Here is a 144,179-nt window from a genome sequence, read left to right on the forward strand (position 1 = left end):
TACAAATAGAATGGCAATGATGTTTGATTTTACTCATTTTTTTCGGTGTGTTAAATAACTTCAAAATTTAATTATCAGCATAATAAAATACATCCACATTGGTACTAAGCGTTTTAGGATATCATATGTTCTCTTGTTATTTATACATGTATTATTAATCTAACTTTAAAAATCTGACTGTTAAATTATCATATTGATCATGTTGTGGTAATATAGATGTAAAATAAGGAACTGAGCAATGAAGGAAAGCATTACCTTTCAACCATGACTTGGATTACATTTTATGAATAATACTTTCTCTTCGATCAAAAGAGAGATTTTGAAAATTGAAGAAACAATTCGGAGAAAACAATTTTGAAAATTGTAAATTCATGTTTCTTTACAAAGTTATTTTCAATGTTGGAATTTTAAGGAAAATATCATGCAATTTGCATGTCAGTACTTATTTTTAATTTTAATTACTATAGGAGTAACAAATTACGACTATTTTTTAGGCCCATTTTATAATATTTGCAATTATGATAAATTTAAACTGTAAAATTTATTTCAAAAATAGTAATTTTGGTGCTGCATAAATTTTCTCAATATTGTTTTACTTACAATACATTCGCATTACAATACATTTACTTACAATACATTCCCTAAATTAATTTAATTTTTATTTTTACAATGTATAATCAGTTTCTTACAAAACTGAGAACATTGAATTTCTATTGATATATCTTTATTTTAGAATTTCCAGTATGCAGGTTGATTATCAACCATTGAATATTAGTTTAGTATTTCGTTTAAGACTTGTGATTTTTGCATTCAGATAGAATTAGCTGGAATTGTATCATGAATAAATAAATTTTGTTTCTATAACATATTTATAGAGTCAGATTCCTTTAACTGTTATTCCTGTGTATTAATATTATTTCTTGTATTTATTAATATTATTATTTCCTGTATTAATATTATTTCCTGTGTATTAACTATTTATTCAGTTAAGTTCAATCACATAAAGTTAATGAAATATAATGCAGACAGAATAAAGAACAGCAAATAATTTATTCAATCAATTATGTAGGTATTAATATAGCGCATGAAAATACATAGCCGAAGAGAAGTTGAAAACATTTTAAAGTTCATAAAGAATTATTGAATTTAAAGAAATTAAAAATATTAAAGAAAATATAAAATTCATAAGTTTAGTGAATTATTGTGAACTGTTTTATTTGTGGAATTTTGTTATAACAGGTACAGACCTTTCAGTCCTGCTGCACATATGATCATCTATATCCTCGCCAATTATTCCAAAATCTTTTATTACAATATTCGCTCCTTCATGTTGCGAAACAAACATGAGACTAGAAAAAAATGCAAAAATAGTATATTTTATTATTAAAAAAAATGCTTACATTCTTCGTTTAAATTTTTTAAGAATAAATTAATGCTACATTTGTATACAGACACAAAAGAAAAAGTTGATTACATACATATTTATGGCTGCTGCAAAAATATAATTAAACGACATCATCATCATTATTATAAGCATTATGTCTAAAGCTGTAAATAATGCTTACTTAATGAAATAAATATAACAATTTCACGAAATATATTTTAAAGACAAAATCACAGAACAGGAATTTTGTAACCAACGAAAATTTAATGACCAGCAAGCTACCATAAGGTAATATTAAGATCCTACTTATGCAATTTAACTTATACAACTTAACTTTGGCAATTAATTCCGGTGATCTGAGTTCGCATTACAATGAATGTAATAATGGACTCTAATTATGACTCATGGAAATACGTAAGTTCAAAATAAAGTTGCATAGATGTTGCTTGATTTGCCTATGAACGTAGTATTACAATTAAAAAGTAACACTAGAATATACATTTAAAAATATAAATGATAGAATGCAGCAGTAGAGAATGACCTTAGCATTTCATTTTTTGTTAAAATTATCCATGCATAAACTAGTAATAGTTCTACAACTATGTATCTCATGTAAGTGTTTCAAAAGTTAACCGGAAAAAACATGCAAGTATGAATATTTCTTTTATTTATAATATAACAACAAAATGAATCATGCAAAGTGATTAAGAAAAGCGGAAACTTGATTGCAAAAACATGCTTTGTAAACGTGCCAATTTGAAACAATAAAATTCACACCTCTTTTTTCTTTGCTTCTTAATTTTTTTATTGCGGATGCATTTTCATTCGATGAAGCCCAGGACGGCTAACTTTGTTATAATGGCTTTGCCAATGATATATGAATGCAAACTTGTTCATTAGAAATGAATATTACAACATTATTAGAAATGAATCTGAAATATGTTAGATTCAATACCATGTCTATGAAGTATTAAATATATGCATAGTTAAATATTCAAATTTATTTTAAATATTAAATTATTTTATGAAGAATGGTAATACTTATAGATTTAGATATGTAAGAAGAAACAAAACATGTTTTAAAATTTAACTTAAAATTATATAATCTTGTGAAATGCATGAATTATTTATTTGTTCGGAATTATAAAAATAAAAAAAAATCATTAAAACGAAGAATTTACTAATTATATACGTTCGATTTTTTATAAATGAGAGTTTTAATAATGTTATATTAAATGGAAAAATCATAGTTTTTATAGAGCTAAAAACATCAAAATGCTCAAAACAAAATTAAATATGAAAACGGGTGCATCAAACAATTTTGGTATTTAAAATAACATCAAATAACAAGCATAACGAGCATAAAATAGGGAAATTCGGAAAATAGTTTGATTAAAATTTAAATACTGGATTACATCCTTTAACGAGATGAAGGATATATAATAATACATAATATAATTTTCTGATTATATTATGTATTATTGAAAATGAAATATCTTTAAACAAAATTTTCAGTTTGGATAATTAAATTGATAAAAGGTAAATGTTTACAAAATCTACATTTAAATAAAAGATGAAGCAGCAGCTTCAGACATTCCGTAATTAAATTTTATAAACATGGATTTCTAAACAGTGTTTACATTTGCATTAATCTTTCAAAGATATGATTGATAATTATTTATCTAAATATAAATTTTTGGAAACATTGGGTTCTTTATGTACCAAATTATATTAAGAACATTTTACACCCAAAATGAACAGAAATCTTTACGTAAACAACTTTCAAAATATTGCAATTACAATATCAGATTTTAATTATTCTTCACAAAAATCTGAAGCATATTTTTCTGAGACACAACTGAGAAAAAGCATTTATATATTTAATCTAATGATGTGAATTTGAAATAAATACAACATATGAAATCTGAGATTGTTAATTTGCCAAGATGCAAAAAAAAAAAAAAAAAAAAAAAAAAAAAAATCCAGACTCTAAGAATAAAGAAATTTTGAAAAATAAAACTTACATAAATATATTTGCTAAGCATATTCTTTTCAACATCGCTGGATAACTCAAATTATTTCATCTATTTTTTATGAAAAAATTATGTTATTTCCCTGTGATTACATGAAAACCTAACCAGTAAAGATAGAATTTTTGTATTTCATCGCATATATATTACGCAAGTTCACAATCACAGAAGATAGATAAATGCTTTATTCTCCTATTTCTTAGAAAAAGCATATGTTTTGCACGTTTTTATTGAACATCATTGTCATTGGTTTTTAAAAGAATTAAACGATGCATTTTTATTAAATCCAACCCTTTTCAATGACAAGTATTATAAGTTTTAATTTGTAATAGCAAACTTATTTAATGGAATGTGCCAATAGAAGACAATTGTTTCTGTTATACCACGAAAAACAAGCAATGCTTTGATTTATGAGATAAAAAGAATGCGAATAGTATTCGCTCGTTTCAGACACAAACCAGACGTTAACTTTTTTGTAAAAGCAGCCGTGATTAATTGCAGCGATAAGCATGAAAAATTGCTCCTATTATTATGAGCGAGACCACCACTGAGACAGTCAATAAAGATTTGCTTTAGTACTATCTATCCATTTATATAGATATAGATATATAAAGATAAACATTATCTGATACTGTAAAGATAGCTATAACAATTTAATTCTATATAATAGCCGCATTTACTGCACTTCATGGAAATTTATTTTAGTAAATTTTATTTATTTTTAACATAATAATGTAAACAGGCTAGCATACTATGTGCAAAATGCATCATGGGTGATATGGTATACAAAATGATGAAAATTGTTCAAAATGCTCAAAACTCCAGGGTGTTAGAGCTACTATGTTAATTAGTTTTTGGGTAGTAGGTTTTCCTTAAAAAATTTAAAAGACGTCATTATATTTTAGGATATGATATATTTTTAATTAAAATTTAAATAAAATTTTTCTTTTTTTTTTCAAAGGCATATTACAGTAAAAAAAAATATTCTTAATCCACTTTGCAATTTAGAAAATAAGCTTTTTAAATTGCTGTTTTCGAACAATTTTTTAAAATATTTTGAATAAAATTCTCATGTTTTATTATCAATATATTTTACAACTATAATTTTCTTTGTTTTAATTACTACACTTACACTCATGCGAGTTGCGAGGATAGTGGATAATGTTTTTGCATGCTCATTACCATTATTACACGCTTTCATTTCATTATATTTACGTTCCGCTTCAAAGAAACATTCAGGAATAAATTTTGTAATTTCTGTCTACTGTCAAATGTTAGCAACAACACCCGAGCAACCATCTCCCTTTACAGCTATTACACTACACTAAGGTGAGGACATTTCGTTCATGATGTCAACTCTACATGGATTATTTCTTTCCTTTCATTTTTATAGATGAATATCTGACCTGGACACAAGACTAACTTTTTTGTAGTTATCACATTAAGGCCTTACTGCTATGTAATTAACACCGCATTAAAAAAAATAAAAATAGAAGAATAGATTAAAAAATATTATCCTACTAACATATTTCGAATCAATTTTAATTTTTTTTAATTATTTGCCTGGGAAAATTTCAGAATTTTTTTTTTAACCTTTAATCGAGGTTAAAGAATGTAGTATGTTTTGGGGGATTTTGCTTATTTTCCATAATAATTTGTGGAATAAGCAACATGAAATAGTATTAGCATTACTCTATTATTGTTTTAATGACCGAAAGTGTATTCTTTATAAAATTATTTCTATGATAAATTATTTATATGCAAATCTTTTTAAGCGGCTTGTGAGTGACACAAACTACTTAGGGCAGTGGTTTTGATTCTGTCTAATGATAAACTCATATTATTTTTTGTCTTGTTTGAGTACCCTTTCAATGGATGTAATTCTATCCTTTTACAGCGAAAAAACTATAATAGAAATGGTTATATAATTCTTTAGAAAAATTCCATTACTTTTCAGACTGTCTCTGGTGACCACATGTTTCAGCAAACATATGTTGCTTTCTTTCTCATTAAATATTCTCTACATGGCATAAAGCTCATGATTTTCTCAAAAACGCAGTTTTAAGTATTAAATTGCAATATAAATGAAGCCATGTTTTTTTGATAGCCTTACACCTGTTTTGTTTTTGTGCACATGAATATTTTTTATGTAGTGGTATTCCATAAAATCGTGAAAGCATTAAAGAATTCATTAAAGAAGTAGAATAGCATTAAAGAAGTAGAATATTTCTTGGATATTGAAAATGGAAGAAAATCAAAGTAATAAATATTTTATGAAACAACGAAATGTTTTCGAGTTTCATTGTAAAAATGAATTCTATTGTAAATAATTACGCAAAAAGAAAGCAATTATTAAAATTCAAAGAAAATATTACATTTCAATTAAATCGGTAGAATTAAAATAACGATTTTTAAAAATTTAGATTGTGTAAAAATTAGTTTTGTACAAAATTATTTTCGGGAATTATATAGTAAAAAAGTAAAAATAATAATTAATTAAAAGGTTTATTAAAGCTTTCAAAAATTGCTGTGAAATGCGCATTCTCATCCTGTAACATAAATGTCATGCTAAATTTGGTAGCTGTAGGTGAATTGTCTATATTGGAAAGCTCAAATAAATAAGCATAAAGGCCTTCATTGTTATTTGTAGAGATTAATACGTGTAAAGTCTTCTTCTGAACACTTATCGATTATTTTTTTTTTATTTTTTTTTATTTATTAATTATTACTCATTTAAAAATTTTATTAAAAAATTTTTAAAATTTTTTTTCTTAGTTGTATAATCATATCCTGCAATATTTCCATGCATTAAATTTGACATTTATAGCTCAAATAGTCTATATTGTACATATTAAATCAACCCAGATGAAAATGTTCTTCTGTAGTATTAGTAATTCGTCGAATAACATTTCTTCATGAATATTTAAAATTTATTCAATTTTCTAAAGTGTAATATATATTTATTAGTCTATAAAATCCACATTTTTGTAATTCTCAAACGATTATTGCTTTTATTTTTTTTACAAAGGATTTAAAATATTATGAATTTCTGGAGAAATTTGCAAACTTAGGTATTTATTTTATCTCTTAAATTTTATATTTCCTTTCTTCCCCCTTTTTTCGTTTTATGTGGACCATTTTTTCAGCTAGCAATTTTAGCGTAAGTTATTTTTTTTCTCTTAATCTTTTCCTTTGTTTTGTATTTGTTTTAAAAGTATTTTTTTTTTGTCTTTTTATTTTATTTTATTTATTTATTTATTGCTATTTTGGATATTTTGGCTTGATTTTTTGATACATGAAAAAATATCCATAGTTTGCTCTTTCCTCTATAAATGTCTTTTTAAATGTATTGTGTAAATTATGTAAATTATTTTGTCTTACTAAATGTATTATGTAACTTATTTTGCTATTAAAACAATAAATGCGTTTCTATTTACTTGTGTTTGATTAACATCTTTAAAATACGCCATCCAAAGTCTATACAACAATTGAAAAACGAAAATACTATTAATATATTTCATAAACCAGTGTAAATTAAAATTAAAATTTAATTTACCATTAACGAAAATAATGATTTCTTTTTGATAACTTAATAGTAGTTCAAAACACTAATACTCCAAAACTTCACAACCTAATCCTGCTGGTACCCACTGGTAGTTTTGGAGCACCCAACAAGTAATAATGTATCACTATTTACTTTGATTTTTTTTCTGTATTTGAAAGACACTTTCAGTAAAAATAAGCATAAGATGATGCTCAAAGCATCTTTAAAAATAATTAATAATAAACAGAATTAAACTATGCTTGAAATACGAAACTAATTATTTTCAGTTACCGTTCTTTTAGAGCTGTAGCTCTTAAGTGAATTCACACTTTCCTCTTAATCGTCTTGTTTACTGTTACTTAATCATCTTATTACGTAAATACTGTTTTATTTGAAAGAAAAAAAAATGAAAAAAAACTCCGAAAATAATATAAATGGTTATTTATCAAAATATCATAGTCTTTCCCATTGCTTCGGGACCTTTTGAATAAAAAAAACAAAATTTAGATCTATATATTATGTAGGTAATCTTTTATGAATATTTTTTTATCTTAACATGTTTTTTTTTCACAAATTAATTTGAAGTATATGTGGATTCATGCATTCACAGTTATTTCAATAGTGCATTTTAGTTTATAAAAGCACATTGCTTTCACTGCATTTTCCTAGAGTTTTTCACTATGTTTTGAAGCCATTAAAATAACATTAAATAAAGGCATGTGATTCCATTGTAAATCGGTAGACATTAAAGTACATGTCATATGAAATATAAATGAATAACTTTCAAATCTTTATGATAATGTAATATTACAACCAGAAGTGCAAATACATAACCGAACAATGCAAATACAAATAAATAATTTTGTTAAAGATAAAAATACATAACGAAACTGATGTTCTATATATAATGTTAGTCTTGTGAGTTTTAACTAGTTATTTATTATGCAGATAAACATTTTCTTATTATTTCAACATCGTACATTGCATTATATCAAATAAAGTTTAATAACCAAAAATATTTTTAATTACCTATCCAAAGAATTTTAAGGGATGCAATTTAAACAAATAAATTACCAGTTTGGATATGCATTTCCTGCCTAGAGGAACAACACAATAAAGAAGCAAAAGCTAATCGGCAATATGTCAAATGAAAGTTTTACCTTCATCGGATTTTTTTAATGCTCCCTATGTAGCATTAAACTAACTTACGGTTTCAGCTGCGCTGTTAGTTTGGAACACTTCCGCTTAAATAAATACTTTCCGTTCGAAACCGAAACTATCCAAAGGAAGGAAAGGAATCGACAAATTACTTTGTGTCGCTACCTTGCGTTGGTTGCTTTGGGGGAAAAAAAGAAGGCTCATTGACTAGATCAGTTCCGAAAAGGAAATGCTGTTTCTGGGTATTACATTTTACCAACGGTTTTAAGCTAGCAGTCAGTAATGAAACAAAAATTGATTTCCATTTGGTTTGAATAGGAATTAAATTACGTCACGAAATTGAAAGATGTTTTGCCAAAAAGTCATGGATGGTTGGATCATCCGTCAAAATGCGTAAATTACTTTCTCTGACCCAGTTTCTAGAACAATCACTAGACGCGATATGACAACAATTAGTTCATTGTGTCTTCTTAACGAATGTTCTATTTACGCTGTGGTAATCGTGAAATGTGTCCTTGTTTTCTCTCAATTTAAGGACGTGTATATGCAATCAACCGCCATTTTATGCATCTCTGTTTCGTTATGACAAACCGCTCTTAGTTGTGAGTAATCTGTGAAACAGTATTAAACAAATATAATCACTTATCCAGCATATCACATAAAATACAATTATTAAGTGAATACAATTATTTAAGCATTAGTTGTTTCCCGCCAAAAATATCAAAAAATTGCTAATATTACATGCTTCCGAAATCAGTTATTGAATAGTAATGATTATCATGTGTAATAGATCAAAATTAATTCAATCATGCGATTCAATTCTATTAAAATGCAGTTGTATAGAATTCGTGTGTGTTTAAAAAGAAGTCAATATAATGGAATATGATGAGTAAGTTAGACATGCAAATTACCAAAAATATATGAAATTAGAGATAATGCTTTAATAAAAACTTGCCACAATTATGTAATATGTTGCATTTCTGTTATTACATCTACGTTATTAAGTTACGAAATCATGCTAAATCATAAGTTACGTTACTAAATCATAACTTCAATTCAATCTTTTCCTTCTGGTATAATTTCTATTTTTTGCTTTCTCCTAACTGATAACCTTGCAAAAAAAGATAGAGTTGCAAAAAAAAAAAAAAAAAATCGCATTTTGAAATGTATAATTTTTATTTTCTTGAAGAATTATCATTTGCCATTATTGACTATTTTCATTTAATTGCTTGATCAAGCTACAATTGTAGGATTAAGTAAACGAAGCGTGGAAATAATTTTGTTAATTTAAAATTAAATTCTTGTTTTGTTCATTTAATATTTAATATAATGTACATTTAATATTTAATATTTATAATAATGAGATACAAATCCATAACAACACTGCAACACATCAACGTGAATGGGAAAATCCAAACCATATACGTTTTTGAACAATAAGGTTAAAAACGTATATGGATTTAATCTTATACGTTTACTGTAAAGATAAGCTATTGATATTGCAAGTCATAATTCCTGAATTGAGTTTGAATTTGTATAACTAATTAAACCTGTTTTTACTGTTTATATAATGTTTTAATTTCTTTTATTTATTTCTTTGGCAAAAATCTGGCCGTGTACATGTATCAGTCTCCTTTGCATATTCACCTTCATGTTATAAAGTAAAAATAACTTATTCCTATATACATGATCAGCTCTTTGATTTCGCCTCAGAAATTTTGTAACACTCTATGTATATAATATTTTTCCGTTGGGTTACATGCGAGTCTGGAAATGAGAAGTGCTGTATGAACAGGCAGTTTCTTATTTTCTTTATAATAATGGCAAATGGTGGAATTACTTCCACTCCAATGATGGATTTTATCGCTTATGAAAATGATCTGATTCAGGCCGTAGATATCTCTGAGGATTCCACTCTTACTTTCCAAATGCTGTTATGATGACGATTGATCAACCCTGAATTCCAAGCCAGGGTGGTAGAAACTCATTTCTGATCAACTTTAATTTTTTTTCAATCCTTTACTATAAGTAAGATGAATATTAAAATTCATTGCGTGAAAAAAATAGGAAGTCGGAAGCCATTTTAAAACAAATTTTTAATATTCTTCACCACATTTTTGGATGTAACAAGAGTAATATGAAAGTTCACGTAGTCATGTACGTGATTTATCATGATGTTTACAATAACTTCAAAGCTTGGTGGTAACAATTACTTTTTCGTTTATCGATGTACAAACGTCACTATTTCTATAGTTTCTCCATACAAAGGACTCGTAAATTTTATCAGTTTCATCCTGTACTGTGGAAATTTCTATTCTGGGAATGTTTGGAAATTTTTCATTGATGTTTCCTAGAATGCACAGAAATATCATTAAAAAAATGTCTTAATTTCAAAAACTGGAAAGAAATTGTATAAAATATGTTGCTTATGTCCAGTATCTTTACAAATAAGAGGGAAATTGATTTTGAGATTAAAGTTCTTTGAAGAAATTATTTACAATTAAGTCTACGTTAAATAAATAATATTATTTTACCCATCGTAGTTTCCTTCAGCAGTACTTGGAACCTTAAAGTATTGATAAAATAAACAATGTTTTTAAAATACTGATATAATCACCATTAAAATATACTGTTTATAAAATAAATTAAAAGATTTATAAACAATATTAATGTATAAACAATTACACATTATACTGCTTATAAAGCATTTATCCCATTAGAGATGTAAATATTGTTTTTCAGTAGCAAAGTTTGAAACCGTGATCCAATCGTAAATTAATATTTTATTCCAATCTGTCAGCATGAATTCATATCATTCTTCAAATAAATGTTATATATGTTATGGTAAATGTGAATAATCTGATGACTATGTATTGTTACCGGTGATTGCTCATAATCACCACTACAATTATTGGCGATTCTGAATAATTACCGGTGATTGCTCATAATCACCATTACACTTATTGGCGATTCTGAAAAATCATTGGTAATTATAAGTAATCATTGTTTTTTATTACATTAACCGTAACATATATATATGTCATATTTTTATAATAATTTAAGTAGAGGAATTTGTTTCTTTGAACTTGTCAGAAAGTAGTGCTTAGATCTTTTCGTCAGTACTTAAACTCATATAGGTATACAACTATAAATTTACAATACATTTCCTGATTGTTTTCAGACGATTTTTTTTCTCAATGTATTCATATGTCTGCTGTATTTGTTTCAAAAATCAAGTTTCATTCATTACATTATATTTGAAGTTTTCTAGCACGTTTCATATCGCTTTTGTCATATCGTATAAAACATAAAAATAAAATGGCATTTCAAATTAAAAATTGAAATTTAGGAAAAAAAGTTTTAAAAAAATAAACGGGTTAAAGAAGATATGTTCATAATAGTTACAGTTTTAGTTTTTACAAGAGATAAATACTGGACACTAATTTGCTATCAAATTGTTAAGTATCGAAAATGATTATGTGAAACTAAAAATCTGCACAATTATTATTCAAACAATATTTATTTCAGTACTGATAAAAAGATTTTTGTGTATATTACAGACAATGAAAAAGTTATCCAAACGTAATAAAATAATTGTTTTGGGTTTTAAAATTATTAATATTCATTTGATGCTTTCAAATAAACTGATAGCTCAAATATATTAAGCTTTGAAATTGGAATAATTACTTGTGAATATGAATTCTTTATGGAATCTTCTTTATATAGATTATTTAATTCTTTATGAAAGAAAAATTATCAAAGTAAATGTTGATTAGTCAATGTTATAATTTCTGTCTAAAATAAAAAAAAAATTACCCATGTCACAATTGTAAAGGTGAATTCCAAAAGCAGAATTTACCGTTATTCAAAAATAACACTTTTCATTGTAATGCAAATAATAGTACAAATTTTGAATAGTTTGAGAACATGATTAAATGTTATTTAATTTTTTTTCTTGCTTTTAAAAATGTCCTGGTGAATATTATCTTTGAAGAAGACTCTTTTATGTAGTAAAACATTGATGTTTTAGTTTGAAACAGTACTCATCAGCAAGCAATTCATAATATCTTTCGTGATTAAATAAAAATAACAAAGTCTTTTGGTCTCTGTGCTCTTATTTGCTTTGGGAGTTTGCTCGTAATATTTCTTACATTTATTTCTTTTAAATTTCAAGAATGTAAACACAATAATTTTCATTCACATATTTAAATTTAGTGATCGTACCTTTGTTTAAGGGAATTGATCAATTTATTAGTGAGTTTTTAATTGTAAATTAAGAAAATTTTCAATCAGTTATACTACAATGCGTATCTTCTTTATTTCTAGGAAAAGAATTTGGAAATTGATTTTTACACACTCTCTTGTGTAATACTAGATTGAAGTTTTGCATATTTATAATATTTACAATAGAATATTTTATCAATTTAAGAATTTCTAATTATCAATTAATAAATTAATATATATAAAAGATAATTTTCACACAATTGGCAGCATTAAGAAATTAATTTGAGAAGCTTTACTTTTTAGATTTAATTTGCAAATATCAAATATATTAAGGCTTAAAAATAATATATATTAAAAATCAAAAATGGTTTTATTGTTCTTTTTATAATGTCGCAAAATATAGAAAATATTGTATTGTCAGAAGTAATACAATACTATAAAGAAATTAATGCGCAATTTAACATAAAATAAATAATTGAACATTCATTAAAGCACATTATAAATGTGAATACAATTTAATTGTTGTAATTTTATTTGGTGATATTTGATATTCTTTAAGTATTTCAACTTGAAGTTGTCGGTTTTATGATTATGTGTAGACATCATATTGTATGTAATATATTTAACTGAAGGATGAAATTAGGAATGTTATAAAAATATAAGAATGCACTCTTAGAATGGAAATATAACTGACGCGAATTATAATAATTATTTTAGCAGAATACTATGTATATATATTATGAATAAATCAAAATATATTTTAAAACGTCCAGAATTTTAATAGATCATTTTATTCATGATAAAATTCTATATAATTATTTAGAGCACGGATGTAAGTTTTTAAAGAAACAGACAGTTTCGATACGATGACTTACGTATTGCACCATTGTAGAATCTGCTTTGCCACACTCAATTCCAGGAGATGATATAAGTTTTTTAGGCCTCTTTTAACACACAATGTATATCATTTCAAGTAAAAACTTTAAACAAAAGTCTTTTTGTCAATTCTTTCAAAAGGAAAAATATTGTTTTTCTCAATTCTTTAAAAAGGAAAATTATTGTTTTTGTCATAAAATCTGAGGGTTGGGAAATAATTGTGAAACATGAGATGAAGTAATATAAAAGAAGGATATAAAGCTACAATAAAATATTCCAAAAAGCAAAAATAAATTATGGGTGTTTATTATATAAAAATTTAATGCATAATGCGAGTGATTACAATTAAATTTACTTAGGGAATTTCTATCAGCCAGTCATGCTTTTCAGACTTTTGTTTTCGCCTCCACACTTTGTGATGAAAAAAATTAAGATTTTTATTTTTTGATGCAATAATAAAAGTATTTTTTTAAATTTTATGTTTATTATTTAATTTGGAATTTTTCCATATCTGTCATGTTCGCTTTTCTGACCTTACTTTTGAAATTCCTAGCTTTTGAATTTTAAATCCAATAGCTTTAGTCGTTTTCCTTCGATAAATTCTTATTTGCTTGCAGTTTCAAGAGGAAAATGTATATAGAGAACCATATTTGAAATGGGAAATGAGATTGAAATCCTCTTAATTACAAATAATTTTTGATTATTGTTTTAAATTAATCCAATGCTATGAATTTAAACTTACTTCCAAATAAGGCTAAGTTTTGTGCACCTTCTGCGGTATTTATCTGCTTTTCATTAATGGAGGATCCTCTTCGAATATATTTTGTACATTGTAATTTGAATCCTGTAATATTGAGGTAAATATTGATTACAAGCATCAATTTGAAAAATCTATGAATTTTTGTACTTTTATTTATCTGGTATCCTCAAGAAAACAAATTAAGTCTTCAGATTTGCCTTTATGCAAGATAAAATGCGAAATGTTTTTATTTCCACTAATATGATTATGCCAGTATTGATAAAGAATTCTAAATTAGAAATATACCTTAATGACCGATAAAAGGCTATTATTACATTTTTAATAAATTATATTATAAATTTGAATTGAAGATATAAAATTGCTGAAGAGATGGGGATTTTAAATGATTTATAGTAAGGACTCATGGTTTCATTATTTTTTTATATCCTTTTATCCTTTAGTCGATTGCACCAAATTTTATTAAATAAAAGTATAGTGCATTTCCATTGACCAGTACTATAGTTAAAAAAATACTTTATGTCACGATGTTTTTTACTTATAAGTTTCATTCTTACAAAACCAAATAAAATGATATTTTTACAGTCTGTTTCTTATATTACTTTTACTTTTAATTTAATTTAACAAATTACTTTTTTTCTTTAAATACCCGATATCGTGTTTCAAATGTAGATTTAAATAAACTTTTTTGTTGCAAATTTTATCTTAAATCTAGATTAAAATAAAAGGAGAAAATTATTATTAAAATGTTAGCTTTAATTGAATTTTAAGTTATAACTTGAAATTATACTTATTCCTTAAAAATAATATTTTATATTCCGAGAAAAGTTTTGCATTTATTATTATTAATTCTTCTTATAGTCAAATATGTATGAAATTCATGAATGATTCAATTATATGCAAAAATTTCCCAACTTATTAAATTATATACATTAAATTTCTTATTAAATTATATATTTTAATATTTTTATTAAATCTTATATTTTTAATTTGGTAGTAAATTACATACAAGGATTTCAAATTTAAGCTTATTTTGATAAATTGTCGAAGCAATCAAAATCCTAACAAAGAATTAAGTGAAATCTTGTTGGCAGTTGCAAAAGTTACATGTTTGAATGTTTTTTAGATAATTTCAACAAAAATTAGAAATTGAATTTTGGAAACTAACATCTTTTTTTCTTTATAAAATTATATAATTTATTAATTAAATATTTGAACTAGATTGTTTCACTAAAAATTTAAAGGATTGAAAATAAATGTTTCAAAATTCATATATTTTTATTGTACGATGCTTCGAAATTTTCTTTATAAATATTTGCAATTCATTAGGGAGCATGGAAAATTTTCTCTTCTACCAAATTATTTTCCATCTTTCTTAACTTTCCCATCTTTTTCCACCTTTCTCATAATATTCTCAACTGTTTTTTTGTAAATGATTATCTTTTATATAAAGTATTTTAATATTACAGATGCGTTCCCTGCAGCAAAATATAAATAAATTATGCAAAATTCAATTTAGTAATGCATAAATTGAATGCTTTGTTTAAAGGGTTAAAAATAAATTATGAGGAACAGAAATAATTTATCTTTTGAGATTTTTGTATGGTGTCATAAATGATATGTAAAAATATGCATCGATTTACATTTTTAATAATATTTTTTTTCATTTACTACAAATTAAACCGTTTTAATTTATAGAATAATGACAACATTTCATCCGACTTGATTTGCATAATTTTAATTATTTATTGTGAAAAATCGTGACATAAGATACCAAATATGAGATCATATTTGATAACTAAAAAGCAGTCGAAGTGATAGATCATTTTTTAATCTAGAAAATAGAATAATTTCCTTCAATAAGTTTTTACAAATAACTATCATCTACTTACCAATGAAACTAATTTTAAATAAATAATTACTAGAGTCTTTACAAATAAATGTTAATAAACAAGAAAATATTCATAAAAAATTAATCAGAAATAATATGAAAGTTTACTACAAAAATACTTAGCACATATATTCAATTTTTTGCATAAATAAAATGTTAGTCTTACGTTCAACGTATAATTATTTTTAAAAAAATGTAGAATATTGAATTTATTGAAATTATTTCAAACTGAAATGGTAAAACTTATCAAATGGAAGAGCATTTCCTTTTCAAATGAATATCCTTTCGGCATTTAAACATATGGCTGACAATATAAAGAACATCTGTGTGTTTTTTAATTTATGGAAAAATAACTTTATTTATATAGAAAAGGCGATGAATTGTACATTAAAATATATGAGAATATTGAAATATAATTCAATAAAAATATAAATTTTGAAATTTTGCAAAAATTGAGCAAAATTATAAAAATTAATAAATATACTCTTATATTCTGTTATTTTATGTACATTTTTATCAGTAAAATAGTATACTAAGTTCATCTATGTAATTAATGCTGTATAAATGTTTAAATTCTTTTATTAATATATAAAACGATCTGTATATCCGTGATTAAATTTGGGTATGTATTTGGCTAATTAGAATGTTCTCTCTAAATGAAAAATTTTCTGCAAACAATTCTCTGCTAATCTTGGAAATAATACTGTCATAGTCACATAACAGGGAACTATTTTTGGATAATGCCATACGATGGAACTGTTCTTTAAATAATGTTCTGAAATGACTCCATGGATTTTTTTTCCTTATATAAATAGTATAATATATTTAAAAATAAAAAGGGCACGACCTGCTGAATGTATTCTGTATGATTATGAATGCATCTTATCATTTTAAAAAGCACTCTGTTTTCACTATGCAGTGGCTAAAAGTTAAGAGAAATACAAGGAAAAAATATAAATAATACAAACCAAAAGATTTTTTTAAGCTGTCATTAGCACAATAAAGTAGATTTTCTAATCAAACTTCTAAAGATCTGGGGAAACATTCTAAAAGTGTAAGACTCTAATATAAATACTTTCAGAAAATGAAATTTTAATTGCATTCATAATACATTTTATTTTCTAAAGAATATTGAGCTATTTTATCTCTCATAATATTTCTCATATTTGAATTTTCTTATCTAATAATTTTTCAAGAATCTCATATTTTTTACGATTTTATATCGGTTTCCAATTAAATACAGCAACTTTATACATTTAAAATACTAATGAAAGTGTATTTTTAAATATCATTTTGATTAATATTTCATATTTCTTAACTCTAAACTTTATAAAAATTTGATATAATTCTTTTTCGTATTCATTTCTACATAAAATTTCTCATATGAATTTAAAATTAATCTGAAACTATAAATAATACATAAATATATAATAATATGTTAATAAATAAATTCAAAAATAATAAAATATTTTTCTCATTCGACGACCATTGGGTTCGCCGGCTATATTGGTTATATTTAATTTCAGGTTAGAATGCTTAGATTAGAAAGCTTAGACAGATTTTTATGTTCATAACTACGTCAAAACACTGGTAGACATCTAAGTCATATTCTTTTAATTTCGTTACATATGATATGTTTAAAGTGTGGAAAACTTTTGTGAATTAAATAAAGTGAATTAAAAACGAATGGAGTGAATTAAAAGCGCTAATATCCGGTTTATCTATTTTCTAAATTTCAATCTAATGTAACTTCACTTTTTCATTCTTCCTCCATACTACATACTTATTAAACATAATCTTTCTTTAACTTTTAATAAAGGGACAAAATCATAACAATTTCATAATGAACTCATAAATAGTATGTAAAAATTTTAGTTAATGGGTAGAGAAATTAATAAGAAGAATTAGCCGGCTTTAATAATTAGCTGATTCAGCAAGAGTTTTGGCTATGCTTTCTTTTAATTAAGTCCATTATGCGCTTATTAATGTTAGAATACAAATTCTACCTGGAATGTCTATTTGTTTAATACAAAATTGTGATCTATATCATTTTAAAAATCTCGCGCATGTTTTACCTTACATGAACTATCTTCCTCGAATGAGATCACATAACTTAAAGCTATTAAATATTTAACTGTTCGATTTATCGGCCTTCAGATTTTCATGTAGTCGATTTCATGAACTTCGATTGTTTTATCTTAATATAAACTACGCAAAATTAAATAAAATCCTTTTTTTAACTTTCAAATAGTGTAGAACATCATGCGATTAAATATTCCAAGAAACAATTAAAACGATTTGGTTTCATTTATAACAATAAAAATACGTCGTGATATATACTTAAAAATCAGTAAAATTAATTAAACCTGGACTAAAAATTTTTACAGCGACTAAACTAGCATAGATGAAAAGGTAAATATTTGGATTTTAAAACGTTATAAATATTATTTTTATGCAGGAATACTTCTGGAAGTATTATGAAAGAACATCAAAATTTAGTTTAATTACTATTAATAAAAATTCGTGTCATAATTTCAAAATTTCAACAACAAAAAATCCATTCTACTTTTTTTCCCCCTCCAAAGCCGAATTTGTAGCTCTGCTTCAAACAGACTATACAGAAACAAGAACACACACAAGAACACGCACTTAAGCACATCTTTATTAGTAGTAAATATAACAATAGACATTGACGATTTTTTGGCTATCTGTAGTTATATTACTCTTAATAAAAGATTGTAATAGATATATTTTTTAAATTCAATTTTAATTAAATTTAATTTTTTTAAAAATGTAGCAATTGCTTACTTAGTTTATTTTATCATTTACTTATTTATCCGATGAACCTACCCAAAAATTCAATCCTTATTTCTTAACTAATAAAGAAATTATTCAGATTTAAATAACAAAGGGGAATTCTTACTGTGATTAACATGCATTATGGATTGCAGCACTCATACAAGCAACAAAGCAAGAGCCACTGCTTTCATATATTTCATATTAACACGTAAAGTCAGCCCTATATATCTCACATTATTCTCACTATATCTTCAAGACATTCATATCGATACACATAAAGAGAGAGAGAGAGAGAGATTTTCATTATTGTAAATACCTCATGACGACTGGAATACAAGCTACATTACTGGCAAAAAACTTATTTGTAAAAATTTTGGACAAAAACACAAAGCAATATGAAAATAAATTGATTAATTAAAACTGCATAAAAGCATGCTTCCCGGAGAGAATCTTCTAACGATTTTTTTTCAGAAACTTTAATTCTATGGAAACTTCTTCATTAAAAAAACCTATTTACTTATTTACTATTACCTATTGTAAATGAAAGAAAAAGTTTGAAATATCATAGATAATTTTCGATTAAAAATATATTTTAAAGTATTAGAAAGACATTTTTCATTTCATATAATCTCATTTTTTTTTTAATATGGTTAAGTTTGCGAAATACGTTAAAAAAATATCAAATAAGAATCAGTACAGAAGCATGAATATTCTAGATGTTAGAGATATACAAAATGATTATAGTTTAAAGTTCCACTTTGAAATGGTCATAAAAAGAAAACTACTGGACCAAATATTATCAAAATTGATAATAATTTAAAGAATGCTATGGGAATTTCTTTGCCCCCAAAAGAAAGCTCAAAAACTCACCACAAGGGAAGGAATAGCGCTGTATGCAATACTGTTAAGCAAAATAGGACATGAAAATGTATTTAATCGTTTCTGAAACGTGTTACAAATCATGTTCAATGTGAGTCCACTATTATCTGAAAGCAAGGTAAATCGCATTACTGTATTCTCAACATAAGCTCTTAACATGTCAGGAGGAATGTTACTCACATGTCGCTGTGTCGAATCATTCAGTTCCGCCAAATTGTTTAGATTATCATCACAACAGTGCTTTTGAGATAACACACATTTAACATGATTTCTAATACGTTTCAGAAACGATTAAACACATTTTAAACCGATGTCTTCATGTCCTGTTTTGCTTAACAATATTACATATAACGACATTTTCCCCGGGTAGTGAGTTTTTGAACTTTTTTTTGGAGAAAAAGAAATTCACATGACCTCCTTTGAATTATTACCAAGCTTGATAACATTTGATCCAGTAGTTTTCTTTTTTATGGCCAAAGTGGAACTTTAATTATAACCACCCTGTATATTTATCATTCAGTTTTGAATATATGAATCAAATCCATACCTTTTCTATTCGCTCCAGGCAATTGATTCAACGATGAAGCAGATGACCTGATCAAAAATTTCTTCATTTAGTTAATATGAAAATACAAATTATGAGGAAACTTACTTTCCAATATTAAATAAAACTTAATAATTAAAAATAACTCATAAACAAATATTTTTTTATAAATCTATTATTTTCGTATATGTTTGTCAATAGCTATAATGTTTTATTTTTTTGTTGAATTTATATATTTATTTTAGAAATTCAATGTAGAAAAGAAAATTAGCTTTCAGAATCATTCAAGAAAATTTTATTCCCACGGGAGTTCTCTGTTATCCTGAATTTTAATTACACACGAATAACAAATTCCTCAAAGAATAAATTTATATTATTCTCATTAAAAAATTGCAATACATAGATAGAAATAAAATCTAGAGTTTTAAATATATATCAGGAAACTGTTACAATAGCTCTTAAGTATTAATCGATTGAAAGTCCTAGATTTTACCATTTGTGTTATAATACAAAAACATAAACATAACACATTTTGTAACAAAAACTATCTAGTACTTATGTTTCAGAAATCTCTTATTTAAAGCTTTATTCTTTATTTTATACACAACTTGTGTATCGAAAAAATATTTGAATTCCAGTTCTTGATTATTTTCAGCAAGTACATTTATGAACAAAATGCCATTAATAAAAATAGGTCTCAAATCTGCAAAAAAAATTCCCTCTTTTTAAAAAAATACTTTTTTTTTCAAATTTCATGAAGGTGGTATTTTTATTTCTTGCTCTTGTATGAAAATAACATAAATTAATTAATAATTAAAAAAAGATTTATAATGAAAAACCATGTCCATTTTTTAAAATGAAAAGAAACTTGTAAATGAATCTCATACAAAAAAATATTAGAATTTCCCTACATATTTTTCATAATCTAATACAATCGTATGATTCTTCTTTCATTCACACATTCATAATTTGTGTTTTGCTTTAAAGCGTGTTAAAAATTAAATCTATTATCAAAAAGAATTCATTTATTTTTTTAGTATTCAATAAAAAACGAAATAAAAAAGACTTTAGATAAAAACAGTGCGATAAATGACTATAATATGTTTTTTTTATACTTTCAGTACGAAGTAGTAATTCCTCAATATGATTTTTCTATCCGGAAATGAAAAATAAATCAAAGTAATGTCGGATCAATGATGTCAGTCGCATGGAGAAAAATGAAAGATAAAATGCAAAAAAAAAATCGTGGTTAGAGTTTTATTATATATATATACGTGATTAATACAATACAAAACAAATCAAGATAAAGGAATGAACATTAATTTTCTTTCTCTATCACCGGTGTTTTTTCTTCTACGTTATATATTGATCAATTAATATATCTCTCTTTTCTATGTGACATTTTTTGTTATGTCTGGCATGATTGTGTATTCTTACTTGCATATAATGCAACTAATTGCTATTAATTAATTTTTAATATGTATTAATTAGTTGTATTTTTATAGACTCCTTTGCTTAATGCATGTGTAAGACAAGGATCAGAGAAAAAAATAAAGAACCTAGAGACAATTGAAAAAGAAATGTACCGAATAAAAAAAGTAAGGCTATATAAAGAAAACTATGGTAAATTGCAACAAAGATAAAGGCACATTATGCAATGCATTCAGTGCATAATTCGCAATATATATTTTTTATAAATCAAACATATCAACATTTAACTTTTTAAACAAAAAGGGTAATGTAACAGAAATAAATATTCGAAATAAAGAAACAAAAAATATTAAAAGGCAGTGAAAAAATAACTAAGACGAAGTAAAAAGAATCAGAAGTAACAGCTTGTTAATATGTAATATAATGAATACCTAGTCGAAATTATTCCATTCTTAGTTTATGCATAAAAGTAAGAAAGTTATACTTTTGATTTACTTACGCTGCTTTCGTCTTTTCATTTGAGTTTATTTTCTTTCTGCGTTGTAGAACAAATGGCAATGTCAAAGACAAGACGGCAATTAAACTTGTTGTGATGGCAATGATGAAGAGAAAACTTGGAAGCAATCGTTTAGCTTGAAATATTAATTCATGTTTTGTTGCTAGCAGTAAAAATAATTAGTTACTGATCAAAGAAGAAATTGCAGTATTGCATATGCAAAAATATCACAAAACAATTTTAAACAGCTTAAAATTAAAAGCTAACTATAGCTGCTTCTTAAAAGGATTTTTTAAGATTCCTTGTAAATTTGCCCTTCCGAGTTTATTACAGTCAGCTCATGTACTTTTTTTTTAGGCTTAGAAATGAAAACTAGTATGCACCGATATAAACTATTTACTACCAGACGACACAGATGTAATCTTTATAGTCATTTATATAAATTTCTTTGTCAAATGAGTAAAATTGAAAATAGCAAAAAAACTTGAAAAGTAAAAATGTATATAGTTACTGGATTATGTGACTATAGAAAAATATGATTTTAAATATATCCGTAACACTATAATAATAATATAATGCCATTTTTAACAAAAAAAGCTATTTTATTTTCGTTTGCTGTGAAAGTTGTATCGCTTAATTTAAAATTTTACTGCTTTACTATACTTTGAAGCCATAATATTAGAATAAATAACATAACAATTATGAAAGGAATTATTGTTATGTAAAGAACATAATCTCTTTCACAAAACCTTGTTGATATGTTTCGTTAATTTAAGACAAGTTCATGAAATGGATTCCATTCATAATGAAATGATGCTTGCCATGTACACCACTTAAGTTTTATCTTTCACCCCACATGACAACTTTCAAATGAATAAAGAAAGTAATTCAAATATTTAAACCGGAACATTGAAACATAATGATATTTTAAGCTTGGTTTATTTGTCTTGTCTTTACCAGATTTTACTAAATAGAGTTGGAATTAGTGTGTTATGATTTCTACACAATTCGATTTGTAAAAAGAATGCCAGCCTAAAATCATTTTCAAGATAAAATAGACATAATTTAATTTACCATCTGTCTCTGTATTATATTATTATTATATTATCTTGTTCTCGTTTATAAAAAAGTTTCCAGATTCATAAAATTATATCAAAATGATACAAAATACGAAATATTTCCACTAAATGTGAGAAAGACGTTTGCAAATACAGCTTTTTTTTAAAAAAAATGTATGTGTATTTATTGTCTGAAATATTTATTACGTGATTATAAGGACTATTGAGCATTTCAGTATTAAATAAAGGGCAAAAATCTATTAAATAAGCAATAGTGTAGTAATCTTTGAAAAAATTAAATAAAGAAAAAAAATGCCCGAAATAAAAAAACTATTAATTAAAATCTCTTTTTATGAATCATAATACAAAGTAAATGCATGTTTCATGGCATAATAAATTCAACAGTTATCGGCTGAAACTTTAATTAATATGCATTTAATTGAAAACATTTATGAAAGTCTGAAAACACGTTCTTAGAACACTTACTATCCTAACAAAAACTATCAGTCATTATTTAGGATTCTAGATCCTGTGGTTTGCCTTTTAAAGTTATTATTATTATTTTTTTAATTTTTGCATTATGCACCATTCAATTTACAGATAGTATGGCAGACTAAATTCATTATGTTAAAAGATTAAAATTATTATGTTATGACACTGTAAAGCTTAGGACCCCTTCCAATTAAATGACAAATATCTCCAGTTAATATTGACACCTTTATTGAAGTCATTAACAAAGAAAATTTCTCTTACTTATTATGGTATTTTCCATATTTTATTTCTTTACTAGTCAGACGTCAATTTTTTTTAACTTAATCAAGCACTAGTTACCTATATAAAAAGACCGATAAAAAGAGCAATAATATCAATATAATGTATCCATAATTGTGATATCAGTTTGGAAAAGAGAATGAAGCCCAAAACTATTTTCTTGGGAAATTGAAAGAAAGAAAGAAAAAAAACCTTTCAATTATTTTTATTTATAGTTGTTTCACCACTCTATTACAAAAGTCTATACATATGTTCTATACATTAAAAAATTCATAGCCAGTTTTATTCTTTATTTTAAACTTAATATTTATGTTCATATAATAACATACGTTTTTTGACCATTGCGTGCTTCAAGCTGTTTCAGAAAATTAGAAAATACATAAAATACCCCTTCATGTGAAAATCTCCCCAAAAAGTTGAAATTTGATTGAGAATCTTAGCAAAATATATAGATTTACTTACATTCGTTTCTAAAATTACATGGACATTCTTCAAAAGTCATATTATTGGATGAGGCAGCACATGAACAATTCAAATTATTGCAGATTTCTTTATTCTGAAACATTGAAAAGGAAGATAAATTTTTTCTATAAATTTTAAAAGTAAACGAGAAGATATTATCACAAACTTTTTAATAGCACAAACTTTTATTTATAGCACAAACTTTTTAAACTTTTGCAGACGAATATTTAATTGTATTTTTATCATTGAAAATAATACTAAAATACAATTAAATTTAAAAGTAGAAATAAATTAATCTGTGAATTATCTTCACTTCATGTTTGCAAATGAGGATAGTGAATAAACAGCAGCGGCTCGGTATAGTGTAAATGAGATATTGTATATAACAATTAATCAAATTGTTTAGAATGAATTCAATTTATTAATTGTTATTCTAATACATAACTGATAAAATTGCTGGCATCTTTTATCTTGTGTAGATATTTGTGCCCTCATTGTGCAATGCATATTTGTTGTCATTTATAAAGATTGCATTTGGTTTGGAGTTAAATCGGGTCTTAGTGAATCTAAAAATGGTCTATCTGAATTGTACGATTTGAATTTCAAAGTTTTATTTTTCAAGCAATTTATGTGCATTATTTAACCCTAGAAATTATATTTAAGTGATAAAATCAGAAATTATAAAAATGCATAATACTCATATTTTTTTCACTAATTTCAAATATTAATCTTGATCAATGGTTATTTTAAGAAAAAAAAATAGTTATATATTTACAAGAATTTTTAATCGCTGCATACAATACGAATAATTTCCACAAATATTTAATTTTTATTTTGTAATATGATAATTTTGGCTGGAAACGAAATGGAACTACTTTCTAATTTCTTATACAAATTTTACTATGTCGATTAAAGAGTAAAGAGATATTTATAAAATAATTTTCTTTCAATTTAATGATTTATAATCCGTCAATTATTAGAAATTTTCAAAAATTGTTTATAGACGTCCATTTTATTTTTTGATTTATCCCATGTATTCTTATTTAACAAACATCATTACCTATCTCAAATTTTACAAATAGTGGAAAAGAATTTGTATGTCATAATTTTTTTTCCGATCTAAGCTGATATACTGTCGCAAAGACATAGCTAAATGTGGAAAAAAAAATCCGTTAAATCCGTTATAGTTGAGATTTTTTTTTTCTTTTCTCTTGCGAAAGTTTGAAATATGAGAAAGTTGCTGTTGCTTACTAAGAGATGATGTATCTATGCATTTTTTTACTGTTAACAAATTTTTTCAATTAAGAAATTTAATGTTAATAGTATTATATTCTAACTATTTATATTTTGTCCAACACGGTGAGTTTCATTTGGTTATGTTTAATTCATATATAATTAATATTACAGTTCAGGTTAATAATCACGCTGATTTGATTGCCACCTACACAGTCTCTCAATGGTAATAGAGTTTCAAATATGATTAGTAATAAGAGAGTGAAGTGCCTTCGGCGAAGACGAGTAGCTTGAATTCTACACAACCTGAATGTTAAGACATTTAGAGCACCGCTGATTTGGTGAGTAACATCCCACGTCTATATCATAGATTGATGAAGTGAATCTGAACTATAGTCAATGGCATCCCCAACTAAAATTTTAAAGTAATTACTAAAGTACCTTAAATTTAACTCACCACTTTCAATAATCTCTAAGTGTATAAAATGAAATTTCTGATCAATAAAATAATACGCAGAATTTTGAATATTTCTTTAGTCAATCCTTATTTAACATTTAAGGATAATTGAGGAAAATTAACATTTTTTTGTAGAATGTTTCCAATACGGCATGCAGTCTCAGTAAATCTTTAAGTAAGGAAGATATAAGTATGCTAAATTAAGTTCTATTGCATTGAAATTTAATCAATGTCATTAAAAACAGCATTTATATAAATGTACATTTTCATCAACAAACATCAATTTTGGTTATATATATATATTATATAATATATATATATATATATATATATATATATATATATATATATTATACACACACGCGCACACACACACAAACACACACACACACACACACACAAACACACACACACACACACACACACACATATATATATATATATATATATATATATATACACAGAAAGAGAGTGATAAAGAGAGATTCAGAAATATTTAATGTTTCTTTTTTATTTCATTATATTTCTTAATGAATTCTTTTATTAAATTCTGTATATATTTGCACGAACTCCTTTATCAGTATTTATTTATTTATGAAAACTTCGAAACTGTATTTTTGAATGCATTTTCGTTTTAAATTATATCAAATATATGCTCACAAAATCATCACTGCAATTTAACTTTTCTTTCTTTAAGTCACAGCCACATTTTCCATCAACAGGATGACATGAACATGCGGAATCACAGTGGCATTTATTCATACAGCTTTTACCAAAGAATCCAGGAAGGCATTCCAATTCACAATGTTTACCAGTGAATCCTGGTGAACAGTATTAAAAAAAAAAGAAAAGACATTCATGTTCAGTAGTTTAAAATGAAATATACAGATTGATGGTTAAAAAATCAGAATTTCTTCTTGAATTAGAAGCTGAAAAGTTGAGCTATTCATTTTTTTACTTCAGAAAATTGATGTTTTATTCAGTGAATGAAAGTTATGTAAAATTTATTGCAATGACTAATGTAAAAATTTTACTCTCAATTCTTAGAATCAAAGAATATTATTGCCACAAGATTCGAAAAAGTTCCGAAAATTGATTTAAAGAGTTTTTTTTATCTTCAATATTATTGTTCTGAAAATTAAAATTTCATAAAAATTGAATTTCTAAAATGTTTAGACATCCACAGCATAAAATTGTATCTATCTGAGCTGGTTGTTCTCATTTTCTTCGAAAAAAATTTTCTGCAATTCAATTTTGGAAGTAAACAAGGTAAGTAAACAAAAATTATTTTAATAAATCCTTATTTATAATAATTTTATATAATCAATTTTAATATATTGATTAATATTTAATATTAATTAATGTCAGCCATTAATATTTAATAGGAGACTAAAAAAAACAAATTAAACAGCTATTACTTAAGGAGATAACTTTATAATTCATTTTTTAAAATTTTAAATGGAAAGAAGCAGAATAAAAGGCTTGCGAAACTTTTACGTCCCAAATGTTTTCTACTGAATTGTGATTCTCAATTTTAAAAGGTTTGATGTAAACGATTGGATTGTTTTCAGAAAACTGACAATGTATAAATTTCTTAGTTTCCTATATTAGAATAAAAATTAACGTTTGTAAGCTCTGAAGATCAAATATTTCATATTTCATATGAAAGCGCGTACTAAAGATATAAAAGTAGCATTAAATATAAATAATTTAGTATTTATGTAATTTTTCACACATTTGTATTGAACCATAACAATAATGGCATGATATGTCATATCTATGTATATTTATATTCGTGATTATCCTCGCAATTGCTTAAATAAAATTAGACTTTTTAATTTTTATAACATCTTGCTACAAATTTAAAATACTATGCTAATGCTTTTTAATGGAGGTTCCATAAAAAAAATCGTTTTATATGTAATTATTTATTTTATTATACAAAAAAAAATCAATATTGTTTTCATAAATGAAAAAAAATTACACCCTTAAGAATACAAATTACAGAATAAATAAATTATAAAATTGTCATTGATGGTACCGCATATTTAAGCATTTATTCAAATTTTAAACCAAAAACGAAATGAGAAATAATAGTCAAAAGTATCTTCCTTACTACTTTCGGATAATATATACTTTGTAATAATCGAATAGTATATACCTTATATTATGTACATCTTCCGAGTAATGTACGTAATATTCAATATAGAACATCGAATAATACAATTATCTTTATATTATTACATACAGATACTACAATTACATATAGATAAAAAAATACATAATTGCATTATCTCTTAATACAATTTTGCTAATTATGACTTTCTTCCGAACTGTCTGTCTAAGATATATATTTAGTTTATTGTCAAAAACTAAGCGTACACATATGGGAATCATTCTATTTTTATATCCAACATTTTTTTTTATCTCCTAATAGATACATATCTTTTCTTTATCATTAGTCATTTTTTTCACTTTTTCTCACTTTTTTAGCCATATACTTTTTGAAAAATTACATTTTTTTTTAATTCTGGAAAGAAATTATATTTTTACCAGGATCGCAGATACAAACTCCGCTGAAGGGAGAGCAATACCCACTGTCCCCACATTCGCACTTATTTTCACAATCTTTCCCCCATAATCCATGGGGACACTCTTCTTCGCATCTGGAACAATAAATCATAAATTATATATTACTACAAACAGAAAATCAATCATTTAAATTGATATAGCGAAAACATTACTGCTTTGATGAGGATTGAAACAGTAATAAATATTGAAATATTTGATAATCAAATAAAAACAAGTGTATATTTAAAACAGAAAATGAAAATTTTTAATGGATACTTATGTTTTTGTACTGTATTAAATTTCAGAGCAAGTTAATGCAAGACATATTAGCTAAGAAAAATCTAATGCAACAAAAATCTTGATAATTTTCTTAGTTGACAAGGCTTAAATTCCTAACTAAAGAACTAAATGGTTTAAGGTATATGATTTTGATATTTTATTTGCTCACTAATTAGAATTAATCGCAAAGTGTTTTATTTATTGATTTTGCTTAAAACGTATACCATAAATATTATTATTCAATGAACTTCCTCTACTCTTTTCTATGAATTAAATCGCAATTCATTCGATTAACGATCTTTTTATTTTGAAACGGTATCATTAAAAACTCTCTTCGATAATTCAGATACCTGTTTATAGAATTTTTTTTTTCGAAAGTAAGAAACTTTCCATACAATTAAATGATACGCATATTTATAACATCTTTAAACTTTTGTAGTCTCATTGGATCTTGAAAATAGCTAAGAATGAAAAATTTAGAGCATCACTTAGATATGGCAAAAAAATTATGATCAATAATTCTGCGAAATAATGACAAACATTTTTTTGCTGAATCATTTATTAAACTTTTTTGGGGGATTAAAAATAATTGCAATATATTGTTTAATAAACATAATGGTAATATTGTCATTCAAATATTTGATTTAAGGAATACATTTACTCAAATGAGCAAAATGTCCATGAAAGTTAGCAAAATAAACGAATTTATATTAAACAGTTAAATCCTTTTTTTTCCCGCGCATTTAAAAATTATAAAAATATTCAATCTCTATTCAACGTTTGTTTTTTTACTTTCGAGCATTTAATAATGTTTTTTTTTTAAATTATTCGCTTAAAAAGTTTTCGATTAATGACTTTGAAAAATCCAACATGAAATTTAGTTTTGATAGCAATAAGTAATAACTTTGTAAAATAGCGAATATCGGAATATTTTAAGAAACTGATAAAATCTTTTATTCAGGTTTTTGGAATAAGATACGAGTGTTGTATTTTATTACATTAGACACGCAAGAAGCTATCTCTAATTTTTTTTTCTTCAGTATACATTTATTATTGATTGGTAGTGAAAAAATGTGCCAAAACCTAAAAATAGGTTATATTATAATAAAAAAATAGAAGGTTTTTGAACATTATTTATGACAAAAACGTCTTTAGATAATAGCCTTCATATAAATTTCATAGTTTCCAGGGGAACTATATTATCCATTTTCTATATTTAGGAATAATTGTGAGTGACTTGAATTCAAAATGAAAAGATTTTTCTAAAATAAATATTAGTTTTGGAAGTGATAACATGAAACTCCGTACTCTCCGTTTAAAAGTTGTTGTTTTTAAAGTTGTTAATCGTTCTGAACTGAATTTCCTCATAAAAATACATTTTAATGAGAATTAAGTCATGCTTATACACAGAAATAATATGTAAAATTTTTCAAAAATGCAATGTAACAGATTAATCATTATTATCTGTTGTTTAAATTTGTCTCTCATATGAGCTAATTTATCATAATTATGGTATATATTAATTAGCTATAGCTTGGATGCTTCTGATTTAAAAAAGAGTTAGCATTTGTTTTTAATTTCCAATTAGGAAACACGATTAAAATAATTAGGCGTTGTATTTTTGTACAATGTAAAATAACTTCAAAAACATAATTGATCGAATTGATTAGTGTTCTAAAAGGAATTTTGATTGATTAGCACTAAAAGAAATTTTGAAAATAAACTAATTTGGATTAAATAAGGTTAGGCCAGTGTTTCTCAAACTTTCAGTATTCGCAGCCCAGTTTTTAATCGTAATTTTCATCGCCCCCCCCCGCTTACAATAAAATGTATACAACAATAATGTATATTGAGTATTTTGGATTCTGTTTTTAAATTATTTTTAACTAACTGCCATAACAAGAATAAACGCGAAACGCCAGCCAAAGTTGGCGAGAAACCACATCTGTAATTTTGCCAAGCGGGCGGTGAACAGACGAAGCGAATGAAAGCGGGGAAAATTTAAATATTACATTTGAAATGAAAGCCAAACAGGGAGATAACGTTAAAAGAATATGAAAGTTGAAAAATTCGTTAATGAAAGTTAACTTAGACGGGGTTAGATAAATTTAGAAACGGAATACATTTTTTCGAATAATAAAAGAAATAAAACAGAAGCATGACTAAACAAAAGAGAAAAAAATAAGTAATGTTTGTGGAAGGGAATTCACACGACCGATGCCGTCTCGAGCATGCGCGGAGTAAATGTTTTCTCATAGGAAGAAGGAAAGCGTTCGATAACGCAAGTTTCAAATCCAGCCAGTCCCATTCGAGTCGATCCTTTTATCGCTATCGAATCTATCATGAATGTGTATGTTATATAAGTTTTCGCGTTAATTGCAATTCACCATATTAAATATTCACGGCAGCAGATTTATACAGACTCATGGATAAATTTTAAGCGGAAATAAGCAATCATTAGATGCTAATCAAGCATCAACAAGTACACAGACGAGCGTGGTTCAGAAAATAAAACCAAGAAAATATTCAAGAAAGTAAATGAAGAAAAAAGGCCCCTGTGTGTCATTTGCTCAAAAATGTTGGCCGCAGACAGCATGAAACCTAATAAACATAAACGACATTTGGAAAAGCTTCATAGTTAGTACGTCAACAAACTCAGAGAATTCTTCGAATTAAAATTAAAATCAGATAAAAAGCAAAAATCATTTTTTAAAAAAACTTTGTCTGTGAATAAAAAATCTTTAATTGCATCTTACAAATTTCATATAAAATAGCCAGATGTAAAAATCCTCACACCATTGGTGAAGAGCTTATTTTACCAGCAGCAATTGAGATTATAGAAACTATGTTTGGAGACAATTTTTCAAAAAAATTGTAATCCATACCTCTTTTAAATGATACTGTTGCTCGTTGAATTGGCGATATAGCTGAAGATGTACAGTGTAAGCTTTTCTTGAAGTTGCTTAACAAATTGTGTTCAATATAGCTTGACGAAACAACAGATAATAAAGATGCCCATTTAATTGCATATGTTCGAATTTGTGATAATATGTCAGTAGTAGAAAAACTACTTTTCTGCAAACCAATAGAACTCAAAACAACAGCGCTCGCATTATTTGCTATTTTAAATGATTTTATGAATGAGGCAAACATAGAATGGAAAAATTGCGTCGGAATATGTACCGATGGTGCTCGTTCAATGTCCGGAAGATTCCAAGGTATACAAGCACTTATAAAACAAAAATCACCTCAGTGCATGATCCACAGAGAAGCTTTGCTTCGAAAGAAATGAGTCCTGGTCTGAATATTGTGTTAAGTACGGTTGTAACCGTAGTAAATTATATAAAAATGAGTCTCTTGAAATCGAGAATCTTTTCCGCACTTTGTAAAGACATGGGTTCAATACATTCAGCGTTACTATTTTATTGTGAGGCAAGATGGTCATCATGTGGGAAATTTTTGCAACGTACAAATTGCAATGAATTAAGAGAAAAAATCGCCATTTTCCTAGAAGAAGGAAACAGACCGGAGGCCAAGAATTTTCGCGATGGTTTATTTGTGATGAAATTGAGGTACTTTCTCGATATATTCGAGAAATTAAATAACTTGAATCATCAATTCCAAGGTGCAAATACATATATGTTGAATACGAGTGATAAAGTTAATGTTTTTTGTAGAAAATTGGAATTGTGGAGCAGAAATTTAAAGCAAAAAATCTAACAATATTTGCAAATGTGAATGATTGTACTAAAACTTACAAGGCTGAAGAAGAACATGTAAAAGTTGTTTTTGTAACCACTGAAAATCATTTAGCCATGCTGGCAAAGAATTTTAAAAAGTATTTTCTTGCTGACGATAAACTGATATCAAGTTACAAGTGGATTAGGGATCCATTTCATAAGACTCCCGAAGGACTCTCAATTGATGAGGAAGAAAAATTCATAGACTTCACGACAAGTGGCGAAACTAAAAGACAATTTAGTAATAAATCACTATTTGAATTTTGAGCAGGAGTAAGGATGATTTTTCTGCACTAAAAACCAGGGCATTTCACATTCTGTTACTATTCAACATCCTACCTTTGTAAAACTGGATTTTCTGCTGTGCCTCCTTTGAAGACAAAATGTAGAAACAGAACTGAGAGTAACTATTTCTAATATCAAGCCTTCCTTCGAAAAAATTTGCTCTGCAAGACAGCCCCAAGGAAGTGATTAATAATTATTAAATTTGTTTTTAATTTAGTATGTTTTGATTTAGTTAGTTGTTTTACTTTAATAAGTTATTAAATATGTTGAAATGTGTTTTGTTTTCTATGTGTATGTGTGCTTTCCTTTCAGTCAGTTAATCAATTTTTAAAATAATGTTTTCTCTTGGATATTCTCGCGCCCCCCTTCTTGTGTGCTCTCGCCCCCCTAGGGGGGCGCGCCCCACAGGTTGAGAATCGCTGGGTTAGGCCATTACATGACATTAATAAATCAGATGACAAGGAGGAAACAAGCACTGATAATATTGTTTCTAGCTTCATTTCACATCAATAGCACGCTTGACCGAATTTAATTTAACATATTGAATATCTGGACTTCAATATCCAACCTTCGTATACCAATTTTTTACTGTATCCTCTTGAATTGATATTCCGTCATTCTATGATGATGGTTTATCTTAAAAAGCTTTAGATATAAAATCAGATAAATATATTTTTAAAATTTTAATTTCATATCCATTTATCAATTTTACTGAATAATGGCTTTATAAATTGTATAGAATTATTTCAAAAACTTATCTATCCAATTTTTATTTTAACATGCTTCAGTTTTAGTTTCTAAAAGACCAAATATTTCGATTGAACAAATTTAATATATTAGAGATGGGCTTCTTTAATAAACAAGTAATATTTTTCGATATTAAATAGTGGGTTTAATGTCTAATGAATATTACAATTATTTAATTCTGAGAAAATATATGTATAAATAATAATGATCTGCTTTTTATTTCATCCGGGAAATATGAAAACGATCTTCGATTGACAGTGAGTTAAAATGAAAAAAGGATTTATTGAATATATATCAATAACTTAAACGTACGCTTTTCCAATATATCCAATTGTACAATTGCAAGTACCATTTATTGGATTGCAGCTTGAATCATGCTTGCAAGAGCATTGTTTACTGCAATTTTTTCCATAAGTATTATTATCGCAAGGTGTTCCGCAATCCACCCCACTCCAACCTACAAAATAAATTTCATATCATCATGGAAAGAAATTCATCTCATATTCAATAACATTTTTAGTTGTAGAAAATATCTTTTAGATGGAATTCAAGCTCATGTTGTAAATAACAAATTCACTTCTTTTATTGGAATTATGATTTCATTGTCTGCATTTTAAAAGGAAAGTGATTTTGAAAGAAAAGTATATTATAATACGAGGTGAAGTGACGTGTCAAATAACAAGATGGTGACAAATTAAGCTGATGACGAAATATGGTTGTGACGTCACAGGAATTGACGGAATTGTAAATTAGATGATAAAAGAAATTTGAGTTGAAATTCATTGAAAGTTTCATTATGCCTTTCTATTTCATGAAACGTTATCGAAAATACATGTATAATTATACATCACTAGATTCAATTATACATCACTAGATTCAATTATACATCACTAGATTCAATTATACATCACTAGATTCAATTATCACTAGATTCTATTATTTTTAGACATCTAAAAACTTATGAAATCGGAATATAACTACAAGAGTTTGCAAATTTAATACAGCACTAGTACCACTTGAAATATTTGAACTCCTTCAATTAAGTACTTACATTATAAGCAGCTTATTTCCTGCGATGTGGAAGTCGTAAATTTTTTCCAGCAGAATAGAGTATGTTGATGGTCTATTTTTTAGGAATCTCTGGAAAAATTCAATAAAAATCTGTGAATGATTTTTTTTCATTTTTGTTTTAGCTAGGAATTATTCTACACGAATTAATTTTCTATGATGATGTTTTGATTCCAAATCACCGAGAGTAGTCCCAACTAAATTTTTTTCGTCTCCTATCTAATTAAAGTCTTATCCTCCACCCCTCCGCTTAAACCCGCATGGTGAGAGCCCAAATGCCATACATGGCATAAGCGGAAAATAATCACAAAATATAGATCTTTGCCATGAATCTAGCATTTTTATTGAATTGATCAAGGGAATATGTATTTTGAATACCTTTTTTGGCAACCAATAAAATCAAAATTTTACACGGATCTATAGATAGAGCCAGAAAACAACATACCGGAGAAAATGCAGATCAGTAGAGAGTCACACGAATTTGGCTTAAAAGTTGGATGAGAATCTATATTTTAGATGCTTAACTGCATACCAGATTTAATTTACCTAGTTTATAGAGTTCACTTACAATCGAACTACTAGAGAGACAAATTTCCAGTGAATTGATTTCGTTCAAAATTTGATAGAAATAGACAATTTTGGTCTTAAGTCCAAATACCAAATTTCATCCATCAAGCTCAAAGCTGCTTTAATTTATCGTGATCACAGATAGACTTGCAATGCTAAAAATGTATTTTTCGAAACTGAGTGAAGTTTGAAACGTGGATATTTGTCAAAATCTTAAGTTTGAATTTTTGATGATTTGAAGTAAAAAGAAGGAACATTTGTTAGAGCATTTTTTTCAATGACTCTTAAATGATTAGGCCATTCTATTGAAACCATCAAAATTGGTGCTGGTTCATATATTCTATGATCTCTACATGGCTGAAATTAAACTGTACATAATGCTGGAGATTTCATTTGAGAAGTTTAAATGGTTTCAAACTGGTACTAATGTCGTATTGATCGTAATTTATAGTTGCCACTTTTAAATGTACAACACTTGTAAAAAAAGTTCTGAGGAAGTTAAGTGTTTTCTCACCTAAACCGTATCAAAATAGATGGCAACCGTTTAATATATCATTTGATGAACTTGCTATAATTACTATTTAACACAGATTTTGAAAGAATTTTTCAAATTAAATTGGTGGGAAAATTCTTGGAATTCGTTTCAAATTTAAATGTTGTTATTGTTAATTAGTAAGTTAAAAGAACCTAGAAATACGCAAAATGATACGTTTAATTTCCGAAATTAAGAATATTTAAAAAACATTCGATGCATTAAAATGCAGCAATTTTTTTCTGGCAGGTATTTTCTAAATTCGCTGTCTTATTGCATTTAGTGTAAGATTTTCCTGCAATGAAGGATTTATTTCTTAATAAATTGTATTTATTTTATGAATAATTAATAAAATTTTTATTAAAAACTGAATTTATGCTAAGAATTGTAATTAAATATTTATATATGTTTACCTGGTAGACAAAAACAAACTCCTGTGATGAAATCACATTCTGCTTCGTTTTTACAATTACACATTCCTGAACAATTAAAACCCCAAGTTCCATTGCCACACGTTTCGTTGCACCTAAAACCAAATAAAAATAAATATACTAAGTCATTTAATTTTTTAAAGTAATTTTGAATCTGTCTGAATGACATGAAATACATTTCTGGCAACATTTTAGTTTGCTATTAAATTTCTTTTTTTTCTTTCAAATCTTCCCGATATATTAGAATTAAACAATCTGCCTTAGTAAACATATTTGATATTAGTATGCAAATAATTGATAGTAATGTAAACAGCAATGAACTCATCCGACAATGATGTGTAAATAGTGAATAAGGATTGAGGACATATGCAATAATTTAAATATGTAATAAATAATGTACTAATATAATTTTTTCATTAAGTTTTATGAGCAATAATTATAGATATACTCTTAAAAATGAAAATATTTTTGAAATTTTGTGCAAAAAAATATATTATTTGAAATAAATCTTTCGTACATAAAATAAAATTATTACATACAATAAACATTCTGTGCATTAAAAGTAAATCATAAGTATACTGCAAACGATATGATATAGTAAAAAAATGCATGAATGTTAAACATTTTTTTGATAAACTAAAAAGGTTTTGGTTAAAAATTCGTAATAAAAAGGGCGAAATTATTTTTAAAATTAAAACAAAATTAAAAGTTTGAAAAAATTTCAAAATCGGTATACTAAACACAACAAACTCTTTTATTCATTTATTTTCCCTGAACCCTCACACAGCAGTGTCCTCTAATTTTCAAGGACTTTCATGTCTTTTTTCTAATTTACTTCTATATTTTTTCTATCATTATTTATGTTATAGATGCAACCCCTACAAATCGAAGAAACTAAACTCCGGATATTCATCAAAAACATACTTATCCACTTCAATAAGAATGCATGAGATAAATATGTTTCAGTATAACTTCTACATTCAGTGTAACAAATCAAATTAAGAGGCATTCATCGTAAAATATACGTGGAGTCACAAACTTATCAGTACCATCGAACTGTTGAAAGAAATCGGGAACCAAAAGATGGTGTGTATAAAGTCCCTTATACGATCAAATATCAAGGCAGTGAATATTTTTTTTCGATACATCAAGGTATCTGGAATTACTTGGGATATCAAAAACTTCACTTTCACGCATCATTGTCCTCAGAATAGAAAGGATTGAGATCAAAGATCAGTGTCATTTGAACCAAGAAGCTCTGCCATCTTTTACATAAAAATGTTCAAGTACATTAAATCTTATTATCGTAATAATAATAATAATAATAATAATAAAAAACCCGAGAAATTTCTATAGAAGTGAACTAAACCTTAAAAGATTCATTATTGGTTTTGGTTCGTCTAGAGTTGCTTTTTGTTCTAAGCGTTTGAAAATGAACGAAAGGATCAAAGCAGCAAAGGCTGACAAAGAGAAAGAAGCAAATCTGAATGAAACTTAGTTCCATAAGATGAGATTTTCTCTTCTGAGAAAAAAGAGAGTGCAGCTATTTACCTTAAACTTTTATTGCCAAACACACTTTGCCATGCTAAAAAACCCTGATGAATCAACTTATTATTTTAAGCAACTACATGTGGTCATTAAAATAATAGAAACATAATTTTATTATGGTATTATCACTCAAATGTGTTTTTTTAAATAATTATCTCAGTAATATTTTTGGTTCTTATTTAATTATTAATTATTAATAAGCTAATTATTAATAAGCTTATTTAATTATTAATTATTAATAAGCTAATTATTAATAAGCTTATTTAATTATTAATTATTAATAAGCTAATTATTAATAAGCTTATTTAATTATTAATAAGCTAAATTTTTGGTTCTTATTTAATAGCTTATATAATGTATATATATCTAAAATACTCACAAGCATTTTCTAAAAATTCATATCATTATATTTCTAAAAATGTTACATGTATTCATTTTTGTAATAACCTAATTTTTTAAAATATACTGTCACTCGGCATGAATTTGATCCTAGCTTCCTAATTAGACAAAAAAAAAATTATTCAAAAACCAAATAGTTCAAGTTTCATCGGTTAATCCTTTAAGCGTTTAAATCTATTTTTCTAGACCTTTAATCCCTCTAATCCTTCAGAACCGTGATTTTCAAATCATCACCTGTTTAAAAAATAATTATCTTCTTTTCATAGTTTTAGACAAATAGATAAAAAAAAATGAAACGAAGACTGGTGCATTTTATCTTTGCTATAAATTGTTATTTATTTCTGTTTAAGCTATCGTATAATAAGTTTTTTTTAATTCATTTTCGATCATATTTCTTCACGTGCATTATAATCTTTAGACAATTAATGATGCCAGATGTAGACAAGATTGCAAAAAAATATAAGAAATAAAACATTCAATGTATATTTAATTTAAAAAGATGTCTTCGTGAAAAATTTTGGTAAATAATTCTAATTAGCTTTATTGATAATAATACTTGAAATCTTTTAAAACTCATAATATAAAAATATAACATAATCCTTTGAAATTACTTTTATATATAATATCACTAAAACATTTAAGTATTAAGGTTGAATTTGCTAAAATTTTGTTTAAAGCAACCATAGGAAAAATAAATTATGTTGTTATTTTTCATCAGTCTATTCAGTTAAGATAAAACATTTCGTTCATATTTTTTGTTTATTCTTCTATAAGTAGCTTAATTAACGAATATATCTAATAATCTCTTATAAAACTAATTACTCATTTTCATTTTTTGTATATACTATTAAAGTTTTGCAGGGGATAGATTTTATCGTGAATATTACTATTGTAATCTTAATCCATCGAGGTTTATTTACATACTAAAAATACATTTAATAAATGAGGACTGGTAATTAGAAAAGAAAAATTTAAATATTTTAGACATCCAAGGGAATCGAACATTTTATTAAAAGTAACATTTATGTAAAAACAAAAATTACGACATGATAAGAAAATGTCATAACATTTGACAGGAACTTGCAATGCTATTAATAAAATTATTTAAAGAAATGCTAGAAGTTTTTAGTAATACTCTAGAAAGGGACGAGCGTTAAAAAATTCTGCAAGCTAACTGCATCTCAAGGCAATAAAAAATTGTATAATTTAGTATTTCTAAAACTTACCATACAAAATATAAAAATACAAAATGATTATAAAAATTTGATTTGTTTGAGCTCATGTCTAAAAAATGTTTTAGTCATACTTAATCAATTTATCAAATTGGTCTTAATTCCATAGTAGTAATGGTCAAACATACCATTACAACTACGTGATTTCAATTTATGCATAAAATAAAATTTATAATTCCAGTTTTTTGTTGTCGAAGTCAGTCAATCCAAAATATCACGGAAATCAAGAATTTCACTGCGAATTTTATTTTGAAATTATTGATATATTCAGTGATTGCACTCGAAATGGCAAAGGATGTATGCATGCAAACTACCATATTTATGTAATGGATAATTTTCTCACGTTGGATTAGCTTTTATAAGCTCAGTTCCGAAAACTTGTTACTATGAGACAAATAAATAGATGAATTTTATACACAAACAGATACATAGCAGTGTTTGTCTTTTCATATATTCAACATTTGAAGATCTGATTCAATGTGAATTTTGACTTGGGTGTCATCTTCAAACTGCGGTTTACAAAAAAATACTATTTTTCCCTCTACCTCGAAGATTGTAAAATAATCATTGAATATCGCATTATTTTTGTAGAATATATAATCCAGAATGTATATGTTTCGGAATACTGGAGAGATTAACGCATTAAGCCACTATATCGACGATTCCAAGATGAAATTTATAGAGAAAATTATTATTTCTGTAATTTTTTTCGATTAAATAGCTAAGCCAACTGCAAGCTTAGCACCATAGATAGAAGTGGTAAAATAGTTATAATATTTTTATTTTGTTTAAATCGAAATATTATAGTTAAAATAGTATACTAAATTTGATACCTCCGTCTGAAAAGATATTTTCGACATCCAAATACTGCATATTTTGTGGTACCTATTTTACTTATCGTTTTAAATAGATGCTTACAAAAACAATTTTATATTAATTCAAATTTAGTTTATTTTTTATTTTCTGAAATAATATATAGCTAAAATTGTAGAGTTTATAAGCATTGTAACAATTCATTGTAAGACGCACAATAATTGAAGCATTAACTGATTATTATATACCAACAAATACATTCAAGATTTAATATCTTGAAGAGAATATAAAAATCTCTAATATTAATCTCTAAAAAGAAATGAGCAAAATACTAAAAAAATATTCCACATTTATTTTAAATCTGGTTTATATCAGTAACCGTTCACTTTAATAATTAGCAAGGGAAATTACTGCAAAATTTAAAAAAAATCCGAATGAATATAATATTATTAAAAGTGATGAATTTAAAATAATTTTAATAGACATTTTGCCTTGAAGTGCCATTTGTGTTCAAAATAAAATATGAAGATACCAACTAGTGATCACTTGTTAAAGATGGTTGACATTACATTATTCCTCGATATCCAGGAGTACAAATACATCCTGACGATGCATCACAGGTAGCGTTATTTTCACAATTACAAATCTCACTGCAGTTATATCCATATGTTCCGTTATTGCATGGAAGACTGCAGTTTTCTCCAATCCATCCTGTTCAGAAAATATAGTAATATAAAGCAGAATGTCAAATATTTATTTCTAAAATGTATTCACCTTAAATAAAATTTGGAAAAAAAAAACTGAAAAGAAATATATTGCAATTTTGGAGTTAATAAAGAAAATCAAATAATTGTTTTTTTGTATATTAATTATATGATTTTAAAATAAATATAATTTGAAAGTAATTCTTAACTAAAATAAGAATTTTCTTTTTTCTTATATTTTTTTGTAACCAATAACAATAAATCAAAATTTGTGCGTTTTAGAAACTAATTTTTCGCCTGTGCTTCTTAAATTATGATCTAATAACTAATGGTTTGATATTATAATCTAATTCCTAAACATAAAATATCAGAGAAAATATAAACTTCATTCAGGCTATATTATTAAAATTTAAGATAGAATCAAGCTTTACAAGTAGAAATTTATTCAGATTTATATATATATATATATATATATATATATATATATATATATATATATATATATATATATATATATATATATATATATATATATATATATATATATATATATATATATATATATATATATATATATATATATATATATATATGTATATATATAAATTAGTAGAAGATAATTTTCAATTTTCTTCAAAGCAATTAAAAACTTAAAAAAAAAATTCTTTCGAATCAAAAATTTGGTTTGTGCATTATATTGTAGAGGCCAAAGAGACTAGGCTGGATTCATGGATAAGGTAAGGTACATTTTATATCAGCAAAAGAATCATTTTCGCTTTCATATCATTCAAAGGAGGAAACCTTACCTTAAGTACTAATGATAAATGAAAATGAATGAAATGATAAATTATAAATGAAAAACACTTTTATCTAGAATGAAGCGAGAAAATTTTAAATTGCTAGATCAAAATAACAATTATAAAAAAGCACAGGAAGGAGGAAAAAAATAACTGTGAAATTTAATTGACTTACACTGAGCACAATAATAAGAACGATTTTTTGATAATTATATTTAGTTATAAACCTGTTTTTAATTGCACCCCCCATTGACCACTTCTGTTTGGGTACACTTTTTATGAAAATTTAGTTTTGATCATTTATTAAAAAAAAATTATATACTAATAAAAACGTTTTAAAAATTCGTGATTTAAATACTAACCAATATTCATTGCCTGAATGAAATGAATTAATATTTATCACCTGAATTGTCTGCTTATTGTGGATTTAGTTCAAGACAAAAATATAAACTAATCGAGCCCAAGAATATAAACTAGACTCACAATAATATCATGTTTCAATCGCCCCAATAGCATATAATCACGTCTCTGAATCGCACAACAAATTCTAGCCTGAAAAATACTTTGATATTTCAGTCCGTAATTTAATTAAATAATTCAAAAGATGTAAATTGCCTGGACACCTTTAAAGTTTCCTAGATATTCCTTATGTTCCTATGTGGAATGAAACAACAATAAATGTCCAAAATTGTGTATATCATTTTATTAGGGTGTTAAATAAATTTGAACATCAAGGGAATTGAAATATACTTTAAATTCCGTCTCAAAGTAATTTTTAATTAAAATCCAGTATGGCTACGTGTCTCTATCTATTTGCTTTTGCTGTCATATCTGCGCATTTCATATCGTAGATATAATGATTTCCTAAATATCATTGTGTCAAAGATTTGTATTTAATTCGCTTCTATCTAGATTATCACTTTATTTGTTTAGATTCTTTTTTAAATTTTCACAAAAGCAATAATTATTTAAAAACATTTTGTTTGTGAAGAATTTTAGAGATTTATTACAGAGAGGCTTTATATCCTTTAGTCTTCAAAAAAGTATTATAATTTATTTGCATATTCATTTTTCATTTTCAGAATAGTGTTATTTTACCTGGCTTACAAGTACAATTCCCTGTTGTAGGCGAACATTTCCCTTCATTTTCACAAGGGCATGAACTTGAGCAATTGTGCCCCCAAAGGCCATCAGGACAGGTTTCATTGCACCTAATCATGGGAGATAAGAATAAATATCTTCGAAAACGTCACAATTAGCTATTGAAACATATTTTGTAAAAACTATTTCATTTTGAGCGCAATCCTTCATTTATTCGATCTTTGCAAAATATTTATCATAAATTCTATGTCACATTTATGTCTTTGCTTCATTAGTCTTAATAAATAATGAATTATTATTTTCTACTTAATGTCCAGAAAGAGTCTTATAATGAAATGCCTCAATAGGAAAATGAGGGCATGGAATAAAAAATTGAAAAATCAAAACAAGCAAATATGGATAGTTAAAAGGCATAAAAGTACTAAAAAAGAATTGTGAAAAGAAACAAGTAATAAAACAAATATATATTTATTCACAAAAATTAAATTTTAATTTATCATTGATCTAAAATTATGTTTCTATTTACAAAGCACTTTTTCTAAAAAAATGATTCTACAAGTCATATTTATATCATCACAATATAAGTTGCTTAGTTTATGGCCAATATTTAATAGAATTATATTACCAATTCCAATCTAAGCAATAACCTGTTTGTGGCAACTCTCCCCTATTAAATATCCCATTATTGATGCAATTATTTCCTAAATTTCGTTAAACGATTTAAAACTTTTAAACACATCTAAAACGGATAAAAAAAATTTAAATTTATCTAACAAATACCTAACATTTTGAAAAAGATAATCATCAATAATAAATATAAATCTAAAATCTGAATTTTTAATGATAAATTAAAATTATCATAATTTTAATAAATAAATAAATGTAAAAATAAATGTTTAAAATAAATAAATGTTTATGATGTAAAACATCATCATAAACATAAATAAAAAATAAAAAATTATTATTTATTAAAATAAATGATATAAATAAATGTTTAATTATAATAAATAAATAATAATAATAAAATAAAATAGTAAATGTTTAATAATAATAATGATAAAATAAATGTTTTCTCTTAAACTACAAAACTTAGCAATTTCCTTTATCATTTTAAACATTTAGAGTTGAGTTATCAAAAGTTTTACATCCCAAATATATATATATATATATATATATTTTAAAAATAATGCATTAGACTAATTATCTTACTAGTAAAACAAAAGAAATATGAATATTTGCACTTATGAAAACGCAAAAAATATATAGTATACTGAAAAAAACATCAAAGAAAATTCGTAGCATTTCGAAAGCAGAACATACGTTTTTCCAAAATAACCTTCGGTGCAATTGCAAATTCCATCTTTCGGTCCACATCTTGCATCATTTTGGCAATCGCATTTTCCCACACAATATTTCCCATAAAATCCAGGTTTGCAAGGAATGTGGCATCGGTCACCCATCCATCCTATATTAAGAAAAAAAGTAATGTGATAAAAAAATGTTCATTCCAGAGTTGCAGGATATATTGTAAATATATTTGCGACCCTAAAACTTGACGGTTTTAGATTTTTCGGAAGCCTAAATATAAGATAAAATAGATCTGTAACCATTATGAACAAATGAATCACTTTCAAGTTATAAAGTTGAAAACATATTATCGCAATTTTCTAAAATAAATATATAGTTTTGTAATAAAATGTTAAAAAGAAAAGTAAAAAAAATCAACATTTTCAATAATAAAAACATTTTTTTATTTTTTATCTTATAACTTAAAACGAACAATTCTTTTATATATATCAATCTATTTCGTGTATCTCGAAAACAGCTATATATAAGTTTTATATAAGTATCTATAGAAGATTATCTAAATAAGTTTCTTTCTTGAAAAATTAAATTTTTTTTAAATAACTAACTTATAGAGCTTTTTTTTATCTACACTCATGCTGGCAATGCCATATAGTGGCAAAATTTCTTAATTTTTGTTATACTTGCATTGTTGTTATTGGATTATAACCTACTGGTAATTTTATAAGATGGCACATTATGACATTATCCGAATACCAATATGTTCGGGTCACATCCAATCGTAACATTGCAATTATTGTGTTAACCAATCAACTTATCATACAAGTAACATTACCAAATTCTAGCAACAAATCAAAGTTGGACACGTTTTACTTTGGTTTGACCAAGGAACTCACACGGTTTACTTATAATGTGTATTTGTAGCCAATATATGCAGTTTATGATGCTTTGGAAATCTTTGAGAAAAACTTCAATTCATATGTAATGTGATTCGTATCTGAATGTTTTCTGCGAAAAAACCAAAATTCCAAAAAATAATCCTGCAAAGTGAAGCTCGGTCATCCTGATATTCTAATTCAAAAATATCCATGCATGCTAAAAATTATATTTAATAAAAACTCTAATTTTAGTACATATTTCTGTATTATGAATTTACTTTGATTTTAATTGCTGTTTGAAATCATTTTTATTATTGTATTCAAATGAAATTTATGGAAATTAAAATGAGCGTAGGAACACAACAGTTAAAATAACAAACTATCATAGAATAGTAGCATAAATTCATCTTTTAAGTAAGCATTTCGGTAAGTATCAAGACACTTCGGGAACATCCCCTCGTAAGGTGACAACTATAGTATCAATTTTGTACGTTTTTCTTTGAAAATGTCTTCAGAAATAATCACAGAAACTTTATATTTTTGAGCAATTGTACTTACTATAAAAGGATTTGAAATGTTTTATGAATTATGGGATTTGAAATTTAATTCCCTTGTAAGGTGACAACTGTAGTATTCAATAAACTTTTAAAAACATTTAATTTTATTTTATTCGCAAAGCAAAAAATTATGCATACAAAGGATAAAGCATTTATAACAATTCTTTACTATTAAGAAAGAGTTTATTTTAGTTTCGTGAATTTAAGTTTATTCCTCGTTAGCACAGTTAGTACAAACTTTTTATAGTTCCCTCCACAAATGGCGATATTCTTTGTGCTCAAGCGCATTTCATCCAAGGCATTTATTCTAAATTAAAAATGGTAAGGTAATGGCATCAAATTCAATTGAAATGCTGTGAAATAATCATAAATAGACATTTACAGATGGTTCATAAAACGTTAAAAATAATTTCAATTTTAGAATAAAACTAATTATGGATTTTTTTGTATCCTCAAATGTGTTTTTGTGTGTAAATTTTGTTTTTGTAATTTGACAGTGATACTCAATTTGCAAATCACGCCTATTTTCATTATATTGTTTATTACAAGAACTGGAGAAATTAATAATTTTTTTATGAACAAATTTAATTTATGTCATATAATGAATTAAATGGTAATGTAATGAATCAGAATCAATCCTTTCTTGTGATTAATAAAGGCTTTTATGACAATAACAGAGATTACATTGACTGAATGTAATGAATTTCGATAAACTAAATAAAAATATAGAAATAAAAAACAGGATTAATTAGAATATTTTCCCATTCAATTTATACATTATCTTAATTTTTTTAAATAAAACGATTCTTCATAGTTAATTTAATCATATGTCGGAATAAACTATAAATACAATATTAATGATTTATCAGAGATAACATTAAATTTATGTTAAAGAATAATGTTCATAATTACTACAACGCCAAAATATATAATGAAATGTTATGTAGAACGAAAATATCTGTTTAAATATAATTTCTGAATTTCCTTAAAGTATTTATTTCAAAACCATTAATTTTCTATGATACAATCAATTTTTGTATTCCCTTTTCATAAAGTATGCATCGAAAAATTTATTTTCATTAATTTCTTCTGTTTTCAACTAACTCATGTAAATCGTTTTTCTTGAAACTCTTTTTCTTGTTTTTAAAACATTCAAATAAACTTTTTTTATTCTTAGTTAGATAATATACCCAATGAATCCCTCGATTTTTTATGCTAATGAAATTTTAATTCTTCGATTAATTGTCCCAAAATTCGTTAAATCTCTTTTTATACTTTAATAAATAAGAGTAAAATTTGAAGTATTTATAGCAGAATAAATATTTAAATATTGGAAATATTTAAATAATGCTTTCATCTGATGAAAGCTTCATTAATGTAAATATCTCATGCGGGAAAGAAAAAAAAATGTATTTAACATTAGCAAACAAACGCAAGTAAAATCTTTATTTTTATTGAAATGTATTATTTTATATAAAATGTTATGATACATAAAATATTTATAGTTACATAAATTTTATTTTATCTATTATGAGAAAGCTTATTGTATCGAAAAATTTTACTATTATTTAATTTCTCGAAACATTGTAGATTGCTAAATTTTAATTTTAATTTTAAGGACTAATTTTAAAAACCACAAAAAGCTAAATTCTCCTAAAATTAATTAATAAGTTTTAAAGAATAAATCAAAAATCAATTAAATATAGTGAATGGCAACTCATGTATGTGTTTGCAACTTGCTTTCAATGGAGAATTTTAATCTTCATCAAACATTAAAAACAAAGTTACATGAAGTTATGAATCAATGTTTAGATAATATTGACCTTATTTTCGAGTTAAGAATATGGGTCTTATTTTCGAGCTGAAAATTTTTTTTCAACAATATTTTTAAATATTTTTTTAAAAAAAATCATTAATATTTTTTTATATCTTTTTCTCTATGCTCGCAATTTTAGATTCTATTTCCCAAAAGAATACGTCCAACGGTTTGAGGGGCACTCCGTAATTGAGAATGAAAAGCTTCCGGTATGGTAATTGGTTTTCGCCCTCCTTGTGGGTACACGAAAAGGTGGGGGTCTGTCTCCTCCCATCGATAGTGCGACGTACCTCCTTAGGGAAGGTTTGTACCGTGACCGGTGATGGCTCTTAGCACTCAACCACACTTCCAACCCGTGTTACTGTTGCGGCGGTCCGGTCATTCAAGTTTTTGCGTGTGCCTTCGGAGTTCGGAATTTCGTGTCGGAGTAGTCAGTTTGTTATTATGATTCCCAAAAGAATCCTAGACTCTATAATGCTTTTCATGGTGCAATTTTGCGCATTAAAAAACAAAACTTTTATAAAAAAAAATGTTAACAAATAAATTAACTGCCACAAAGCCATTCTGAGAATAGTAAAAGCTAGGGAGAAATAAACGGAAAACGGTCCCAAATGAATCCTAATAAAAAATATAAACTGAAAACAGTCTGTCTTACCAGCCGCACATGTGCAACTTCCATTGAAAGGGTCGCATTCTGCTTCATTTTCACATCTGCACAAATTTGCGCATTTTAAACCCCACGTTCTGTTGCCGCAAATTTCATTACATCTTAAAAAAGAAGAAGAAACACGATAAATCAATTTTTAATTTCAGTGTGTCAATTTTTAATTTCACGATTAATCATTTTCAATTTCAGAAATTAAAATTTCTATTTTAGATTTTATAAAAGCAAGTGGAAAGATAAAGTTATCATAATGTTTGTTACCGTTTCTAAATAAACAAAAATAAATTTTAAATAAATAAAATCTTAAATAAATAAAATAACATTTAAATAAATAAAAATAAAATATAATTCATGTTTGAAATTGAATCAAATTCTATCCGATTCATTTCAACGTCTATGTTGAAATTGATTCCTAAAATCCTCTAAAATAATAACATCATGATAAATTCTCAAATAATACTGCTTCTTTTGCAACACGTTGTAATTGGCAAACATAGAAAGTTTTGTTAACATCACTGAAGCTTTAACCAGCACAAATATAGTAAAAGAAACAACTGTAATTAAAATTCTCTAATTAAGCAAGATAAAGAAACTAATATTGGAGCTAACGGAGGTAGAAAAACAACATATTAGCTTCGGAATTTGTTTCGTGATATCGAAAATAATGTAGCCCGGAAGTAGCATATAGACAGTATTTTTTAATTACCATCAACACATCCTCTTCTTCAAAAAGTATAGAAATAATCCTGGTAACACATCATGAACAAATTAAATTAATTATTCCTTTTTTCCAGTAGAAGATTGCATGTTTCATTAAAGAAAAAAAAATGAGCATACAATTGGGCTATGCTGTATTAAATATAAAATTTATTTTACTTCTTTCATTATTTCGATTCCATTATTCTGTTGTTGTTTTTTTTTTTTCGTTATTAGATATATTTGTGTCAGAACACTGACCCAAATTAAAGTTTTAAATTCCTTAATTAAATTAGCTGTAAATGCAAATAATTTAATTTGTTTTTTATAAAATAATCAATAGCTCCGCGAAATTTTTAATCAGTATTTCAAATGTCGATGTTATATACTTAAAAAAAACCCAATACTAATAGCAAAATTTTAATAAACATTCAGTTGAAAAGAGTTATTATAGGAAAGGTAGAATGAAAAAGAAAAAGAAATAAATTTATAGCAGCATGCATGTTCATTTATTTTTATTTTTTATTATTTTGTTTTGGAATAATTAAAATTCATTGCTTATAAATACTGCTGTAGATTGTGATATATGTCTTGTTTCATTCCCAGAAGTACACGCACGCACGCACCTAGAAACTTATAAAATAGGTCAGGTAAGAAATTAAATAGTAGAAAGATTTTTTTTCCAAATTCTATTTTTATATATGTGTTATAGCATATTTATAATCTCAGCTTATATATTTTTTGTTTATTATATTAGTTTTTGTGATATTTCAGTGCTTTATCGACACTATAGGATCTATGTTTAAGTTTTGTATTGTTTTATATAATGTGGTTGCCTTAGTAAAAAAAGAAAAGTGCTCGAAATTTTTATTCAGTTTGAGTCCACTCTTAAATACAAATTCCAAGATATTGAAAATGAAGCAATCATAAATTTAATTAAATATTTTCAGTTAAAAATTTCACAAAATAAAATTTAAATGAATATTTAGGTTTAGCCAGAATTCAAGGCAAACCATGTTCCAAAATGATTTTCCACGATTCAAAGTGAAACAGTTAATATAAACTAAATTTTGTTAAAACACCAACATATTGTATATGAAAATTACAATTTAATTACATAATTACAATTAGTATTTCTGTTTCTTTTTGTAAGTTTTTTTGTTCAAATTTGAAGTCAAAGTAAATTGCCCAAACATTTTAAATTCCAGTAATTAGCACATCTGAGATCTTGGCACACATACATAATTTTTGCAACGCTCGTGCCTTTGCATTGTCTCAAAATGTGGAGAGGAGAACCATTTTCTTCCTTTAACTGTCTGCGCAGGATGTAAATTTAACAACTACGTATCCTCAAAATCCTAAACTGCTGTTGTGTTCTCCAAAGTTTTGTCTAAGAAAATTAAGTAATAATATTTTGTAATTGCTGCAGTGAGAGTTTTTGTGTGTAAAGTTAGTAAAATAAAAGTAAAATATATTAATTTTTATGTGTCTCTCGTAATTATAAATCACTTTTTGTTTCTTTCTTCTCTTTTTCTTTAGAAATATGTACTATCTAATCACTGCGCACCTTAAAATTAATTTTTGATCGGAATTTTGGTGGTTTAATCAAAATATTTTCTTAACAAAATCAAATAAACATTTTATTCATCCGATCTATTTTATATTTGAATCAGCAACGTTTATTGAAATTAAGGAAGAATTCAATTATTTGTTCTAAACGAAATTTCAAGAGCAAATGAATTGAAATTGGTAATTTCTAATATAAAAAAACCAGCAAGAATTTTGCTGAGATTTTACTATATTATAATTTTTTTCCTGTGAATTCTTAAAATTTTCTTTTTGCAATTTCTATAAATGTTTTTAATAATACAATATTTTATCTGCAATCATGAAAATATTTTCTAATTTCTTATATATGAACTATGCAGAAAATAAATATAGTAATCTTCAAATAATTCGAACCCGAGATTTTGACAAATCTCCACATTTTCCTGAGTTCGAAAAACACATTTTTGGCAGTAGTTCTTTCTGTCTCTCTGTGACAGATATCACTCAAAAACACCTTTAAGCTAGACGGATGAAATTTGGTATATGATCATCATACCATATTTGAAGATATATATAAAATTTGAGCAAAATTAATTCAATGAAAGTTTTTCGATTTGGCTATTCAAATATAAGTTAATATGTTGACTTCTATTACTTCAAATATAAGTTAAGAGAGCTAGGCAGATAAATTTTGGTACACTTAATATCTATAGTTGAGATATCAATCAAATTTTCAACCAAATCCAATAAGGGGCTGATCCTCTGTCGGTATGTACTCTCAGAAACAAATAAACGTGATAATTCCAAAACACAGAGACTTAATTATATAAAATTTGGTATGCTATTTTGTGACAATTGTAGATTTGTGTCAAATTTTGGTTACAATCGTTTGAGAAAAACGCGTCTAAAACACAAATTTTGTTTTCGAACACTATTAATCACATGCCAGGTAATCACCAGAAAAAAAAAAGGAAAAAAAATCCCATAATAGATGTTTAATTCATGCTAAAAGTTAATATATCGTAACTATTATATGCCAATGACAAGCAAGTTGTTCTCTTCTTTACTCAACATCTCCGACTGTTTCGGGGTGTAGTAGATATCATTTTTTTTAATAATTATGAGAGTAAAAAAACAACATATCCACGAAATACAGCGTAATAAATGTTTTAAAAATGAATCACAAAGGAATTTATCATTTTGTTTTTATTTCTCATTATTGATTAGATTTTTGAAAAGTTTTTCTTACTATTCTCTATCAAATAATGTCATTATCTTTTTTTCCTACAAATTGTACTTTTGATAATATTTTTATACTTACGATGAGCCTGTGTACCCAACAGTACAAATGCAGCCCTCTGCTTTATTGCATGTCGCATTATTCTTGCAGTTGCACTTTTTGCTACAAAAATATCCATAAGTTCCATTATCACATGGTATTTCACAATAATGACCTTTCCAACCTAAGAGTAAAGTAAAAAATAGAATAAAATCATTAGAATGAAATTCTCGAAGTGCAAGAAGAAATATATGTACTTGTCATAATATTTTAATTTTACTTTCACTTATATAATCGATTTAATGTTTAGATAATGCGTAGAATAATTAATATTGATTTATTTTCTTAAAATCATTAAGTTTTAGTTTCTTTTGTTATTAATTTGTTTATTATAATTTGTTAAAAATGGATAAATTTGGACCAAAATGAAATAAATACATTAATTTATATATTAATTTATAATTTATATATTATAGTTAAATTTGCATTATTCACTATATTTTTACATTTGTCATCAAGCACACAAAAAATATGCTCGTTAGGTTTTTTTGACGTTTTTTAACATTTTTTACGTTTTTTTTAACATTTGATAACGGCTTAACGGCTTTTTTTAACATTTGATACGTTTAATTCAATGTATTAAATTATCAAAAAAAATTAAAGATCTAATGTTAAATAGTAATGCCCTAAACTGTTAACAGTAATATTTTAAGATGTAATACAGCTAATTGTGGTTGTACTTTTGGACTGCATTTATTTGTGCAGGACGACAATTGGTGGCACCTACTTAACTTTCAAACGGAAAATAATAATAGCTCATGCTAAGGAATGCTCGTTTGATAACTATCATTAGCTCTAATATTTTACGAAGAAATGGTTTCAGGATTCTACAATAAATATGGTCCAATTAGCGTTATATGCACTGCATGTATGCAAGAAAAGAAATTTGATTCTATTCGTAAAGAATATCCATTAATTTGGCCAACTTGATTTTTATAAAAGAATAATTGAAAGCAAAACATTCTTTCTTTTTTGCTGGTTTTGAAAATCAAACCCATGGCACTTACTAAACGAAATATCAATTTTTATAGCTCCTGATTTATTATCCATAAATCATAGTCCTAATAAAGCTAATTATTTCTTATCTCTTTGCATGAATGCTTTCCTAGTTTTTGCATTACTGACACAAATGCTGTTATTAGTTTTATTTCTAACAGACAAGAAAAAAATAGCAAGTACAAGAACCAGATATCGGTGATCACAACTCAAATTTTTCTAATCATTTAATAATGATTAGCATAGTTTCTGTATTCTAAATTCTCAATTCAAGAGGTCTTTTCAGATCTCGTCTGTTTTCAAATCTAAAATTTGAAATAAAAAAATACCAACGTTTTTGAATTCATATCTAATAGTAGATAAATTTATTTATTTATGCTAAACAAATATTATTTATCTTTAGCATAAACAAATAAATATGTGTCAAACATTTACTATTTTGTTTGGTTTATTTCATTATTTAAATAAAAAATAATTTTGAGCTAAGAATATGCTATGAGTATAAATTTTTAAGATAAACATATAAATATATGGAATTCAATGAATCAGAAGCTAATTTTCCCACGCCTACATAGCGTGCTCTTGCAGGTTCAATTTAATTTTATTTCGTGTGAAATAAATTCTTGGAAAATAGGGTTTAAGTATTTTTTTATAATTCATTAAAAATAGAAACTTAATGTATAATGAAAAAATTATAATTGAAAAGATATTCTTTTAACTTTAAAATGATGTAAAAATAGTTTTTGTGCTATAATAGTTTCAAAAGTTATTGCAGAAATCCGTAAAATGCCATTTAACTTTCAATTAAGTAAAATGCCAGTTAAAATTTCCAATATATATATATATATATATAAATAATCATTCCGATGTGCCTATTTTCACTCTCCAAAGTATATATGTGCCGAATGTGACCGCTGTAAGTCAAACAGTTTGACAGGTAGAACGCTATCATATATATACCATGCAAACACCCATTCATCTTTCTTATAAGTAAAGATAAAGACGAAGCATTGAGGAATGGATTAATAAACCGCCCCAGAATTTCCAAATTAATATTAATGATTATGCTTTTAGAGATAATGTACTTTATATGCACTTATAAATTTATGAAAAGTTTCAAATTTCAATTTGTAAATAATTTTATATTTTAAGCGTCCAAATTATTCTCAAATGAAGTGCAATAACTTTAAAAAATGAAATTAACGATCGCAAATTTCAAGTTATCATGTGAGAGCATTATTATTTTTAAGTCATTAACAAGTTTAAAACTGGCAAACAACGTTTTGGAGCTCGACCGATTTTGAGATGAAAAAAGCCCATCGTTTTTCTAAATATAGACGCATGCGTAATCTGATAGTCTCGTGATTGTTTCAAACCGGTTTAAACTGGTCAATGACTTAAATTAATACAATTCGTAAGAGTTCAGAGAATGAATAATTTGGAAATCAAGTTGTAACTTTAGTTGGCGATAAATTTCCAAATGTGATACCTTTCTGTATTATTTTTTAATAACCCTAAAAGCGAAAAATTGATGCTTCAAAAGCGATAAATCGCCAATTTTTTGCCTACCCATTTTGAGGCTTCACCAATTTATTGCCTACGCATTTTGAGGCTTCAAAAACCTGAAACCAAAGCAACATAATATTCTCACATGATAAAAAATATATATGTATGATTTCAGTATGCTGTACTATTTTTTTAGGTATAATACCAAAAGATAAAACAAAACAATTGTACGTACCAGACTGACAATCACAGTATCCTGTCGAATGATGACATTGAGCTCCATTTTGACACGTGCAGTTTTCCGAGCAGTTTTTACCCCAAGAACCAGCAGGACATATTCTCTCACATCTGTTGAAAAAAAATATTTAGTTTTGACCAAGAAGGAACAAGTAAATTATATTATCAATGTAGAGAAATTTATTCAGTAAGTTAAAATTTTAAATAAATTTATTAAGTTTCATGAAAAAATTTTTTTGAAATTGTTTAAATTATTTCTTAACCTTCTGGTCCGTCGTTTAATTTGTCATCACTGAATTTATCTGATTTCTTCTTTTCTTTTTTTTTATTTCTTCTTAGAATTCGGAGAGGAGAGAATTAGATGGTAAATGATATTGATCTAAATTTATAATGAATGAATATTTAATCTGAAACAAATGAATAATTTTAAACAGAAATAATTTCTTGATTTTGATTTAGTATCGTTTATATTAGCAGACTATAAATTGGTCGGGAAAGAAAAATGATACGTACACACTATATTTACTTTCCCTTTATCAATAATGATTCACAATGTTTTAAGTGGAAAAGAATGCACAATGATTGAATATTATACAACACTTAAAGAATGCGCAATGATTGAATATTATACAACACTTAAAGAATGCGCAATGATTGAATATTATACAACACTTAAAGAATGCACAATGATTGAATATTATACAACACTTAAAGAATGCGCAATGATTGAATATTATACAACAGTTTCATTATATGATAAGCATAACTGCTTATAATGAAAGTTGTAATAGAGTGGGATTTTTTTTTAATGCAAAGATTATTTGCTACACAAAATACAATGCTGAAATGCTCCTATAATCTAAAATTTACTTCAAATTACTTAATAGTGTTTTGAAGCAACGGTTTTCTTCCTTCTATGAGAGGTTTAATAGACTTCAAAAGACAATCAATCAGTACAGACAATCAAGACAGTAAATCTCAATATTTTGAATTCACACCAAAATCCATAAAACCAAATTTAAAACATTTTCATGAATGAAAGATTGCTATCGCCATTTGAAATTCTTTTGAGTATTTTTTTGGGGTCAAAAATTGAGGTTTTTTTTTTATGAAAATGGAAGTAGGGCATACATAATTTTTATTCATTTTGTTTCATTTCTCTCAAAAGACACTTCCAAGTCACAATACTTGCGCCGTTTCTAATGTTCATGAAAAAGAATAAGAAACGATAAGATGCAATTTCCTAATCATTGTACTAAATATAAAATTCTATAAATTTTGCTGTATTTTATGTTTTAACCAACGTAAGTCAACATTTAATGGTTGAGTTTATAAATATTATTTGAGTGCGAGGAAATAACGTGACATGAATTATAGTTTTTCTTTGATCAATCGGTAAAATTTCAATTATTTTTCTAAAAATATTATTTTTTTCTGTTTGCATATGTTAGAAATTGGCTTAAACAGAAAAGATTTCAAGGAATATTATAGATTTAGCATTAGTAATAACAATTTGCTGAGTAGCAAAAGTTATTATTATTAAAAAAAATAAATAATCTAAAAAATATTAAACACATTATTTTGATTTAAAAATCATGATTGAGAAACAAATAAAGAAATTGAAGCATCTTTCCATTGGAGATACTATTATATTCAACATAAGAGCAGCTTTAATGTGATAAGAAATTCTTTGTTTATTTTTCATTTATCATAATCATCATATCATTTATCATGAAGTATAATTAGGGAGTTCGATGACAAACTTAAAAGGAATGACAAATTTAGAAGATTCCTTTAGAAATGAAAGTTATGAAAATGAAATTCAGAAAGGAAAGTTTAAAGCAATTCTAAAAGAAAAAAATTAAAAATGAATAACATATGGAAATAGTAGAGGGCACGTTATTTGGCGATGCCAGGTGTCAAGACAGAGCAGTCTATCAATTGAGTTTCCCTTATCTTACCACTTTTAAGTAGTCACATCAATATTTATGAAATTTTCACTAATAAAACAAGGCTTGGAACACTAAAATCTTAAATAAATTTGTCGCTACAATAACTAGATAGCTTGTATATTTTGTCTGCATATTAACCTATATGTCAGCTAGTTAGTATATAAACCTTGAATTTGTAGAAATTCTATATTTATTCAAGTTATACTAAAACATACAATACATGTTTTTGGAAAAATGTTTAAGAAGATTTGAATTTTCATTTAAAAGTTCCAGCTCAAAACTTCGTAACATGACAATGCTTTAAGCTCCATTCCTCTGTTTTAGTATTATTTTTTAAAAATCTACTCGTAATTATAGCAACGATAATATGCCCACAAAAATTCATTTAATATTGTCGCATTGAGATTGTGCATTATTATAATAACCAAAATAGTAAAAAATATTAGTGCAAAAAATATTTTTAATATTTTTAACTGGTAAAAAAATTGCAGAGAAATGGGGAAAAAATTATTCAAAAGTTAATTACATTGGTGGAAATATAAACTATGTACAATATAATGCTTATTGTAGTTACTGAAGTAAAACTTTAAGATTTTAATTATCGTTTGATTTAAAATGTAATCTAATTTCGGAGCACCTCTCGTAAGTGGAACTTTACTATCCAAAATTAACTAGTGTCAAATTTGGTGATTCTATCTCCAACAGTTAGGTCTTCACTTTAATATTTTTGAATCATGCATTTTATAACACAAAAATTCCATATGGAAGACAGGATACAAACAGAAACATGCTGATATCGAAGTAATTTACAAAAATATAAATCGCCAATAAACAGGCTTTCATTCGGAAATCAAGAAATTATCGTCAGATTCTCATACTTTTCTCCCATATAACCGTCTTCACATATGCAAGCACCAGTAACATGGTGGCAGTGGGAACCGTTCATACAATCGCATCGCTTCGCACAATTTTTTCCATGCGATCCTTTGGAGCAAGGGACATCACATCTGATGCCAGTCCAACCTGATATTGAAAAATAAATATTCGTGCATTAGAAATTCGTAAAAATTTAAAAAAAAGTCTAAAGTATTGAACAATGTAAACAGTTTCTAGAATTTATAGGATAGTAATATATATTCATTTATCTAAATACTCTTATAGTTAAATTTGCTACAAAACTGACTTTATATTGTATTATTTCTTTCGATATAATTGTTAAAAAATTTCTAATAAAACAGAGATGTTTACCGTTTTTACCACCTTTCTGTAATGCGAATACTATTTAAATGAGGTAATTCTGAATTTAATGAGACCACCTGAAGCCAATCGTGATCACATTTTTAAAATAATGAATTGATTACATTATCTCTCGATATGTGTATTTTTTAATTTTTATATTATACTGTGATAAAAAGTTTTGCCCCTTAAATCCATGAAAAGAAATATTTTTTGAGAAATGTATTTATCAAACTTCCAGTTTCTGCTAAAATTATTGTACAAAACTTAATATTATAAAACGCATAAATATATTTTATCTCTTTCCTTTTATTTGTTAAACTCAAAGTCTTTTGGAGTAGGTAATGACCAAGTACCGACTACCTTGTCTCACAAAGACCTATTATAACGTGATTAATATACTATATATCCGAATATTTAATTAATTACTATTTCTTAATTTCAAATTCTCTATCATACAGTTCAAATTTCAATATCAGTTTTCGAAAAAAATCTTCATAGAAAATCTGTATTACTAAAAAAAAATTAACAGAGGCAAAATTATGCCTATATCTTAAAAAAATGCTTTTAATTTCATTATTTCATAATTTTTATCATTTAAAAATGATATCAATTCTGTAATACGACATCAAATCCTTAAAAAGAAATATTTCTGAGCAGTACTTTGATAAACATATTTCCCGTTTTCTGTTAAATTTAATGCATAGAATTACAAACTGCAAATTAAATCAATGCAATTTATCCATTATATTCTATTTATTAAAATAAAAAAAAAATCTTGAAAAGGCTGATAACAAAGTGTTCGTAATTAATATTTATATTTAACAAAGGATTGTACTTTTATCTCATGATTAATGTAACTGAAAGCAAATAGCTGATATTTTTAAGAGCAATCAGTCACAAAATCTAGAACAGATAACTCAAGATATCGTTGAAGAATCTTTGAAAAATTCTTATGCTTCAAGATTCTTTATTTCTAAGGAAGTTAATACACAAAAAATTATTTTAAAATTATGAAGAAGAATTATTGTACAAATATCGATTACTGTTTTGCTTCAGAAAAATAAAACTTATTTGTATATCGTCTACAGAAGAAAAAAGACAATATTTCTAAATATAGGTGCACTTGTAGTAGACTTTAAATAAGGTTTTCTTTAAGATGGATTTTTAATTTAATGTACATAGATTCTTTTTATTTAGAGCAAAATTAAATTCTATTGTTCCGAAAATTGTTTTGCCTATTTAAGAAGCAAGGAGTTTAGTCATTTTAATACTCAAAATATTATTTCCCTCTTTTTAATATATGCCGAGAAAATGTTTTAATGGATTGTGATTACTATTCATTTCTCTAAAATGAAACTGAAAGCTTTGAAGATTCAACAATTACCATTTATTTAACATTTTAGCAATGCAAACTAAACAAATAATAACCAAATTTTCAAAAAAACAGCCTTTATAAATGCGTTTCTTTTTCTTCAGTTTAATTTTCTTTTACTTCGAAATAAGAGGCACTAAATTTGAACTAAGGTCCACAGCGGATTACAGCACTCGTGCTCCGAAGAATATTTATAATTATCACCGAATAATCTCATGAAGAGTTGAACTAACCTGCTGACAATTAAAATGTTTTATATCTATCTTATCTCCTTGTTTACGTCCACGGTTTATTTTATGTATTATATTTTAAAGAGAATGGAATCGATACAATTTCATTTCTCAGTGCCCCTTCCATGAAATTCTATATTTTGATCCTTGAAAATCAGAAAATATTGCACATTTAGGATTTTTATTCACAAAAGATATTTTATTAAAATTTGATTAAGTAACTAGATTTTTAGCTATTGTAGGGATGGAATATATAATATAGTTATTATCTGATTTGTCAAAATTATTTTTTATATCATAATTTTTTCGTAATTTTATAATTATTTTAGTAATATCATAATAATTTCATAATTTTTGAAGTACTTTTAAGCATCGAAATGTAAAAGACATTATAGATATGTTATTTTCATAACATTATACTTGTTCTCTTTGTTTCGTATATGAATCATCCAAATGGAGGCAAGTTCCTTAAAAGCGCTGTGCTTTAAAAGTATAATTATCTCCTTTTATCCTTATCTTTGTTAGAGGTCACATTTCTCAAAATATGTGAATAATTTTCTAAAATATTATTTAGATGAAATTTTTGTAAGAAGTTATAACAATGATTCATATAACAAGTTCCAAATTTCTTATTTTATATGAAACTCAATTTTGAAAGAGTAATTAAATTCTATTGACAAAATTATAAGGGATTTACATTGCATACTAGTTATTTAATATTTTGTATATGTAATAATTTTCTTTTCTGACTTTGAACGTAAAAATCTTAAACTACTTATGATTAAACTATATTTTTTGAAATGGAATCTTTTGATATATATTTTGGCAACACCAACAATTTCTCTGTTCATATGCTAACAACTTTCCCGTAGATTTCTCACCATTTAAACTTTTAAATACATTAAAGAATGTTTTCCTAAGTCTAATGATTTTAATTTTCATAATATTTTATTGCCATCTAACTAAGTATATATTTTACCGTTAAAGTATGAAATCCGTTATTTTATAGAATACCTAGTTATTCCATGAAATAACTGATCGTGTTCGTTAAAGCGTAAAACTCTCTTGTATTTCATGGTTTAACTAGTTATTTCCTAGAATAACGATCTGCAGCCCGTTAAAGTGTAAAATAATCTATATCATATATCTCGCACGACAAATACATTTACATGGGTTTACCGTCCGTATTCCAGTGCCTGAAATTGACAGAGGAAAAGGTGATGCCAAATCTATTTTAGTTATCATCATAAAAATAACCGAAGAAGGATTTTTCCAATTTTGCACAAGAAACGGCCGCATAAAACAATTATATTCCCGATCCCAGTTCAGTGTCTGCGAACTAAAATTAATTAAAATCGAAGAAGTACCGGATGTAGAAATATCGCTCCGGTCGGTTACTACAGCTCAAAGTTTAGGTACTGGTCAGGGATTTAAAAAATGTTCGGGTAAATGTGTGTCAACAAAAAATGCTTTTGTGTTAGAAATAATGTTCTTTGGAATTCCAAGTGTCATTTTAGTAATCCTTGTTGTAACAAATGATTTTATGGTACTTTTCCATAAATACCATTTATACGCTGCATAAATTAGATAAATTGCTTCTTTTTCATTTTAATTGTCTATCATTAGTTTAATTTCATTTTAGATAAATTGTTTATTTTACACTTTAACTGTCTCTCATTAGTTAATTTATAGAATACCTAGTTATTTCATAGAATAACTAGTTTAAGTGTCAAATTAATAACATATTACACACTTTAACGGACATGATCAGTTATTTCATGGAATAACTAGGTATTCTATGAAATAACTGCATTATATACTTTAACGGTAATTATACATCTCTTAAGAAAGAAAATATATATTGGAAGAAGTATAATTAGAATAACGTGCAAAAACAAAATGAGGAAGTTTTCATTGAATATATTTCGAGTATTTAATTTTTTATATTCATTTATTTATTTTGGATTTCAATAAAACACTAAAAATTTATGAATATCATTTGTAAATCTTATTTATATATATATTTTTTAAGAACTTGGTATTGCTGGCTTGGTATTTCATGGTTTTAATTCGCAATTTGCATTCTCTAATAGGGTCTCGAAATAACAAAAAAGTGACTGAAATCTTATTAAAAATACAAAAGACAATAGACAAAAACTAATTATTAAAATTAAAATAGGAAAATAATATTCTGTTAAAATAAAAAGTAAAATATCATCCTTAAAAGAAGAAAACTGTAAATTAATAACACAAAATATTGTTTGAATTTAATTTCGGCACAAAATTTTGAAAAGAACGAAACGAGAAAATTAAACAAGTTAAATCCCAAATATTAGAATGTCAGTGCTGCCGAATATTTGTCACGGGTAATTATGACAAATCTTTAGGGATTGAATAATATACGAAATTGTAATATTTTCATAGCTATAAATTGAGTGAATAAATGTTGCTTAAGAAAAGAATTTGTGGTATAAGGGCAATTATAAAATAAATACCAGCAGAACAGATACACGTTCCGTTGACTGGATTGCATGCAGCGCCATTTCTGCACGAGCAATTTCTTGAACAGTTGTTTCCCCATTGTCCATCTGGGCAGGTTTCGTTGCAACTGGGAAAAAGAAATAAGCTGCCTTATCATCAATAAATATTTTTTTTTTCTATCTGCAAGTTCAGAATTTCAACATAAAAAATAATTTTTGAAAGATATATTTTTATTGGCCTAGCATTGAATCAATCTAATAAGGAAATTAGTTCACTTTTGTTTCTTTCAGTCTACTAGAATAACAAAGAATTCGTGTTTCTTCATGTTTAACTCTGACAGTAATTTAAGACACTAATCAATGATTGATATTTTTATACAACTATTAGTAAAATAAACTTAAAGTATGGCTGAACCAAATTAAATTGAAATTTAGTTTTATCAGTGAAAACTTTTATCCTGTGGTTTTTGATTTTGCATTGAAATAGGAAATAGTTATTCTAATTGTTTTAATTAATTAATGTTTTTAATTAAATTTCTTGCTTTTATCAAAGCAGAAATAGTTAACAGAACCTTTTAATGTATATTGATGTAATTAATTGATTTTGTGCTGTTTCAATGGTAATTAAGGTCACGAATGATTAAAAAAAAGATTGTTTGTTCTCTGAAATGCTGAAAAATTTTAAAAATTGTATAGATTACCTTTAAAAAATTTGTTATTTCACTGTTAAAGATATTTACACTATTTTGAAAGAAATGGTTAAATAAATTCTATAAATTAAATTAAGGACTACTCAGTCTTTGAAACGAGTATCTTGTAAGTAAGCTTTAAGATCTTTACATCTAGAAACTGAGATCTTTACATCTATTGTATTCAAAAACATTCATTTGGATGATTGGCGGTATCAGTGAGGTAATATGTGTGAAATTTAACAACTGTTTTAAGTGTTAAACAAAACTCATGCAATATTTTATTTTCTAATTTTTATCGTACTAAAGTTTTGATTACCAAGAGGTACGTTTATGTACACTTCTTTAAATATAATAATTAGAATTCTATAACGATATTAACCATTTAGAATAAAAGTGAATAAAATAATATGTTCAATATTGATTCTAATTAACTTAACTTATATATTAAAGTAAACATATCTAATTTCTTTTAATGTCTGGAATAATACAATGAGACAGAGATGTAACAATTTACATCAAGAAAAAACAGCACAGCTATATAATTCATTATTTTTTATTAATATCAATATTTTAAAATTTTAACAAAAGAAGTCAAAACATTATTTTGTGTTTACTCAATTTATCATTATGAAATATTTTATAATAAAGAAGTAAAATTAATATGTCTTTGGAAATTCATTAATCATCAAATCAGTTGGAAAACAGAGGAATATCACGAAAATTGCTGTATAATTAAACAGGAGGAAAGAAAATGAGATGATTTACTCGCCGCCAAATAATTTATTTAGTTAATTGTTTGTTTCTCTAATTACCATTACTGATTTATAATTACTAATTTTGTCACCTCCAATTACATTTGTTTCATGCCACTATTTTAATTTTTGATTCAAAGCAATTATATCATTCCGTTTTAAACAAATAACAATATAAAGATTAATATGCAATTATATATAAGAATAAATAGCACTGGAAAATTAGTATTTTTTCTGGACATGGATTTATTACTTAAAAAGAATTTTAAAGAGAATGTAACTCCATACATTGTTCCTAAATATCCTGAAGTACAATTGCAAGAACCATCTGAACCATTACATTCAGCACCATTTTGGCACATGCATTCCTCTGAGCAATAAAATCCGAAAGTGTTATTTTTGCAAGGAATATCACAAAAGCGACCTTTCCAACCTAAGGATAAAGAAAATAAAAGTTACAACTTTGCATTCGTGTATTTATTCATTAATTTATGAAAGCCATAGTCCATAGTATATAATATTTTTTTAAATGGATCATTCATTATTTGAATGAAGAAAGAAAAAATTACCATGGATTTTGTTCATGTCAATTTTCAGAATCTACTAATCCCATTTCAGTGTCCAATCTACGTATTTCAGTGTGTAATTCTTACATTAATTCAAAACAATATTGCAAAGTACAAGAATATAGAAAGAAATTCAACAGTGATTGAAACTATTTCAAAAATTTTGCATGAGTTAGAATTTTTGCAAATTCATTATTTTAGTTATCATTCTTTTGATTGAAAAAGTCAGTTTCATTTGTTTTCACATAATGGGAATATGATTCTATGGTAGAACATGGATAATTCATTAATACATTAATTCAGATGCATGATCTATATTAATCTATTTTCAAGAATATTGATAGATTTGTATTTATAAGTTTTAAGTATCGAAAATATAAGGGTAAACTGGAAAGTTCTGTTCAAATACAGGCTTACAAATTGTATGGAATAGCAGAAAAACGTACTCTAAATCGTAGAGTGGAGGAAAATAGCAGCCAATCAGTTGTTTACATGCAAGAGGGTATAAAGTATCTTAATATTTTCAGGACAGAATCTAAAACAGTTTAATTATATAATTTCTGACATATAAGTCAAATAATTGGATTTGGCAAGCGATAAATCTCAAATAAATTTATTACAGAATTTTTCTCTTCACTTAAGTGTTTTTTATGTGATTTAATAATATATTTTTGAATTTGTGTATAAGTTTGTGTCCTTGTTCAGTTAATACTCGTAGTTAACTTTTAAGTCCACAACTTAAACTCATACTCATACTTTTGATATCATTAATTTCATCTTAGCATGAAATTTTTTCTTCTATTATTCAAATCTGAAAGAAATATCAAATTTTAAAATAAAAAAAATAAAAAAAAAAGATGAATACAAGAATATAGAAATCGTTTCCATATAACTCAATATTATTAATATTATTTCGTTACATAGAGAATAAAAGTTATACAAAGGATTCCTTAAAACTATTCACAACTTATTGTTTTATGAATTTAAAATTATTTGTATTCTTTCCACATTTATATTTCTTTATTTATATTAACAAAATTAATATCTAAATCATTGCGAAATTGTAAGCAGAAGTTTTATGAAAAGGAGGAACAAATAAAATTATAATATTGAATACAAAATATAGCTTTTTACCATTTGTACAGTTGCAACTACCCGTGAAAGGCGAACATATAGCTCCGTTTTGGCATGGACAGTTATAAATGCAGTTAGGGCCATAATGATTTGAGTCGCAACCTGAAAATGCATTTAATTTGAATTATAAAATAGAATATCCTTTTTCAGGTGTAATTTCAAAGAATGGCAGTTAAGATATTTGAATTACTTATTATGGGTAAATTAGTTAAAAGAAAAAGAATTATATAAATTTCTTAGAAAAATACATATATCTATTGTAAAGCCCTGATCTAGACTGATCAAATAACGAAGCAGAATTTCCAGACAATTCTTTATTTTACAGCCCTATATATACAGAGAACAACTTGTTCTAATCTTGGTTAAATAAATAGTTATTTACACCTGTAGTAGGAGATACAACAGTCAAAGTCGAAGGGTTTTCTGGAAACTAAATTCTTTATCTCGTCAACAAAACCATTCCAGTGGTAGTTTCTCAGACTCAGAACTCCTAGGCGTAGTCCAACAGTTCCTGCAATTCGTTTCTTTTCTCCTCCCTAAAAAAAATCTTCGGCGACAATCTCTGCCTCTTAATTTACATTGGCCATTTGAGCTCTCCTTCGGCCAATCGGGGTTCAGCCATTTGTTCTCTCAGCGGCGTCAGTGGGTCGTGGGAAGGTACTTAGACAAAGAGAAACATCTAGCATCCAGATGTTTGGACACCCCTTTCTCTTTGAAGGTGCTATCAATACCTCTGGGACGAGGAATTCCATATGTGGTCTTTCATTGTAGTCACTAATGAAGAGATGCGAGACCACCCAGGTGAAAAGATCCACCATCTGGCTATCCCGAGGAGTTTAGTAAGTAACAGCGACGACACAAGGAATCAGTACAACACAATGTCTTATCACTACTGGGAAACGGGGAATGTTACAGTACAATCCGAAAAAAGAAAGGAACCACCCTGCTCTGCAGTCGATTATCATATATGAAAGCTAAAATTGCCATTTTAAAGATAGTATCATATACTAAAAGATTATACGATAATGTATTCATAGGTGATTGTTTATATATTTAAAATCGCACAAACGTTGATCTTTTCTACAGTTGTATCCTTTCTTGATGTCATGAATATATTTTGCTTGGAACATTTAATCAGAATACAAGTTTTAATTTATATACCACAACTATATGGAAGATATTTGAAATTTTCTGTGAAGGAATTCTTTCTGTTCATATATGTTTTAGGTTTAAGTATTCTATAGACGTCGGTAAGAGTATATTTTATTTTTGTGGTATTTTAAAATCGTCTGCAAAATAAGACCATATATATATATATATATATATATATATATATATATATATATATGTATATATATATTGTATTTTTACTTTGTGGTTTTTTTCTAATTTGTTATTTTGTATTTCCTTTCTGTTAAAATGGTATATCTCTTGAGCATAATTTCGGGGGATTTTCGGGTCACGAGGAATCATTATTAGACTTAATGTCTGTATGTCCTCACAGAAAAAAATCCCTTTATTTGAATCCCTGCCTGAGGGTGACCCTTGAAAAAGTCTTCAGGCCGGATTCTTTTTTAATATTTTTTAATAATTTTTTTGGTTTAATTTTTATTTGATTTTTTTTCCTATTAACTTGATTCTAATACTTTTGTATATATATATATATATATATATATATATATATATATATATATAGGGTGGTCATAAAAAACTTAGCCTATATATGAAACCCTAGCGGCCTATCCACACACACAGTTGCAGAATTCCGTTATTCCTGAATTGCAGCTACGAAATGTCATTAGGGACATTGTATGGATGCAAGATGGGGCTCCTCCACACGTCGCCCAATGTGTTTGACTAGTGCTGCAACAACACTTTGCTGATAGAGTCATCTCTAGTAACTTTGCAGTTTCGTGGCCACGGCGATACCCCGACTCATTCCTATGGATATCTGGTTTTAGGGTTATCTGAAATCTAAGGTGTACACGCCTGGTACACGAGATGTGTCAGAATTGCAAGATGCCGTAACACGTGAAGTTATGCAGATTCCTCCTGTCATGTTACGTTCGGCATTGGTGTCCACAATCTCATAAATGCAATGCGTTGTCGCCTGCGAAGATGAACACGCTGAAAACCTGCAATTATAACTTCCCATTACAATAAAAATATTTTTTCTCCTTCCTCTCTGTGTTGTCATTAGTCCTTTATAATGCTCTTCTTTGCAAATGCTTTACGACGGCAATTTTCGTCACACTCTAATCGTTCCAACGCTATTTGTGGTTTTTCAATACGCTGATCAATTTGAGCAAGGAAAAAGTGGGTGTTGCCATTCGAAAATTTCAAAATTCTCTCACTGTAACCGTAACCGTGAACCCTGTGTTGTTTAGAATCATCACAATCTCCAGCGCATACCTTCAAACAACCATGTCTGAAATTTTGGTTCGATTGGTTGAGCGGATAGGCCGCTAGGGTTTCATATATAGGGGAAGTTTTTTTTGACCACCCTTATATATATATATATATATATATATATATATATATATATATATATATATATATATATATATATATATATATAAACTTTATTTTACGAGCATAAAAAAGTGCATCTCATTTATTGATAAATTTTAATTGGTTTTCTTCCATGTTGCATTGGCAATTTAATGTTCTATGCAAATGCGTTTCGATTGCGAAAGATTTAATTGTATGAATACACGTATAAAGAATATACATACAGATTATTTGTTTATTAATGATGTGGAACACAAATTCATGAGCATCATTCTAAATGTATATTCATTTATTCTACATATCTTTGATTTCTTGATATGTAGAATTTTCTAAGGTTATTATTCATCGTATATTTTGCTGCTCCTGATATGATTAAAATTTAAAAAATAAATTTATTATAATTATGAGAATTCAATAAAGTTTTCAGTTTTTAAATGTTACAAATGCACTGAAAATCAAGAATCTACACAACAGACCTGTGCTGGTTAAATATTTTATTTAAATAATATAGTTAGTCATGTAGACAAATTTTTAAAAAGTAAGTTTTATTTAGGATGAAAGCTAAAATATGTCATTTCAGAAATGTGAAACGCAGGATTTCATAAGCTCCAACTTTTTAATGATATTTCAATTCCCTCTAAACTATCTGCCTAAAAAAGTTTTAAATAAAAACTAAAGTTTCAAAATAATATCTTAATACTTCCGACTAGTCATAAAGTAAAAATGAATTTAATAGTTATTGCAAATGATAGCAACTAATAACTTTTGCAGAATGTCATTCAGAATTTTATTTTTAATCCTAAATAATAAAATCATTAAGTACACTAAACTTTTATCATGTTTCCATAAAAATGATTAATGTGGTAAAAACTATTTAATGCTTAGATTAAATTGTTTGAATACATATATTTTTCTGTTTAAAAGCCTTTTAATGTTCCGATAAAAAACATTAAATATATTTTCATAGAATTCAGAGTTTCCATTATTTCTTCTTTATATGTGCTTATATCAAATTGTAAAGCCGAAATTAAAGTATTAAATGAAATAAAATAAACAGAGTTTTTACTTTTTTATTCATTGGTGAACGTTTTAACTCTCAGATTAAAATGTAAAAAGTTTCAATTATTTACCAGGCATTCCGTATTTACACATGTATACATTAAAAATACAAAACTCAGCAACTAAATTTTGGTTCAGTTGTCAGGAAAATTATAATGTTTAAGATTATATCTTTAAGCATTTGATATCAAATTTGATAAATTCGTTCTAATTTTTAAATATTTAGATTAATTCATATTATCAACATTTCAATGATGTCTCTAGCTACAAATTATATTTTTAGAGTTTTTTTTAATTTTTTTAAATTTAATTCATACTATTTTTATGTCATTATAAATGATGGTAACTCTTAGCATATTTATAAAATGCGTCCTGTTTTGAAGAAGAAAAGGCTACATACGGGATTTATTTTTATTTTTCCTTCAATTCATAAACTCATTAAAGATTCAAAATTTTCAGCATTTATGGCTGGTATTGGACATTCTTCTTGGTTATGTTTCATCATAATTATAAAAAAATGGGTAACCACAAATATAGAAAGCTATCAAAAATGAATGAATTTTATGCTTATTTTTTCAATTTGATGATCAAAGGAGCATAAAATTGTATTTTATATCTATCTTCAACGTAAAATAATTCGAAGATTGAATTATTTAGTTTTTGTTCTATTGCACTTAACAAAATATCATCAAGTATATTTAGCACTCCATTGCTATTTTAATAGGACAATACTGTTGAATTATTTTGATTTGTTGAACTTCGCTTCTTTATTTATTTCCTTAAAACGGTTGTATTTTTTATCTTATAAATATTATTTATTTCCTTAAAACGGTTGTATTTTTTATCTTATAAATATTATTTATTTCCTTAAAACGGTTGTATTTTTTATCTTATAAATATTATTTATTTCCTTAAAACGGTTGTATTTTTTATCTTATAAATATTATTTATTTCCTTAAAACGGTTGTATTTTTTATCTTATAAATATTATTTATTTCCTTAAAACGGTTGTATTTTTTATCTTATAAATATTATTTATTTCCTTAAAACGGTTGTATTTTTTATCTTATAAATATTATTTATTTCCTTAAAACGGTTGTATTTTTTATCTTATAAATATTATTTATTTCCTTAAAATGGTTGTATTTTTTATCTTATAAATATTATTCTTCCTTAAAACGGTTGTATTTTTTATCTTATAAATATTATTTATTTCATATGATTTCCGAAATGATATACCATTTATTTATACATTAGGATTTAGATAATTTTATTGTATTGATTAAATTTTATTAGTAATTTAAATTTGAAACAATTCTAAAGCTGACTACTGTGTGTCCTACATGTTGCTATTGAAATTTAAATCTAATGTTTGTTTTTTCCAAAATAAATGTCAATCTTGGGAAAATATTGCGAAATTCAAAATCAACACTATGAATTTCTCCAAAATCACTGAAATATTGCCAGCAAAAAAATCAGTATTGAACTGTGTAATACTTCATTGAAAAAAAATAACTTTTAATAAAATCAATCTATTAAATCATTGTAATTTTGCCCAAATTAGCAAGTAGCCTAGAAAAAACGTTGTATTATTGACAATGCAATTTTTTTTTATGTCAGTTTACCTTACGGTGAATTAATGATATCAAAGCTTTGCAAAATCGTTGTCGTCTTTTATAGAGTTCTCTCATTTCTTCAATTAACTATTTCTTTGAATGGAATCTATATAAAAACATGGAATGTTACAATACATACTTTCCTCACAATTCTCTCCTTTCCATCCTGTATAACATCTACAAACATCTGGTTCCAAGCACCTGCCTCTGAAACAGCCTTTTGCACACACAGCTGTAAATCAAATTCAAATTCAAATGTTTATTTACAACTTAAAAACAATGCCTTCATCTTTGTTTGTAAAAACTTTAATAGTAATATAAAATTATCCAGATATTTAGTAGCTATAAAAAATATTCCTGTTATGCGAGTAGTAATGTTCAACGAACGGAACTGAAATTTTAAATGCAGGTAATGTTTAAAGTGTATGTTCAAAAACGATGTAAAAAACACAATTTCTTACAATCAATTCTTAATTCAAAATTTCTGAAATGTTTACTGACTTGTTTAATATATTTTGACAAATCTTAAACATATTTTGCCTGAGGTTTCATATCATCACATGATTATTTAAAACAACTTTTCTTCTTCTCCATGCTGTAATTCTACTGTTAACTACTACGCAAATGATATTGCCTGAATCAATTTTTCTTAGATTTTATTTCCTAAAGCGATCGCATAGATAAGCTTCCTGGCATTATCTGACCATTTTCTTTGACCTTTTCCTTCAAACTCTTTCATTAACTTTGACATAGTTTCCAAAAGTAAAAAAAGGTAAGTTTCATTCATATGACCCATACTACCCAATTTTGTCATGGCCCCTGCTACCCTAATATGATGAAGAATGAAGTCGACTGAAGAAAGCGAGATAAAACTCGAATGAAGCTTAATCGGAACAAAATGCGCAAAATCATTGTACCAGTATCAAGCTTTTATTCAACCTAATAATAATACAATTATCCATCCAAATTTATATATGAAGCAACCATAGGTACATTTCCAATAAAGATATTGTTACAGTGAGCTGCAAGTAACGTTGCATTTAGCTGCGGATGGTGAGTGTTGTAAAGAACCTGCCTACTTTGGAGTCGTAATGAATTGTCAACTACTAACATACCATGGATACACGAAGAAGCATAGATTTTTCGACGTTCCATATTAAGCCTGTGGTGGAAGGAAGATCGTTATGATCCATGCAGTGGAAGCAACAAGACTTATTTTTCAGGAGCATTTCTTTAATGATCACATTTCACACAAAACACGAAAGACAAGACAAGGCATTAACACACGCACACCTCTACAGAACAGCATCTCCTTATTATTCACAATCGCGATACGCTATGGGATGCGTGCCTAATCATGCATCTCCATCTATTATTCAAAAGAGAAGATTTTGTAATGCAACTGCTACATCTCATTTTTCCACAGTAACGGCGAGGTTTATTCTGTCCTAGTCGCCTTTGGTAGGGGGGGGGGGTATCGGTTTTATTAAGTTGAGACAAACCGCTCAGGCGTAATTTCATGTGCATGATTCTATGGAAGTTCCGTCAATATAAAAATCGTATTATTTTACTTTTTTTTAAGCACATTCTCTTTATTGGGTACTTGACCGTTTCTAATGGAGACATCATAGCGTCATTATAAATACAGTTGTTTGGTACATCTTTTTTCTTACTTTCTCTGTATTGCAAATCCAGTATATATTCATAACAAATACATATATTAAGTAGAATCCTTCTGCTTTAGCTTTCAAGAATGGGAAAATTTCGCACGATGAAATAATTTATGAAGAATTAAAAATGATTTAAATTTCAAGGGCGGCAATGTAATTTAAAGTTGAAAATGCGAGTATTTCGTAGTTTTTTAAAAATATTTTAAAAATTAAGAAACATTTGCAAATTATTAAATTGGAACGATTAAAAAACTATTTTTTTTATTAAAGTTAGTAATCGTATTTTAAAAAGATTTAAAAACGATTTTAAAAAGATTTTCTGGATTTAAAAACCATGTTTTTGCAATATTATTTTCAGATATTATTACACAAAAACACCAAAATTTTGCTTAACTTTTAAATAATTAATATTCAAACTAAAATTTAAAAAAATCTCTCTGAAGTACCCATTTTTATTGTTCGAGCTATTTCTGTACCAAATTTGAACGCTGTAATTTAAGTGCCCAAGCCCCAGCCAACACACCCAAGCATTCATCTTTATTTTTATTAATATCTTAGGAAAATAATAAAATCAAAGATTAAAATTAAAATTCCTAATATATATATATATATATATACAACTCTGTCTTCTAAGATGTTTCTGCTTTAAACATACCAAAAAATACTCTTAACGAAATAAATAGTTAAAGTATTTTCTTTTTAATATTTTGTTCATTAAATAAGGTTTTGTAATAAAGAAAAGGAAATTTAAAATATGTATTGCCTTTAGAAAACCAAAATGCTCTTTATCCTTTTTTTTTTTTTCATAGCTAAAAAGTAAAAAAAATGTGTAAAATTCAAAGACATAATAGAATAACGGAGTTCAATTCAAATAATTTAAGAGTAATACTTATATATTTAAGTTATGAAACAGAATTAATAAAAGAGATTAATTTGCAATCATCTTGATATACATTTCTGCATATATGTTAAACAAAACAAAAAACAAGATCCGATTAAAATGTATTGAGTTTCAAATGAAGTTTGATTTAATTCAGGAATCAAATTGTTTGCAAAAACGGGCTTCATTAATTTCTGAGGTAATTTTTGAGTATGAAATGAAACTTTCAGATAATTGACTATAATTTTATTCTTATAAAAGAATCATATACTCGTTGAACTTAAATTACGACATTTAAATAAGCAACAAGGAATTTTAATATGATAATTGGTCGCAAAAGGTTTCTCTGGTAAACGAGCTATTATTCAAATTTTATTAATTAATTTCAAACGGATCCAATTGTTTATTTTTGGAAATAAACAATATTTAATGAGATTAATTATTTAATGAGATTAATTATTAACATTATTTTCGCAGTTTAAATGGAAAATAAAAGCATTTAATGATCATTAAAACTAATCATTTTTTCAATATTTGTTTAGATTTAATTGTGTTTATTATGTGGCTGAAAAATAATTGTTACATGCTTGATGGTTCAGCGTAAATGTGTCCACCAAGCTCTAGTTATCTAAATTGTTATACTTTTCCCGTTTTTTACATTTATTACATTCATTTGTGCTTCTCCCAGGAGGCACCTCAGAAATGGAGATCCGAAGTTTCCAATATGGTGGTTGGCTGGAGTCGCTTGGTTTGGTTTGGTTATATTAACGTCCCGTTTGAAACAACACTAGGGCTATTTTGGGACGGACCTCGTAATTTTGAACCGCGGTCGGATGACGAGGACGACACCTGAGCTGGCACCCCCCTCTCCACACCACACCACACCAGTGGGGATGGCCGGAGTCGCATTGATGTGTACAGAAATAGTGTGGGATTCACTATTTTCTATTGATAACGAGATGTACCACCTACGGTACGGGTTGTACAGTGGCCAGAGATGTCGTTTAGGGTTCAACCGTAGTCCCCACTTGCAGATGCTGCGTCCCGATAATTCAAAATTTCCTTGTGCCTTCGGATTAGTCTTTAATGATATTCGCGTGCCCCTTCATGCACAGAATGATCATGCATTTCGAATATTAAATAAGCATTTATTGGTATGCGAAATAACTCTTTAACTCAAATTATTCAAGAAAATATTCTAAATCACAGTTATTTCTCTACTAATATTGAAAATTAATTAATGTAATTGTTAAAGACGCTTGACAAATAACTTGGTATGAGAATTCAATTTATCGCTTTTAAAGTTCGATTGCCTCTAACCACACATTAAAAATATTATGCATGAGATGTATATATATTAGAAGGGATACTATTTTGTTCTCTTACCTTCAAATCCCCAGATTTTCATCATGATAAACATCACGATGAACATTAAATGCCTTATGAATTAGCTCGAATTATTATGTTCAGAATTATTTATGCTATCTTGTTTGAATTGCAGGAATTTTTGGAACAAAAATAGTGAAATAGATTATGAATCTGGAATAGGATGATTCAAAACATGAAGTACTCACGTTTGCATATGGAATCTGACATTCCATATCCTGGACAACATTGCTTAATTACACGTTGTCTCACTTCAGATGTCATCTTGTAACCAGTTCTCATCACACTTCTACAAAACAATAAAAAAATAGATTCAAGCTATAAATGGCAGAAAATTCCTTGCTCAGAATCGTAATAAATTTTAAAATGATATCAAATCAGATAAAATGCTTGAGCTTTGAAACTGTAAATTACAGTTTATGTGCGAAAATGTGTTTTGATGATCCTTCATTTTGATATTACATTGTTTCGAATCCATTCTCTACTTTTAAAATTTGATGAAGTGCTATAATTTGTCCCTTCAAGTTATCATTTGCCAGTTGTAACCAAAATTAATTATAAAAAAAATAATGGTCTCTCCGAAACTTTTCCGATTAACTTGTATTAAAGATATTATCTCTCTTTTTCCTCGCATACAATCATGAATAAGAATATGCTTAGAGTACTTAGATTTTTATTTTCAAAGCTCTGAATATGAGAGTTTTGTACTTCGTAGCAAAATGAAGAAAATCAAATATGCATTTTGAACGAATTTGGTTCAACGAATTGTAGCTAAAATATGACACAGAATTGGTTTTTCGGTTACAAATTCACTTACCATATTTCATTTATTTAAATCATTGCATTTAAGTAATGCCAAAATGCGAACCAGCTATTAGCACACCCTTCAAAAGATTCAATACACAATTTGATAAGTAAAATTTGATAAATACACTTAAGATGCTAAACCTATGTACCAATTTTTGTCCCTCTAGCATTTTATTTTTTGTAGTTATAGCATTCAATTGTGTTCGGAGAACCGTGATTCAATTTTTATGAAAGAATTTCTCTCAAAATTTTACTGATATTTACAAAGTTGATATAAATACTTCATACCAAATTTCGTGTTCACTCACGGACCTAATTCTAATTAGTGCGAGTGGTTTCTTCAAACCATTCTCGTAAACTCTTCATTTAGGCCTTAACTCCCTCCTGGCATAAAATTGCTGGTCTTGAGTAAAGCCGCGAATTACTTGCATGGTATTGGCAAACAATAGTTACAAATTATAGATCATTAGCATGAATTTATTATTTTTGTTGAATTTATCCTGTAAATATCCTGTTGATATCTGTTGTAATATCCTGTATGTTGAAATATCCTGTAAATATCTTTTTTCCGACTGATTGAAAACAAAATTGACACAGAACAACAGTCGTTTACACGAGATCTCATATCTAATTTCATAGATTTATATCTTTGCCTTTATAAGTTATTGCTTTTACGTGTATACGAATGAAATACTAACAGACGGTTAACAGACCTTTGATATATCTGATTTAGGTACTAAATCTATGTACCAAATTTTATCTACGTTTGCAGTTGCTACGTTTTGCAGTTATTGAATTCATTTCTACACGGATAACGAAAAGACGGGCATCTTCTGAATAGATATCGTTCAAAATTTGACGGAAATATACAAAATTTGGTTTAAAGATTATATTTCAAATTTCATATATCTAATTCAAAATGTTTTTGAGTTATCGTGTACACAGACGGACAGACACAATGCCTAAACCTGTTTTAACTCAGAGAAGTCTGTATATCGTACAAGATATTTTTCTTTTCTTTTTTTATTCTGAGAAGTTTCCAGCGTTGATATCCTTCATGAAATTTTGTAACAATTACAATGCGTCCTCCTAGCAAATTTCATATATGAAATGGCAAAAACGTTTTATAATTATTATTTCAGCATTTTCAATATAAAAATATTTAAAAACACTTTTTATCAAAGAGAATAAAACTTATTTTCATCCAGCTTTTTACTTATTTGCAGGAAGATTTTTTTTCTATAGAAATAATATTTTTAGTACTTATACTTTATAAAGTGCAAATAAAATTCTAAAAACAAAATTTAGTTATAGATAAAAGCTTAATTTAATGGATCCTCTTTCCATTTTCTACACATGATTCAATGTTCAAGTAACTTATTTTTAAGAAGTTACAAAAAATACTAATTATTGTTTAATTATTTTAATAAAAATAAGTCATTACACATAAGTTATTTTTACTAATTGTTCTGCTAATGCCAGTTTTTATTATCTAAAAGCAATGTAACAATAATCTCAAAATTTATAATCTTTCTTAATGAAATTTCAGTGTTTAAAAGTTAATAAAAATCCTATTAAATGTCTTTTAATAAATAGTCAGACACATATCATTATCACTTATTCGACAAATATGAGGATGAAAAAAGGAATGAAGCTTAAAATGAAATTATTGTCAATTGTTCACTTATACTTACTTATACTGAGAACATTTGAAAAATAGGAAACATCTGGTTTCATATTCAACTCGTGTCCAATATGAGTAACTTCGTCTTACAGGTTCTACGTATCTGAAATTATAACACAAAAGAAAATGCTAATAAAGGAGAAAGAGGACATATTAAATGACACTAATTTTGTTGCTTGTATTTAATCTTATTAAAACATTTCTAGAAAATGCCTTAATTCTCAATGACATTTAAACTGATATACGATTTATGTTAAAAGAGCAATCTTAAAAGATTTTGTAATGTTTGATAAAAAAAAAATCCTTAAATATGAAACATATAATCGCTTCGATAAGTTCAATGAAAATATACTATATACACCGTAAGTAAACTAATTATAACATCTCATTTTAAACTAGACAACACTTGAATATAAATTTCTAATGACATAACTTTAAAAGTTCCTTTTCCATTAGATTCGACTCAATTTTTCATTTTATTTTCTTCCTATTTATTTAAAATATGTCTGGCAATGTGTATTATCGCAAATATAATTGAATACGCAAGCATAATTAATTTACTTTTTGGGCAGACGAAAGAATTCTTCCGTCTGTTTTGCATTAAATTTGACTTGGGATATCTGGAATTTGTTTACTACAAAGAATTATTTCAAATTTTCTGTTAATTATGAAGAACATTTTGCTGCCCTTTATATATTTTAATGGAAGCTACCTTTTACATTGTCATGATTTAGAAAATTATAATTTGTCAAAGAAAGAAAAATATATTAAATTATAACTGTAAAACATCTCTAAAGCATTACATTTTTAATATTCCATGTTTATTGATTGTACAGGAAGTAACAGTGAAATCATTGAATATAAAATACATTGTAGGAATAGAAGGTGTTTCGCAATGAAATAAAACATACATAAAATAAAATACTTGTGATATGTGGATGATGTGTAGAAACACTCTTTGTTCTCATATTAATCATTAAATGAATTAAAATATCATTTTTTTAAATAGGACATCAGGTTTAGAAATAATAACTGATGTAGCTCTCGTTTCTCATTTACTTATATCGTTTCTCAACATTTTACCACTTCCTAAAGATTATTTTTATATGATGAATTCAATATGGATTAAATTAAAAAAATTAATTAGATTGAAATGCATTATGTGTAACCATGAATTGCTATTGTTTCTTTATTTTTTTTTCTTTATCTATTATTTTCCAATCCGAAACCTTATCTTACTAATCAGGACATCATGATCACTCAGATCAAAATCTTATAGTAAGATGGCTTTCCCTCAAATTATATTCTTCTTCTTTGATAAAAATTAATATTTTTAGTGCAATTAAATGTCACATTTCACGCATCACTCCTGTATTTGATTCCATTCTTTATTGTTTAGGTAAAGTTATAACTTACGTTTCCGTTTTACTGCACAGATGAGGGTCTCCAGTGTTATACACAAAAGGAATGAAGCTTATAATAAATAAAATAACAATCATGCTGGATGCTATCAGGTCTTATATATATATCTTCAAACCTATTGAAGAAAAAGAATTGATATATTTATACTTTTCTTTCAATATGTGAAAAAGAAAATATTCTCCTTATGCAGTATAAATCTTTATATGGTAAACAGAATAAATAATTACTATTTAAAATTGTTTTAGAAATGATAATCATGTTTTGAATTAAGCATTAAATTTTCCTAGTCGTTATTTTTTCTGCTAGTTGTATAAATTAACGAAGCGGAGTGAAGTCTCACTTTAAACTTTTGCATGCTGCTATAACCACTATAACTAATCATTGGAATGGTTACAAATTAAGGAATGATTTAATTAATGAACTTAAAATATTTAGGAAAAATTAGTTCCAATTGTAGCTTAAAATATGTAGCATTATCGTAAATATTTAGAAAATATTTTCGACTATAATATGTAAACTTTTTTTCGATTTGTGTTATAAACAACAGTGCTGTTCTAAAAATGTTATCACAACTATCTCTGCAGAAACGAAAATCTTTTTCTGTTTTAGAATGAATAACACAGATCCTGTTTCTTCAAATTTCATTATTTTTTGGAGTATTTTAGCAATGAACGGGTCTCCCTTTCAGCGTTTGAAATTTCCATAAAGCAATTTAAGGGGCTTCAACGTCTTGATGAAAACAAATTAACTAACTTACTTCAAGCAGTTTTCTACAATGTATAAAATGTATTCACATTGTGACTGAAAGATTCTTTTATTCACTCAGAATTTTCCTGATCCATTTATGAAATCTTTCACGAAATCAGTTTTCCTCTGAATGGCCACATACATGCACACTCGGATTAAATGTATTTTGACTGTGAACTCATTAAAGAGGAAAACATTAAACATTATATATATATATAGGAAATAACATTATATATATATAGAGGAAAACATTATATATATATATATATATATATATATATATATATATATATATATATATATATATATATATATATATATATATATATATATATATATATATACACACACAAAAGTCTTAGAATCAAGTTAATAGGAAAATCAAAAATCAAATAAAAATTAAACCAAAAAAATTATAAAAAATATAAAGAAGAAGACTTTTTTAAGGGTCACTCTCAGGCAGGGATTCAAAGAAAGGGATTTTTTCTGTGAGGAAATACAGACATTTGTCTAATAATGATTCCTCGTGAGCCGAAAATCCCCTGAAATTATGCTCAAGAGATATACCATTTTAACAGAAAGGAAATACAAAACAACAAATTAGAAGAAAATAACCACTACAAAGTAAAAATACAATAACAAAAATAACAAAAACAAAAATTAGCACTAAAATTAAAAACGAAAAGGCTAAATATTTTCCTACATTACTATGAGAAAAAAATAATTAAATATAATTTAATAAACGGGTAGAGATATATTGATGACCTACTTTTGATTAATTTCGACAATACTAATATTATTACTAATTGCTATCCAAAAGATTTAATTCTAAAAGATACAAATAAAAATCAACTTGAGGCTACCTTTCTGGATTTAAAAAATGGAAATTGTTAATGATAAAACAATAGTTGGTATATACGATAAAAGGGATGATTTCAACTTTAAAATTACAATACTATGTAACTACCATTCCAATCTAAACTCTAAAATTTTCAAAAATCTAATTTTCTCACAAGTTAACAGGATCAAAAGGGTTTTCAATAATAAAAATTCCTATATTGAAGCATCAAACAACCTCCTTAAAAATTTAATTAAAAATGAATTTCCTAGAAATTACTGTAATGTCAATTTTTTGATTAAACAAGGTATGGTTTGGGATTAATCCTTTGGCTTAAATAAAAATAGAACTTTCCTTACATATTGGATCACTCAATAGATGGCGCTGGGAGCCTACATCTGTTTACATAATTTACTGTTAGTTTTTTAAAAAGCGCGAATCCCAATCGATAGTTTAAAATTTCCTTGACTGTTGATGGTATGTCCTGGCCTTTTCGTTTTTAATTTTAGTGCTAATTTTTGTTTTTATTGTTATTTTTGTTATTGTGTTTTTACTTTGTAGTGGTTATTTTTTTCTAATTTGTTGTTTTGTATTTCCTTTCGGTTAAAATGGTATATCTCTTGAGCATAATTTCAGGGGATTTTCGGCTCACGAGGAATCATTATTAGACAAATGTCTGTATTTCCTCACAGAAAAAATCCCTTTCTTTGAATCCCTGCCTGAGGGTGACCCTTGTAAAAGTCTTCAGGCCGGATTCTTTTTTTTATATATATTTTTATATTTTTTATAATTTTTTTGGTTTGATTTTTATTTGATTTTTGATTTCCCTATTAATTTGATTCTAATACTTTTGTATCAATTCATCTGTGTTTTAGAAGTAGCTGCAATTGGGCTCTCTAAATACTATGAAGTTCTTTTTTGGTTTTAGTTTAAATAGGTAATAAATTTTAGTTGCGATTTCGAAACTGTTTTGTTTCGTTTTCAAACTATTTCTTACTTTAGATTGGTTACTTATATATATATATATATATATATATATATATATATATATATATATATATATATATATATATATATCGAAACAATTCATTTATTAATTAATTCTCAACTTCCTGTCACATTCGTTATATCAACATATGATGGATTTTTTTCTGCGGCGATAACCAAAACATAATATTTATATGTCTGCGCTGCTATCAACTTAGACACCTATGGCAAAAACATAGGCGTCTAAGTTGATAGTAGTGTCATTTATAAATATACGTCATAAGTATTTATAAATGATGTGTTTGTGTACTTATGGCTCAAAATATCTTTATTGCATTTACAGCCATGAAGTAACTCACAAGTAATTGTAATGGTAATTCAATGCACCTCGAAGACCGAATTTTTTAAAAAATTATAATGATTTGCATGACTTTTTGCAAGCGTTTGCCTATAGAGTGGAGTTTAATGATTGTAGGTAAAAGAACATGGTACTCATTAAAACATTTGCTGTTATAAAAAATTGTTTTGTATCTCTAGCGTCCTTAATAAAAAGGAATAAATTCTTAAGTATTAGACACTTTTCACCAAAACTTTAAAAATTGAAACTAAAATAACTGCAATCAACATTCTAACATTTCAATCCTATTCAAACATTTATCTCTATTTTAAAACAAGAACGATCAAAATACGTTCATTGATTAGTCTTGAATTAATTTTTTCCAGATTTTTTCCCCTAAGTTAATCAGTTGAAGGAATTAAACTTCGGTTATTAGAAGTTCCATTTCTTCATTGGTTAGTAAACCTTCAAAATAGGAAATCAAGAATTATGAAAAATTGTGCAAATACATTCATGTACGTATAACTCTTAATTAGATGCAAAATTAGGCTGAATTTCTAATCGCCTTTTGGCAACACTTTGTATGATTGAAGTGTTTATATATTTTTAGTGCAGAATAGTCTGAGTCACATATCTCAAACCACAAATAATTCTAAATTTCATAGCTGATATAACGATATTTTTTGGTGCAAAATGTTTGTTTTTTGCAGTTTCGATTAAAATTGATTTAGAAACAGATGCATTAAAATGTTATTACGAAAATTTGTTTCAGCAAAAAGTCTATTCTAAGCGACTCACATAATTTTAATGAACTTACGACGTAATCTTATAAAGTTCCAATACAATGGTTTCGAAAATGGCAAAATATATTTAATGCCATAAATAGTTTTCATTCCTTCTGACAACATTATGCCATTCAAATTCAAAACGAAAGCAGTGGCTAGTTCATTTGACTATAGAATAGGAATAAATAAAACACAAGACCAAAGCTTTGAAAATTTTGTTCAGTATTCAATAATCTAGTTTTTTTTTGTTTTTAATTTTAGGATTTGCTGTATTCACATAATTAGTTATATGTGAATACAGAATCTGTGAATAAATTCTGCTTGATAAAAATAATTAGGATTTTAACCATCTTAGAATAATAAATCTTTGCTTTCTAAATTTGTCCAGATTTCAGAATACAGTTTGTTCGTCAAAACTATTTTTCGGGGGTAGGTCGCCAATTGTAATATTGACCATTTTGTATTGCAGCTCTAAAAGTCATATGTTACATTTTGCTAAACTTTTTAAAATTATTTGCTCGTTAATATTTATCATGTCACTAGCAACACTGTGAAATTACTACTAATTGAAAAATGTAAGTCTTTTTCTGTGCCTAATTATCAGCTCATGATGTCCCAATTACTTTCACTCTTATGTCTCTTAGATTTCACTTTCCTAGGCTTTAGCTATGTGTATTAAAAATATATTTCGTTACTAACAGCCAATCGAATAGGTCCTTAAAAGTCAGTTGATTGTGCAGCAGACATATACAACTCCCGTAGATAGTTCCCAACGCTTGTCTTCACTTTCAGATGCAATATTATCATTGGCGTATAGGAATCAAATACTCATACAGCTAAAAGATAAACTAAATGACTTTCTGTAATTTAGTTTATGAATATTCTTCATTCATTTCTGTCATTTAGTTATGAATATTCTTCTAGTTAGTGTCTGTTATGAAAACCTTTCATAACAGACACTAACTAGAAGAATATTCATAAATTATTCTTACTTGTAAAAAATTCCAAAATGTATTTAAATCAAATTAATTATTTCCTTGACTGAAAGGCAAAATTTTAATAGTAAATATGTGTCAGATAAAGTTTAAATTGATATTTTGAATGGAATAAAGTATTAATCCTGAGATTGAGAAACATAATTAATTTATTCTTCTCGTCACTTTTGGTTGTTCTGAATATTTATTTTTGATCTTATAAAAGTACTACACGCTTTTTCAATGAATTCAGCTGATCAAGGTTAAATAACTAAAATGTTGGTTATAGGTCGCATCCACTAAATCCCAAAGTTATAATGCATCGTGATATTTTTCTCACAAAAAAGATAACTGAATGAATGTCCTTATTGCCAAATCTCTTACAAATTTTACTTAAGATCTATTACTCTAGAATTCTTAACACTTTATTATATTTTATTATATTTTCAATGATATTTTCAGAAGAGACGAAATGTATCATGTGCAGTCCCCGTCATTTGAACACGAGTCAAAATTATGAGATCCATCTCTCGGGATTGAGTATTTATATCGAAATATAAATTGGTCAAATTAATCCATAAAATTCCAAATTAAATCCGTAAAATATGATTTTCAGAAGAGGGAATAAAACTGAGTGTCGATGTCCACCAAGTACCAAACACATAATAACGATATATGAGTAGGGCTCTAGTACTTTGATCAATTTTGTACTGTCTCATCTACAAGAAATTTTGTAACTAAGCTTAATTTTTTGTATAAATATTTAAGTTCTCTTGTTGGCATAACATCTTTCGTCAGTCCTGGCGCAGACCTTGATTAAGGAAGAAGTTTACCTCAGGCCTTACTTGATCACGTATTTGTAGATTTATGAGTTCCAGAAATAGAAATTCAGAAATATGGATTCACCTACACTAACATAGCTTCCAAATAATTAATCTTACACACGATTAATTATTGATTATTCTACATAAAAATTAAAAGAAATGATTTGAATAAACACTCATTGTCAAAATCTTTCACAAATCTTGCTATTAAGAACATCAGTTCTGAATTAATTAAGTTTCTACAAGATTCTATTAATATCATTAAGATTCCAAAAATATTGCGGATAAAATGTGATAAAATTGCAAAAAAATAGTTATTTTACACATACGTTCTTCAAAGTAATTTTCCATAAGAGATTTCAATTTCAACTTACTAATTCCTTGAGGGGCAAAATCTCTCAAAATTCTCCCACAATAAAGCAGCCATTTCGAATCAAAAATGCCACATCAGAATTCCAAAACTAAATCAAATGAGCAGATTTGATTTTCCCTAGACCTTTTTAATTTAACGAGTCCCGATTACTTCTCCATCTACTTAGTAGCTGGCAGGCGTTTTTGCTTAGGATTCACCAATGAAACAATCAGTCATTCAATCAAAGAGCGTATGTTCTCAATTACCTGCATTACAGTGTTGTCCCTTATAGAAAATCCCATCTATTTAATTGCCTAGCTCCCCGCGCCCCACAAGAGAGGCTCCCTAAAGTTGTTTCAGGGTACGGCCTTCCCGAGAAAATTCCAATCAGATAAAGTTGTCTCGAACAGAGGTTCTTTCCTGGAAAAGGTGGTCAGGAGAACGTGCTCTGTGTGTTCGATAGAAGATTCCGATGCGATTCAAACCCTTGTATAATCGAATTAAGGAGATTGAGAATCCAGACCGCGTTCTGGTCATCATGGATTCTCAAAAAGTACTACAAGCCAGTTGTTTTTCTCGTGCTGAAATAACATTCTTATTTCAGAGGTAATATAATATAGAGAACATATTCTGGATGGAGTGGAATCGAGGATAAATTGAGTTTATTTAATAAAATATAAAGTATTCTTTTATTTATAGAAAATAATGGAATGTATGGAAAATATTTGGATATCGTCAGTAGGATGGATTTTGGCTTGGAATTGAGCATGGTTAGGCTGAATGTAAAATAAAGTAAAGCATATATAATAAACAACAATAAAAATTTAGCAACGGTTGAAAAATGAAAGGGAAAATTGCTTTAGTATTTTTTATCATGCTTTATTTTTCTCATAATTCTTCACTATGCATTTCAAAATATGCCAAATGCCATTAGAAATCATTTTTAGAATGCCAATCCAATATTAGGAGGTAACAACGACAGGAATTTTAATTCATGCAAGTTGCAAGATATTGAGTCAAAATTATTCATTTGATTGCGAAAAGCATTGAATTCTGTATAATGTGAGTGATAACTCCGAATTTGCAATATGGATCATGCTACGAAATGAATCATCATAGTAATTTCAATAATGCTTTATATTATTATTTTTAATGATTTTAATTTATTGCTGAATTTGAATAAAATTCCATTTTGAACACCAGAAATTAATATTCTGAGAGAAAACATATTTTTGAAATGAAAAAAAAATATTCACATATCGGGAGTTATTTTGATGTCAGAAGATCTTAAAAACAAATATTACATTTGAAGATACATATATTATTTGAATATGACGACTGTTCATGGATTTCTGCATTTATTGAACTTTAGCCGTCGCTGAAAGCAGATAAACGATTATAATTCAAAACAAAAATTATTGTTGATAAGTTGCAAGAGAGAATATTATGTAAAAAGGTATTTTTGCTTCATCTCGATTTTCAAATAGAAATTCGAAAATTTACAAACACAGATGACACGATAGTGTGAATTCTATTTAGATGGTAAGAATTTCATCGTAAAATTTTGACTTACCATTTTCAAACATTAAATAAAACTGAAATAAATACGGAAATAAAAGTAAATTCACCATCATGAACCATTAAGAATATAAAATCACAATCTTAGATTTAAAGTTGCAATAAACATCAAAGAATAAAAACAGACGAGAAAAAAAGAACAATGTCCAAAAATGTTTCCATAAGCAAAATACAACACTTTTATATATTCAGCAAATAGCTTAATATGTTCCTTAATATGTTTTTTTTTTCTTAGATTAACCAGACTTCCTATAAGTAATTTAAATCCTGAAAACTTTTTTTTTTTACATTTTATCTAGTTTATTAAATAAAAATATTTTGTTTAAATGTTCAAAACCATTTTCCACTGAGCTCTAGATAGCTTAATGCTCTTGTGTTTACTTCATCGAATTTAAAAAAAATATAATATTCTAAATGTTCCTAGAAAATTTTATATAATTAAAACTCATTTTAAGATGTTTAGTAAATATCTCTTGATTTTCATTATAAAAGAGATATTTGCATCTTGTATAGTAAAAAAAATCAAGAGATATTTACTAGACGATTTAAATATTTACCAGACGGTTAAATTTTTTATTCATTTTTTTTCAGAATAAATATATTAGCTATTTAATTCTAATTCTAGTTTAACCATATACAAATAAAAAAATAGAAATGTTAAAGTGCTCAGTAGAAATAGAGCACTTTAACAATTTACAGAAAAAAACGCAAAACTTATTTCATAAAATGAAAAACATTGACTTATTCTATGTGAAAAGGCAAATAACGATTACATTTCTTATTGAAAGAAATTTTATCTGTATGAATCTTTCTAAAATTTCGATTAAAAATAAATACTTTTATCATACTTTATAAGAATTAGCATATATTATAATGCACTTCATACACTTTTATGTGTTACACGAAGCATTGGCAAATCCAACTTTACTATGCGTCTACCATGTTATATTTAGATTTTTAATGTGACGCTTATAATTTCATATTTAAATAAGTAATTTGTGCAAAGCTTATAATAAGATTTAATATTAATAATTATGTTCAAAATTAGTACAAGTATTTTTTTAGTACTTCATAGAAACATCTATAAATATTGATAGAACTCTTAAACCATTCGAGAATTCCATAAATTTCTTTATACGGAACAAATGTTTCGGAAGAGCTTGCTTACTTACAAAAGCAAGTAGAAAACAACTAATACTTATTAGAAGAAATTAGCCTAGCTTGAAAATTTATTAGCAGAAATAAATACTTATTAAAGGAAAATAGCTAATGTTACGTGATAATATTGTAGAATGTCATATGTGGTTTTCAAAGCAATATTCGGAGTGAGTTATAATGGTTTTGGTAAACAATATAGATAAATAGAAAAAAAAAGACAATCACAAATACTGAAAAATTGGTGTAAACTTTTGAAAATATAATGAAATCAGCTTTAAAATACTATTTTTCTTAAAAATGTCAAATTATGTTATTTGAAATGGTGACAAACTTTCAAAAGTTGATTAAATTATCTATATAGATGCAATTGCAATTTTTCCTAGTTTTTTTTTTAAACCATTTGTATGATAAATGAAATTTATTGAATCCAATTTGTAACCTCTAAATATTTCACATATTCTTGTTTAAAGTATAAGAGCTTTGACAGATTGCAAGAGAAATAATAATAAAAATATTAAATCTTTGAAATATAAGATTTTTAGATTACAAAAATGTCCTAGTGTAGTCTCGATTCTGGACAACATAATCTTATTAAATTACAAATGGTGACCTAAAAAAATGTAACATATGCAAGCTTTCACACATTCTAGAGTATCACGCACATTCCGTATGATCACGCATATACAAATCTGTTCTTTTGTAATATCCAATATCCTTTGTATCTGCAATTTATCATACTTAGCAGAAAAGACCCTGTCGAGCATTTGTTATTCGAATAAAAGTGTAAATTGCGAATTATTTTAGGTATCAATTTATTGCCGAATTACAAGGTCCCCTATTGATCATGTTTTTGCTCGTTTTTTTTTATGCACAAAAATAAAATAAATGCATTGAAAACTTATTTATAACAAACCATTTTTCAGTTCGATATGTATAGCTTTTATAAACTTATAAAAAATTTATTTTACTATTTAAAAATCTGTAGTGACTTTGTATGCATTTCTTAACCGATCTTTGCTACCTATCAATGATCTAGACTTAACTCTGAGAACAGATCGGTTTTAAATAAAATGTTCATCAATAAATAAATAATAACAAAACAATTTTGAAATAAAACAGTTGTAATGAAAAAAAAAAACTTCATAATTTTTATCACATCTTAATGCCTTTCTCATGATAAATAAACTATTTATGATGAGAATATAACTCTAATATTTTTATATATTGAGATCAAAAGTTTAGAAATTATGATCTGAATATCTTTCATTGCCCGTTTTTAGGATACGCGTTTTTATTTCGACTTTCATAATAAACTTTTGCAGAAAGTCAAATAAATTACTATGATTCTACTTATTTTGATATTTATATCATAATATTCAATGTTTTTCTAACATTTTATATAAAAATAGTTCTCATTTTTCTAAAGAGAAAATAATTTATTTTATCAGCTTGGTAATTAAAAAAAGAACATACATACAACTGTCGAGATAAATTACTGTGGTAAAAACAGAATTCTTCAACATTTATATCACATTTTTTTTTCAGTTTTCCGTTTTTCTTATTAAACCGGAATATAATTAATGTCGCTTTCAAAAGAAAAAAAAATCATTTTGAACTGGCTGATAAAAATAGTAATATCCAAAAGCCATACTCCACCATTTCATATATTTCTACTTTTATTATTTCTTAACGCATAAAAAAAAATAAGTGAACTACAAAATTCATATCTCTGATTTATAAGCAAACCAGAAATAAATGATTACAGAAGGAAAAATAAAGAGAAATATCCCCTCAGAGACAAATCGATATTCATAAATATTTCAAAACGGCAGTTTTTCCGTTTATCGCAGCGTGAAATCATCATAGCAGCTTGCCTATTGATTTTTCCAACTTGGTTTTTTTCCCTCCTACTTTTCCATCTTAGCTTCCGCCTTTTTTTTTTTTTCATTTCTCTAAAAGAACGAAAGCAAGCTGCCCCTTAACGCTTCTCTAAAACGGATCTTTGTAAGAAAAGTAATCACTTTTGTACACGATTGGGAGATTTTCTTCATTTCCTCGACCTTTTTTCTTTATTTCTTCCCCTCTCAAATGATTTTTCCTTACCCACTGATTAAAATGTTTTGTTTCTTTAATTTCATCCGCTGATTCCAACATCTTTGTGGCCCTCCTCTCTCTCCCCACTTAAAATTTTATTACGTGTTTTTGGTATGTCTTCTTGGTGGAATTCCCTTGCGAGATTTTTTTTTTCTCTCCTCACGAAAAGCAGTAATCTTTTAAAACAAATGGTCTTTCTTCTGTGCAGAAATTGAAAAAAAAAATATCAATGAGAAAATTCTGCAATCTATGTAACTTACTATTTATGCATAAAACCCTATATTAAGATTCTTGTACCATGATAATAGCAATCACCATAAATTGAAAAGCTGTAGCCCACTTTTTTAAATAAAAGAAAATATGAGCTATTTTTAAAATTTTCAAGAATTAAAAAAATTAAGTTAACCCAAAGGAGTTTTGTATTATTTTACTTACATAAATTCATTTAATAGAAAAAAAATAGATGAATAATTTCTTAAATTATCATATTATTTAATTGTATGCATTTAACTAGCTATTCAAAATAACTGTAAAGCAATTAAAATTAATTTTTGTTCCTATTCATTTTAATTTGAAACATTTGAAAAATATGAGAAAAAATGAGAAATTTACTGCACAGGTTACTTTAAAAATAACTTAAGTGCTGCGGAGCTCTATTGTAAAAAATACTGTTCAGTCAAATGTAACAAATTTGGTATACACATTATTTCGCTAGCGAGATTTCAATTTGTGCCAAAAAATAATGGAATTTTTGCCATCAATAGCAATGAAATACTATAGAGAGTGTCCACTGAGATTTTATTTTAATAATTTATTTCTAAAATTTTAAAAACAAGTATATACCTCTAATGAATTAAAAACACTTCAAACAAAGTAAAGATTTCTGTTTTGTTTTGTACAAATAATTCAAAGTATTTATAAAAAATATTAAGAAAAAACATTATATCGCTACTTTAATGACATTTCAATTTGTTGAAAAATAAAAGATTGCAAGCAAATAAAACTTGGATGCAAAAATCATGCTAATTTTATTAAATTCTAGCCGCCTTTGGTGACCAGTCCATCCGCCAGTATTAATGCTCGCTAAAATGCTTAATTAATATATTATATTATTAATAATTAATATATTATACTTTTTTCAATAATAGTTTCTTCAACAAAATATTTTTAAGCTTCACATTTTGATAGTCATATCCTTCACTTATACTATTACTTAGACCTTAAACAGTTCTGTTCATAGTATTATGCATCTATATCTCTCTAATTTTCTATTAGCAACCATAAAATTCAATTTTAAATTAAAGTAGAAATGATGATACGGCGATTAATATAAAATAATTTTTAGTGAATCATGCATGTTTTTTTTTTTTGTTAAAAAAAATATGAGAAAGGAAATCAGAATCGTTCGGCATTGAAGTCTTATGTGCACTACAGAATACTTTTCATAATTTATAATATTTCAAAGGATTATTCAACAAAAATTTCACAGATTCAATAGAAAATTCAATTTTTATTTTTATTTTTAAAAGGATATAAATGATTTCAATAATAATACTTTATTTTTTATTTGGTTAATAAATATAATGTTACTGAATTTTCTCCGGGGTTCGTTTGGATAGTGGGGGTTATATGGTGTGAAGAACGCTCAATCACCAGGCGGCAGTAGAAAATAAAGCAGCGACGTTTATTTACACGAAGACACTCAGGACAGCACAAAGACGACAACTATATACAGCACAGAAGATGATTATCTTCAGCCGAGACGTGCAGCATACAAAACTCTACTACAGACAGTAGCACACAGCTTAGTTCAGCCCTAGCTTCACTCCGTCGCTGCTCTGCTTACCTCTGGAAAGCCAGTTCTTTATAGTCGGTCCCGACTACTCTGCCCTAGCAGCTGCAGCCGCCTCCTTTTATAGGTCCCAGAAGGCGGGGCTAGAAACCTCTCAACCAATCAGGAACGTTCGAGGCGTATATCCGTTCCTACTGGACGGATCGGGAAAATTCTCGATGTTTCGGGTATAACCTATTTTGGCGCCAAAGTCGCCAAATGGTCGCCAAGCTCTGGGACCTCCGACACGACACCGGACTCCGTCCAGTACTGATGACTGTAAACCATTCTTTTCGATGGTGGAACCAACTATGCTGGGAAGCAGCATTACAGATTCGTAAGAATATTTTTTTAAAATTAGGAAGTCTTAATTTTAAACAGTCATTTGTTCCTAAGGAATCATATTCTGCAAAATATTCTTGACACTCCAACTTTTAAATAAGGAAATAAGCGTTTCTATCTTCTGTATTCAAATCTGACTGATTTATTAAGTTTTGAATATTACAATATTAGAACAATCTACATTATATCGGAAATGGTTGGCTTCTTTGAGACAGTCGATCAAGTAATCTAAAACCACCCATTTATATAGAAAAATAGAATTGAAATTTTCATTAAAATTTCAGCTTTATTGCTTGATTTAGTTAATTGGATTGCAACTATTTTTATTTAAAATATCAGCGTCTTAGGAATATTTTGTTAAATATGACTCACAAGGCACAGAAAATATGTAAAAATTTAAAATTCGTAATTCATCAGCACTTATTGACTCAAATTATATAAAATATAATTATTTATTTTATTTAGATCATTTGTTAACAGAGGTATATCTGTTGCTAAAGGTTTACAAGTTAGCTGTTAGGCTCCAATTAGAGTACATATATTGTACATATTTAATTATATTTACCTTAAATGAAATTGTTTAATTAAATAAGTAGTATAGGTGCTGTGAAAGATCATAGAAAACGTTTCCTTTTCAAGATATTTCATGTTTCATATTTATTTAATTTCATAGACACGTGTTGAAAACAACATTTTTATATATTTAATTTGAAATGATAGTTAACTTTTTTTTTTAATTTGAACTTTTGTCAATATGATGGCAACGCGTAGGTAAAAGTTAATTCTTTTTCCATTAACATGCAACGTGCACATACAGCTTAAATTTTATTTTTATTTTGCGCGAAATGAATTATTGAAAAATATGATTAAATTATATATTTAAAAATTCATTAAAAATAGAAATTTAATTCTTTTTTATTAAAACATTGATATCATTGAAAAGATTAATTTTTGAACTTCAATAAGATATAAAAATTAATTTTTTATGTAATATTTTCGGAAGATTGAGATGAAAAACACTGAAATACAGCTTAATTTTTAATTAATTAAAATTCTTAATAGAAATTCAAAAAAAATCGCTCTAAGGTGCACATTCCCGGCCTCTAAATTATACACGTATCAAATTTGGTAGCTGTAGGTAGAACGGTCTGGCCTGTAAAGCTCCAAATCACACACACACATTGAGCTTTATTTTAAGTATAGATAGATGTAGATATCTTTTTTTCTTTGTTTTAAAATTCTTTGTTTTGTAGTTTTTTCTTTGTAGAAGTTTGTTATAAAATTCATTCAATTATATTCGATTTTCTCTGTAATATCCTTTTATTACATTAATTATGAAAAGTCTCTGACTTGCTTAACAGGTGTTTTATATTCAATTTCAGGAATTTCCTTTTCTAAAAGAAATTTCTTTTTCCTTAAAACCATTTCTTTATGTCATTCACGGCTATTTCTATAGCCATCTGTTCCTTCAAACAAATGCGATGTTTTAAAGAGCTGATTTTGTTGGCATTTTCATTCGTTTAGTAAAATTTCCTGAGTTTTCATCAAACTGCTGTACATGATCATAGCCTAGATGTTATGAAATATGATCTTTTATTCAATTTTCATACTTCAACATTTTTGTCAATTATCTATCATCAGATGCTTGCTGATCAGAAATAATGAAATTAATTTTTCATGCTCTCCACAGTTTTGTAAAGGTATTGTTTTCTAATAGAGGATAAAAGAACTCACCCAGTCTCATTTTCCAGGCATTAAAATTCATGAAATAGAATAAGGTTGATTATCTATATATCTCCATAAAAATGGATCTTCGTCCCTTTATTAACCCTTAACTGATCGCTAGCGGTCTGTGAGACCGCTAGCGATGGATTTTCGGTCACCCCTATTCTATTTTTAGCTCAATTGAATGGATTGACCCTGTAGCTTCCTGTTTTGAGACCTTTAACACACGTGTACGTTTTCAACCAATTTCAGCAGATGCTTTTTAAAATAATTCAGTTATTTCTTCGAGAGCGGTTTCTAAGACCGCATCTCCCTGTTAGTGTCCCAGTGCAAGGCTTAGCAGATGGCGCTAAAACTTGGGTTCCGAAATATCATCCAGTTTACTGATCCTATTACAAAGCAATGCCCCAAACACTTTTAAATGAAGCAGAAATTGATTTTAGTGATAAGGATAATTATACAGAAGAGTTTTTCGATGAAAGTTCGCATTCAACTGATTTTGATATGTATGTTCATAAGTAATTAATTTTTCTAGTGAAAATGTATTCTGAAAAATTTATAAAATATACTAATATACCAAGAGATATATATATACAGAATTTATAGGTTGATTTTTATACTATATTCTTAACCTGTATATTTAAAATGCCCTAGAAAACCGTGCTATGAAAGTCACACAAGCCGATAAAAAAAAGCCAATTTTACCCATCGTCATTTTTTTTACTTTTCATATAATTGTGGAATTATACATTATTTTGTCTTCTATATACCTTCATATACTGTAAAAATAAATATAATTTAAAAAGTAAAAAGTAATATGTTTTTTCAAGAATATTATTTACTGTAACATGTAATTTGAGAAGAAAATGTATATTCCAACGCATTTGTTTTTTTTCAATGATAATATATTTCAGAAAATTTCTAAAACATGTCTATATATCAAGAAAAATATCTGCAAAATATATTGGCAGTTTTTCATACTAACACATTCATTAGAAAATTTAATTTGAGTGTAAATGAAATTCGATCCGAAGTAAGAGCAATACTTCAATTTTTTTAAGTAAATTTTTTTTTTAATAATTAAGTGTTATTTTTTTCACTTTTACTAATTTTCTCTGTTAAAACATTTTTACGGAATGCACAATTTACAGGAGACCAATTCATTATGCATTCCAACATTTTTATGAATATCGGATGCATAATTATGCACATTTATCAAACATCAGATGTATAAAAAGACAACACTGAACATCCATATATTTGAAGAAATGAATTAATATGTTTTTAAACGAATGTGAAAGTAGTTTTAGTTGGTTCGCCGAAACCTTCTGGTATACCCTCCAATAAAATTCTTATCATCCCTACCTCTAGCCTAAAAATTAGGGACATGAGGCAGAACATGAAACTCAAGATTACGTATATTCTTATCTTCAGAGACCTGCACACGCACGGTTAGTACTTTGCAGAATAATAAAGAAAACAAATTAAGCATTTTAGAAGCCTTTTGGTCGGGTAATTAAAGCCATAATTTAACACAAAGCTGCAAAAAGATTATTTAACAAACTTCATTTATCTAAGTTGCTCCGTTTTGGAGTTATCGTGTTTATATGAGTACGAATATACATAGCGAAAGACGATGAACTAGTTGATGGATTTGGTTCAAAAATTCATACATTCATTAGTCCAATTTACATGCTAGCATAGTGTACCAAACAAAACAAAAACCTCCCACAAACGAATTTTATTCAAACTTTAATAGAAATCTGAAAACTTGGTGTTATGACAACATACCAAAATTCACACGTTAAACTTACTGCGCTGAGTTTCTATGTTCACAAACAGATACAATTATATTTCAGAGGTCTAAACCGGGGAGATGGGGCAAAATTTCGAACACAAATTTTCTGATTATTATGATTCTTTCTTTTTGAATACTTCTTATATAAGAAAACAAAAAAGACATTTTATTGGTATTAAATTATTTCTGATATTTGAGCAGGGGTAACAAATAACCTACAAGCGACTTTGGAGCCCGATGAATATTTTTCTTTACTTTTATTTTTAGAAAACTTGAATTATTCAATATATATACATTTGAATGTCCAATATACATTTTCTCGACATACTGCAAAAAATTTCTAAAACTTTATTTAAGCAACATTTTTTGAAATAAAATAGTTAAATAAATTACAATTTGTGATTTATAAAATTACGTTGAAACATAACTGGTGAATGTTCTATGAAACAATTAACATCTTGAAAAGAACACAACGACGAGCTGAAGTTGCTATTAAAAATTAATTCACATAGTTTTAGATGGATACATAAAATTATTTCCCAAAAGAAATAACATTTTCTTTAACTAAATAAGAAGAACAAACAACACAATGAAATAATTATATAAGTGTTTCTTATTATCAGTATTTCCCTAAAACAAAATAAAAAAATTTTCCACAAACTTCCGGATTCATTGAAACCGGAAGTTTGAAAAATAGACTTTAGAAATAGACCGTTGAGAAATAGACTTTAATAAAACATAATCGCATCATTGATCTACTGAGCTTCTGTAATGTAAGAAAGTTGGGTTTTTTTCCTTTTTAGAAAAAAATAAGCACTTTTAAGATCCTTATATAAGGACCATTAAAAATAAGCAGTGTTTAAGGACTTTTAATGACACTACACATCCTGTTATTTATATTGAATATTTTAATGATATAAAAATCTGAAACTCCTAAGAAAAGTGTTTTTTTGTATGTAGAACAACGTAAAATTATAAAAAGAATAATCACGCTGTTACTCACATACTTAATGTGCAAAAAACCTTTTTTTTTTACTGAAAATATGGAATTTAAAACAAAATAATAAATATATGAGACGATGCTAGAATACTTTTACATTTCATTGTACTTATGGTATATTTTTTATTTTTAAATTTTACTTTCTTTCTTATGGTTTATTTATCATTATTGCACAATTTTCTAACGATTTTAGTATTAGCAGTTGACACTTTTTCGTTGTTAGTCTGACAGCTGCTTTTTGCACAAAAATTATTTTTTGCATTTCGGAACATGAATGACAATATGTTTTCAAAAATTTACTAATTTTTTTTATATTTTACTCTATAATACATTACAAAATTCGCTATTATTATTAAAAAAATGGGGAAATTATTATTTTTCTGATATATTTAGAATCCACGAATACCTGAAATAAAAATTTTATTAAGATTAATAGATAAACTTATTATTATATTTTTTTTAAGTATTAGGATATTTCTCTGACATGCGGAGAACACAAATAAAAAACTCAAAGCGCACTTCATCAAAACAGTAGTTAAAAAGTCGATTACAAATTGTTATCATTACAAACATGCAATTATTAGAGATGCTTAGTAAAAGCATCATAGAAAACTTTTTCTCGCATTCGTCTTTTTTTTAAATTAAAAAAAGAAAAGAAAATATTATATTTTACAGTTATTCCGTTTCGTACAGATACATGTTGAAAATTGCCCTTTTCTAGATATAATTTTCGGTAATAGTTAAATTGTTTTTGTTTTTTTGTTTTTTTTTATTTTAGCTTTTGTCAGTGTAATGGCAATATGTTGATACAACTTAATTTAATTTTTTTTGGGCGAAATATACCGTTTCAAAATATAATTAAAATATTTTTTTTAAATTATTGAAAATAGAAACTTTATTTATAGGTGAAAACTTTGGTATCATTCAAAAATAATTTTTTAAACTTTAGCTTGATGTAAAAATCATTTTTGTGCGATCATATTTTCGGAAGTTATTTCGAAAAAAAAAGCGAAATTTCTCTTAATTTTTTAATCAATTGTAGTTAAAAAAATTTTTTAAAAATCTCTTCGATGCACACATTCCCGACCACCATGGTATACATGTGACAAATTGGTAGCTCCAAGTCATATTGACTGACCAGTAGTGAGCCAAGACACACACACACGTTCATCTTCATTACTAATACAGATATAGATATAGCAAAGAAGTAAAAGTTAATGCATTCTTTAAATGTATTGCCAGTGTCATGTCAGTGTTAACTTCTTTTAAATGTCATGTTTGTTAAGGGAAAAAAAGTGCACATATTAGCACTTGTGCAGAATTTTCTTTTCACTCTGTTCTATTCGCTTACCAAAGTTATATTTTTAAATAACTTGAAATTGAAGTAATCTGCATGATTTCCCGTTTAAAAATGTGCCTTTAAAAAGTATCTTTGATACTTTTATCAACCTTAATAAGAAAGGTAATGGTTACCAGCAATTCATTTTTTTTAATTTGTGAATCAAGAAAATATGAAATACCATAATAAAATTAGAAGAAATTATCTATTCACTTCATTTAATGCCAAAATAGAAGAGCTGCTACACCAAATACAGAACAGTTAACTAAAAATTCTTAACTAGCCACAATGGTTCCTTTTTAACCATTCCAACATGCTTAAATTTTAATGAACATAAACGGAAGTTATAAAAAATAAGCTTATCATAAAAAATAAGGCTTATCATTTTTTTTCTTTCTTTTACTTTTAAAATTTAATAGAAAATTTATGAATTTTGAATTAATATTTCGTACTCGTTTAACTAGCAAAAAAAAAACTTTTCAAAGACTTCTCCGCATATGAAAAAATCAGTAATTTAAAACTTTCAAAAGAACTTTGAAACTAAATATTTTCTTCCATGGTTTTTTACTTCTATCTTTATTTTCAGTTTTCTAAATTCTAAGAAATTTATGGCTCTTGTTTCTTGAAGAAAATATTGATGATGTTTTTCCACGCTCGCTCTTCACGCTTAACAACAAATAAATGACTAAATATCTAAAAAAATATGTGTTTTCTTACTATTAATATTAAATCCAGCAGATGAGGAAAATCTAGCATATGAGATTCTGTAACTGGTATATTTATCCTCTTTTTAAACTTCACGATCTAATTTTGAAAATATGGCATGCTTAATTTTTGCCCAGGAAATATTTTTATTTAATTTATTCTTAACTAATTGTTTGTCGACGGAATCTAACTAATAATATACATTATTTTTTTTGTCGAACTAAGATTTGTCGTTTATATGATTTAAAAAAAAAGACTTACGATGCAACTAAAAGAAAGACCTCTAACTAAAGAACTAAAAGAAAGACCTGCGAATAATTCAATTCGTTTTCTTTCATTCTCAAATCAACAAACAGATAAGAAGAAAAAAAAGACATTAAATAGGACTTTATGAAATGGTAGCAAACTTCAAAAATAATAGAAAAGCTTTAAGATCAACTTCACTTTTGAGACTTTTTTAATGTTTCATAATTATGTTATCAGGAAGCATATGTGTATTATTCAAGGAATCTTTCGAAACCTCAAAACCAAAGAAAAGGCTAAAAATGGACTTTTTTTACCATGGAGTAAAAAAAAAAATGCTTTGCCGGTAAAAGCATTTCCTGTTCTATATTTTGGGCATAAAAATTCCACTGTATTCTTCCAACTTTTCTCTTTTCGAATCTTCAGTATAATTAGGTTTTTTTGTTAATGCAAATTCCTTCTATATACCCCGCTGTCAGCGAGATATCACTTTCTCAATTTTAATATCCTCCGTTCTTCTTTACAAAGAATTGGGGAAAGCTCTTTGATACATAGTATCCGCATACTTTCACCTCGAACCCTTGCAAAAAGTGTGTGGAGGCACACCATTTGCAAATCTAATTAGTTTTTCACGTTGCATGGCAACCTGTCCAAAGTCGTCTGCAGATCGACTGTTATTTTCGCTCTCAAAGACAGCAGTTGCGGCATGGATGCCAATCTTAAGATCTAAATTAAATAACCGTCAAATTTATATGCCGATATGATGGTCGGTGGTGAGGAAACCCTTTTTCAAAAATGGTTTAAGTAAGACATGTGATGCCCAACTTGGAAATTCTTTTGTTTTGCTTTTAAATAAGTTTACAGGTAGTGGGAAAAAATACTTTTCTGTTTAGAGATAATTCATAAGCTTTGATTATTTTCAGAGCTTAGACGGGATTATTTTCATGCACAGGATTATTTCTTCGCCGTTGAGGTTTATTTAAGATCGAAAATATCGTTGAAATATTTAAATTTTTACATGAAATCTGACGATAAATCTAAAAAAGAATTTATAACTGAGTATTTGAAAATTTTATATATATTTCAATTTTAAAATTATATTGTGTGAGGTAGGTTCTTAATCCATTTCTTCAAGTTGGCAATGAATGTATATGAAAAGAATACTTAAACAAAATTTTCTTTTTAAAACTGAACTTAGCTAGTACTACCTTTATGAATCTAATCTAATATTTGTCTTATGAAATATAGTAAGAATAAAATTATTGGAACTTATGTATGTTGTTTCCATTGAGATATATAATTAACATGGTATTAAGTTAATTTATAACATGCACTTGGAAATACGGGATTTGATGAAAAAATAAATAGATACTTTCTACTTGTGAATATATATGAAAATGCAACATGCATTTTTTATTTTATTTGTATCACTGAAAAATACATATTTTATTTTCCAATGTTCAATTAAAAGTTGCTGCTAAAAATATAAGATATTTTTGTCTATACATATATCATCGTTCACATTTTTTTTATCGAACTAAAGCCTAGTGTTGCCAATTGTCAAGAAGCTATTTTTCAGTCATAAATAATACTTAAATTGAAATATGATTTTAAAAAGAATTTTTTCCCATAATTTATTCGAGAAATGAAAATAAAAAGGAATTTTTTTCAAAAATGAGATTTTTAGGGTTCATTTGTTATATAGCCTAATAATAAATTTGAAGAAACAATAACATGCAAGATTAATAATAAGCAATTTCAGGCAGTTCTGAATAATCTGCGATATCACATGGTCCATCCATTATGAACTTACATATGAAATAAATGGATAATATTATAACGAAATTATGATATTGGTCATTGTTCACTAAAATAAGGCAGCTATAATCTGTGATTAGTAAAAATCAAGAAACTTATTTCTTAAAATTAAATCTAATTAACCGTTCTTGTAATATTTAAGGAGAATTATTTACTTATGCATGAAAAATTGATAAAAGCACAGAAGTAAAATATATTTTTAAGCTGGTAAAAACTCGAGTTATTTTTTAAAACCAAAATTAACAACAACAAAAAAATAATAATACTATTTTCGTTGATTTCCCATACATGAATTTTCAATAAATATCAGAAATTTCAAATAAATAATGATTCGATTCTCTATTATATAAAATAACTTATGCCCTTTTTCTAGTATTATGCATTACGACTCTTATTATTTAATTATCAAAGAAAATGTAACTATGCAAATTATATTTATTAGTTCAAATTCTCTAAGATTTAATGATTTAAAAAACTCTATTAGGGACCATAAAAATGTCAATTACTTACCAACAAACTTTTTCCATCAATCATTAAGCGTAATTGCTTCATCCACCTCTACTCATGACATTCCATCTATGAATTGTTGAAAGAATCTATAAGGAAAAACGGCTGAATCAGCTCAAACCTTTCTGCCAACAAATGCGTATACTTGGATTAAAATGCAGGAAAAAAGTCACCCGCTGATTAAGTGAATTTTAATGCCACGATTTCAGTCTCGAATGCAATGCAGATTGGAGATTAATCAATTTTTCCCCGACATAGGCTTCGCAGTTAGTTATTCTAGTCATTATAAATTTTATAATGACCAAATTAAAGTAGTCGCTTATTTTCTATATTTTGTATAAGAAAAGTAGAATTATTGCAGTTAGAACTGATGTAAAATACAGGATAACGCGGTTTATTTTATGTACTATAAAAGCTTTATTTCCCCCTTTTTATCTTTCTTTTAATTTTTACTTAGATTTTGGGATCTTCGAAAGTTGGGCACTTAGATAAGATCTGAAAAATAGATAATTTTTGTTTGGAATTATATCTATTTTTTATTCCATTTATGTCAAAGCAACTCAAAACCCATTTGTTTAATGTGAAATTTTCTTTTATAACTTTGAAAACTATCATGAAAAACAAAAACAAATTTTACATCATCTAAAAAAAAAAATTCGGTTTAATGCAATGAATTTACTTGTCCCATTTATCTTTCACTATTTCCTTAAATTCACAAATAAATGTTTGAGATTGCTACTTTAGTTTATACTGAAATAAATTTAAATATTTGTATTGATATTAATGGCAAAATTAAAATAAATGAAAGCAAAAAAATTCAAAATGTCCGGCATTCGCCACAATCTTCATTGTTTGTTACATATCCTTAAAAATTAGATACTAATCCACAATTTTGATTTAAAAACCGCGTTCGAACACTTTTGAATAATCGTAATCACGCCCTCTGTGTAATCATGCAAGAATACTCTGAAATAATTATATTATTATTTATATGTGGGCTGAAAAAGGGGTAAAAGGCGGAATTTATCAAACTTATAGTACGATTTAATACTTTGAAGTTTACAATATTTTCTCTACGTAATCTAACATTTAAAAAATTGATTTTTAGGTATAATATAGTGCTATATTTACTAAAAACTAATCAACAACAACCCCATGTCTATCTATACCCAACATATATTCCTATTTTCTTATATGTTTCTTATTCCCAAAGTCCAAGTTTGCCCAAAATAAAATCCCCTAGAAAGCCGGGTCTAAATCAGGCTTTAGTATGTGACTGTGGACCAAAGAAACCCATTCGAAGTTCCATCTCGACCGACCTCCAGAGAATCTATTTTCTGGTTTCGCGACAACAATGCAGTACGGGGGAAACTTAACAGCTCTTACAGGAAACGACACCATAGGGAGCAAAGGGACACACAAACATTTAACACTATTTTTCTCTCTGAGACAAGGGTGTTTATCTTAGTTGATTGGAGCGATTTTACACGTGAAAGATTTAGAACGGTCGAGCTAAGTGGACCGAGAGAAAGAATCTTGGGTAATAAATGTAGGGGGAACCGGGATCTTTTGTTATCCGGTGGGGTCCATGAAATGATTTTTTTCACAGATCAAGAAAATGACCATGCTGGGCTTGTATATTGGCCGTCGTAGATGAGAGTATACTGAAATAAAAATACTGAATTGTACCTCAAAATAGAATGCGTAATGTCCGAATACGATAAGTTTTGTGATTCTCAAGAGAATTCAAAGCAGCAATTCATATATATATATATATATATATATATATTAATTTATCTTATTTTTGATGCCTTAAACTTTTCTCGCAAAATAAATTCTGATAAAAAATTAGGAAATCTCTAATCCGAAACATAGCGGCATGATAATATTTTAAGTTTCTTTTTTTTTCTATCTTTATATAATTTTTAAAAATTATTTTTAATTGTATGTAGCACCGATAAAATTTGCCTAAAAATGTATTTAACACCGTCTTAATATGCGAAAGACTGAATCTAGCAAATGAAAATATATTTGTAAAAAATAATTAAAATGTTTTGAAAACTTTATTAAAATCAGAGATAAAACAAAAGCATTCAATTAGAGTTAGTATCATAGATAAACTTACGTTTAAAATTTTAAAGTAGACTGAAAATAATGCTCATGAAAAATATTGAAGCTTTAATTAATTTTTAATTAAAAATATAATCAAACGTTTCAAAATTTCTTACTTATTCAAAACAAGCAGTAAACACAAGCTTGATTTAGTAGCTCTAGGAACAACAATCTGGGTTGTAGAGTATTTTGAAAGCTTTTTTTTCTCGTGTATGTATTTCCAGTATGTATTTTTTTCTCGTGTATGTATTTCTATATTGTATATTCCCGATTCTCTGACGTATTGTGGCGAAAGAGCAGGCCTGATTGGTCAGAGAGCTATAAGCTCATTTCTTTGCCCACCAATATCAGAAGACAAAGTTTTTACACGAAAACTCACTGCTATAATACGTATTTTCTCACATCTTATTGGGTAATAAGTCTCCATTTATCTCAAGCCACGTAGAATGTGAACGCGGACGTGGCCCGGTGAATCAAAGAAACACTTTCCAGAAACGTGTCGAGCTAAAATGGAAGATTATTTGCTGGTAGTTTAATCTTCGACAATAACGAAACAATGATCAATGAACAGAACGCTGTTCTTTTCCTGTCACAACTTGTATTTTGCACACGACGCATAGGAAGATCGCAACAGACGCCCGCTTCCAATGTCTTGGTAATGCCAATGGAACGCCTTGCAACATTACCAGGGGGTTATCTTCCATTTAATTACGATAAAAGAAAACTAGACCAGATAGTTCTGAAGCCAGAATCACGAACCGGATTCTCGGGAGTGTACTGTAATATGATTACCTACGAATATAATCATTCAATTTTATTTTGCTTCAAAACAATGCTAATAAACTAGTTTCTCACTATCTCATGGCTATGGAAAAAGTAGCATTAAGGTCTGTCTCTAATACTGTACATTTTTGGGATTTTATAGTTTATTGTATTGCTGTCAATAAACAAATTTTACAGTAGCTCATTACATAAATGAGCAACTGTAATGCTCATTTATGTAATGAGCTACTGTACCAAGCATATGCAAAACATCCAACACAATCTATCAATTTTCATATTAATAGTAATATCTTTTTTTTTCAGGCTACTAAACAATCCAAGTTTAAAAATAATCAAATACAAATTTTTGAAAGCTGAACTGTGAAAAATATTGATTGAAATATTGATTTTCAGTAAGGAATTGATGATTTTAATAATGTTGCTTTGTTTTTGATTTTGATAATATCGTCATATTGATTGAATTAATTATGAAATTAATGACATAGATTGAAAGTAGATTGGAAATTTATTTTCTAGTGCAAGTGAAGATCACTACAGACAAGAGAAATTAACTAGGTAGAATTGTATAGTTCTTTTTATACTTTTAATGTTTTGTTTGCCGATTCTGTGTTATGCATTTTAGTCGAAAATATTTATTTCCACATAACATTAATTGGTGGCCTCTATAAACGGCCTACTTTGGTGAAATTAAATGAGAAAATTGATGGCGGATATATCCAGTTTTTGAATAAAATTTTTCAAATACCAGTCCTTGGTTATTAACCTTGCCTAAGACTTTCTCCTTAAAACTTTAAATTGTCCAAATTATCTTCCGCTTTTATTTCTTTTCTGCGTGTAAAAATGTAGTGATTATTTTATTTTCTTCTACAATTCTAGGAATGATGGAAAATGACGAAGAATCTTACTTTTCAATTTACTTACTTTTTTGAAAATGGGAGTCTTCAATTTTCTCTCAAAATTCTCATTTTAAAGAGTAGTTTGAGATTTTTAATCCGAAGATTAATTTTTCTGTGAAGAAATGAGTGAGAATTAGTTCATGTTTGGGGTCTAGTAAAATGATGTTTTGTTCTTCCTTTTTTTAATAAAATTTTAATGGTAATTGTGATTGTCAAATTCTGTCAATCAAAAGTTGTAGTAGTCAGTAGTAATTTGTAGTCAATCCAAATTCATATCCATAATCTTCTCCATTCTGTTAAAAAATGATCTTGTTGGATGCAAAATTCAAGTTTGTTGAATTTATTTCATGTATAAATTTCATGTATAATTATAATATACAGAATTATCTAAATTATGTGAGGAGAGTTGAAGAACCTTCATTACGAATGCCTTGCCGTATCGCTATCACTATTTTATCTACAAACTATAATTTTATCTACAAACTATATTCGGCAAATATTCTGTTTATTTTGTAAAACTTCCTACAACATATTTTCTTTTAAGAGAAAATGAGAAATTATTAAATTAAACATGCAATATTGTTATTATGTATATTCACTGTTTCTTTCCATTAATTGCAATCATAATTTTATCAGTTTTTGGCATTCCATTCGATATGCAGGCTCACAGAAATTGCAATAATTCCATAACTCACTGCAATAATTCCATTCTTAACGGATCATGAATCAAACGTTAAAATTCATCATATTAAGAACGATTTGGTAAACCTACTACCACTGAAATTTTAACCTCATCCTAAAAGAATATATAGAGAGTTTTCAGTGTTTCAGAATATACAGACATGTAGAAAAAATACATAGACATTTTTTTAGTGTTTGGAAAATAAGTATTTGTACACCTCTTGTTTAATTTAGATCACAGTAGTTATAAAATTTCTAAAATATTTTTAAATAAATTTTAAAGAAATAAACATAAATATCTGCAATCTCACTGCATGTTCTTCCATTATAATAAATTCGTAGGTTCTTGTATTTTCCTCAATAGTGACTTATCTAACCGATGCTACAGTATTTTTCGAGCACTAAACTAAAACATCTTACGCCATCTGTCTTTTTTCTTCCTATTATTTACTACATTTCTCAAATCTCATCCTCTAGACAACTCTCCCATTATTTATCTGGAAATGAAAGCAACAAATTCTCTTGGACACTGAAGTATGTATCTGGGGATTGTCCTTTCATATATACCCCTCGTAATCCTATCGTACAATCAAAAGACAGCCCTTTCTATCGCAGATGCATGAATGCGTGCTGCGATGCGAGATAAGTTCCCCTCTCGAATAAAGTACTCTCGCTCGTTGCCTTTTCGATGGAAAAGACCATCAGCCTGTGCCAAGCTCAAACCAGAAGTGGCCTGAGTCACTGTCAAGGAGATGGAGCTGGCTTGAATGGATTAAGAAAGTTAAAGTTATTTGGGATTTTATTTCTCCTAGTTAAATTGTTTCACAGAAAATTCAGATAAAAGTGTATAAAGATTTTAGCGATTTGCAAAAGTACTTTTGCAAACAAAAACAGTTACACTTCATAATGTGATGCAATTACATTATGGAGTATGAAATTTTGATAACTTTTTAAAATTTTTTATTACATAAAATATTAATACTCTATCTTTAGTATAAATTCCTGTGCTCTCAGAATGCATTATTGCCCCTGCATCCGAACTAGTAAATGTACTTTTGATTTAAGTCATTAGGATTCACTATCTCTGTCTATTATTGTAGCCAAATCTATTTGGCTTCTATAATAACCCTGGAGATTATAATGCTCTGTTGTCATATTTACTCTCGGCATGAATAATAGATTATTTTATTTCTAATATCAGAATAGATCCAAGATTTCTGGGATTCCATGAGATTTCCAGATTTGCTTCTACACAATTTCTGACTCTGGGGATATCTCAAAGATTTAAAGTACCGTCATCTTTTAAGCTCTTTGTTCTTAAAGAAATATTCTCTTATTCGAAACTTTCTGTTAGATATAATCGCAAGCAGGAATGCATTAAGATGATATATGTCCTATCTGGTAACAAATGTTTTATACCATAATATATTCTATAAGAGACAAATTCCTTGCTTTTTCACAAAGATTGACCGCGTATTTACAGTTTAACATAAATGAGAGTCGTACTCAATTTATTTCTAGAAAAATGGATTAACAGTTATTTTTTTTAATAAAGGGCATCGAAATTAAGAATATCCTCGGAACATAGTTAGAAAATTTAAATATCGTTATAAGACTCTGAAACATATATTAAGCTTATTTGAAAAAAAAAATGCAGCTTATATAATAAAAAATTACGATGAAATATCCTAAACAATTTCGTCACAAAATATGACATGTTAATTTAAAATTAGATTAAATGAAACAGTTTTCCAAATTTGAAGTAAAAATCCCAATAATATTTGCTCAAACTAATTTCTTTTCCGGCAATACATAAAATGAGGGCGAAACAATTTTTCTTGCTCATTATGCAATATGGATGGTATAACAAATTGATAGCCATAATATTACAATTTTCAAATCTACACTTCTCATGGACATTCTTTCGTAGATTTAGGTAATTTAATTAGCTTAAATCTGGTTACCACGACAGCCTCTCTTAAGAATTTCTATCCGATTGTGTTTCTGCCATACGAATTATCCAGGAACGCACGGGTTTCAACACATAAAATAAACATTTTGTGACAACATTATGTTCCAAATCTTGAAGATTTCTTTAGGAAATGAACATATTTGTGTTGGGTTATTTACATCAAAATATGCTTAAGTCTAAATTTTAGCATTTTAAAAAATATATATATATTTAATTTTAATTCAGTTACAGTTCTAATTCCTGGAACAACATAAATATTGTTAATGTGGAAGACTTTTCCAATTACAAAATCTTTCTATTTGCGATCTTAAGCCTGTTTCGCTCAATCTTAGTTTATTAAATCTGTAAAGTCTGTATTTTTGAATTTTTAATCTTTTTCTCAACAAAAAAATAAATAAGTTCTTATATTAAGTTACAATATATTACAGCAGCTCTTTGGGTAAATCTATCCTCTTACGATGACAGTCCAAAATCTACAATTTTGAAAGAAATAAAATTGTCATCAAATCATAGACGATTTTTTGAAATTTATGGATATAAATATGAATCTCAACAATGCTTGCACAATTATCATGCATTATTTCTGATATTTATGTGTTTAATACTATTTTAAGAATTAAAAAATGTTACTCTGCGTGTTATCATTTATCTGTTTAATCTCTAATTTGATTTTATAAAAAAAATTACGATTAGTTAAATAAACATAAAGCTGGAAAAAATGGGATGACACATAGATTGCATCAAATTGTTCGAAGTTTTTCCCGAAAATAATATGCGCATAGTATGTTAAACAACAACCAAGATTTTATTTCCCATTTTGACTCCCTTATACTGATATTGGTGCAATTTCAGTAACTTAGTAAAAAACAATCTAGTGCTTTTACTGAAACTGACTGACAAATTTAATACAAAAAATTAATGCAAATGTACCATGACTGCATAACTCAAAAGTGCTTTAGATATCAGAGTTTAATACATAATACTGTGCCGTTTAGAAAATGGCGTTTAATCTAAAAATTAATACAGATGGGTAATTTTTGAGTCATGACTGTATGTATTTTATGTTTTAGATAATTGCGTTCACACACATACAGATTTATATAAACCAATGAATATTCAATTCTTTGGCGAATTTAAGCTAAAATTTGTGCATTGCTTTGTAGATTCGATAATAAAACATTTTGGTAAATTTCATTCACCATTAAAGTGTTGAGAATTCTACTCAAATTCGAATATTAAGTTCACATATACACAACTTGGCAGACTTAGCTTTCATAGATTGCGTCCAAAATTTAATAAAAAAATTATATTTATGGCTTATAAAACTCAAATTTGTATATAAATTTGCGCCAATGAGGTATTTTGCTCATAAACAAACAGACACCATTCCATAATTTTATTTGCAGTCTTGGAGGTCTAAAGAAGAGCGATTTATCAATCATAATTTTTTTGAAATGTTGCAATAGATTTTGCTTTTATGTTTCATATATCATTGAGTATAATTTTTTTGAAATATTGCAATAGTTTTTGCTTTTATGTTTCATATATCATTAAATTAATTTCTGAAAACTGAATAAGAATATTTCATTGACTAATAAAGTAGGAACTCTAGCATTTCATTTACATCTGATTATTGTGTTTGTTAAATTTATTATATTTTTATATTTCGTGTTCTTTAAAATATGTAGTATAAATGAAAGATACAGATTTATATTACTTTTTTATCCGATCTTATGCAACGCATCGCATCTCCCATCTCATTCCTTTATCTCGAAATCTTTTAAAGTGACAAAAAGAGTTCTAAGCCCTGCAAAGAGGGGTTTGTGCCATTTTCGTCCCAACCCAATCTCGGGAAGTCGTTTCCATCCTGATGGAAATAACCGCAATGATCGTGGTCATTCCCGGCGGTCTCTGCCATTCCCGGAATCGACAGATGACCACAGAACCGGACTGACCAAAGAAGAAGAGATAGAAGGAAGAGATGCGGACGATTATGCCACCAGCATTTAGGGATTTCCTGTCTTGCTCCCTCTTTATTTCGAAAGAGCATTGTTCGGAGACTTGAAGACAACAAAAATCCTCGCCTTTATGTGGCTGGAAATAGGATACATCGCCTCCAATTTCGCTTTTTTTAAGACTTTAGATGGCCAGGAAGGTCGTTTCGACTGATAGGGAGCAGTTCTGGTTTCCGTAGATTATCCGAAAAGTTAGGGTTTTGATAGAAGAAACTAACAACTAATTTCATTTTTAAGTTAGGTTTATGGTCTGATAAGGATTTGCGCCTCCAGATTCTTCTGTTTCTGGAAAAGGAACATGTTTAAGTTGAGGAACTTTTCAAAGAACATTTACAGCAATCATTGAATAAAAAATATTTTTAACATCATTCTATTGAGTCTTTTTTAAAGGAAAAAAATCTAAACGAATAAAAACAGACGAAAAACGAATAAAACATAAATATAAAAAAAGAAAGAACTAGGCTAGAAGAAATATGTTTTATTTTTTTGTAATGAATGACTTTATCTTTGAAGTTAATTAATTCCCGTAATCGACAAAAAAAAAAGCAAGAAAGATATCGTTATTTCAAAAATTGTTGCTCATGGTAACAAAAATTTTGAAATTACCTGAAACACCATATTTTCATCGTTTTTATTTTTAAATTTCATTTTTTATTAAAAAAAATTGTTCTAAAGAGTATCAGTTACACTTTTCTAGTAAAAAAACTTAAATAATTTTCCTTTCTATATTTTATATAAACAACTTCGTTTAATCTTCTTTCGTCAATTATTCTTTTATAAACTTCTTTTATAATCTTCTTATATAATTTACTTTTATAATCTTTTATAAAATTCTTTTATAATCTTCTTATATAATTTATTTTTTATAGTATTTTATAAACTTCTTTTATAATATTCTCTTATAATTTATTTTTATAATATTTCATAATTTATTCTTTTATAAACTTCTTTCATTGTCTTCTATTATAATTTATTGTTATAATCTTCTTTTATAATTTATTCTTTAATAAACTTCATTTATAGTCTTCTTTTATTATTTATTTTTTATAATTTATTTTTGTATAAAATTCATTTACTGTTTTCCTTTTATAATTTATTTTTTTCTAATCTTGTTTTATAATTTATTCTTTTATAATCTTCTTTTGTAATTTATTTTTATAATCTTTTTTATAATCTTTTATATTTACATAATATTCTTTTATAATTAACTAAAATGAACTGCATAATAAATCGAAAGAATATCTGAATTGTCACCGTTATTTCATTTTAATTCATGGAATTTTTGCGTTTACAGATATAGACGAAACGTGTCAAGTTCTTTTTAATTTTCATAAAACTTTATAATTCATGGAAGTTTTCACCATTGCCATAAAAGGATTTTTACGCTCCATTACAATTTCAGATATCAAAACCATGAAATAATTGAATTTTCCATTACTTTATTATTTATAAGTCGAAAAAAAATCCTTTATGTTTTAATTCCTAAATGCGTTCTTCATTTTGTGAATAATCAGTTACGTCACTTGAAAATCTTTTTTCTCTAGCGAAAGAGAAATATATTTCAAGCACAATCATAAAACGTTTAGTTAAGATCAAAATTATGCTATTGAAAGAAAAAAAAATCTCTTTAACTAACGTTAAAAACCTTCATACTCAACCATCTCAGTCACTGGATCTCTCAAATATTTCTTGATGGAAAAATCCTGCCATTCTGTTGCATTCGGTAGGAAAAAGGAATTAATTCTGAAAAACCTCTTATTCCAATGCATCTTTACATTTCTGCAGAATCTCCTAGCAACAGGAGAATCCAATAAAATCTTCCTCTCGACCCTTTATGAAAAACGAAATAAACAAACAAGCCGTAAAAAAAATAACAACTCCAGAGTAGAGTAGCTCGAGGTAATGAAACAGAAGACGTGACTTCAGGCTTTTGTGCGATTGTTCGCCTTCTAGAAATACACTTAAATGCATTCAAAATGAAAGATCAGTGTATAGCAGAATCTTTTAGCTTGTCGGTTCTTTAATCCTTAAAGTGATAGAGTTACTTATGATGCGTCGTAAACAGGGTGACAACTCCAAAATCTAAAAAGATTCGTAGATATTCATAGATATTTTTCTGTCTCTTTCATGATACCGATTTCTTTATTGGCTTTATCCTGATTTGTATTCGGATTTAAATAAATATTTACTCTAGATTCGTTTTAGAATTTGAAAGAAAAAGAAAATTGCTTTATGTATTCCCATTGATTCAAATCTTGGGGGAAAAAATGCTAAAATTAAAAATTAGTCCACCTGGCTTTGTGACAAGTAATTAATAGATTTGATTCCTTTAAATGAATTTATTAAAGTAATCAATATAATATTTCGTATATAAAAACAGTAAGCAAAAAAAAAATTAGTGTACATGCATCTATATGTCAGAAATTATAATAAAATTTCTTGAAATTTATAAAAACACGAATTGTTTTTGTATATTAAATATTTCATGTGTAAAAATTAAAAAAATTATTTGAGAGTACAGAAAGATAGAGAATGATTAGTGTTGAAAGACGATTGATTGATCATTACATACACATACATATAGGGCTCTTATAAATAAAGTTCGCATATTCAGAAGGTTCTAAAGTCGGTTCTATGGCTCTAAACAAAACAAAATTTCACTAGTGCGTAGTACAAGCGATGCGCTTTCCGAAAATAAAAATAAAAAGTTACAATCTTTGTCAATAGGTGGCGCTGCATCACCATATAAAGCGGTTTTTGTCATTTTTTTTTTCAATAAAAAACAATTTAAAAGAAAATTTATTTCACAGCTGGTAAAATTGAAATTTTGCAGGTTCATTCTATCAATTTCGATCAAACCAGAGGAAACACACAAAATTACAAAATTCCAACGAGCCCTTGATGAAGAGCACTTTTTATTCAAATCAACGACGAACTACATATATAAATGGCAACTTCAAAAGCTTAAAATCAACTGACTATTTCAAGAAACTTAACAAAGCGTGTCTGTGTTTCTGAAAAGCATAAGAATCTATACTTTGTGGAAAATGGTAATTTTGGAAGAAACGATTCTTCTCGTAAAGTTATTTTATCAAAATAACAGTAATGCAGCAATAGCTATTCGTCAATTCAGGAAGCAGAAGATAATTAGACGTGAACCAATGTTGAAAAAGTGGTGTTCATAAAATACTTAAAAAATTTTAAGCGACAGGAAGACACGGCATTCTTCTTCACAGAAGTCGAAAAAAGTGGATATTTCTGGCGGTGAAGATATTGCTACTACTGCCATAGATTCAACAAGCCATTTGCCATATGGTAATGAAAATGTTCCAGATATTGAAAATGAAATCGATATGTCGATTTCCATGACGAGAAAAGTGAAGCGTCAAATTTTGCACAGCTACCAATACAAGATACTAAGCATGCAAAAACCAATACAAGGCTATACAGACAGTTGACTAAAATATGCACTGCATTTTATTGCACGATTCAATGTAGATGACTCTTGACCCTGGAATACTCTGCGGAGCTTTGAAACTTATATAAAGGAACAAGTGAACACACACAATTTCATATTTGGGCGAAAAGAATCCTAATGTTTTCCAAGACTTTCCATTGCTCGCAACTAAAGTGGTATCTGGGTGGAGTTTTACGTTTATGGTAGGGCAATAATATTTTTAAGAATCAGCACTTACTGGACTTATTACATGTTCCATAAATAGAAGAAGATATATCAATGTTTTGTAAAGTTTTGTTATCCCCGAGTTGTATCAGCGAGGTTGCCATCGGAATGCTGTTTTTATACAAGATGGTGAATCACTTCACATTACTTGAATAGATCGGACTTTCTTACAATGTCATTTCACACAAGACCGTATAATAAATCGTTATTTTTAAATAATCTGGCCAACACGATAGCATGATGGGATAGCCTTTTGACTATGGGGATTTTCGATTGGATTATAACAAATAACTGCTGAATAGAAGAATCTTTTCGATTGTTGTTTTAGCTATTTACAAAGTGATAGAATTAGTAAGTAACAACATATTATAAGCCACTCAGCAAACTCCAAACCATAAAAGTAGAGCAGTCCTTTGGTTAAAGGTTTGCAATCCTTTAATAGAAAAATATTTTTAATTTTGGTTCAAGATACTGATTTTTTTATCAGTTTTTCTGTTTTTGTGCATTTGAAATGAGATGTCAATTCTCTTGGATCTATCTATAAGAAATTATCTATAAGAAATTTTAGTAATTATTATCTATTAATCTATAATCTATATATCTATAAGAAATAAATTTATTATTATCTACCTCTATATCTAGAAGAAAGATTGGGTGATTCCAAATGCTCATAGAAAGGAAAACAGAAGACAAAAACACAGAATAATTGCCATTTCTCATTGTTATGAATAATTAATCCGCTTTAAATGTTACAACTGAATAATTTATAATAGAATTAAAACAATTTAATTTATTATTTATGCCGTGTATGCACGCGAACGGTAAAAGTCGTATTCTTTTTTAAAAATTTCCATTCTTCATAACATCAAAGAAATAATCCTAGTTTTAACTTTCGTCAAAAATTTTTTGTCAAGCCAAACTTAATAGGGAGACAGAAACAAGAAAAAGAGAGTACGAGAAAAAATATAATTCCAGAAAAGAATTCGTCGACACAGATATTTTGGATTTTTGGGAAAGAAAATAGCCCGTATAATTTGGAATTTAAAGTTACAGCCGGAATACCAGTGGGAAAGTTTTTTTAGAACGTGTATATATAAGATAGTACAATTCAAATAATATTGAAATATTGTGGCTGAAAGAATGCTATAATGGCCTAATAGAACGTATACGCTCATATTCTCAACAGCATTCAATGAACATGCATCATATACATAGCCCTCTTTTTTTCTTTGAGTAATCGATTTTAACTAGTAATGTCCGTCACTATATCTTAATTTGCCTTTTATAGAAAAAACTTTTTAATATAACGTAAAATTTTTTTTACTAAGTTTTATTTATAAATATGAATAATTTTTTAAGGAAATTCTTCAAAATAGCTCACATTTTAGGAATGACAAATTTAAATACATTTGATCAAACGATGAAATCAAGGATGTCTTTTGTAAAGGTATATGGAAATGTAACCAGCTTCTTTCAATATATGACTCAAAGTTTTTATTCAAGACATCCTATTTATAAAGATATTATTTGAACCGGGAGGATGTGGATAGGAATATTGGAGTTTTCTTATTTCTCCTATTGCTCACATAGAAAATCGATTGTTTTCAGGCTAGAGAATATTCGGAGTATTTTATAGCATGTTAGCCCGGTTGTTCCCTCATATATTCAACGATTTCTTCGAGTCATTTATACGGCAATTTTTAAAGGCAAAAAATTTATTAAATAATAAAACTTACTCCAATTTCAACATATATGCGTCATAACTTACATTTTGAAGTATGTTCTAGAATTTCTAATTATTTAACTGCTAAGGTTCCTTTCTATAAACGTACTTTTTCCAATAAATTAAATAAACTACAAACATTCTTTGGTCAGCCACAAAAAAGGAAAAAAAAAACATGCTGACAATCCTATTTGAAGAAAAACATCCACCGTTTTAATATTATTCAAAATCTCAAATCAAAACTTTGTAGATGCTTATTCCATTTTTACATTTAATAGATGATTTAGAGACATGTGAAATATAAGATTTTAATTTTGTGAGAATTCCGGTTTACATTAGAATTTTTTCAAAATGATACTACATTTTTTTAAACAGATAAGTGAGGATATTTTTACCAAAGTAATGAAAATACCATGAAATTAAATTTTTTTGGGACATATTAATAAATTCCAAATCAAAAGTAACTGTAAATTATTTCTGAAGAATCAGTAAATTTTCGATGAAACCTCAATCGATATATAAGCGAAGCAGCTAGAGGACACTCACCGTGAAAAATTAGAAAATAACTGAAATAGGTGACCTTTAATGGCGTAAATAAGCAATCTATAAGCTAGTAAGTTGTTTATGGATGAAAGAATTCTCCGAGGAAATTCATTCCAGGAAATTTCAACGTTGCTCGAAGTTATTTGTCAACATCAAATCTCTGAAAAGAAATCGAATGAACAGAAAATAAGCAGATTGACAAGCTGTTTTTCGATAGGAATGAAATTGTATAAAAATGTATAAGAATTGGTAAGCAAAAATCATATTTTAAAGAAATTGGGCTTACAGTTCTTTTAAAATTCATTTTATTTTTGCTCTAACAGGTGTTACCAAAACGCGTTTCTTTCACATTCTTTATTGCAAACAGAAAATATGTTAGATGTATTTGAATCAATACATTAAATTTTCATTTCAAATACTTGAATATAAGGCTTAGTAGAATAATTTTGAAATAATTTCAGTTTTTCTAATGGGAGTAATAAATAAAAATTCTTTCATAAAACATCTTAATACTTCCATCGTCAAAATTATTATTTTCGTTCAAATTTTCTCTGAAAGAAAGAAGAAAATATTCAACCACTTTTGCTTATAAAATTCTAAAAAAATCAATGACAGCGTGTAAGATAGCAAGTCTCAGAAACTCAATCACAAATTGAATTATTGTTAAACCGAAAAAAAGTGAAATAATAATCATCCAATAAAGATAATTGCATCAATCATTGCCAAATATCATGAAGGAAAATACAATTTTTATTAATAACGTTAGTTTTAAAAATTGCCTCAAATTACCGATATAAAGCCGGGAAAATATTGCCTCCTTTAGATGGGCATAATAATAGTAAAAAAATTGTTACATATCTGCTGTTTGATACATTACTAACAAATATGCCTAGCATGGTTGAGAAACTAGGTTGTTATCATGCTTTTGTATTAACAAAAACTATTTAAATGATTATCATACTGCCTTCATTAAAATTTTATACACTTCAGTTTCTACACCAAGATCTGTAGAATTTATCATAGCAGATATTCATAGCTAAAGTTTTTTTTATTCCATATAAATCAGAAGCTGAAAGCTATATGTTAAAATTGTAATAGAAAAGAAATAAAATTATAATTAATAGTCCACATAATATTGATTTTGCACAAAAACACACACGCGAGCACTTATATGTAAATATTATATGCATGTGGTGAAGTAAAAATTTCGTGGAATATTAATTATATGTATAAATATATGTGTTACGTTCAATGTGATTAAACCGCCGATTACGTTTAACGACCAATAATTATTCATAATCTTTAGTTTATTATGTTTAACGTACAGTAGACTCCCGATTATCCGCGGGCGGAATATCTGCGGAGCGGATTATCCGCGCCTGCAGCACTAAGTTTTTTTTTTTTTTTTTTTTCTTCTAAGCAAAGAGAAAATGCTTCCAAAGCAAGAAGCAAACACAAATGACTGATTTCTTGAAAAAGGTGTAGTTTTACAGTTATGCTTTTGTAATTACATAATACATTACAGTATTAAAACAGTACATATGTATTCATTTTTCTGTGCATCCTTGACGCCTCTCGTAAGTACAAAGCACTTTTCTGTTTTCATTAACAAAATGCATTTTAGGTTAGTTTTGAGTCATATACTAAAATATTTAGCGTTAGTTAAACATTTCCTGCTGTTTATTTCACGTTTTATTGTACATAAAACAATTTTTCAAAGTTGGAATGATTGTTTTCTCTTTTGCTATATCCGTTTTTTAGCTTTTTTCGGATTATTCGTGATTTTTGTTATCCGCGGCGGCCGCGCCACCCAATTCCGCGGATAATCGGGAGTGTACTGTACTACACACAAACACACATATATATATGTATATGTATATTTGCATGCATGTATGTGTGTGTGTGTGTATGCGTACAAAAAATGTTACATTATTACATTATAAGTAGCATTTAAAAAAAATATCTCTCTTCTTCCAATGTCTTTTACTAAGTAAATGCTGGTCTGTCATTTACTTACGCAATACAGCGCATGAACAAAGACAAGATAATTTTCAATTAATAAAAACTTAATTAATTTGTTAATTGTTGTGGCAGTTTCAATCAATCTTCCCCCTGCTTTACACCTTTTACAATCAAACTTTTTTTTAAAAAAAATCCATTCAGTAATTAGAGGTGCAAAAAAATTGCCATTGAGGTTTTATTTATATGAATTAACCCTTTCGTGACGGGCGTGTCATATATGCATTACCAGCGGACGTCTCTCTGATCCGGGGGTCACCACCCATGCATTTCTGAAAATCGAATTCATGGGACGGTGATGCATATGTGCATTTTAAGCTGGACTAATTTTTAATCATCACTAGATGGCTCACTGTGTCCATTACTTTTGAAATAAATATAGTTTTGATATCCTGACCTTCAGTTTGCTCATATTCAACCTTACTTTGGTATTTTACACATCAGCTGTTGCCGGGGGGAGGGGGGAGGATGAGAATATTATAAATAAACAGAGGTGGGTTGTGTAACTTTTCCCTTGATAGAATCATTCGCATTACTTTTTTCTTTCTTCTTTTTTTGCTATTACTGTGTAATTGTAGTCTTTTCGGATTTTACCGTCAGTTCTGTTATATTTTGCGTAGTTTTTGGATACGTTTCGCGCACTTTTCTTTTTATTACGGAAAGCCTTGATTTCGGTTTATTATGGCAAAAAAACAAAAACCAAAACGCAATTTGTGAGAGATAGAATGTGCTCATATTATGAATGAACTAATAATCTAAAGAGGTGGGAAAATGACTATGTTAAGACTTAAACTTTATTTTTTGAGATTTTTTTTTCAAAATTAGGCTTACCGACGCCAAACCTCCGACCTTTGAGATGATTCCTTTCACATACGCTCCTTCCTGTGCTTGTGTCTAGGATAGAGGACACCCGTCCCGAAAGGGTTAATCAGGCAAGCATTGCTTTAATTAATGATTGGATATTCTGTAATAGGTAGTAAGTACTAACAAAACTTAGCTTTCAGGCCATAATGGTTTTCACAAAACGTTAATAAAAAACTGAAATCCTGTGTTTTTATAAAGCAAATCATTAGATTATGAAAATTCAGTTGCTCAAAGGATTGAAGTTAGTTCAATTTTACGTATTAAATTTCACATGTTGATCCGATTTATAAATAGTTTCGAAACCCGAATTTGTAGAATGATAAGAAAACTTGCACATTACACTATATAGAGAGATTTCGAACTGAAATTCATATTGACCTGCCTTCTTTTCATAAAACAAGTTAGTGATAAGTTTGAAACAGATGTAACTGTTCCATATGCTCAGTGAAATGTTGATAATTCAATGCGAATTGAAACATGGAAGGAAAAAAACATGGAAGAAGTAAAAAATGGAAGAAAGTGTGTTGGAAATGCCTCTTCTCTTGTAAGGATATTGATTCATGAAACTGTTCGAGAAATAAGAATTTTAAAAACGTATTTTTTTTCTTCTAGAAAATTTATAAAAATAAGGTTCATAATAAAATAAAAAAGATTTGAAGATAGATTTCGAAAGAAAATATATTTAAATTCTGAATGAATTCTTAAATGTGCTTTATTCCTGAATTTCACGTTTTATGTAGATTGGAATTATTATCAAGTATAAAAAAAATATGTTAATATAGCTCGCATTATAAGCATTTAGAACCAACTATCGGTTGTTTTAACCCTATTGTTGTATTCAGGTTAATTTCGATCCAAAAGTCATTTAATTTTTGCAATAAATTTAAAAATAACTTCGTTATTATGCCGTGGCTTCATGAATGAGCTCAGTTTGCTATTTTATGAAATTTATTCGCTTTTTGTTTTGATTGAAATGCATGCATATTTATAGGAAAATGTTTACGTGCACTGTTTTTGAATATTTTGAAATCTTTATATTCAAGTATATAGATATAAAAACAAAAAAAAAGGCATGATTTTCTCTTTTGTAATATATATATATATATATATATATATATATATATATATATATATAAATCGAAAATACGTTTATTATCAATATATATTATAAATATAGATAAATATATATTTATTTTATGGTTATATTTCATTATTGGAAACGTATAATAAAGGTAGAAAGTCTAGACATAAATATTAGGAATCACTCGGAAGTTTCAAAAGATTGTTTGATGAAATTCCTTTAAACCTTTTTCCGTATCTGTAGACGCATGTAATCATAACCAATGAGAATCGTTCACATTTTTTTCAGGGAATTTCTCCTTTTCCCTTTGAGTTTTGAAATTAGTCTGGAAATTCTGTGTAATTACTAGTTTTCTTACTAATTCCAGCTTATAACAATGATTTTTTGTTAGTTCACTGGTGGATAGATCTTTATTACAAGAAGAAATGCATGGTATGTTATTAGTTTCGTCATATAACGAAGAAATTATATCGGAATTAGAAAATAACATTTCTGGAGCTTCTGAATTTTCTTCGTACGGCGATGATAATTCAGAAGAAATTGTATTTACAGACAGCATTTATTTGTCCAATTATAAATAGATTCAATATAGAACTGAACCTTCTTTAGGTGAAGATAAGCATATCTCGAAAAGTATTTTGAACCTAATACTTAGACTTATTGCAAATAATACTTCAAGAATTCATGATGAGTTTATTTTTAGGTTGTTTATCACAAAAGACATCGAGAAAATTGTCATAGCGAACTCAACTATAAAAAGAAAAACTTATGTTAGGGAATAAGTAGAAAATTATTGATAGTATTGAATTTAATGCCTTTGCAGTTTCTCTTTTGTTTCCTGGAGTATTCAAATCCAGCAGTGAATATAGAAAGTTCTTGGGATGCAGAGAAATATTGTACTATTTTCAGAGCTACGGTGAATTTGGAAAGATTATTATATATGTGGTTGTTTCTAATGGCACTTGCCATGGACAAGCCCGCCGTCAAAGGCAGCCGATTTAAGCCTCAGGGGGAGCGCCTCTTGTTTCAATAGTAGCGCCATCTAGAGCCAAGAGTACGACTTAGCTACACACACGTCACAACCCTTTTTACGGGGCGGACTTCATTCACTCAACCACAGATCTTAATTTAGACATGAATCAGAGAACGATCACCCCTAATCCAGTATCCCCAGTGGAATTACTCTCGACATGGAGGACTTTGTGACCACGACAGGTTTAACGCGCGTCAGCCACCAAGCACGCGGGGAATCTTCGGCCGGCGGGGTTCGTACTCGCAACGTAAGGGACGCGAATCCGACGCTCTACCAACCAGGCTATTCCGGCCTTATTTCATATGTAAAATACTTTAATATTTAATGATCGAGAAAAACATTCCTGTAAGAGATAAAAAGATAAATTTTCAACCATTAGCGACTTGTGGGATACATGATAGATATATCGCCAAAACGTTTTAATCCCACATATAGATAAATGATCACATGTGAACAATTAGTTTCGTTTCAAGGAAACCGTTCATTCCAATAATGCATGCCAATACAAGCAACATATGGTTTTACTGAAGCTATAAGTATGGTATTTATGAAACCCATATTTGTAGAAGAGATATGATCCCATGTCAAGAAGCTGCAACTAAATTAAAGCATGCAAGGGCAATAGAAAAAATTTGGAAATTTTGTTACCGAAACGCAGAGTTCGGCAGGCATAAACAGCAAAAGCAGTCTTTGAGATTTTATATATCACACAATACATCTCAAAATGTATACTTGAAGTAATATAAATATATATGTTAGTTGTACTTGAATCAAATATGTACAAAATTAATTTCTTTGGTTGCTCCATGAGGGCATTTTACTATAATCTAAATAAGTAGGTAGCTTGTCCATATATATGACAAAAACATAGAAAAGAATATAATTTTTATAGCACTTTTATTGCTACTATTATTTTTTGACATTGAAGATATCTGATAAATGTAGTAAAGTTTATCAAATAATTATTAATTTGGCTTTTTTTTCTTTTGTAAAAAAGGGAAGTTCTTGATATTTTTACATTTATTTCTTTGCACCTCCTTGAATTAAAACCGGATAAACGTGCATAAAAATGTTGTGTACTACATTGAATACTTTCTTAAAGACTAAAATAAATTGTTTCTTCAATTGTTTTAAGAACTGAAACAGAAAGCATTGTTTGTAATTGAAATAAGAAGAATTGGGTTCATTTGGGCTTGAATACAATGCGTTTATAAAAGTGAAGACAGCAGTAGACTTTTAAACACTTAATAAGCAGTCAAAATCTAGTAAAACTTGATTGTGTATTGGACAGATTAACCAAGCTGACGTATTAAATAATAGGTATAATAAGTATATTTATATGTGTAAAAGTAGTCAAAATATCTTTGAAAAGAAAGCATTTCAAATCGGAAGAATGTAATTTTCTCCTTTTCTAAAATGAAATAAGATCTTTAATACCTTTCATCCATCTATTGAATATATCTTTTTCTTCCCTAACTTGTTAACAGTAAAAATAATATTTACATTGAAGATGGCTTCAGTTAGAGAGAGGTATTTACATTCAGATTAGATTACAGGCAGTTATTGAAGATTAGATTACAGGCAGCAGGAGCATTGAAGACATAATGATGTAGTATTTGTACCGGATCCTACTAGGAAGGGAAAAAGTTTTCTACTTCAGCATCTGTGGCACCGGTAATGAATCTTGTTTTTCCTGATGAATTCTGGTGAAATCTTGCATACATTATGTAACTTATATTTTCAGTGAGATAACTAAAGCACATTACATCTAGAACATCATTTCTAAATTCAACTCCATTCTTTTAATCGAAAACTAAGCTGTCAACGTGCCATAAAAACTCATTTATTTTCTTTGACCTATTTAACAGACAGTAAGTAATGGTGTCTAAATGTACTGCATTAAATATCAATTTGAAGCTATTGCATCTTAACATAGAGTAATATAATAACGCAAAAGCTTTGGTAACTTCCTATCTTGAATATCAATTTCTAAATGCTTGTCAGATGCATCGAATATACCATTAAGGCATGATCAAAATAGCTACTATATAACATCAATGGCAGCAATTAATTATAGTTATCTTATCCCCTATAGAACATCTGCGTCCTTACGGTAATGGTTCTTTTCTTTATTTGATATAATATTTTATGCAATATGAAAGAATAAAAGCTCCTGAAGGCGGAGTTCTTCTCTTTTTTTTATTATTATAATATCTCCACAGTATATATCTGTAAAAGTTTTCCTTTTTCAATATAAGATTCTCCGTTGAATTTGCTAAAAATATAACTTATTCTGTATATATATATCGTTATTTCATATAAAAATATCATGTATTCTAATTTTTTGATATTTTTAGAAACATGCTATGTTTTCAGCGAGTAAATAGGAGTGATATTATTTAAAGAAGATTATGTCAATCAATTTCAAAAATACGCTGCCTATTATACTTGGCCGGTTTTTAAATTTTGAATGTCTTCCTAAGTACTTGCTTTCGAAAAATTTATTTAGTTAAGAGATGCATAAACAAATATGAAAATGTGTAGAATGAAACAGCAGTAGTGTGTATGCGTGTATAAAATGTGTAGAATGAAACAGCAGTGGTGTGTGTGCGTGTATAAAATGTGTAGAATGAAACAACAGTGGTGTATATGCGTGTATAAAATGTGTAGAATGAAACAGCAGTGGTGTGTATGCGTATATCTCCACATCATGTTCCTCATCTTTTGCTTCATGTTAGTATGATAATACCAGTGACTTTCCCTTCCGAGTACAAATATGGAATATATATATATATAGATAAAACAACCAATACGCAGCGAAAACTCTTTACGCCGACCACACTCAATGTAAAGTCAGCAGTATCGAGGAATTTGATTGCGCTGAAGATAATTCAATTTTGGAAAATAAAACAACTATTAAAGCAAGCTCTAATTTACTATTTCCGATGCTGTAGATCTCAAGATTTAACCAAAAATAACTTTTATTTGAATATTTTTAATTTTAGAGAAGCAAACATTTTCTTGTTTGAATATTTAAAATTGTTTTCAGTAGATGTCATTCTGTAATTTGCTTTTCTAATTTCAAACTTACATTCCAAGACAATTTATCATTAACTACACAATAATTGGCAAAAGTATTAGTTTCACTAAAAATCTGTGGACTTAACTGTTAATGATTTAACCCCAAAATTCATGATTTTTGTTATTATTATAATTTTTTTTTTTTTTTTTGCAAAAAAAAAAAACTATGTATTTTGAATAGCTGCGTATAGTTTCAAAAGATTATTAAAAAAATTTAAAAAAAATTTTTTTGTGAAATTAAAGAATATATGTATACAATATGACTGCATTATGAATTAATGAATATCCTAATGATACAAATCACATTATAATAATTCTGCAATAAAAATAAATCTCTTTTTACTAATATATTTTAAAATGCAAAAAAATTATTGTACTTCTAATGATAGAACTATTCATACAACAGCCATCTTAATATTCTGCCAAGTTTCCAGTTTAAATCAGATGCTAATACTGCTATTGCTGTATATCGATCTATTCTAGAATTGTTTATCAGATAGAATTTAAGAAACAGATTTTCAAACACTCATTGTTGCGCTTAGGAACAGTCATGTGAAGTTTATAAATGACTTAAAACATGTAGCCAAATGGCTACGCTATGCATTGTAGGGTTAAAGATTCCGGTTCTTCTCCAGTTGAAAGATTCGGCTACATTCCTTGCTAATTTTCTTTTGTTATTATAACATCGCAACACATTTATATCTTGACATGTGCAAGGATAAATCACATTTGCACATTGTGCAGAGATTAAAAGTCTGTGTCTGTAGCTGAAATGTCTTCGTTTTCTTGTTTAAAATAATAAGCGCTTCATTCTCTTTCCTACCTCTGTAGAAGGCGCAGTTCACTATTCTCTGCGCATACTAAATAGATCAATGACGCATATAGTTTCTTTACTTTTAGTCCCCTTTCATTTCTTTCTCTCAGTAAAATTATCAGGGTAAGGAGTGGAGGAATAGATTCTATTATATTTGAATAGGTAACTACTCATGCTACTGGCATTCCTAGATATTTTTTTAACATATTATCAAGAAAAAACTTCCTACCAAACATAAGTGGCCTTTGAAAAAAAGGTTTGCTATGTAGTGGAGGAGGACGTTATGGGAAATTTTACTATGGCACTAAATCATTAGGATTTCACTTTCCTTTTTTGACTAATCTATAAAGATTTCTCTGCATATGTAATGTCACTTTTTTTTCACAAATAGAATGTAGGAATAACAAGTCACTATCAAAAAAAAATGTCCGAACTGGGAGGACTAGAAAAAGGGGACATACACATTTTTTTCTGTTTTTGTTCCATCAAAATTTCGTGTAATTATAAAGATTTTTGACTTCATTTCTTCTATAATTTAAAAGCTAATGCAAGTCCTGTGGTTCCAAATCGAGGAATAATAAGAAACTTTTGCTATTTTAAGAAACAATAAAGCATTTAATTTTCCAACAATGCAGAAGTTTATTGAACAAACTTCAATAAATATTCTCTTCGATTTTTTTTCGTATCATTTCAAACAATAAACATACCTTGCTTTTTTATCATTTCGAAGAATTGCGTTTGTTTTTCTAGCGCACAAATACAATAAATTGTATTGTAAAATGATATAAATGTCAATTTGTTTCTTTTCACAAGAATTAGTATTTACAATTAACTGTAATAAATATAACCAAAATGGTTTCAAAAATTTAATAATTTATCACATTTTAATCAGCACTCATCGTGTTTTTTAAAAAACTTAAAAAAATACATAAACAATAAACTATTGTTAATTTTTAAATATTCAGAATTATTTTATTTCCGTATCTAAATAAATTATTTCGTTATAGAAATTCCTAGATTAAATTCAAGATCCAAGACAAAAAAAAGAATATGTCGAAATGGTAATTGCTATGGTTGATAGCTTTAGCACTTTAAAGCTTTCCAAAACTATTTTAGAGTTGAAATATTCATTTATCATTAAAAAAGCATATTCGAGTTCTGATTACAGAAAAAAATATATTAATACGTATTAATATTTGCATAAAAAGGTAGTTCAAAATTTGAAAAATTCTATGAACTAATTTTTATATCAGAAATTTATATTTGATGTAAAAAGAATGAAATTAATATATAATTTTCCTGGTGTGTATTGCGAAGATTTAAAAAAATATGTAATTCAGCTGCTATATAAATGTCATCAATGGAAATCAGTAAATTAACTGTCTTAAAGACATACTCTCGATACCGTTAGTAACCATATTTTACTGCTTTATAGTAAAATGTATTAACTTTTTCATATTTTTATAAATGGTATTACCTAAAAATATTATATTCCCGATGACGGTATAAATTTCCTTTCATCAGAGCATCGTTAAATTTATATGATACTTTATTATTAGAGAAAAGAGCAACCAGAAACTTTTATTCCTGAAAAAAAAAATATTGTCCAACATAATTAGTTAATGAATCTCATGCACAGCTGTTGTACCATCCTCATGCTGCCCTTGTCGGGCATTTTTGAATCTGCCCTTTCCATAATAAAAGCAGATTAGCATACACGCGAAGTATTGGCATCCTTAATAACAGTCTCCGCGCTTCAAGTACCCGCAAATAAATGAAACTGCGAGTGGGTATTTTCAGGCTCGGATCAATTCTTCCCAGGCCACATTTTCCTCCTGAAGCGAGGTGAAAAGAACTTAAAATTAGAGGAGCACTGGACAGTTTGATTGATCTATACTCACGGGCGGAACGCTAGAACGAAGGGCAATGTATATGTGTGCCAAGAATATGTTACGTTTCCTTGGGAAAGAGAACAAACTTTATGGTGAGGAGGAAAATGGTACGAAATTGTACCTCGAACTTTTTCCATCACGTTTTTCCATAAAAAATAGCTTATCAGCCTGGGTTGAAAGTAACATGGCCAAAGTCTAATATCGCCGTTTTATATGCGTTGGTTAAATTCATTTTTCTTTCTTCTTGGTTCTTCTTTTCTACCAGCGGAAGAGGAAGTAGCTGAGTTTAGTTGTTCAGGAAGTGGTGGTTACCTTCGCGTGACATGGATGATTCTTCGTTCTTAAGTTCCTAGCGATCAATAAATAAGCGTTTAGGTTCTGTATGCTGGCGAGGCAGCTTGCAAAGTTCCATTAGTCATTTGTATGAAGAATGTCTCATGGATAATTTGGACTCTGTAAGTCAATGCGAGATAAATATTAATCAGTGACTTTGAAATAAACTTTGAAATGCCAAATGAAACTACGTTTAAAGGATTATCCAACTAATTAATAAAAATGCAATTCTGCAAAAGATTGAAGAAAAAATATCAAAATATTCTGGAAAAAATTTGTAATACCTCGGTCGTTTTTTTTTTTTTTTTTCTTTTCTTTTTTAACCTTTCTTGTGTTTAAAATATTAATAAAAATTTGTAGAAATCGAAAAAAAAAAGAAAAGAAAAAGAAACTCTAATTGGAAACTTTGAAGAAAATAGTCATCTTATTAAAAGAAATTTAGAATTACTTCTGCAAACATGTTATTTATTCACACAATAGCTCAAAACTCAAAAGAACTATATAGACAAAACTCAAGTGTCGAAGTGCCGATGAAGTGCCGAAATGATGAATCTGCATAAAATTTTGATTTTAATTCGTAGATGAAAAAAAAACACTTTTCTAATATTTGCTATCCACATAATGGACAAATGATATAATGTTTTAAAAGCTTTTTTTTTAGTTTGAGATTTGCCAATTAATTATAATTAAAGTATAATTTATATTTATTTGGCTTGTATTCTATTATTTTATTGCTGCAGCCAAAATTCAAGATTTTTTTTTTTGAATTCCTTGTTTTCTGAAATTCTGAAAATGGAAAACACGATATCATATATATATATATATATATATAAAGAACTGCTTAGTTTCTTTTTCTCTCAATGATATATTTAGTAGTTAAAATAAATAAATAAAAATTTAACAAGACTAACCGTCTGTTAAAAAAGAAGTTATATATTTTCTGGATGGAGGACATTTAATTACAAAATACATGTACATATCAGTCTTCGTTTATTTCCAAATATATAAAATTAAGTGAAAGTTCATTCATGTTATTTTAAAAATATTTTTGATCCAATAAATGATTGTCATATTGTATACGCAATGGAAACCTTTCATTGCATCGAAACGCCTTTATTTCAAGAAATTGTATCTACAATGAAATAAAATAATATTTTAAATGTTATGTCATTTGCATGCAATCATTTCAAGCGTTTCAGACAACTTACATAAATTATTATATATATTTTATTATATATATTTATATATAATATTTATATATATATATATATTATATATATATATATATATATATATATATATATATATATATATATATATATATATATATATATATATATATGTATGTATACATCATATATATGTATATATTATATATATATATATATATATATATATATGTATGTATACATCATATATATGTATATATTATATATATATATATATATATATATAATATTTATATATAATTATTATATATATTTATAACTTATATAAATTACAATATATCAATATTGGTGAGTCAGATATTATAAATTCTTATATATTGGGTCGCTTAAATTTGTGCATATTTGTTCAGAGTATTCCGGAAGAAATTCAGTTGACATTAGACCGTCAAGTCTGTATGAAATAAATTTCAGCAGTAGGGAAAATAAACACAAGAAACATGAAAAGACCCATTTAGTAAAAAATTAAAGTTAGGATGTTTACATCATTTTTTATATCATTTGTATTCCTACACCATTTATAAATCGCAATAACGTAAAGACGCGTGATCAAATAATATACTGTAGTTGAATAATTAATTATACATCGTTAACCTCCACTTTCTCTCTTCCGCAGCCTAGCAATTTGTATTTTTTTTTTGTTTAATTTATATCGTATAATTTTTCTCCGTTAAAAACGATAGTTTTATTTAGAAACAACACTGTTAAATGGATTCATGTTTATTCATTTTCCTTTGGCTTGGTCTAATTAGAAATAAAGTAATTTAATAAACGCCAAACTACCATTCCATTCCCCTACTTCTAATGCTCGGACTCCTAGTCACATCACACGGTTATACATACCAAGCGACCATTTTCAGCCGTCAACAGCTATGATTTTGGCAAAAGTGGTATTCCCCTACTTCTGCTTGCACTCATGGTAGCACCGCATTCTTGGTTATACATATCAAGCGACCATTTTCAGCTGTCAACGGCTAAGATTTTGGCAAAAGTAGTAAGAGGTAGGATAGGTCACAACTAACTATTTTACATGAATAAGAAACGTCCACTTTAATATATTTTTGTATAAATGTTATTTTTTCTACATACATTTTAATTATTTTATACGAAATAAAAAAAAGTATTTAGGTTAGATATAAAAGATGTCAAATATAAAAACAAAAACAAAATGTATATTGTTTTATGAAATGATTTAGCATAAAGTTACAATTTAATATTTCTTGAACTCAAACAGTAATTTCTTTAAAAAAATAAAATATATGATGTTTTAATAAGACTAATTTGTAAATAAGCAGATAAATTTTTGTAATTTTTTTTTATCCATACATATGCTTTCTTTCATTTTTTAAAATTCAAATTATATCTGCTTTGCCAGGAAAAAATCACATTTTTCTGCACATACTTTAAAGTCTTGAGTCTGACCTATCAAATAAGAGAATAGCGTAATCAACAGTTCTTTTATTTACAGCCTTAAATATGTACACAAAAACAACTTGTTCTCATCTAGATTAAAATTATTTATAAAATTCCAACAGTTTAAAGTTAATCATGAAATAATTTCTAGATTAATTCGGAGAATAAACACCAAAAAACGTTAACAGGCTGTTAGCTCAAATGGCAACTCAAAGGATAGCTGCAGAAATCCACCGATCTTTATTGGGTGTATCTTAACACCAAAGCCCGAATCACAAAGAGCTTCTCACAAAATCAGGAACACCTTCTAACACAAACTTCTCTCCGACTTCATCTTCTACTGCTCTCACTGCTCTTCTCTTCTTCTTCAAAAAATACCGCATTTTATTTCAGTCAAATCTCGGCTTCTCATTTTCTGATTGATGCACTTGATCTCCTTATCACCCAATAGCCGTTCAAAAATGATTCCTCAATAGTTTCCAGGCTATGATTATCTTTGTAACTGACCCTTCCCGAACACATGTTAATTATATTAATTCACCGCTAATACTGGCTAAAGTCCATTTGACATCGATAGTTAATTTCTGGTGACTGATGTGAGGAGTCCATTATTAATGGGGAAAATATTTAACATATGAGTGTTTAGCGTTCTTCTCCCTTGAAGATACGATGGATCACCCTGAAACGATGAAACACACACATGTGATTCTTTATCTGGATACAACTAATGACCTGACACAATGACTCTACTTGCGAAGAGGATCCCCCACCTGGCAGTACAAAGACATTTAACAATGTGTCTGGTAATAGGTGATGTTACATCTGACCGGAATGCCAATTATCAGGTGAGAGAAAAGGGAACCGTTACAAAACTAGTAAAGTATATATTTTATTTGATATGAAAAATATTGTACTTCTATACAAATCATAAATGTATCTATTAAATATTATATCACTCTAAGCTGAAGAAAACTGCACTTTACTCTCAGTATATAAACTATTTATTATCTATCCAAAAGTTCTTACTCAAAGCAATGAAATAAATTTGGAGTCTTAGACAACTTTTATTTGATGTCATACATATTTTAAATCGCTGGAATCGTAAATTTTAGATAAATACTCTTTGTTTAACATTTTCTTATTGTGCCTATCAGTTCAAATAGTCATAAAATGATTAAAATATTTAAAGTTGAACAGCGGGTCAAAGAACAATTTGCTTTAAGGTTTCTGAATATAACTATTCCATGATACTATGTGAATTCGAAAATTCAGTTATAGATGTTTTTAATTTTCGGAAATAGAATAATTCAGGATATAATAAATTTTAAAGTAGCTTTACGGTTTCGGAATATAATTGATCCATGATGCCAAGCGATATTTTTAATTTTAGACACCAGAATTTTAAAAAATATAACAAATCTTTATTATTATTTTTTATTTATTTATTTATCGTATAAGAAATATGATAAATAAATAAACGATAAATTGCTGTAAAGATGGTAATCTAGCAACATTTTACCTCATTTCGATGTTGTAAATATCTACGAATCTAATATATATTTTTAGAATAATTATTCTGTAAATATTTAACTGTGTATATCTGAATATGATAAACAGGAACTTGAATTTGAAGAGAGAATTACGAATTGTGAAACACCTTCACAACTAAATTGCTATTTTACAAATCAATCAATAAATAAATAAAAAAGGAAAAGGGAGACTTTTGTTTAAATAACCTCTTTTTCGAAATTGATGAAGCTATTAGAAAAAAATCAGTCATATTTTGTGAAGATTATTTTCAATGCGTACTGACACCAATGAAAATATTATATAAAATTTTATTTATTGCATTTCTGGAATTGTGCTCTGCAAATTACTTTGAAAGAATGAAACATCTATTTATTCACTTTTACATTGCCACAATTGTACTCGTTCTATCTTCTTCACTAAATAACTAAGCTATACAAAAAAAATCAGTTATTTTTAAAAGGTTTTGTAAAGATTTTATTCTGAAAAATATTAAATATTTTTCGTTCAAGATCTCATTACATGAATTTGTAATTTATTTTAAATAACTTATATTAATCAGATGAATGCAATGAAATTGGTATGATAAGCCAAGAAATCTCTCATTTAGGAATGTCATCATCGATATAATATTTTTTGGAAATATTAAAATAGCATCAAAAATCTTCTTCTTCAAATAAGAAATTTCAAAATTGTCATTTAAAATTATTAAAATGAAAAATCCTTTTGTGTAAAAGGAAAGTTTGAGTACTTTTATAAGGATTTATTGTTAGCAAATCTATAGCGTTTCTTTACACTAGGCAATATCAGTTTTCCAAGAAATTTTTTTTAAAAAAATGTTTTTTATTCTCATATTTTTTGCTAGTGTAAATTATTAACATATAATGAAATAAAGAAAATTTGACTGATAAGCACAATTTCATTTTATTTGTTTTTTCTGTTGTTATATTTTTCTTTTCTAACATTTGCCTTTTTGCTTGTTTTTCCTTCTCCCTCTCTCTCTTTATATATATATATATATATATATATATATATATATATATATATATATATATATATATATACACTAATGTACTATTCTATCCTCCTTAGATATAAACAAAAAAAAAACATTTACACTGTTATATTTTTGTTATGTTATATTTTCTTTATCTATTTTTTAAGGACAATTATTTTCATGTATAAGATCTACATAATATTAAGTAACCAATCTATTTTATCTAACCAGTATTTTAAAATCAGCAACATTTCAATTCAAGAGAGAGAGATTTTTAGAAAATGGTTATGTAATGTTTTCCATGAGCAGTGTTGATAGGGAGAAGTTTATATTGTCACGTTGGTACTTTAGTATGAAACTCAATGACACACACTAGAAGTAGAGCTAAACCAATTTATTAACTCAACTCTGAACTTAGAACACAGTGAATGACAGATCTTCTGCTTTTATACTAACAGGGAAAGTTCCAGAATACATTTCTGGAGACAGTAAAAAAATTCCAGAACACTTGTCTTGTAAACTAAAGAAATGTCCAGAATCTTCTAGAACATGAAATAAATGAAAACATAAATATTTATACCGACTATGAACCGCATCGTCTCGAGCGGGATTCGAACTTACGATCTCTTAAGATTAAGAGACCAGTGCTATGACCATTCGGCCATGGAGAGTCGCCTGCCTCTTTTCAATGAGGCAATATAAACTATTAAAGACATATTATATCTAAAAAAAACCTTTAAGAGCGGTCTGAAAGAAACTTTCACATGTACACCCCAATAAATGTCTGAATCCCCTCCTCCCCAAAATATTATGGAAATTAGGTAAGCAGGCGAATGAATTGCATGACATTGCCAAAAAAGTGGCAATTAAATATAGATATTTGGCACAGCCCCCTTTACTTTCACTGAATCTATCATGCGAAAATGTACTTTAAACACCTTTTGTCAAGAGATTAAAACCAAAATTTCACAGGGAACTACATTTCTAGTCACAAAAAGAAAAACCAAATTTTAGAATTTTAGTCATTGCGTTTACATTGAAACGAAGCACAGACCAACAGATGGCCAACCGTTTCTTAGATTTGGAGGAAAATTTATTCAGATTCTATATTTTAGACACTAGAATTGAATACAAAAGTTTATCTACTCAGTTCTTTGTGTTTTGTAGTTATCTAGTTCACATGTACTAAAATAGCTAGCCAAATAGATATTCTGTGAATAGATTCCATTCAAAATTTATAGAAAATTTGAGTATAGTGTGGTGAATAGCATATAAGCCAGTTAACAACTGCGCTACACGAGCATATGCTTTTGTATCCTGGTAATGTTACTGGACTGCGAACCACAAGGTCTCAGGTTTTAACCTCGCTCATCTCAAACAGCTAAATTGGTGACCTCGGACGATGAAACTTAAACCTTCGTACAGCTGTTGTGGCGCCATCTACCCACAGCAAACCAAAGTCTCCAGATTCACTTGACGCAGCAAACGAAAGTCATCAGACTCACGTGACGCAGCATCAGCAACCACTCGCCCACACACGATCGCCATAAGGCTTGGCGCTACTCAACTGGGTACAGGCCCGTTAGACAACAGCTAAATACATCACCACTCAACAGCTATATCGTTCGGTTCACCTCCGACTCACTGGTGAGAGAGTCTGTGGTGAACAGCATATAAGCCAGTTAACAACTACGCTACACGAGCATATGCTTTTATATCCTGGTTATGTTACTGGACTGCGAACGACAAGGTCCCAGGTTCTATCCTCGCGCAATTCAATCCACTAAAATAGAAATTGGTTGGAGGCCCACATGCCTGATTTCATCCATATAGATCACACCTAGATCAATGAAATTCGAAAGCTCGATTATAGATTATCGTGCTCACAGAATAAGATAGGTTTAATATAACAAATGTGTTTTTCGAGGGCAGGGAATTCTGAAAATGAAATTCGTCAAATTCTCGAGCATTAAATTTTTAAAGATTATATAATACTTCCTTCATACTTCGCATGCTAGAAAGTAAATTTGCTTAGTTATATAGTTAAGGTAAATTATGCTTAGAAGTAAGTTTATGATGCAAGGTCTATTGGAAAATAAATTTTCATTTTAGGTTGTGCAGAAATAGCGTTTGAAAAACATTCTCCGATTACATTTGCAAGGATTTAACAGAATAAACAAGTTTCGAAATCAGTGAGTCTGGGTTTTCTCGGACTGTATCGTGTTTCCTAAAAGTTATTTACCAGAAAATACTTTTAAAGAAAAAATATTTATTCCAATAACTATTCCGAAGGGAAAATATTTATTCTAACGTTTATTCCGAGGGAAAAAATATTTATTCCTATGGTTCCAATTACTTTACGTATTACTTTACCATTATTTGTTTTTAAAAAAATCTTAGTTACTTTTAAATTTTGGAGCAATCATTTTTAACAAGAATATTTTCTCTTGAAATAAGCTATCATGTTTCTCAATTGAAAATACAGTTAAGAAAATAATTTAATTTAATATATTCTGTAATTACGAATAGACTAAAAAAATGCATGAAAAACTGTAATTTCAGTATATTTAGTATATTCTAAGATGATGTCGTTGATTAAAAAATTGCAAATTAGCAAAGCATGAATTCTGAAAATTCAAAAGAATGTATTACCGGAGTAGCACCAGAATAAACAACTTTTATGCTCTATGATAAAGCGTCGAAGAAAATGAAAATAACTTGAAAACAAAGCATTCTACATGGGATGTATGCAGTAGATTATTTGCCTAAACATAATTTATTAATCTCTAACATTCTCTTTATTATTTAGAGCAGTATTAATCTTTTATAAAAAATAAAGTAAGATTAGTCGACGAATGTAATAATTACAGTTGGCAATTATCAGTTTCAACCATTAATATTATATTGGAGTTTAAATTCTGTTATAAACAGAAAGAAGAAAAAAACAGTTTAGTCTTTGAGCAAAATTGTTTTGGTTTCGATGATAAATAAAATGTTTAATTTCTTCAATAATTTATAATAAAGAATCATTGATCCGGAAGCATCTCATTTTATTTTTATAGGTTATGATTTCAAAATTATTTTATAAGTGCACTTCTATTTTTTTTTTTTTTTTAGTTCTCTCAGGTCTTTAGTTCTCTCGACCTATTCTGAAAGATTTCGAAACTTAAAGAGCCAGTTGAATGCGAATATTTCACTTGTACTGAACTATTACTTGTTACTCAAATTTGTGAAACAAAATCTATCATGACGAGGCTGATAGATAAAAATAATAGATTAATAGTTAGTAAAATAAGGCCATCCATACTGTCCAGTTAAGGTCATATCCTCCTTTCCGCGCTTAAAATCATAAGTCTAGGATAAGTCCATAAATATTTTGTATGGCATTATCAAACAATAGTTACGAAATATAGATCTCTAGTAAGAATCTAACGTTTTTACAGAATCTATCTAGTGAATATGGATTTTAGACACCTTCTTCCCAACCGATGAAACAGTAATTTGTCGCAAAAATGTAGTTAGTTGTAATCACAAATTCATATACCGAATTACAATGGTTTAATTCCTTGCTTTTATGAGTTATTTCGACAAATGGTCAACCTTTTGACTCATTTGGTTTGAATTTGATGAGAATCTATATTTTAAAAGCTTAACATATGCACCATGTTTTATCTCCCTTAGTGCCTTCCGTTGGAGCTATAGAGTTATCTTTTGATCAAACAACAAGACGGACAGACCATTTTTTAACGGATTTCCTTCAAAATTTTATAGAAAGCTGTAAATATGGTCTTAAATCCATATACCAAAAATTTCAGCCTTCCGTTTCAAAACATTTTCTGAGTTATTTTATAGGCAGACAGAAGTAACTCCAAAATTATCTTTTTCGAACTGAGGGAGTTTTAAAACATGAAAGATTTTGAATTTGGAAAAAACGATACATAAAATAACAAAATCTATTTACAAAAACACATACTATCCAAATATATAAATGAATATAATTTTCCAAAGAAAGAACATTGAAATAAAATTCAAATGCCTCAGAAATTAAATTCATTGGATAAAAAATAAACATACAAAGAAATGAACACAGAAATAAAATTCAAAAGGTCCACGAATTAAAAATATTTTTTTAAAAAATAATCGACATTTTTCATGAAAAATCATCTTTTCAATGCTGAAAATCCGTCTAACAAGAAGGTAAAAATAGATGCAAAAATCTAATAAATGGGAAATATTTCCGTCTTATATATTTCTATAACAAGGTGAATTTATATCTTCGTGGTAAATTGAAGCAAAAAGGACATTTTATAAAAATATGTCTTTCTGCACATTGATCCATTTCAAAATTAGACCTATATTTCCATTCATAAGAAAGCAAATTGAGTTTCATTTATCTAGTTATGGCCGGTTTTGAAGTTTCCTGTTTCCATTTAATGGATACAATGAATATTCTAAAAGATTTGGTACAAGATTTGATAAAATTTACAATTTTGATAAAGATATGGATTGAATTTCCATCATTTAATTCCTATTACATTTGAGTTATATGTTTTCATACATCAACACATAGAGTTTTCTAACACATAGAAATATATAAATAGCATATCCTTTGATAAATTGGTACAAAATTTTGATAAGAATTCACAAAATTGGTGTCAATTTACATATTAATTTTTTCGCCCTTTTTTTGCTACTTTTAGGTAATTGCTTTTATCTGCAGAAATAAACTATTATAATTAAGTAAATGATATTCTAGGACTAGGCGAGATTTAACATATGGCAATTAATAAAAATTGATGTAGAATTTGTTAAGAAATGCAATTTTTTTCCTTTCTACATAAGAAAACAAAAATTGGAAAGCTTAAAAATATCTTTCGTTGTATAAGGAGGGAATATTAACTGTCAGACCATTAATTGAAACTTTTTTTTCAATAATAGTTTTTAAACCAATGTTTTTTCTATCATATGAATTTAAAAATTCATATCACCTGAAGAATTTCATACATATTGTTAATTGTATATATCTTTCCAATATTGTTAAAAATCTGTAATATTGCCTTCCCACATCTTTAATCTCATACTTGAAAAGGAAAATTTACATATATTTTTAATGGATATTCAATGGATGCCACATCAATGACGCACAGAATTTGTCATCAAAATTGAGGATTTTGAAAAATATAAGAATCATTGGAATATTTCTATTAGAACACAAAATTCAAATATCCGTTTAGAAAAAAATCGATGTTCTATCATAAAGACTACATAAACGGAGGCGCTGACAGGAACATGAATTCCTTCTTTAGACAGCAGTTGTTTCTCACAGAGTGCTTTTGGTGAGTTTTGTTTGGATTGATTGCGAGAAACATGTCTGTAATACAAATTCGATTGTCGAATGTTATAAATCTCATGGTAGAAATAAATTGCCAAAGAACTCCTTGAGGATCACATGACAGATTCATTAAAAATGCTAAGTTCAAATCAATGATTAATATTTCGTAACTATTGTACGCCAACGACATACAAGGCATTTTCTGGGATGGCACTTCTTTCAGAGAAAGTGCGAGAAGGTTTAGGGAAGACCGCTACCTCAGATATTAAATATCATTTTTAATAAATTATTGCATATTGATATGCAGTAGTAAATAATTGTTTCAAAAATATATAAATGCGGTTTAAAATCTCGAAACGTTATATTTACTATATTCGAAATATCATGTTCCAAATCATGTTTCATTAATATTACATTTTGATTAAAAAGAAAGATTATATTTAAGCTCATAATTAACTGCTAATATGTGAAAAATATTAATAGTTTTTCATTAAACCCCATGTTTTGTTACTGAGACAGTAACATTAAAAAATTATTAGAATAAGTTACATTTTCTTAATTGTCGTCCTTTATATGTAAATACACTAACAGGAATTAAACAATTACTTTTGATTAAACATATGTTTATATAAAAATCCGTATGTCGAAATCAGAAACTATTATTGCATTAAAAAAGACAAGAAAATAAATTAATGATTTAGTTTATTTAAGCTCGCGTTCGTGAAATACCCGCAATAGAACGAGATTAATGATGGTATTTTTTTTATCAATAATTCATTAATTTTTCTTCCGTTTCAAACGACAAAGTAAGCGACAACTCTACAGAAAATTTTTCACAAACTAAATAAATAAACTTGAATTTACGATTTTATTTTCCTCGAGTAACGATCTCTCTTCGAATTTTTCCACAGAAACTCAAAACCGAATTTCCGTCCGGTTTTCGAGGCTAAAAAATACAGCGGAGAACCAAATGGATATAAATCGTTTTTCTTTCTTTTTTTTCTTTCCTTCTTTGAAAACTAGAAGTATCAATATTCCAACAGAAACAGCAAAAGTACAACAAAGACATTGATCAGGAATAATACTCCAAATTGAATTCAATTTTTCTTATCTTTGTGAGCAGTGGAAAATCAAAAAGAAAAAAGAGGCAAGAAAATTCCGATAGGAATTCTCCGCCTTACTTAATGAGAATTCGAATACAAATCTCCTACAAAATGCGTAAGTTATCCGGTTCTAACTTTGCATTTCAAATGAAAACATCCCCTCCCTTTTTCCTACACACCGCTAAAAAGAAGAAATTCAACTTAGCGTTGAGCAGGTATGGCAGTTTCCCGCTCAATATATATTGTTCGAATTCCCTACTGACATTTGCATGCGACTTCTTTCGCTAATATCTGCAACATTAATCGCCAAAACAGACTTTGTTGTATCCACTCTAGTTGCAAAAGAGTCGTAAGTCAGTTTTGTTTGAACAGATATATTTTTTAAATCTTTATTTAAATGAAATTATTTTACATTTAAAAATACCTTTTCATTTCAGTAGAAGAATTTTTACTTATAATTACTCTTATTCATGCATGAAGTGAATTCGATTTTAAATACAGAAAAAAAAATCTTAGCTTACAGAAATATTAAAATAGCCAGTTCGCTTGTAATTCAACACAATTTCAATTTTCAAAGTTCAGGTATGTGAGAGAGAGAATTTGTAAGAATTATATATATTTTTAATTTGTTAATAAATTAGTTATTAAAAAAGATCTATCTAAGTTGCATGGTATATCCATCTCTTTTATTCTATTTATGCAAAAAAAAGGAAATTAAAACTGTGATTATCAAAAATTTGACTTCGAGATTTTGATGAATTTGGAATTTTGAAATATTCCTCAGCCGAACAAATTCATCTTTGGAAACACGTTTAAGAAAAAAGAGATTTCAAATGCATAATATAGATATCCGAAATTAGGGAAATCACAGCAAAGTTATAGGTCTCTTTTATATTTTGAGTGAAATCTATCGTAAAAATTTCTGTTTTTGTACATAAAAAGGAAACACATCAGCTAGTCTTATTCTGTTCTTGAAAATCTATTAAATTAAAAATTCAATAAAATAAGTGAGCAAAATTTGGTTTATGATAATTAAGGCAACATTGTAGATTCGTGTCTGAATTCTATACTATATATGTCGAAGCCTGGATTTTCTGTTTCCTTGCTTTTCGTGAGTATATGAATTTGATAACTGTAGAATATAATAATCAAGGCAAAAAAATTGGTAATGAATTCTGAATTATAAAATTATAATTTCAGGAAAATTGTCAGCAACCCAAACGATCAAAGGAAATAAGTTCAAATCAATATCTGTTTATTTTAGTTATTTTGTAAAGCTAAACACAAATTATGTTATATTTTTTTCACATACATATGAGATTCCATCCTTTTATTATAAACATTTATTATAAAATTTTCTAGTTTTAGGTATATTTTTTATTTATTATTATTTGAGTGGTGAATTTCTGCTTGGCAGTCGCCGCAGGCGAGTTAAATGAGGAAGTCAGAAGCATGAGATTTAAAATCGTATTAGTTTAGTTACCAAATACACATTGAATGACCATTAAATAAAATATAAGTAATTATTTTTTATGATCGAATATTAATCATTTATTAATTGATTTTGCTATATTACTTTTGAAAAATCTTTTAAAATAAGATTTTTAATGTTATATATATTTGAAATTTATGATTTCTTTATAATCATTCACAGTAATTAAATGCTTACAATTATATATAAAGAAATCATTAACGAATAATTATAATTAATTTTTCAAAAATTCTGTTATTTTAATTATTTTTATGATTTATTTATTAAAAAGTAAATAAATAAAAAAAAATATTTAATTTCATAGTGTTTTTAAAACAAAAAATAACTAAAATAAATCATTAATATGTTGTATATGTTAAAAATTTCAATAAGATAACTAAATTGACGAGTTATTAAAAGAGATGCCTCAAAAATGTGTAGGGCGGTAAAATGCCTAAATCTGCCACTAGATGTATGGTTTCTTTGGATGAGAAAAATAGTTCTTTGATTTTTAAAACTGGTCAATTAATTTACTTTTGCACATAGTGAAAGTTATTGAATTGCTATTTCCTCCTGTTGAATTGTAAATATGAAGAATCACCACAATTCGCTTCCAACACAGAACTGAATGATCAAATAATAGTAACAAATAATAGCGGCCTCATAAATAGTTCTCATCACAAGTAGTTAACTCATTTCTTCATCAGGAAAAGTTCTACCGTCATAAGAAATTTACTATTAAGTTGTAATCCAACGGAGTTACTCCAGCCCTAATGAAGAATACTAGGATTGAATGACCTCTGTCGACAAGGACAAAGAGTTTCTAGTGGCCACAATATGGCTCCTGCCATAGGAGCTGCATCTTGGTATGGAAGCGAACTCGACCATAAAGCTTTAATATATCTACGAAAGAAGCAAAAATAAACCACCATATAGGAAGCTACTCGTTTCCCTGTCTCAGGTCCTCAGGTGAAATCCATAAGTCTTCTTAGTGGATACGCGCTTGATTTTATTTCATTTAATTACTGAATACATTTTAATTTCCATTCTAATGAAATCATGGTCAACCATGTAAATGTAATTTTCAAACTGAATTTCAAAAAAGAAGTACAAATGTCATGTAAAAAAATAATTTGCTACTCTAATTGCAAGATTTGCTTCAAGTAAATTCAGAGAAAAATATATTCGAATTCAATGCATTTGATATCTGAAATGAATTTATTTTTATTCTTCAACATAAATAAAACATTGAAGCATGCAGTTTTAACATATGTTATAATTTACTACTTTGAAAATCCCAATTTAAAAAAATTGTATTAAAATGTATCAAAACTAATGGTTAAAGACTTTTCAATTCAAAATGTGTTTTTTTTTTTGTTTTATAGTAAAACGGAGCTACAAATAACTTTTATCTAACGAATTTTGTTTCTTAGGTCTTATGTAACATAACAATTCACACATAATTTCTTCATTCGATTTTATATTCATGTTTAATATGTGTCAGTTGGTTTAGCGTTAAAAATATATATAATGTTTACCAGGTAAACTTTAGTGGATTTACAAAAACGTAATTAATTAGAAAACCGATATTCCTTTTAAACGTGTCACATTGCTTGCCCTATTTAATTCAATATTTTAGTTTTATTAAGCACGGCAAATTTAAAATGAATATTCTCATACCTTTGCTTGCAAAATGAATATTATATAACATGATACAACCAAGTACTGGAAATATTTAATCATATATTATTCATAATGTAAGGTCGCTTAAAGATTTGCTTGCTAATACTTCGGATATATTTAAATATTTAAAATGAGGAACATTAAATAAATATTTGATTTTACATATTTTTCGCGAAAATGAAAAAAGTTATTTGTGTGTTACTTTTAATATTATTTTATAATGAAATATTCACTGTATAAAAATAGAAATAATTTCTGCGTTTCTTGAATATTAATTAAATAATAATAATAACAATAACTGTTAGAATTTAACAAGCAAAAATAAAGATCACAATATTTTAAAATATTTTAAATAATTTTTTTAAAAATATTTTTGCTTTATTCAAATTAAAAGTAGTTTCAGAGACATGGAGTCAATGACTCCCTAAATAAAACAAAATCATTTAAAAAGAATAACTCAGTTATACGTACGAGTTCATACTCAAACTTTTGCCAACATGCTACTGAAAGAACAACTTGATGGTACTGAGGAGATGATTATATTCAAGGACAAAATAACATGTGATAAGCAGAGTTAATCAAAAACGCAGAGTCATTTTGACAATCGTCTACAGTTACTGGTTATGGTGATTTATATTCTGTATTCTCTGCGATAGAACTATGGAAAATAGTTATCTTTATTAATAATATAAATATGTAATTTGCTTATAATATAAAATGTGTAATCAAAAAGTATTAATTTGTGTTCCCAATAACACCGTAATCTCTAGACTAATGGGAAATGTACCGAGAAATTATGAACGTGGCAGTAATTGTGACAGGATAATTTATAAATTAATTTAGAAAAAAATGCATTTTCAACGAGCCGTTCAAAACTTGTTATAAGATGGAAATTACAATATAATTTTCATCTTATACTATTGTTTCATATGGAAGAAAACCCAAAATGGGTAAGAGTCGTTCCCAATATCTCTAACTGATCCAACTAACATCTACAAATTAATAAAAGTATTGTATTTTTAAAAAAATTGGAACGTAATTCAGGAGTTCTGTGGGACAGAGATTTCCAAGCAACGAATTTCATTTCATTTTTTTTTCTTTTTGTTGTTTATATTCAGATAGAATAAAAACAATTATATATTCAACTTTATGAAATCACATAAATTAATTATCCTCGAAAACAAGAAGCTGCATATGACCATTTTTTATTTTTTATTTTATTTAAGTGCTTATTTATTTCTCAAGAAATGAGTTGCTAAAGTCAAAATAGGAATCCATTACATGACGTCGCATTTGGAATATGATTAAAGTTATTCACTGTCACCATGGTATAAGATACATCTCGTCACTCGTTTCATCATAGAAAATTACTTTCCTTGTTTTTAAAGGAGATACCTAAAACAATACCTATTAACAAGGTAATTTCTTTTTAATTTTAAAGAAATATTTTTCAGTCTTTAAATCAAAATATCTATGCCTAAAATATCATAAATTTATTACTGACTGTTTTTTTTAATTCATTCTCAGACTTTAATACACTAGAGAAATTGTTATTTGCTTTTACTAACACTTAATGCAAAATTCGTGAAAGCTTCTAGAAACTAAGAGTTTCATCTCTAAATAAAAAAAAAACAATAATTAAATTTTCAGTTTCATATGTTTTCTAAATTAATTATTCGCAAGCAAAAAACACATGCACGACAAACTTAAAAGTACAATAAAAAAAATCTTTTTTTTTAAATGTTTTTCTCTGTCAAGAAATAGTTCCTAAACCGCGGGTTTTAACAAAGCAGGATTCAGCATCCGCTGCAAGGATCCAACACATGCTCATAAAAATGAAGGATAAAACCATGAAAACAAAGGACTTATTTCACTTCGCTTCCCATCCCTGCGGTTACCCAGCGTTATTGTTTCATTGCTCTCTTAGAAGTATTTTCCATCTTAGTCTTCCTGGTAATTAAATTACTCGTTGCTCGCTCATAAACATTTATTTAAACTACCGTCATGACCAGTAAGGGAAAATTAAATGAAATTAAAACCAGTCGTTATCGGCGGCAGGCCCTTCTTTTCCGAGAAAATACATAAATTGCCTTAATTCGTACGAAGCTGCATTAATAAGGGCCCTCCTTACTTGCGAACTTCCATGTAATTAAATTAGAGCTCGTATTAGGTTTGGCTTCTAATCACATTTAACGGCTGAATGTTTTAAAGCCTCTTAGTGGAGGAAGAATTTCTTTTCAAGAACGCTCTTGGAATGCGTTCGTTCTTCTTTTTATGAGGAGAATTCTTCTTGGATATTTTTTAACCACCACCGAGTGCTATTATGGAGATTAAAGTCGATGGTTTTAGTATCATTTCAGACAAATGTCCGATCTGATTGTTATAAATTCTTTAGTCCATTGGAGCATTCTTTTTTCCCGATCTTTCATTAAAGAAAGGATGTCGTATAAGGAATTGGGATGAATCAACAGTAAATGGCATTTGAATTTATCTCTATTATTTCCCCCCTCGTTTTCGCTGTGGGATCATAACATTGTCTTCGTTATTAAACATAATTTCATAATAAAAGGGAAAGTATTCATTTTTTAATATTCTTGTCATTAATCGTTTATTTTTGTTTTCGTCTTATGCATTGTAAGAAATCCATAATTAATAATTGAAGTCATTTTATTCATCCCAGCTATATTCTCTAACAAATAAAATGGATGATTGTTTTGTTGCGATGACAGATTCTAAAAAATATTTAATGGTCTTTTTTACGGTTAATTATGGCCAGCGTCCTGGCCTAGGAGTAGCGCTTCTTCACCGTGATTTGGGCGTCCCGGGAGCTAGTCCCGGCTCGGGCATGGTTGTTCTTTACCCTGGGTTCTATCTGTGAGGTGTGTGAAAGAGCCCCCTTTAAAAAAAGGGCTGTGCAAGCGAGTGTGAGTCATCTTCATATGAGTTAGAAGGTGGATCTCCGCCCTCGGGTGCTCAGGGGCCTTTACACTCAGAAGCTACTGCACAAACTCAACTTAAATCGCTGACCTCGTCAGCGGGCTTGTCTAAGTACCATAAGAAACAACAAACAACGTTTAACTATTGTAATATTTTGATATTTATTCCACTACATTTATTTCTGTTATTAAGACTGAATACAATTTAGGATAAAGTAGCTTTCGAGTACTTAAATAACTATGAATAAAATTTTTATTAAGAACTTTGTAAGATAAGTTCCGAGTAAGTTATGTTTTTATTGTGAGCGCATGTCACTATAGGGAACAGTGAGATTGTTGGTAAAATATTGTTACAGACAATTATATCAGTAAACAGAACGTTATCATTTCTGTAGATTGAACTTCATAAATCTGATTTTATGTCACTTTGTAAATATAGTAAGTAAACTTAATGATACATACATACATTCTAATTTGAAATTATAATTAATTCAAAAAGTATCATCACTTATATAAATATCTTTTTTTTTTCTGAAAGAGTTGTCTCGTTGCCTCAAAGTGGTTGTTGGAAGGAATTTAAATAAAACGATTACGATTATTACAATTTGCTAACGTATAAACTTAAAACCATTTAAATTCACCAAAAATAGTTTAAAATAATAACTTGAAATTATAAATTAATTTTGATTGAACAATTACTTTTGAAATTCATTTTTCATCAACTCTTTATTTTATTTCCTTGAAATACAAGTATCAAACGCCGATTTTTCCCCACAGCTTGCTGTTACTGCAGCACAATTGAGATGTAATTAATTCATTAAGATAAAATAATTCCCTGCCAACGCAAAATTTGAGAATTTTTATTTAAATTGTTTTATAGAAATTGAATACATATATAATCTGGATATTTTACTTCTGAAGAAATAATATTGAAAATCAATAAAATTGAAACCAGCACAACGTTGTAATGGATAGCAAATCTAATGTCGATATTTTACTATTGAAGAAAGGTAAGAATAGTGAATCAACTAGAGAGTAAAAAAGATTACAAAATCAAACTTTCAGTGATTCTTAAAGATAGTAAACATTCGTAAATCTTTTCGGTTTTTTTTTCAGAGTTCCCCATTTTATTTTATGCTCATGTTATTGTTATTTATTATCATGCTCATCAGTAATCTAAATG

General features: G+C 27.3%; 1 protein-coding gene across 1 annotated transcript; it reads right to left on the reverse strand.

Annotated features, from left to right (window-relative positions):
• Nucleotides 1-11,888: 11,888 nt before the first annotated feature.
• Nucleotides 11,889-77,918, reverse strand: LOC129962201 (multiple epidermal growth factor-like domains protein 10). The gene is made up of 24 exons (XM_056075941.1): nucleotides 77,797-77,918; nucleotides 76,391-76,483; nucleotides 74,078-74,178; nucleotides 70,093-70,185; nucleotides 64,768-64,869; nucleotides 63,356-63,500; nucleotides 61,639-61,751; nucleotides 57,181-57,325; nucleotides 54,349-54,461; nucleotides 51,594-51,735; nucleotides 48,020-48,132; nucleotides 44,129-44,273; nucleotides 42,806-42,918; nucleotides 40,776-40,917; nucleotides 36,197-36,309; nucleotides 33,929-34,073; nucleotides 28,548-28,660; nucleotides 26,655-26,815; nucleotides 25,750-25,896; nucleotides 24,305-24,398; nucleotides 22,017-22,176; nucleotides 20,090-20,136; nucleotides 13,959-14,060; nucleotides 11,889-11,911 (listed from the first exon to the last, which is right to left on the reverse strand). Exons 1-24 carry the CDS (start codon nucleotides 77,877-77,879, stop codon nucleotides 11,889-11,891), a joined length of 2,748 nt encoding a protein of 915 aa, XP_055931916.1. The 5' UTR covers nucleotides 77,880-77,918.
• Between the last annotated feature and the right edge of the window lie 66,261 nt (nucleotides 77,919-144,179).

Source organism: Argiope bruennichi, chromosome 2 (assembly GCF_947563725.1).
Source record: "Argiope bruennichi chromosome 2, qqArgBrue1.1, whole genome shotgun sequence".
NCBI classification, from domain to species: Eukaryota; Metazoa; Arthropoda; class Arachnida; order Araneae; family Araneidae; genus Argiope; species Argiope bruennichi.

Excerpts from the sequence above, each read along its gene's own strand:
- LOC129962201 (XM_056075941.1), bottom strand. The coding sequence starts at position 77,879 with ATGATTGTTATTTTATTTATTATAAGCTTCATTCCTTTTGTGTATAAC. Across the intron at positions 44,274-48,019 it reads AAGTTGCACATGTGCGGCTG|GATGGATGGGTGACCGATGC; the intron begins GTAAGACAGACT and ends TTCTTAATATAG. Across the intron at positions 25,897-26,654 it reads TAAATTGCAGTGATGATTTT|ACGTGGGATGTTACTCACCA; the intron begins GTGAGCATATAT and ends TCTATGATATAG.